We start from the raw sequence: 144,179 nt of genomic DNA, 5'->3' as shown, positions 1-144,179 counted from the left end.
TTGATGACAATATTTGCCCACGAAGGACCACCGTGTCACCTTCCTGTTCAAGTGAGCACAGGTGTCCAAAAATGTATTGTATGCTGCTGCATAAATGATGTAATATGCCAGGGAGATATGTATACTATAGCTAAGAAAGTAATACTAAGTGTATTTTGTGTAGTAAGCTGTTAGTAGCCCATGTGCCTCACCCTAATAATTTGGTCAATTTACCCCTCTTAATTTCGCCTACTGTTCTGACTTGGTGGTGCACATGTAGCCTATAACCTGTTTTAGAGCAATGTAATCATAACATTTTGTAAGAGATTTCATTGTCTGCCCCCTTTATGTATCTACGGTTCTGACTTGGTGTACAGGGAGTACACTGTAAGAACGGCCCATGTTCTGAATTCTGTCGCTGTACATTTCCAAAGTGCTAAACAAATAGTTATATTGACTACGTCCATCCTAGAAATTATGGATGGCCTCTTATCCACTTGTCGTCCCCTTATGCCATAGTTTGTACATCTCAATTGCCATTAGACACCACATTTGTTTAAGCAAGTCAGCCATATCAGCTATGTTTTTGAAAACAGTAGTAAATGTGGCTGAATGAACTGTTTTGCTGCCAGACAAGGCTCCGCTGATAGCCAGGTGTAGAATTGGTAAGATGTTGGGACTGCTGTTGGGACAGCTTTATGTAGGCCCTAACAATTTGTGGACACCGTTTGTCACCGTTATAGTGCAATTCATGTATTGTTTAGTGTTGTGTTGTGTAGTGGCTTTGATGGCATGCATCCCATTATTTTTTTTTGCCTCACCAAAATGTAAATGCAAATCCCTGCATCTTATCTAGGCCCTCTCCCCTTCTATACACCAAGTCACTTGGCTCTGTCATATCCTCACATGGTCTCTCCTATCATTGCTATGCAGATGACACTCAATTAGTTTTCTCCTTCCCGCCTTCTGACACCCAGGTGGTGACATGCATCTCTGCATACCTGGCAGATATCTCGGCTTGGATGTCAGCCCACTACCTCAAGCTCAACCTCGACAAGACAGAGCTGCTTTGTCCCAGGGAAGCCCTGCCCGCTCCAAGACCTCTCCATTACGGTTGACAACTCCAAGGTGTCCCCTCCCAGAGTGCAACATTTTTGGGGGTGTCAACCTGGGCAACACCCTGTCATTCAAACATTAATGTAATATTACATTTAGCAGAAAACGTTATTACGTTAACCGTTCAACATTTTATTACGTTAAGCCGGCATGCTATTACATGTTTTATTTAACCTTTATTTAACTAGGCAAGTCAGTTAAGAACAAATTCTGATTTACAATGACGGCCTACCAAACCCTAACCCGGACGACGCTGGGCCAATTGTGTGCTGCCCTACCGGTTTTATTACATAACAAATCTAAAGGTTAATACAAAGATAAAAGTTATTACAGAAACTGGTGTTATTACATTAAGCGTTGTTACAGGCTCATGTCTGGAGGGGGAAATCATATTTTTGCTGGTGTCAGCATTCTTTTATTTTCATTCATTTTTATACATTTTTGGGGAGTAGAAAAATGACCAGAACAGACTTTATGAGAGTATACAAAATTAGCACATACAAGGTTATGACATTTACATTTTTAGTTAAAGCAGGGTTTTGGTGAACTGTTAGAGTTGACAAACAGTCTAAAGTAATACAGAATTTCCCACCCTGATCTGTTTCACCTGTCTTTGTTATTGTCTCCACCCACCTCCAGGTGTCACCCGTTTTCCCCATTAGTCCCTGAGTATTTATTCCGGTGTTCCTTGTTTGTCTGTTGGCAGTTTGTCTTGTCAAGTCAACCAGTGTGTTTTTCCTTGTGCCTGCTTTTTCTTATCTCTCTTTTGCTAGTCCTCCCGGTTTTGATCCTTTCCTGCCTTGACCTCAAGTCTGCCTGCCACTCTATACCTCCTGGACTGCATCTGGGTCTCGCCCTGTGCCCTTATACAGATATTATTGGTATTTCAGTTGGTTGGGATACATTGACCAAATTATCAGGAAAGCTTTGGATGCATTTCCCTTCAGAATTCACCAGAAACAACCATTCCACACCCATTATTTTTTTTGTATAAAAAAAACTCACAGGGGTATGCCCCTGGACCTCCCTAGGTATTGAACCCCCATTCTGCATTATAAAGTTAACCCCTTGCCTGCGGTTTACACTAGTTACCACAGCCACAAAGTCAACATGGGCTATATCGTAAAAAATCATGAAAACAAAAATGTGGTTTTTGGTCTTGATTTAAGGTTAGGGTTAGGCATTAGGTTAGCAGTGTGGTTAAGGTAAGGGATTATGTTAGGGTTAGGTTTAAATCCGATTTTAAGAAATTGGGGTGTATGACTTTGTGGCTGTGGTAACTAGTGACGACCCTAGGCTACAGTTGATAGGCCACCGATTGTGTCACCTTCCTCTGTTCTTCAATCTTCAGTGATGCGCGTGGAGGAGTCTGTGCGGCTCGCAGTCGCAAACGTGTCTTCGGATAGGTCCAGTCTTCGCTGGTAAACTATGAAATTGATTCAGACTACATTTTGTATGTCGAAGGTCTAACCAAAAACAGTACAGTATGAAGATAGGCTAAAATTGCTTCTCCAATAGATCCCAGATCATACTTGTCGACGACGTCATGGCAACGTTGGTTAGACAGCTCATGTGTAGAATCACGTCATCGGGTCGTCTCGCGCCAAACTGCGCATGTCGTCAAATCAAAGGCACTCCTTTGATATAAAGTTGTTTTTAACGAAAATGAAAACGTGTCAGTTTGTCACTTTCACAAGGTTGACTTAATAGCATGTTCAACTACTTAAGACATTGACTCGAATATAGATTCTGCCTTTAGCTTTCGAGAAAATTAACAACTAATTAATATTTTTTCACTTTTCTCATTGACTTCTCAAACCCCAAACCCCGGCCTGGTCTGTTTCGCAAGCGTTCCCGGAAGTCTCGCGATGTTGCGTCTCTAGGTTTAGAAACGCTGTGGTCTAACCTTCGGTGGTCTCTTTAACTACGACCAGTGAGAACATGGAAGTAGGAGCAGGGTTGCCATGTCGCGGTTATCCCGAAATTGGGCTACTTTGAAAACGATGCCGCGGTTGAAAACATTTGTCGCGGGTTGCTGGTTTTTGGCCTACTTAGCCAACTTATGCTTGATCCGAAAATGTGGTCGTAGGCGCTTATGGATAGTGTGCCGCAATTGCGCTCATTACCATACTCAGCCCAAATTTTGTAAAAGTGTGGAGGGCTCCCTATAGCTCTGCGTTGGCATGATTGGTTGACGGTAGGAGGGGTTCGGGAGGTCCTGTATGAAAACAAAGTGACTTTCTTAATTAACAACTTCCTTCACAATAGCTCTGCACTACTTTTAAGAGCAGGAGGTATGAATGCCCTGACTTCTACAGAGGCCGTATCACCGTAAATGCTGCACGGCCAATGCAGACGGAAGATTGACCATGTAGCGCTTTTAAGTTGCACCGCGGCCACCATGGCATTTCTCTTAAATACATCTAAGTTATTCACTGTGACCTGCTGCTGCTGACCATCAGGCAGTGAGCAGGCTGTTACCGAGGGAGTGGTGGGAAGGGGGAGGGCCGGGAGTTTATGCGTGTGCCTTGAGAGAGACCTGCAGCAGGCTCGGAGACAGAGCAGCCAGCGCACAAGTCGTGACAATTTGTATGTAGGCTATTTAACGTTATATTGTTCATTATGGAGACATATTACCAACCCTTTTTCTTTAAAACATATTAACGTGCTAGAACTGATATAAAGGCGACACAGCACTGGAAAACGACATTCCGCACACTAGAGCGCTTTAAGATACATTCGCTCAGAGGTAGCTTAATAAAGTACACTGCATTCTAATGTCGATTTGCCTCCACAGCATGATGCTGCCACCACCATGCTTCACCGTAGGGATGGTGCCAGGTTTCCTCCAGATGTTACACTTGGCATTCAGGCCAAAGAGTTCAGTCTTGGTTTTATCAGACCAGATAATCTTGTTTCTCATGGTCTGAGTCCTTTAGGTGCTGTCGCGCTTTTTACTGAGGAGTGGCTTCCGTCTGGCCATTCTACCATAAAGGCCTGATTGGTGGAGTGCTGCAGAGATGGTTGTCCTTCTGGAAGTTTCTCCCATCTCCACAGAGGAACTCTGGAGCCCTGTCAGAGTGACCATCGGGCTCTTGGTCACATCCCTGAGCAAGGCCCTTCTCCCCCGATTGCTCAGTTTTGCCAGGTGGCCAGCTCTAGGAAGAGTCTTGGTGGTTCCAACTTTCTTCCATTTAAGTATGATGGAGACCAGTGTGTTCTTGGGGACCTTCAAAGCTGCAGACATTTTTTGGTACCCTTCCCCAGATCTGTGCCTCGACACAATCCTGTCTCGGGGCTCAATTTCTTCGACCTCGTGGCTTGGTTTTTGCTCTGTAACGTAGCAAAATGTGGGGAAGGGGTCTGAATACTTTCCAAATGCACTGTACCACGGCTAAGGGCTGTGTCCTAAGAACAACACTTAGCCATGGTATATTGGCCATATACCACACCTCGTCAGGCCTTGTTGCTTAATCATAGCAGTCAAAACAAGTTAACTCGACATCCATTGACGGAAAATTATCTGGCGAGTTAAGGGCAAATTATATTTTCTCTTGCAACATATTTTTAAGCTCACAATCATTACTATTTTGATGGAAAACAAAATTTTGCTTCTTAGCCTATGTCGTTATAAATTACTTTGATTTCCTTCTTAAAATGCTTGACAACCTTATGGAAAAAGGGTTAATCAAATAAATGTGGCAGCTCCTCTCTTGCTGCGAAAACAAAATGTTGGGCTAGTTTTCAGGCTTCGTGAGCGGGTTTTGATAGATCATTGGGCTAGAAATTTTAACTAGACCTGGCAACCCTAAGTAGGAGGTATCTTTGAAAGTGAACGTAACCTATTACAGTTTCGTCTTTGTCGGACCTAAATCTTTGTACGGTCTTGTCTCTAGTCTAGACAAATATGTAGAATTTGAACTGTGACATTTGAGTTATTATTTTTGTCCCTAGTGTTGTGTATTTTGAATTAATAAATATAATGTTTTAGTCAATTGAATCGGCTTAAGTGAGACAAAAAGTGCATTTAGTAGCAGAGTGGTTTCCAAACAAGCTCACCTGAAACAGAAAACGTCGGTATTTCTTCATGGTAGGAGAGGCCTACTCGCAAGTGGCAACAAGTCTGTCATTTACATGCATTTCATCTATCGTCAATATTTAACCTTCATCCACAAATGTGTGTTTATTTTTTATTACATCCACAGGTGTGTGCTGTCTGGCACTGGTCAAGTAGCCATTGACTTCAGACTTTGAACTGTGACCCTGAACCTGTACCCCTGAGGTTCTCCAGGATGGCAGGGTGAGGGGCTGACACGATGGAACATGATGGAGGGGACACAATATCAGATGTCAGTTTTCCATTTGGAGAGGGGGTGTCTGAATGAGGAAGAAATAGTATCTCTGTGTCTGATGAGGGAGAGGAGGCTTTCTATGTGCCTGAAAGGAGACCCTCCCTGGGCCTGGGCAATGGCCTGAGACCCATGTACAGGGCGCATGTCACGTGTCAACAGTAATGTTTCCTATTTGTCCAAGTCTTGATCCTTTCACTATCCATCCTCAATCATTGATATTTGGTGTGTGTTTAGTAGGCATGATGTGAAAAGGGCTCGATCATTGTCCATGTGATGTTCTATGTACAGAGTCCAGCAGCAAAGAACAGAGTCTTACTCCAGCTGCTACTCTGTGGACAGTGATGACTGTGAGACCAGAACCAGGAAGTAAGAACAGCCCTCCATGTTTGATCAGTCACAGACAGGATGCAAACTATGTTCAAGTCTGTTTTTATGGTATAATTATGTATATGTTTATGTGAGTATTTGTTCCTGGGTTTAGTGGGAATATAATGTGGGTGTTTGTGGATGTATGTCCATTTGTTTACAAAACGGTCATATCTTTGTTTAGGCTCATGCGCCAGTATGTGTAGTAGTTTCATCTCCCACCACCTCTCCAGGTCTCAAAGTTTCCTGCAGTGGAACTTCCTCCAAGACCAGAGCTGATCAAAAACCCAGATGAGAAGAGGCACCCTGCCCTGACTGTAGACTTCACCTTCAAGGTGGGCTGATGTACTGTATGTTCAGCCACAAATGTCAACATGTTCCCAAAGTTGAGAGTTGAGTTGATGAGTTAGAGAATTGCTCTTCTTTTCTCTTCTTTTTATTTAATTCTGTGGTTCCCAGGCCATCAGGAAGACAGTGGAGAAGCTGGGGAAGGATGATCTGAGGAAGTTTAAGATCACGCTGTGGAAGCGTTACCCAGAGTCGCTCAGTGCTCCTCCCCAGGGCATGGACATGGTGACTTGGTGGACAGGTTGCTGGAGTGTTATGACCTAGAGGTGGTCCTGCAGCTCACCAAGGCCCTGTCGAAGGACATGGGCCTCAAGCGCCTGACTGACTTCCTCAGGGACATTTGCAAAAGAAGTATGCACATCTTCTTTATTTCATTTGATGAATGTAATATACACTGAGCAAAAATATCAACGCAACATGTAAAGTGTTGGTGTTATGTTCCATATGCAAAAAAAGCTTCTTTCTCTCAAATATTGTACACAAATTGGTTTACATCCCTGTCAGTGAGCATTTTGCCTTAATCCATCCACCTGACAGGTGTGGCATATCAAGAAGCTGAATGAACAGCATGATCATTACACAGGTGCACTTTGTGCTGTGGACCATAAAAGGTACAACATAATGCCACAGATGTCTCAAGTTGAGGGAGTGGGCAATTAGCACGCTGACTGCAGAAATATCCACCAGAGCTGTTGCCAGATAATTTTAATGTTTATTTATTTACCATAAACCGCCTCCAACGTCATTTTGGAGAATTTGGCTGTAGGTCCAACCGGCCTCACAACCGCAGACACCTTTTATGGCATCCTGTGGGCGAGCAGTTTGTGGATGTCAACATTCTGAACAGAGTGCCCCATGGTGGCGGTGGGGTTGTGGTATGGTCAGGCATAAGCTACGGACAACGAACACAATTACATTTTATCGATGGCAATTTGAATGAGCAGAGATACCGTGATGAGACCCTGAAGCCCATTGATTGTTGTGCCATTCATCCGCCGCCATCACCTCATGTTTGAGCATGATAATGCACGGCCCCATGTCATAAGGATCTGTACACAATTCCTGGAAGCTGAAAATGTCCCATGGAGAAAATGTCCCAGTTCTTTCATGGCCTGCATACTCACCAGACATGTCACCTATTGCGCATGTTTGGGATGCTCTGGATTGACATGTGTTCCAGTTCCCGCTAATATCCAGCAACTTCCCACAGCCATTGAAGAGGAGAGGGACAACATTCCACAGGCCACAATCAACAGCCTGATCAGCTCTATGCAAAGGAGATGTGTCGCGCTGCATAAGGAAAATGGTCACACCAGATACTGACTGGTTTTCTGATCCACGTCTCTACCTTTTTATTTAAGGTAGCTGTGACCAACAGATGCATGCATATCTGTATTTGAAATGGCCATTGAACAGGAGGAAATATACTAGATTGTGCCTTTAATGTCTCCTTTTCCCCTATTTTCTCTGTTCAGATGAGGTGCGTAATCAGCTGAGACGCACTCTGCTGAGGAAGTATAGCAGTATGCATGAGGGTTTGCCCAGCAGGGAGAGCATAAGGCCTTTGACAGTATCTTATATGATCTCTACATAACAGACAAAGGCAACGCTGGGCCTAATATCCAGCACGAGGTCAGAAACATTGAAAAGCTGTCCACCAATCGCAAGGAGAAGCTGATCACCTGCAGGCAAATATTTGACCCCAATATGATCTATGAGAAGCATGTCAGGTCTATAGTCACCAACGGCATCGCCAGGGTGGGGAAGTCTGTGGCTGTGCAGAAGTTCATTATGGACTGGGCTGAGGACCGGAAGCACAAGCGTGTCTACTTCCTGTTCCCACTGCCCTTCAAAGAGCTCAACCTCATGCTGGATCTAAAGTCCTGCCTCCTGGAGATCGTCCACGCCCTCTACCCTGAGACCAAGGTGCTGCCCAACTTCAAGTGCTGCGACGGCAAGGTCATGTTCGTCTGTGACGGGCTGGACGAGTATGCACGTCCCCTGGACTTTCACCTCACTGAGACTTGGTGTGATAGCACCGAGCTGGCCATGATGCATGTGGTGCTGACCAACCTGATCAGGGGCAACCTGCTCCCCTCCTCCCTCTGGGTCATCTCCCGCCCACTCACCTACAGTCGGCTGCCCCTAGAAGCTGTGTACCAGGTGTTGGAAGTGCGCGGCTTCACTGATGAACAGGAGTACTTCAGGAGGAGATTTGAGGACCCGGCGCAGGCCGATAAGGTGATAGCCCACCTGACCTCCTGCAAGACCCTCCACATCATGTGCCATCTGCCCATGTTCTGCTGGGTGGTGCGCGGACTGTTCCAGCGCACGTTCTGGGAGAAGGGGCCGGATGTAGAGCTCCCCAAGGGGCTGACCCTGATGTACATCCACTTGCTCTTGGTGCACCTGCGTGTGCGTGGCGCCAGGGGCTCGGCCTCTCACACCCCAGAAGAGGAGAGGGACTTTCTGATGAAGCTGGGCAAGCTGGCCTTCACAATGCTTGAGAAGAACCAGATGGTCATTGGCAAGGCCACCTGGAAAGACTGTGGGGTGGAGGTCGCTGAGGCTGTCACTAAGAGTGGCCTGTGCAATGAGTTCCTGATCGAGCAGTTTGTCATGTACCAGGAGAAGGTCCAGACCTTCATTCACCCCACCATCCAGGAATACCTGGCTGCCCTCTACATGTTCCTCACCTGGAGGTGCACAGGGAAGAACATCCTGGAGCAGCCGCTGAAAAGCAAGTTCTCACTCATGTTCAAGAACCCCAGTCTGCTGGACATGCACCGCAGCGTCATAGAGAGGAGCCTGCAGAGCCCCGATGGAAACCTGGACGTCTACCTGCGCTTCCTCTTGAGCATGGCCCAGAATGCCAATCAGGAGCAGCTGCAACGCTTCCTACCCAATAAGAGCAAGTGCTCGTCTGTCTCTGAGGAGAGCCTCCATCATCAAGAAGATGATCAAAGAAAACCACCACCCTGAAAGGAACGCCAACCTGCAGTGTTGTCTAAAATTGCTAGGGGTTGGTGCTGAAGCTCCCAGCCACAGCCGCTCTAACTTTGTGAATAACCACTGACTGGTAATACTCTGATGACAGTATTTATAAAGACAAAGAGAGTGTTGTTAGGTTAAGGGAATTGGGGAAGAAACATATGGATACTTCAGGGTTGCTTTGTAACAAAAAAGTACTATCTGTGGATAAGTACAAATCTGTAATGTGAAAAGCAGCCACAAGGTGGCAGTAGCAGTACACTATACTACTAAGAGAGGCAGTGAGGTCACCGGGCTATAGTGAGGGGTTGTCAAAATAAGAGTCAAAGGGATGTGTGAAACCAATTAAGCCATTGAAAATGTATATTTATAGGCCATTACACATGTATTGACTATACACAAAATATAACATTGTCATTATGATGCTTTACATAAATAGTGAGCTAATGTAAACGCACTCTTATCAATGCTTGGTATGTGTTTACAAGGTTTACACAAATGACATGATGCAATCTTATTTGCAATGGCTGCCTACTTCCAGGACATGTATGGTGTTGCTTTGTCATGATAAAACACAACTTAATCAATTTCTAACAGAGATGTGAAAGAATAACGGCAGATTAAGAGAAGTTCCCTTGAACTAAATCATCTTTAACCTAGGTTACAGTTGTGAGAGTCAGTTCATTAAACAAATGTGTATGGTCACAATTTTAATGTATTCTTTTTCATCCATCCTTTCTTAGTCGTCAGTTTCTTTTGAGTCCTCAAGATTATTGCATTAGAATCCATACTTGACTATTGCCACTAGATAGAGCAATAGAAGGGCTTTTTGTCAGTAAGTGTTCATTGTCTTTTTCACTGAACTATGGATGATGCATGAGTGGACTAAGTCCATTCGTCATCTCATTTCTTGCTAGCGTGTTTTTCTTTGGTCCTTTTTCCTATGTCTTTTCTCATTGTTCTCTCCTCGGTTTGGTGTTGGGAGTGGGTGAAGGAGGGGGAAATATAGCCTTGTGATTGGTCATCAGTGTGACAGTCCTTTGGTCAAGCCCAGCCGGGCTGTTTATCACACAGGTAAAGGTGGACCTGAAGTCCTCTGCAGTCACGCTCTTAAACACCAGACTCCTCTGCAACACCCTGCCGTCCTCAGAAACTGATCTGAAACAAACACATTTATAACACTTAGCCAGCACTCCTTCCACATATTATATAGTACAAGAGCTGAACAGAACACTTTGCCTACTCTACGCGTGTAAGAGTCATGGTTTGGCATAGGTTTCAAAGCTTCCAATAATGTCTGCATGTGATGCAAACCCCAGTACTTACTCTTCTGTTTCTGATACTCTGCCATCAGCTACCTCTGGGAATGTGCCGTTGACCAGCCAGTAGACAAGGGCAAAGTCATCAGGAAGGCCTGGGTCTGCCTTACATTCAATAACCAACCGCTTTCCTGTGTATGACAAGCACATCCTGTTTGCCAAAAACTGGTCCTTATCTACACCAGAATATAAATATCAGACCATACACCCAGAACCCAAGTTCTAAATCACGGTGAAGACTAGGGGTTCTGTGATTATAAACACTTCAGAGTATCCATGGCCATGATTAATATTACCATTTTAATAAAAACTGAGATAGCAGAATTCCTTACCTAGAACAGCTACTATTTTGGACCTTATGGGCTGGATAATTCTGGGAGATGGCACCTCTGTGTTATCTAGACAATAACAATTGACATTAGAGACATTTTGAAATGTTGAAAAATCATGTAGGCAGGCAGACCGACACACACCTGTAGAGACCTCTGAGGGCAGGACCCAGAAAAATCCCATGAAAGCTGTAGTGAAGAGAGCACACCCTAAGCCATTGCGTAACAGGCACACAGACACATAGATACATATGAGGCAGAAAGTAATCATATACCCATAGTCAACATACATCAGTGAAGGTGTGTGTGAGAATGTTAGATCGCTTACCTGTGAGAGAAATTGTTAACTTCATACTGGGCTTCTGTCTGACTGCTGTGAGATGGTCAACAAATGCTGGTTCTAACAACACTTCCTCATGTACTTACTATATATACACAATCACTTCCTCTTCAACCACCCACCCTAAATAAACATGCACACTGGCACACAGAGGGAATTCCCTGTGCGCAAGTTATGCTTATTTATGGCAGACTCAATAGGGTGGCTTTTGACACAATCAAGTCATATTTATCATGCGTCCTATATCTACAAAGCATAATATGACGTGTGATTCATTTAACACATGAACATGAATCATTTAACAAATGTGAAATACTGGGGTTGAATACAGATTCATATTTTTTTAACATGCTGTATTTTCTCACAGAACTGACAACACAATATTTCAGTGGGCGACCCCAAATCCTGATCCAGTGGTTTCGGTCTGGTAAATTTCTTTCCCAGAAATAGACATACAGGAAGGTATATACAAAATCCCCCAGGTCATGAGCTATTCTAGTAAATCGGGTCTAAATTAAGTAAATGTCTATACCTGATCTTGACTGTGTCACGTTTATTAACAGAACAAAAACATGACAAGAAAGTAAACACAACCGAAATGATCTAATGTTATTCACCTTCTTGCACACAGTGTCTTTTACAGTATCTGTTCCTGGAGAGCCACCTGGGCTGAATACAGACAGGAGAGGCCATCTGAGGGAGGTGTGAGGAGGGTATATTGGAGAAAGCAGTGCCCTTCTTAAAAATATGACTGTAGTAGGATAGGATACACTGTCGGAGACTAGTGCTCCTGAGGAACCAGAAACTCTCCCCCCAGCAGCCACATTCAACCAGGACCTTCACTAACAAAAGGCGCAGATTTAACACACAAAACGACTGTCACTCTGCAATGGTCCACTCATTCATCTGAGCAGTGTTAACCACTCATTGCCATAGAATCCAACAAATATCAACAAGAAAAGTTAAGACAAATTATTTTGGGAAAAAGCATCTCCATGAAAAAACAGAGAACCATTTTACTAAGCTATGAAATGTACACTGCATTTGTTTTAGTTGTGACTGACTAAACAAAAATGAAACCGACATCTAAACCCAGATTACTTGTAAAATTCAAATAAATCTTAAATACAGATACTATATGCCTATAAATCTATACAAATAGTACAGGTATAGACACAGTTTATAATAGATGTTCGTAGAGTCCATGGTGAGGCCTCCAAGTCTCCCTCAGTCAGACCAGTGCAGTATCTTCCATCTCCATACGGCTTGTGTGTCCCTCTCCTCCACTTTCCCAGATCACTCCAGGCCCAGGATATAGTTGATGCCTTGCACAAGTCCAATGATTACGGGTTGCCAAGCAACAAGGTAGCGGAGCCAGTCCAGGAGTTGTCCATACATGACATGTGGCTTCTCCCAGCTTCATATTATGGATCAAGGAGATATAAACAAGTGACGACCCCACCCCCGAACCCTTACAAACCAATTCACATATCCAGTCTGTGATAACATATTGTGATATCTTTCAGGACCTTACTAGAATCAGGCTTGATAGTGGAGAATGGACAATAACATCTTCCAATAACTATATCCTACACTTTTTAAAACCATAGGAACATCTCTTCACCCTAGGGTGTTGTTTTAATTAAAAGTGTGTGAAATTAAATAGGTATGCTATGGTGTCAAGAAAGGCTTTGGGAGGTGTATTGAGTAGTTTCCCGTGGTAACGCGATGTGTCACCTCTAAAGCAGAAGAGGCGGCAGCTACTAATGTTGACAGTTTCTACAGCCGCTAACAGGAACTAGGTTATAACTCAATGTGTCTCCATGGAAACAAAGCCACCCTTCCCATAATGTCCTGTTCCAGTTTGTGTTTACATTTAAATGTAGGTCAAAGTTCCCATGAACAACATCAGCGTAAACTTCCTGCTTGTAACTTATACTGCAGCATTTATAGGTAACACAACCTATTCCCATCATGGACAAGCAGAGTGAAACTAACGACCTCTGTACTGTGTGACCCTCTGTACTGTGTGACCCCCTGTCGTGCTAACCAACAGAAATAATGAGTCACAATGACTGAGACAAATTGCAACATGAAAGCAAAAGACAGAAACATACACAATACAAAAGAGGAACATATTAGACATCAAACCCTCATGAGAGCAGAAGAGTAAAGGATACGGGTTACTGAACATTCTCTTCAGGTCCACCTTCTCTTTACAGTACGGGCATATCTGCTTCTTTCCCACGATGCACCATCCTCGTATGCAGAACTCATGGAATCTGAGGCAGAGAGAGTTAAGGAGCCAGGTAGAAGGTGGAGGGGTGGTGTTACATGTGTGTGCATTCAACCCTAAAAAAAACATGAGAATAACTGCAAAATATGGCCAAATGTGAAACTTTAGGTAAAATCTGGTCAAATGCTGTAGGCAGAGCTCACTGCTTGTTAAAATACTGGACGTTTTTTTCCTACTTCCCTGTGGCACACTGTAATAACCATATCAGTAAGCTCAGACCAGTAAGCTATTCAAATATGATGTCCTCAATGTGAACATAGAAACCACAAATGCCATAAAACATGTGACAATTCACCTCATGGAAGACTAGTACAGGGAGTCATCACAGGAGACAACATAGGGCACCATTATTATTAGAAACAGGAAGTGAGATGGGTACATGGTACAGTGTTACTGATGTTCCACAGTCAGATCTCATGCGCATGTTTGTTCAGTCAATTTCCCTTTGGCTTTTGTGTTCGTACACCACGTTTTCCATGACAGACTGACAGTTACAGCTTTTATGCAACAGACAAACCAGTTCTACCACAACATCACGCTCCAACATGCATATTTATCTAGAGAATATTTCTTAGATGATAAAGGATACACATGGTTGCAGGATAGTCTGTAAGTGTTCTCGATGATTCCCTCCTCGCTGACGTCGACCAGAATGGGCTGGCCACACACAGCGCAGATACTGTCAGAGAGGTGCTTGGTGGGCATTCCAGACGCACTGTAGTACTAGAGAAGACAGAGACAGACAGAGATACAATGTAATGTTGCTGGACAGATTCACAGCTTTTACAACAAACAATGTTATACAACTAGCAACTTGACAGGCCCTGGATACTTACCCCCACTGTCGATGCCATTACGTCTGCACACATTTCAGCAAAGTCCCTACCCAGGACACCATAGTACAGACCATAGAACAGCAAGGACACACCAAAATCCATTGCGTCCTCTGGCTTTATTCTGAAAATAAACATCAATATCAACATGATTAAAACGTTACAACTTCTCAAAGAAAGCTCCGGCGCCACTTCTATAAATCAAAATGTATTTAAAGGATTCTGAGATAAAATGACTAACTACACCAGGATGATCCTTGTTAACCACTGGTATTGTCCATAAATACACAATTGTTCCAAGAAATAACTAGAACTTACCTAAATATCAAGTTAATGCCAAACAGTGTAAACATGACGACAGAGTAGCCCACTATCCCTGTGGCATAGCTGATCTTGTAGAGGAGGAGGAACCATTTGTAGACCAGCCTGTCCACAAAAACAAATGAACATTCAGACATATTTCAGCTGAGGTGAATGTTTTATTTTATTTATTTATTTATTTTACCAGGTAAGTTGACTGAGAACACGTTCTCATTTACAGCAACGACCTGGGGAATAGTTACAGGGGAGAGGAGGGGGATGAATGAGCCAATTGTAAACTGGGGAATATTAGGTGACCATGATGGTTTGAGGGCCAGATTGGGAATTTAGCCAGGACACCGGGGTTAACACCCCTACTCTTACGATAAGTGCCATGGGATCTTTAATGACCTCAGAGAGTCAGGACACCCGTTTAACGTCCCATCCGAAAGACGGCACCCTACACAGGGCAGTGTCCCCAATCACTGCCCTGGGGCATTGGGATATTATTTTTTATTTTTTTTTATTTTTTTTAGACCAGAGGAAAGAGTGCCTCCTACTGGCCCTCCAACACCACTTCCAGCAGCATCTGGTCTCCCATCCAGGGACTGACCAGGACCAACCCTGCTTAGCTTCAGAAGCAAGCCAGCAGTGGTATGCAGGGTGGTATGCTGCTGGCAACCATATCTCCAATGGTTGCAAGAAGAAACATAGATCCGTTCTTTGACTAAAGTAGCACTTACTGCAAGACAGGTTGGGTTTGAGGCTTTTGACCTCTTACCATGACCATTTCATCATGCATCACCTAGGCATTCTGTATATTATGAGGTATCCAAACCTGCCAACCTTGTCCAACTTTTTAGAGTACTAGACACAATTGGCAAATTGGAGATTCAACTCGCGCGCATAGCCCTCGCCGAATTGGGGTTCTCTTTCCCCCGCACGATTTGTACCAAATCAAGTCTTCCAGGTTGGAATACTTTCTTGACAGCATTCCATTTACACATATGGTAAAAGTCACTAACATGATCTAATCACAAAGGGGCTTTATTCTTGGAGATTACATGTACAGTGTAGAATGGAGATAATATTATTATAATGTTTTTCTTAGCACATGCCCCCAGGTTTAGTCTCTATAGTAGAGGAACGCTTGTCACCTCTCAAACAGGGCCAATCTCTAGGGCCAGCTCAATCACTAGGGCCAGCTCAATCACTAGGGCCAGCTCAATCACTAGGGCCAGCTCAATCACTAGGGCCAGCTCACAAGTATTGGCTTTTTAGACATGGTTCCTAATCAACACTAAAAGCAAAATAATTTGAAAACATAAAAACAAAAACAAACGATTGCATCGACACAGACCGCAAACTGGCTACACAAAGCTTAAGTAGGCTACCTCAAAGAGAATCTGAACCTGTTCACTAGAAGAGTCCGGTGTTTCAGACGAGGTAACGGTGCCTATTGGATTTCTTTGCAGCGCATACATCCTTTCAGATTTTAGAAATTGATAAAATCTCAAATCTAGTGGAAAGGCATTTTAGAAGCGTTTAACACTCATTCACTCTTCATCTTCTAAACTCCAGACTCCATTTAATGTCAAGATGTTTATATTTATTTTGGATTATACTTTTGTAATGCTTTTTGTGACGTGGATCATAATTACAGTTAGTCTATCAGGTTGCGTGATCCTCATAATGTTACGTGGAAAATACAACGAACAGGACGCAGAATTAAATGTATATCTCACTCGCACAAATGCGACCAGTTATTTTTCGTATTTGTATTTAATTTCTTTCACTAGCACATGTGATTAGTGTTTACCTTTCCACAACACACAGAGTCGAACATGGATTTGTCCATGTGTTTACGTACAGTTGACAGTCGGCAAACTCAGCACCACAACAAACAGGAGGGGCAGACACGGGGTAGCTACGTCGAATAATGTATTAATCTCCATATCCGTTGACACAAACTCCGTACATATCTGTGTTAGATTTACTCAGTGGATTCTAAAACGTTTAAAAAAAATAAGGCCCTATTCATTTCTGCATACTTTCAACTCCGATCTCGTACATGAACAGAGAATTGCGTAGTTGGTACGCAAAATGCGTGCATGTTGGCAGGTCATATGGGTGTGTGTAAACACTACCTGGCCTTGTGTATGGGGCCTTACCTAGGCGTAGTGCACTCCAGTGGCTTACGTGTTGCCCGGTAGGTAACGTATGCAGTGACCACAGAGAAGATGAACCACGTGACAAGGAACCTCCACCAGTGAAGCTTGGTGGTGAAGTACAGAGGAACCACCCACATCTGGAACAGAGTCACCAGCTAGAAGAGAACACACATTTTAAAATACAGACGCACACAGACACTCATAGTTCAATTTGAGGCTGAATAACCCCAAGAACCAGACTGAAAACAGTTGAAGAAGCTGGTCTGTGGACGTTTTGTCTGTACAGTACGTGAACTGTGATTTGTATGCTTTGCCTGCAGGTGTGTGCAGGGCATGCTGTGTATTTCCTCTTCTGCACGCAAGTCAGTGTGTGTTTGTGTATCTGAGTGAGCATGACTGTGCAGTGTGTGGGAGAGATTGTCTGTGTGTCTTACATTGTAGGACTTGGGGTGCCTCTGTTTCCATTGCACAAGGACCAGCTGGGCGATGACCAGGGTGACAATGAGGATCAGCACCATCTCAGCGTGCATGGCCTCATGGCCCTTGTGTTTTGCATGCATCCTGGCATGCTCCAACCTATGAAGACACACACACACATATACTACAATCAACCTAGTGCTCAGGCCTGGGTATCCAATATGATCAATCACTAAGTATCTGGATAGATTCTTATAATAGTTACATTCATACTAGTTTCCATTGGTAGAAAACATTGATAAACTAAGGGCTCTACAGTATATCAATAATCAGACTGCATCAAAACAAGATAATGTTGAACCTGACTTAACTTTTGTGACGAACAGTTGAAGTCAGAAGTTTACATACACTTAGGTTGGAGTGATTAAAACATGTTTCTCAACCACTCCACACATTTCTTGTTAAACTATAGTTTTGGAAAATTGGTTAGGACATCTACTTTGTGCATGACAAGTAATTTTTCCAACAATTGTTTACAGACAGATTATTTCACTTATAACTCACTGTATCACAATTCCAGTGGGTCAGAAGTTTACTTACACTAAGTTGACTTTGCCTTCAAACAGGTTGGAAAATTACAGAAAATTGTGTCATGGCTTTAGAAGCTTCTGATAGGCTAATTGACATCATTTGAGTCAATTGGAGGTGTACCTGTGGATGTATTTCAAGGCCTACCTTCAAACTCAGTGCCTTTTTGCTTGACATCATAGGGAAATCAAAAGAAATCAGCCAAGACCTCAGAAAAAGAATTGTAGACCACAAGTCTGGTTCATCCTTGGGAGCAATTTCCAAATGCCTGAAGGTACCACACATTCATCTGTACAAACAATAGTACACAAGTATAAACACCATGGGACCACGCAGCCGTCATACCGCTTAGGAAGGAGACGCATTCTGTCTCCTAGAGATGAACGTACTTTGGTGCGAAATGTGCAAATCAATCCCAGAACAACACAAAAGGACCTTGAGAAGATGCTGGAGGAAACAGGTACAAAAGTATCTATATCCACAGTAAAACGAGTCCTATATCGACATAATCTGAAAGGCCTCTCAGCAAGGAAGAAGTCACTGCTCCAAAACCGCCATAAAAAAGCCAGACTACGGTTTACAACTGCACATGGGGACAAAGATCGTACTTTTTAGAGAAATGTCCTCTGGTCTGATGAAACAAAAATAGAACTGTTTGGCCATAATGACCATTGTTATGTTTGGAGGAAAAAGGGAAGAACACCATCCCAACCACGAAGCACGGGGGTGGCAGAATCATGTTGTGGGGGTGCTTTGCTGCAGGAGGAACTGGTGCACTTCACAAAATAGATGGCATCATGAGGGAGGATAATGATGTGGATATATTGAAGTAACATCTCAAGACATCAGTTAGGAAGTTAAAGCTTGGTCGCAAATGGGTCTTCCAAATAGACAATGACCCCAAGCATACTTCCAAAGTTGTGGCAAAATGGCTTAAGGACAACAAAGTCACGGTATTGGAGTGGCCATCGCAAACCTCTGACCTCATTCCTATAGAAAATGTGTGATGCAGAACTGAAAAAGCGTGTGCAAGAAAGGAGGCCTACAAACCTGACTCAGTTACACCAGCTCTGTCAGGAGGAATGGGCCAAAAATCAACCAACTTATTGTGGGAAGCTTGTTGAAGGCTACCCGAAACATTTGACCCAAGTTAAACAATTTAAAGGCAATGCTACCAAATACTAATTGAGTGTATGCAAACTTCTGACCCACTGGGAATGCGATGAATTAAATAAAAGCTGTAATAAAATCACTCTATTATTCTGACATTTCACATTCTTAAAATTAAGTGGAACACAAGGAATTTTTACTAGGATTAAATGTCAGGAATTGTGAAAAACAGAGTTTAAATGTATTTGGCTAAGGTGTATGTAAACTTCCGACTTCAACTGTAAATCTAATTTGCAGTCAGAATGAATAATTGTTAAGAGACTGACCTCCACTTCTCCTCCGGTGACAGATGGGACAAGTCGACCTAAAGTGAAAACAAACCAAACAGACATTCACAATTATTCCAAATGCTTCTAAATCAATTAGTAAGAAATCTACATATAAATACATTGACATAGAACCTCAATTAAACAGTGACAATATATCTACAAACTACAATTATTGCATCAAAAATGTTCATTTTAAATCAGTATGTATTCTGATCATGTGGGTTGGGAGGATGTTGGTAGTGGACAGACATGTGAATACTAAAAGGGAAGAACCCTGCTGGCCAACAAAGAGAATAGGCACAGTTTCTGTCCATTATAGCTAAATGGTGAGAACACTAGCCTTTGGTCCAAAACAGTTTTTAGAGAGCTCGAGCTACCAGGACAGAGGATAGATTATGCGTCAACTAGATGACCTTTGACTCTGTCTGCCACATCAGCAATTACATGGCGTGACATCTAATGAGTACTAGTTACTGCTACATCATTGATGCTATTGCAATAGGAAACGGGTTGTCAAGCAAAGGCAGCAAATTGGGGGCAGCTAAACCAGAATGATCAATTTTGTTAGCTATCTGTGGCTACTTATATAGCAACCTAGCTAAATAGTTAGCTAACGTTAGCTATCAGCTACCACGTACAAGACAAGGGCGTGATGATGATGGCCCTTGAAGTTGTACGTTTTTGTTTTAGCTGGCTGCACTATAATATACTTGGTTTCCTAATGCACTCAATAGAGAAATGCACTCAATGATATCCTACCTATCTAGCTAAAAGGGAAGAGAACTGGGAAGTTAACTAGCAAAGCTAACATCGTGTGACGTTTACTAGCCGGTGCAAGAGGCAGGTCTTGTCCATATTGGCTGCAACGCAATGTGAGCACCTTACAAGTCACGCTATTCGTTGTTTTCGGATTCTACAACGGTAACACATGTGGTACCCTAACCTGATTTGGTTCATCGTGATGTCCGAGTCCATGATCGTGTTCTACACCATCAACCTCCACCTCAAACACCCCCGCCATCTTCGGGAGTGCTGTCAATTCCGAACGGATGTCATTTCCGGTTTGGAAAACATGAGGGCCAATCAAAACACTGCACGCGAGTTCTTTTCCGTTTGTAAACAGGTTAGACAAAGATTTTTTATAACTAACCCAAGATGAATGAATCATAGTGGGAATAAACGTGAATTGAGATGGGCAGAGCCAAGCACGAACTAGTCAGATCCTATTGGCGTGTTCTAGCATTTGTTTGCCTATTTCCGTTAGGGAACTCTGAGAAGCGCGTGTGTGGAATAACCAGTGGTGTAAAGTACTTAACATCCCTGGTCATCATGCGTTGTTCGTAAATGATCTGCGTGTGACCCTGGCTATCCATACATTTTAAAAACAAGACAGTTGTGCCGTCTGGTTTGCTTAATATAAGGATTTTTAAAAGTATTTGTACTTTTACTTTTGATACTTAAGTATATTTTAGTACCTACATTTACTTTTGATACTTAAGTATATTTAAAACCAAATACTTTTAGACTTTCACTAACGGAGTATTTTAGTGGTTGACTTTTACTTGAGTCATTTTCTATTTAAGTATTTTTACTTTTACTCAAGTATGAGTATTGGGTACTTTTTCCACCACTGGGAATAACTCTATTCACCCTTGCACTCCTTGTAAAAATTGCCATTTTTAGAAACTGTAAAAGTCTACAAAATGCAGTCCATTCTGTTACAGATTCTAGTTTTGGAAACAGAAAACTGCATGGAGATCAAATCTTTCATCGATGAGAAAATGTGCAAAATTTCGGCAAAAATCCATCTCGCTTCATCTTCTTCAACTGCCGGCCACTGGGCTTCAGCTCATCACCATATTACCATATTTGGAAGTGACTGGAAACACCAACCGGATGCTTCACTTGTATACATCTGGTGAAATATCTGTCTCGTTGTTCTTTTATTTATATTTTGGAGAAAACCATACAAGAAGTATACAAACAGACAATGATAACATATGCTAGGGGTTCCAAATACAGATTATACAAAGACCTTAAAAGATACACACATATTGATTGTTTTAACAGCTTTCTTATTAGAAGAATGTAGAATAGTCTTAATGTACTGCTCGAATTCCTCATAGAAAACATGGAAGAGTGTTTTTTTATTAGTTAATTTACATTTATGAATATGACATTTTGCCATTAGCACAAATAGATTTGAGGTAAAATTGTTTTTCTTTATCCTTACTATAGTTAAGGAAACCAATTAGCACATTCTCCCATAAAAACAAAAGTCATTAAGAATATTAACAATGATAAAACTATGAATATCTTTCCATCATTTCTTTACATGTAGACAATGCCAAAATAAATGCAAAACTGTTCTGTCTCATTGTTCTATCTGTGGTATTGCTAGCAATCTGGCTATCCAGAATCACAATAACACGCTGACTTCTGCCCCATGGAAGGGCGCACATCGTTAGCTGACGTTATCACGAAACGATGTGCGCGCTTCCATGGGGCAGAAGTCAGCGTGTTATTGTGATTCTGGATAGCCAGATTGCTAGCAAGAATGACAAGAATGTGCCATGTGGAGAATCGTAAGTGGCTGGTTTAAACTCGTTTCATCATGTTCTAAGTTTGACTGATTTCATGTCAATTGCTAATATGGCTAACTAGCTAGCCAACAACTGTAAGGATGTATTTGAGAGACAAGTACTCATTACCTAAATGTATTTATGTTTTCAATAAACATTGGAGACTAAATATAGCTTACCCACCAGATAATTTACCATCAATGGATGTCGATTTAACTCGTTTGACTGCTGATTAAGCACTAAGACACGAGGGGATATTGTATATGGCCAATATACCACGGCTAACGGCTGTTCTTAAGCATGACGCAAAGCGAAGGCCGTTAGCTGTGGTATATTGGTCAAATATCACAAACCCCCAGGGTGCCTTATTGCTATTATAAACAACGTAAAAACAACATAAAAATATTTTTTTGTCATACCTATGATAAATGGTCTGATATACCACAGCTTTCAGTCAATCAGCATTCAGGGCTTGAACCCGGTTTTTAATTAAGCAATAAGGCACGGGGGTGTGGTATATGGCCAATATACCACGGCTAAGGGCTATTCTTAGGCATGACGCATTGCGGTGGTTCGAGCCCTGAATGCAGATTGGCTGACTGCCGTGGTCTATCAGACCGTATACCCCGGTATGACAAAACATTGTTTTACTGCTCTAATTACATTGGTAACCCGTTTAGAATTTGCCTAGTTAAATAAAGGTTCAATAAAAAATAATAATAATAATAATAGCAGTGGGTTTGTGATATATGGCCAATATACCACAGTTAAGGGCTGGAGAGTTTGAGTCATGAAAGTTGGACAGAGGATCTCAAAATCTCTGAGCAACAAGCACTTGAACAAACTTTTTTTTAAACAATGTTAGGCTATTTTCTGGCAATTGTGCCGTTATTATGTGCCAAATTTTAAGACTACAAACAGTTATCAAATGGCCCATTTCCCGAGGTTGACTTGTCATTTCAATAGGCATAGGCAGGCTACAGACTAAAATCTGGGTTTATGATTGTAATTCAACTTTGCCATGGTTTGCTTAGATAGATGGAGGTAGCTTGTAGCCTCTTATAGGCCTACTGTACATCTTCAGATAGTCTACAGTAGCCTAGGCAAAATGTACGTAAGATGTAAACTGAATGATTTGCTTAGTTCAAATTAACAGACTAATTTATTCAACATGAATAGTTTGGCGATTTCGAGGTAAAAAGTGCTTATGTTTCCCAGTAGCCTGCTGGAATAGGCTACTGAGGATGGGGTCGTAATTTTAATCACTGAATTAAATATTAATATGTATATGTACTGAATATGCTTGTCAACAACAGCCAGTGTTTATTGATTTTTATTTATCTAAAGCCTAATCTGACTGACTGTTACCGTCAATCTAATACGTTCTAACAACTGATCGGCAATTGCAATAGAGCTTTGATAACTTCCAATTGAATTAACTAAACATGGCCATTAACAGCCTGCCTCACTGCCTGATAGTCAACAGCAGCAGGTCACAGTGAAATATAATATTTTTTAAAGAGAAATGCCATGGTGGCCACAGTGCAACTTACTATAGAAGTAGGCCAAAAACCCACAACCCATGACCAATACATTTTCACCCACGACATCAATTTCAAAGTAACCCAATTTTCAGGAAAACCGCAAACATGGCAACCCTGTTTTTGCCCCATAGTTGTACATGCCTCAGTTTTGTTGCTAAACAACCAACCCGAAGACTCTGTGGTATGTATTTGTTTTCAGGTGGAGGGAAAACTGTACAAGTATGAAACTGTTCAGCTAAAGGTGTCTGACATTTTAGATAAACAGACAGCTAATTCATTTGACCTTACTATGGCCCAAGTGAAAATTAAATATTTGGTTTCATTCACTTACATTACATTTTTAGCAGACGCTCTTATCCAGAGCGACTTACATTTTTAACCTTTATTTAACTAGGCAAGTCAGTTAAGAACAAACTCTTATTTTCAATGACGGCCTAGGAACAGTGGGTTAACTGCCTTATTCAGGGGCAGAACGACAGATTTGTACCTTGTCAGCTCGGGGATTTGAACTTGCAACCTTTCGGTTACTAGCCCAACGCTCTAACCACTAGGCTACCCTGCCGCCCCACTTCACAGGTAAATTCTTGAATTTAACTGTCAACTAGCCAGCAGATCCAACCCGCTTGCTTACAGTTGCACTAGGGTCGGACAGGCTTCCTGTTTAGATTAAGACACTGCGGAGCCGGGGGCAAGGTATGGCTCGGAAAACTTACCTCAATCCGGGGATGAGACATGCGTTGTACTCCGAATTGTCCCATTATGCCAACTGTTAGATCGAGAAGATTGAACGACTGGTAGTGCAAATTAACCTGCTCAATCTTCTCTGTCGAGGAAGGGGGCAAAATGGGGGATTATGCCAAAAAAGGAGAAAGTGGGGGACAATAAACAAGAACACACCCCTTCAACTGTAAATAATGCATAACTAAGTAGCCATGTGTTATGTTGCTGTGACACAGCCCTAGGAACTGTAAATTACAATTTACATTTAGATTAAGCTGTAAATTACTAGTTGAGTTTAAATTAAGCTTGAACCCCGCCATGGCTGCTTACAGCTATATTGTTTAAATGGTTTTGTATTATGATGTCCAACAGGTGACTAAATTAGTGACAGTTGCCTTGTGATTGAAAACTGGACACAAATGTAATTAATTAAACACCAATTTATTGAAGTCTGTTTACACAACCCTAGCTTGAACCCCACCATGACTGCTTGCAGCTTTGTGTTTAAAGGTTTTTTTCATTATGTTGTTCAACAGGGGGCCACTGTAAATGAGTGACGGGTTCTTTGTGACCGAAAACTGGCCACAAATGTAATTAATTAAACACCAATTTATTAAAGTATGCAAAGATAAATAATACTGCACATTTTCACATGAGGGGAACATTGAACATCAGGTCACACTAGATGCCATATCTGTACAAAATGTGGAAAACAACACAGTGAAAGAAATGACAGGATAATGTGTGCCCCATTTCTCTCATTTTGTGCACAAATTTGTTTACATTCTTGTTAGTGAGCATTTCTCCTTTGCCAAGATAATCCATCCACCTGACAGGTGTGGCATATCAAGAAGCTGATTAAACATCATGATCATTACACAGGTGCACCTTGTGCTGGAGAAAATAAAACGCCACTCTAAAATGTGCAGTGTTGTCACACGACACAATGTCACAGATGTCTCAAGTTTTGAGGGAGTGTGCAGTTGGCATGCTAACTTCATGAATGTCCACCAGAGCTGTTGCATGATAATTGAATGTGCATTTCTCTACCATAAGCATTTCTCTACCAGAATTTGGCAGTACTTCGAACCGGCCTCACAACCGCAGACCACGTGTATGGCATCCTGTGGGCGAGCGGTTTGCAGATGTCAACATTGTGAACCGAATGCCCAATGGTTGCGGTGGGGTTATGGTATGGGCAGGCATAAGCTACAGACAACGAACACAATTGCATTTTATCAATAGTAATTTGAATGCACAGAGATACAGTGACGAGATCCTGAGGCCCGTTGTCGTGCCATTCATCCACCGCCATCACCTTATGTTTTAGCATGATAATGCGCAGCCCCATGTCGCAAGGATCTGTACACAATTCCTGGAAGCTGAAAATGTCCCAGTTCTGCCATGGCCTGCATACTCACCAGACATGTCACCCATTGAGCATGTTTGGGATGCTCTGGATTGACATATACAACAGCGTGTTCCAGTTCCTGCCAATATCCAGGAACTTCGCACAGCCATTGAAGAGGAGTGGGACAACATTCCACAGGCCACAATCAACAGCCTGATCAACTCTATGCGAAGGAGATGTTGCGCTGCATGAGGCAAATGGTGGTCACACCAGATACTGAATGGTTTTCTGATCCAAGCACCTACTTTCTTTTTTTAAGGTATCTTGTGACCAACAGATGCATATCTGTATTCCCAGTCATGTGAAATCCATATATTAGGGCCTAATGAATTTATTTAAATTGACTGATTTCCTAATATGGACTGCAACTCAGAAAAATCTTAGAAATCGTTGCGTTTATGTTTTCATTCAGTGTAGTTGTTTTCATTAACTTGCCCAGTGATGAAACATTTTTTACATTTAGAATGTTCTCATAGAAGATAGATGTGACAATTGTCTGCTAGAGTACGTTTCCATTTAAGTATCTTGTGTCGATTAAAAACAGATGGACGTAATGACGTTAGTGTCGAATACATATGTAGCGGTTGAAGTGTTTCCATTACCCATTTAGGCAAATTGCGACAGCCTGTGTGCCCTCCCACCTACAGTGCACTTGGAAAGTATTCAGACCCTTAGACTTTTTCCACATTTTGGAACGTTACAGCCTTATTCAAAAAAAATGTACATGTATTTTTTCCCTCAATCTACACACAATACCCCATAATGAGAAAGCAAATACAGTTTTTTAGACATTTTTGCAAATGTATAAAAAATATAAAACTGCAATATCACATTTACATAAGTATGCAGACCCTTTACTCAGTACTTTGTTGAAGCACCTTTGGCAGCGATTACAGTCTCGAGTTTTCTTGGGTATGACGCTACAAGCTTGGCACACCTGTATTTGGGGAGTTTCTCCCATTCTTCTCTGCAGATCCTCTCAAACTCTGTCAGGTTGGATGGGGAGTGTCGCTGCACAGCTATTTCCAGATCTCTCCAGAAAACATATTGCCATGGTGAAACTTGCACTCCTGTAGATCTGAAAAAATTGGATGGTGAAACTTGCCAGCCAACCAGAACAGCAAGGCGAAGCAATTCAGGCATTCTTGAAAGTCAGAACAATCCTTGTCCTGCAAAGAAAAATTATTTTTAAAGTAATTTTTATTTATTTTGCAAGCAGTAGGCATTTAGCGTTGTGAAATATGGTCTCTGATTTTGCACTAGCAGATATATGGAGAGTGCATAATCCACAGCTGAAAGAATATACTTTTTACTCCACTATGCACCAATTATTTTCAAAGATAAATTACATATTACTTTCATCACAGTTAGTGCATTTAATTCAGAAGGTGGAAGTTGTATATGTCTGTCTGATCATCATGCAAATTTATAGAAATTATCAAAATGTATAACTAATGTTCCAAATCATGCCACAAGGTGGAGATTTAATCTCACTCTTTTAAGCCCCTTTTTTTCAATTTTGCCTAAAATGACCCAAATCGAACTGCCTGTAGCTCAGGCCCTGAAGCAAGGATATGCATATTCTTGGTACAATTTGAAAGAAAACAATTTGAAGTTTGTGGAAATGTAGGAAAATATAATACACTAGATCTGGTAAAAGATAATACAAAGAAACATTTATTATTATTATATTTTTTTTTGTACCATCATCTTTAAAATGCAAGAAAGGCCATAATGTATTATTCCAGCCCAGGTGCAATTTTGATTTGGCCACTAGAGGGCAGCAGTGTATGTGCAACGTTTTAGACTGATCCAATGAACCATTGTATTTCTGTTCAAACTGTTTTATCAAGACTGCCCAAATGTGGCTAATTTGTTTATTAATAACTTTTCATGTTCAAAACAGTGCACTCTCCTCAAACAATAGCATGGTATTCTTTCACTGTAATAGCTACTGTAAATTGGACAATGCAGTTAGATTAACAAGAATTTAAGCTTTCTGCCAATATCAGATATGTCTATGTCCTGGGAAATGTTCTTGTTACTTGCAACCTCATGCTAATCGCATTAGCCTACGTTAGCTCAACCTTCTCGCAGGGGACCCACCAATCCTGTTGATTTCTGTAAGCAATTCAGGTCTGATTTACATTCATTTATCCTCCTCAACAGTCTTAACAAAAAAAAATATTACCGAACTGGAGTCCACTTTATCCTTACTAATTTGTCAACAGCATAACAGTTTCTCTGCCGAGAAGGAGACAGAATTATTAGTTATCAGATCAATGTTACATTCCTCTATGAATTTCTAATTCATAGAGTCAGCCAAACTGATTATCTGGACGGTAATAGACCTAGCCTCCTCTTAGCTAGTAAATTACGCAATAATGATAGCCTTGCTGACATTATTTCCATTCAGTCTGATGATGGTGTTCTCTTTTAAGATTCACCATCAATCAATTTACAATTTGAAAAAATTATATGAAAAATAATACAGTTCTGAAGTACAAAATACCTCAGACAGCATTAGACCCTTTTTCAAGGACTTGAATCTACTGCAACTCTCCTCGGATGATGCACCTATAATGCTCAATGAACTGCACAATGCATTAAAAGACATGAACCAAGGTAAATCCACTAGATGGGATGGTATCCCACAGGAATTATATTTAACCTTTGTCGGAACTTTGCCCGATTTTTATTAGAAATGGTACAAACATCTATTAAAATGGGTTTTTTCAATAGATATTAATACTGCAATTATCTCTCTGTTACATAAAAAGGTAAAGACCCAACTCTCTGTTCAAGTCATAGGCCTCTCTCCCTCAGATTCTAATCAAACGTCTTGAAAACATTTTTATCCAAAATAGTTCATCCTGATCAAACAGGTTTTGTCAGACATACTGTAGATTTGCGTCAGACAATCTGAGACATCTCCTACATACATTATATATTCAAAAGTATGTGGACACCCCTTCAAATTAGTGGATTCTGCTAAAACAGCTACACCCGTTGCTGACAGGTGTATAAAATCAAAAACACAACCATGCAAACTCCATAGACAAATATTGGCAGTAGAATGGCCTTAGTGAAGAGCTCAGTGACTTGGCACCGTCATAGGATGCCACCTTTCCATCAAGTCAGTTCATCAAGTTTCTGCCCTGCTAGAGCTGCCCCGGAAAACTGTAAGTGCTGTTATTGTGAAGTGGAAACGTCTAGAGCAACAACGGCTAAGCTGCGAAGTGGTAGGCCACACAAGCTCACAGAACGGGACCGGCGAGTGCTGAAGGGCGTAGCATGTAAAAATCGTCTGTCCTCAGTTGCAACACTCACTACCAAGTTCCAAACTGCCTCTGGAAGCAACGTCAGCACAATAACTGTTTGTCGGGAGCTTCATGAAATTAGTTTCCATGGCCGAGCAGGCACAAGCCTAAGATCACCATGCACAATTCCAAGCGTCGGCTCAAATGGTGTAAAGCTCGCCACCATTGGACTTTGGAGCAGTGGAAACTGGGAACTCTGTCACACCCTGATCTGTTTCACCTGTCCATGTGATTGTCTCCACCCACCTGCAGGTGTCGCCCATCTTCCCCATTATATTTATACCTGTGTTCTCTGTCTGTTGCCAGTTCGTCTCGTTTGTCAAGTCAACCAGCGTTTTTGTTCTCAGCTCCTGCTTTTCCCAGTCTCTTTTTTCTCGCCCTCCTGGTTTTGACCCGTGCCTGTCCTGACTCTGAGCCACCTGCCTAACCACTCTGCCTGCCCCTGACCCTGAGCCTGCCTGCCGACCTGTACCTTTGCCCCACCTCTGGATTGTTGACCTCTGCCTACCCTGAGCCTGCCTGCTGTCCGGTACCGTTGCCCCACCTCTAGTTTACTGACCCCTGCCTGCCTTGACCTGTCTATTCCCTGCCCCTGTTGGAATATTAAAACATTGTTGAGTCGACGTGTCTTCATCTGGTTCTTACCTTGATTCCTGATGAACTCGTCAAGGCCGTCCAACGTCCAGCCTCCTATTTGCCGTATCCCTGGAGCCTTTAGCTCCAAAAATACGTCAATACCAAGATATAGGACAAATAGTAAGGACACGGGCCACCAAATCTCATTATATGCAGATTACAAATTGTTGTACCTTGACAATGTACAACAATCCCTCCCTAATGTGTTAAGTATATTCAGACAATTCAGCAGTATATCAAGTTATAAGATCAACCTCACTAAATAATCTCTGCTCACACTTAACAAAGCAATGTTAAATATCAAAATAAACTCAGCAAAAAAAGAAACGTCCCTTTTTCAGGACCCTGTCTTTCAAAGATAATTCGTAAAAATCCAAATAACTTCACAGATCTTCATTGTAAAAGGTTTAAACACTGTTTCCCATGCTTGTTCAATGAACCATAAACAATTAATGAACATGCACCTGTGGAACGGTCGTTAAGACACTAACAGCTTACAGACGGTAGGCAATTAAGGTAACAGTTAGGACACTAAAGAGGCCTTTCTACTGACTCTGAAAAACACAAAGAAAGATTCCCAGGGTCCCTGCTCATCTGCGTGAACGTGCCTTAGGCATGCTGCAAGGAGGCATGAGGACTGCAGATGTGGCCAGGGCAATAAATTGCAATGTCCGTACTGTGAGATGCTTAAGACAGTGCTACAGGGAGACAGGATGGACAGCTGATCGTCCTCACAGTGGCAGACCACGTGTAACAACACCTGCACAGGATCCGTACATCCGAACATCACACCTGCGGGACAGGTACAGGATGGCAACAACTGCCCAAGTTACACCAGGAACGCACAATCCCTCCATCAGTGCTCAGACTGTCCTCAATAGGCTGAGAGAGGCTGGACTGAGGGTTTGTAGGCCTGTAGTAAGGCAGGTCCTCAACAGACATCACCGGCAACGACGTTGCCTATGGGCACAAACTCACCGTCGCTGGACCAGACAGGACTGGCAAAAAGTGCTCTTCACTGACGAGTCGCGGTTTTGTCTCACCAGAGGTGATGGTCGGATTCGCGTTTATCGTCGAAGAAATGAGCGTTGCACCAAGGCCTATACTCTGGAGCGGGATTGATTTGGAGGTGGAGGGTCCGTCATGGTCTGGGGCGGTGTGTCACAGCATCATCGGACTGAGCTTGTTGTCATTGCAGGCAATCTCAACGGTGTGCGTTACAGGGAAGACATCCTCCTCCCTCATGTGGTACCCTTCCTGCAGGCTCATCCTGACATGACCCTCCGACATGACAATGTCACCAGCCATATTGCTCGTTCTGTGCATGATTTCCTGCAAGACAGGAATCTCAGTGTTCTGCCATGGCCAGCGAAGAACCTGGATCTCAATCCCATTGAGCACGTCTGGGACCTGTTGGATCGGAGGGTGAGGGCTAGGGCCATTCCCCCCAGAAATGTCCGGGAACTTGCAGGTGCCTTGGTGGAAGAGTGGGGCAACATCTCACAGCAAGAACTAGCAAGTCTGGTGCAGTCCATGAGGAGGAGATGCACTGCAGTACTTAATGCAGCTGGTGGCCACACCAGATACCGACTGTTACTTTTGATTTTGACCCCCCCCCCCTTTGTTCAGGGACACATTATTCCATTTCTGTTAGTCACATGTCTGTGGAACTTGTTCAGTTTGTCTCAGTTGTTGAATCTTGTTATGTTCACGCAAATATTTACACATGTTAAGTTTGCTGAAAATAAACGCAGTTGACAGTGAGAGGACGTTTCTTTTTTTGCTGAGTTTAGAACCGAAGATACCAATTATGACCAATTTTAAATACCTGGCCATTGACATTTTTCACTCTCTAAATAAACATTTTCGAAGAACTACAAACAAGTCACAACTGAAATTACAGCAGATCCTGACAGATGGTTTAATCTAACATTTAACTTTTATCAGGTCAAATTTCGATAGTTAAAATGAATGTCTTTCTTTGTTAGCATGTTTCCTTTGCCCACGACATTTTGCCCACGCCATTAGGGTACTGGGAAAAGATTAAAAGTTCAGTCTTTGAATTTTTTTATGGAAAGGGAAACGTCCCAGAATTAAAATGACTACACTCCAGCAACCTAAAGGTTTTGGGGTCTAGGTTTACCTAACTTCAAATCAAATGCTTTGTCTCTAGTGCTCTGCCCACTTAAGAAATGGTTTGATTTAAGGAGTCCCATTGAGTCAACCACTCTCATTCCATCCACTTACTGAGTTTTTAGGTAGCCAAAACAGTGGAGGTTTTGCATCCAATCTATATTAGAAGCCCTCTGTAAACCAATAGGAATAGTTACCGTATGGAATGCAGATTTTAAAGACTACAAACAAAATATAGATTGGAAAAGAGTCTGGAACAATATCCCACAGTCCTCCTGAACTACAAATTAATTCATAGATTTGATTTGACTACGCGGAAACGCTGCCAATTTAAACGTGCTCCTATTCAAAATTGTCTGTTGTATTCTCAAATAAATATTGGAACCTACATGCATGCACATGACTGCCCCAGCATGAAGACCTTTTGGTCACAGGTTGCCAGGTCTGTGTCAAGCATAGTTGGTCCTGCCATTCCCTATCTCCCCAATATATTATTGTTGAACAATGACTCTTCACTGACTCTCACAGTACCTCAGAAACTACTGTGGTTGTCGGGACTGACTGTGGCAAAAAGAATGTTAGTGACCAAATGGAAGCCTCCATGACGTCCTTTCACTAGAGATTTCCATAGCTAGTTTGAACAGCGCCAAGGAAACAAAATTAGATACATTCAATAGATGAGTTAATCAAATAAAATGTTACTTGTCACATGCGAATACAACAGGTGTAGACCTTACCGTGAAATGCTTACTTACAAGCCCTTAAACAACAATGCAGATCAAGAAATACATTTAAGAAAATATTTACTAAATACTTTATTTAATTTTTTACTTTAGTGTAACACAAAATAACAATAATGAGGTGATATACAGGGGTAAGGGTACTGAGTTAATGTGCGTGGGTACAGGTTAGTCCATTTAAAAAAAAAAAAAAACTTTTTTCAGTTTTATTTTTGTTTTACTTATTTAATAGAATTATATTTGTTTTTATATTTCTTAATAATTTTGTCCAATATTTTAATTTCATTTTCTTTATCCCAGCCCCCTCCCCGCAGGAGGCCTTTGGCCTTCCGGTAGGCCGTTATTGTAAATAAGAATTTACTCAAATAAAAGGTTCAATAAATAAATAAAAATAGTAGAGGTAATTTGTACATGTAGGTAGGGGTAAAGTGACTATGCATAGACAACAAACAGCGAGTAGCAGCAGTGTAAAAACAAGGGGGGGTGTCAATGTAAATAGTCCGGGTGGCCATTTGATTAATTGTTCAGCAATCTTATGGTTTGGGGGTAGAAGCTGTTAAGGAGCCTTTTGGACCTGGACTTGGCGCTCCAGTGGACCATCAGTCAATCAATCAAATTTATTTATAAAGCCCTTCTTACATCAGCTGATGTCACAAAGTGCTATACAGAAACCCAGCCTAAAACCCCAAACAGCAGCGAAGCAGGTGTAGAAGCACAGTGGCTAGGAAAAACTCCCTAGAAAAGCCAGAACCTAGGAATAAACTTTGAGAGGAACCAGGCTATGAGCGGTAGCCAATATTCTTCTGGCTGTGCCGGGTAGAGATTATAACAGAACATGGCCAAGATGTTCACATGTTCATAGATGACCAGCAGGGTCAAATAATAATAATCACAGTGGTTGTAGAGGGTGCAACAGGTCAGCACCTCAGGAGTAAATGTCAGTTGGCTTTTCATAGCTGATCATTCAGAGTATCTCTACCGCTCCTGCTGTCTCTAGAGAATTGAAAACAGCAGGTCTGGGACAAGGTAGCACGTCCAGTGAACAGGTCAGCATTCCATAGCCGCAGGTAGAACAGTTGAAACTGGAGCAACAGCACGACCAGGTGGACTGAGGACAGCAAGGAGCCATCAGGCCAGGTAGCCCTGAGGCATGGTCCTAGGGCTCAGGTCCTCCAAGAGAAAGAGAGAGAGAGAATGCGAGAGAAAAAGTGAGAGAGAGCATACTTAAATTCACACAGGGCACCGGATAAGACAGGAGAAATACTCCAGATATAACAGACTGACCCTAGGCCCCCCCGACACAAACAATTGCAGCATAAATACTGGAGGCTGAGACAGTGTCTCTCGACCCCTCCTGTGGCCCCGTCGGACGATACCCCCGGACAGGGCCAAACAGGAAGGATATAACCCAACCCACTTTGCCAATGCACAGCGCCCACACCACTAGAGGGATATCTTCAACCACCAACTTACTATCCTGAGACAAGGCCAAGTATAGCCCACGAAGATCTCCCCCAAGGCACAAACCCAATTGGGGGCGCCAACCCGGACAGGAAAATCACGTCAGTGACTCAACCCACTCATGTGACGCACCCCTCCTAGGGACAGCATGGAAGAGCACCAGTAAGCCAGTGACTCAGCCCCTGTAATAGGGTTTGAGGCAGAGAATCCCAGTGGAGAGAGGGGAACCGGCCAGGCAGAGACAGCAAGAGACAGCAAGACCATGATAGTTTGTTGGTGATGTGGACACAGAGGAATTAAACTCTTGACCCGCTCCACTACAGCCACGTCGATGTGAATGGGGGCGTGTTCGGCCCTCCATTTCCTGTAGTCCACGATCATCTCCTTTGTCTTGCTCACATTGAGGTAGAGGTTGTTGTCCTGGCACCATACTGCTATCGGTATTCAGGTGATCAGGCCTACCACCGTTGTGTCGTCAGCAGACTTAATGATGGTGTTGGAGTCGTGCCTGGCCGTGCAGTCATGAGTGAACAGGGAGTACAGGAGGGGACTGAGCATGCACCCCTGAGGGGCCCCTGTGTTAAGGATCAGCGTGGAGGATTTGTTGTTACCTACCCTTATCACCTGGGGGCGGCCCGTCAGGAAGTCTAGGATCCAGTTGTAGAGGGAGGTGTTCAGTCCCAGGGTCCTTAGCTTATTGATGAGCTTTGAGGGCACTATAGTGTTGAACGCTGAGCTGTAGACAATGAAATGCATTCTCACATAGCTGTTCCTTTTGTCCAGGTGTGAAAGGGCAGTGTGGAATGCAATAGAGATTGCATAGTCTGTGGATCTGTTGGGGTGGTATGAGAATTTGAGTGGGTCTAGGGTTTCTGGGATAATGGTGTTGATGTGAGCCATGACCAGCCTCTCAAAGCACTTCATGGCTACAGGCGTGAGTGCTCCGGGTCGATAGTCATTTAGGCAGGTTTCTTGGTGTTATTGGGCACAGGCACTATGGTGGTCTGTTTAAAACATGTTGGTATTACAGACTCGGACAGGGAGAGGTTGAAAATGTCAGAGAAGACACTTGCTAGTTGGTCAGCGCATCCTCGCAGTACACGTCCTGGTAATCCGTCTGGCCCTGCGGCCTTGTGAATGTTGACCTGTTTGAAGGTCTTACTAACATCGGCTGTGGAGAGCGTGATCACACAGTCTTCCGGAACAGCTGGTGCTCTCATGCATGTTTCAGTGTTATTTGCCTTGAAGCAAGCATAGAAGTTTAGCTCATCTGGTAGGCTCGTATCACTGGGCAGCTCTCGGCTGTGCTTCCCTTTGTAGTCTAATGGTTTGCAAGCCCTGCCACATCCGACGAGTGTCAGAGCCGGTGTAGTACGATTTGATCTTCATCCTGTATTGGCGCTTTGTCTGTTTGATGGTTCGTCGGAGGGCATAGCGGGATTTCTTAAAAGCTTCCGGGTTAGATTCCCGCTCCTTGAAAGCAGCAGCTCTAGCCTTTAGCTCAGTGCAGATGTTGCCTGTAATCCATGGCTTCTGGTTTACGGTATGTACGTACGGTCATTGTGGGGACGACGTCATCGATGCACTTATTGATGAAGCCAATGACTGATGTGGTGTACTCAATGCCATCAGAGGAATCCCAAAACATATTCCAGTCTGCGCTAGCAAAACAGTCCTGTAGCTTAGCATCTGCTTCAACAGACCACTTTTTTATGGATCTAGTCACTGGTGCTTCCTGCTTTAATTTGTGCTTGTAAGCAGGAATCAGGAGGATAGAATTATGGTCAGATTTGCCAAATGGAGGGCAAGGGAGAGCTTTGTATGCGTCTCTGTGTGTGGAGTAAAGGTGGTCCAGGGTTTTTTCCCCCTCTGGTTGCACATTTAACATGCTGATAGAAATTTGGTAAAACTAATTTAAGTTTCCCTGCATTAAAGTCCCCAGCTACTAGGAGCGCCACCTCTGGGTGAACGTTTTCTTGTTTGCTTATGGTGGAATACAGCTCATTCAATGCTGTCTTAGTGCCAGCCTCAGTCTGTGGTGGTATGTAAACAACTATGAAAAATACAGATTTAAACTCTCTAGGTAGATAGAGTATCTCATAATAAGCTGTAGACCACACTACCTCAGGCGAGCAATAGCTCAAGACTTCCTTAGATATTGTGCACCAGCTGTTATTTACTAAAATACATAGTCTGCCGCCCCTTGTCTTACCAGACGCCGCTGTTCTATCCTGTCGGTACAGCGTATAACCAGCCAGCTGTATGTTCATAGTGTCGTCGTTCAGCCACGACTCCATGAAGCATAAAATATTACAGTTTTGAATGTCCCGTTGGTAGTTTAATCTTCCACATAGGTTATCGATTTTATTCTCCAAAGATTGAACGTTTGCTAGCAGAATGGAAGGAAGTGGGGGTTTATTCGATCGCCTACGAATTCTCAGAAGGCAGCCCGCCCTCTGACCCCTTTTTCTCCGCCTCCTCTTCATGCAAATAACGGGGATCTGGGCCTGTCCCCGAGAAAGCAGTATATCATTCGCGTTGGGCTCGTCAGACTCGTAAAAGGAAAAGTCTGTGGTGAGTAGTCTCAGTCCTGATGTCCATGTAACGATGTACGCTGCGAGTCGGGAAGCAAGTTTAGGGAGTGAAAACATTTAATGAATTAATTAAACAAACACGTAACACACGTAATACAGTGACGACTGGGGAAGGAACCAAATGGAGTGACAACTGTAGGACAGGTAATCAAGGAGGTGATGGAGTCCAGGTGAGTGTCATAATGCTCAATTACGCGTGACAATGGTGACAGGTGTGCGCCATGATGAGCAAACTGGTGACCTAGAGACCGGAGAGGGAGCACACGTGACAGTACCCCCTCCCCGACGCAGGACGCCGACCAAAAATGACGATCCCGGGGAACAGGAGCGGACCGGTCGCCTCCGCTGAGGCGCAGAAAGCTGACGAACCGGCTGAGGCGTGAGAGCCTGACGAGCCGGCTGAGACCTCCCCAGTTGCTTCGGTCGAGGCACGGGAATCCGTCGAACCCACCGGCTGAGGCCTCCCAGGTAGCTCTGGCCCAGACATCTGGACCCAATCATCATCATCAATCATGTCAATGCGGAGCTATATGGAGCCTTCTGCACAGCGATGCTGTACGGAGCTTGTTTTGGTCTCTGCATGCCTCCAGAGGCTCCACAATTACTTCACACCCTCCATACGGAGACTCCGACCACATTTTCGGATCAAGCATACACTGGCTTTAAAGGTGCTGCATGGTCAATCCTATGTCTGAAGTGGCCGTACAGCATTTACTGCAGATGCCAGGGCTTTCATACTTCTTGCACTTGGCAGAGCAGGGCAGAGCTGTTGTGAAGGAAGTTGTCAAGAAAGTGAGTTTGTGTTTATACTGGACCTCCCGCCACCACCTAATGTCAACCAATCATGTCAAAGCGGAGCTATAGACCCCTTTCCAGTACACAACACACTGACATCACCCACAGATGTGCACGACTCTTGGCTGCAGTAAGAAAGATATTGCCATCTGTGCCCATTCAACATAGCCTAGATTTACGTTTTTATTACTTCTAAACAAAATAACTTTTTGGTGTTCTCATATGCTTATAATGATGTGTTGATTCTTACTTGAACAGTTGCTAAGATTATATTTGGCTGTGATCTATGCAAAATAACTATTTTGGATGCAGCAGTTGTTAGCTTGAATGCTAACGCTCAGTAATATAGGCTGTAGCAAAAGCTAGCCAAAGAGATATTTTACTGGTTGAACTTGAAGTGTTTAATTAAGTATAATGCAGTTGATTTGTGATGATGACACAAACATTATATTAATCAGGACATTTATACAATCCTTATAATCCAATTATAATCCAAAAGTAATGTGAAATGCACTCATAAGCAACATGTAAATTGAGGCATTTTTGCTGGCATTCTATAAGACCTCCCCATGTTCTGCCAACAACTTGCGTGCATTTCCCTTGTGCATCAATGTTTGCAAACACAGAAAGGGGTCTATATGGAGCCCTGCACATTGTTACAAAATTTGAGAGGCTTATGGCGATTCACACCTTCCGACCACATTTTCGGATCATACATAATTGGGCTTTTACTCACCTGCTTCTCTCTGTCCGCTCTTCATGCGCGTCTATTCCTCCGTCAGTCTTTTTACACTGAACAAAAAGATCAACGCAACATGTGAAGTGTTGGTCCCATGTTTCATGAGCTGAAATAAAACATTGCAGAAAATTTCCAGACGGACAAAAAGCTTATTTCTCTCAAATTTTGTGCACAAATTTGTTTACATCCCTGTTCGTGAGTGTTTCTCCTTTGCCAAGATAATCCATCCACGTGACACGTGTGGCATATCAAGAAGCTGATCATTAAACAGGTGCACAGCATGATCCCTAAACAGGTGCACCTAGTGCTGGGGACTATAAAAGGCCACATTAAAATGTGCAGTTTTGTCACACAACACAATGCCACAGATGTCTCAAGTTTTGGGGGAGGGTGCAATTGGCATGCTGACTGTAGGAATGTCCACCAGAGCTGTTGCCAGAGAATTCAATGTTCATTTCTTTACTATAAGCAGCCTCCAATGCCGTTTTAGAGAATTTGGCAGTATGTCCAACCGGCCTCACAACTGTGTAACCATGCCAGCCCAGGACCTTCACATCCGGTTTCTACACCTGCAGGATTGTCTGAGGTGAGGGTGGGGGGTGCTCAGGAGTATTTATTTCTGTAATAAAGCCCTTTTGTGGGTAAAAACATTCTGATTGGCTGGGCCTGGTTCCCCAGTGGGTAGGCCCGGGCCGGTCCTTGCCCCCCCCCCCCTTCCTCCCTCAAAAAACAAAGTCTGTGGATGTGGAAATTAAGGCCAGTCCGGAACTGCACCAAAAAAATACATTGGCTCGTGCTTACTGGGGTGTAGCCTACCATGTCGGCCCACAATGGATTTGTATGAATGCCCATCCATGTGGTAGGCCCACCGTTTGTAAAACAGGCCATTGCATTGGCTTTATTAGTCCTGATTCCTGTGACTAATCAATTTGGCCATTTAAGCTCTGAATATCAGCTAGTAGCTAACCAACTTTATTAGGAGTTATCGCTCTTTGTACCGGTACCCCTGTATATAGCCTCGCTATTGTTATTTTACTGCTGCTCTTTAATTATTTCTAACTTCAATTTTTTATTTATCTATTTTACTTAACTTATTTTTCTTAACGGCATTGTTGTAAGTAAGCATTTCACTGTAATGTCTACACCGGTTATATTCGGCGCATGTGACAAATACAATTAGATTTGATTTACAATGCTTTTACACAGTATTTTCTTTTTCGCTATGATCAGCTTGTCAAAAATTGACAGATAGACTCAAAACCACTGATTATGACAATGGGAGCAACATGATGGAAAAAGTGTGTTTGATTACATTGTCATACATTTTATCTCCAGCCTGTAGGCTACAGAAAAGGCCACATACTCTTTCTACCATATCTTGCATCTGCTACATTATTTATGTTAGATACATTTTTGACGGAACGTTGGTGGAGTGCTGCAGAGGTGCATCTCTCCAAGAGCACCCTGGAGAGGCGTGGTGGGAATGGACAAGCAAAATATTTAGCTCCCCTGCCTTTGATAAAGTGGGCACTGCTTATCAAAGGGCGGCATCAGTGCTCACCTAAAAAGCCCATAGGACACCGGTTGAGAGAAATTGTCATTGATTTTGATGAATTATGTGAGGTTTTACGTGTTGTTGTTGGAGGTGGTTCTTGGTCAGTTTAGCTCAGAAAATGCTGCCCTCATCAATCTGCCGCCTAAATCCTGCCTAATGAGCGAGCCGGCAGTGGGTGGGCCTATGCACTCCAAGGCCCACCCATGGCTGCACCCCTGCCCAGTCATGTGAAGTCCATAGATTAGGGCCTAATGAATTTATTTAAATTGGCTGATCTCCTTATATGAACTGTAACTCAGAAAAATCTTTGAAATTGTTGCGTTTATGTTTTTGTTCAGTATAAATATAATTTAGCCATGATGGCGAGCGCCGATGCAGACCAAGACCCTGATGAGTCGTTAGATTTGTACATGTGTTACATTGGAGAAACGAGCAAAGCGAGCAATGTTGATACATTGTATAATTTCATCGCCTAGTATAACCAAGAGCACAGACCAGTCTGAGTAGACTTTGCAAGTTCACTGTCAAGCAGCTGAGTGTCAGAGAGGGAAAATGGAGCACCGCTTTGCGACAGGGATGCTTGCAGCTTTACAGCAAAGAACGGCTTTTCTCTAGCCTAAACTATGCTTCAGGCCGTTTTAAACTAATCCTGGGTCGCTAATTATTGATTTGATAACAAACAACGTTGTTTAGTCATGTTACCTAGCTAGCTAACAATTTGGTAACTTGACAGTAGGTTTAGGCAAATTTGATTGGCACAGGAAGAAAGACAAAGCGTCTGCTACTCAAGAGATGTGCTTCAAAGGTAGGATTCATATAGGCCTAATATAAGCATAAACTATATAAAAACTTGATTTATTTATTGCGCTCCTTCAATTCTGATTGGTGCCTAACGGGAGAGGCGTGTGTGTGTGTGTTTATGAAAGTAAGGTAGACAGAGGGAGTGTGTGATGAAGGGAGGAGCGTGAGTGTCTGTGTTAACTGAAGCGTAAAGCTTTCATTCAGTGTTTTCCCTTTACTGACACAATGACATGCAGATCATTATGCTTGTATATTCCTTCCTCCCATTCCTCCAGCCAAATCACAGGTAGGACTTTGCAGAAATGAGCAAATCACCCATTCTATGCAGTATCCTTTTATAAACTGAACAGTGTGAAGTTAAATTCAATGTGTTGTATTGGGTAGAAGTGTACATTTCAGTGACCAGGTTTTTTGAGAACGTTTAGAAAATGCGAACAAGCGGCCGGGGGACGGGGCGAACAGGATGCTAGGCCAATAATTTATTTTTCACTGTGGTATTTGCGATACTACTCGGTATCGTTTGTAAAAATGTTGGTATCATGACAACACTACTGCCCTTTCTGCTCCTTCAGGTTCCCTCTGTCCCACATCCAGATGGAGACCACGTGGACTCCCATGTCATATGGGTGGACTAGGAATGACTGCATTGTATATTTACACGTTTTTGCTTTTATCTAGTGGGCAGTGCTGCAAACGTGGATACGCTATCATTTTAATATACTGTATGTACATTTGTATTTTACTGACTAGTTCTGTAGCTATATACTCGTTGAAAATAATCTCTCTCTGCCTACCTTTATTCCCCACTCTCCTCTGAGTGTTTGGTTCTCTCCTGAGCTCATTGAAGGCTCAGTTTGTTCTTGCTTGCACTGTTTACATATGTCTGCTAATGATTACCTATTACATATTGTATAGTATAAACAACAATAGACTGTGTTCAGTACATTTATTTCGGAAGTAATCAATCATAATCGGAATGATCAATTCATTGTTGATTTATCTTGTCTTGTTGGCTGCTCCTTGTTTTTTTTCACCACTCTGAACTTGTTCCCACAGGGAACATTAATGACTGCTGCTACCTGTTAGTTAACAGCCATCTCACCTGCAGCATTTCCACTGGGGAGCATTGCAGTGTTAATTTTAATAGAGGCTTGGTAAGGAAGGCAAGGGCCACTGCCTGGTTTGGGCCTAGCCAGGCGTGAAACACACTGAAATGGTTGCTTTTTAATTGCTCCTGTCCCAGGGGAGTAGAGATGTGTTATTTGGTTTGTGGGGAGTCATTCTAACCAAGCTCTGTAGTCAGCCGAGAGCACATGACCACAGTGATCCATTTTCTGCACACTGACGGAGCCCAAAACAGCAGTCAGCGGACCCCACTGCCGTTCTCGTCTACCCTTCTCAGCCTCAAGAATAACCAGGGAGCTTGGATTTCCACCGATAATGTGAGGTCATCTTCACACTAGGGACAATTACTCCATTATCTGTCAATTTTACTGAAGAAACATGGAAAACCTCACAGTGAGTGTATTTGAAATAAACTTTTCATAGAAAAGAAAGATGTTAAGCAATTGATTGAAATATGTCTGTATTCTAACATAATAAAAACAATTATGTAATAGAATTTGTTTGTTTATAATACTCTAAACTTCAATTGTAAAGCTCCTTTCTTACATTATTTGCACTTTGCAACCCAAAGTGCTCTACAAACGATTAAAAAGATGTGAATATTTGTTTTATGCAAAGAAAAGAGCATTAGGAATTAATATGACCAGATGTACTAGAATAGAAACCATTATCACTGATGGTCTTGGCGATATCTTTCCATTTTATCTAGGGATGGGCCTCATAATAATATTACATGTTTTCTACTTATGTTCTCGTAGTATATATTCCTGTTAAATGCTCAGATAATAATAATACATTTAATTTGTAAAGTGCTTTTTTCACACCCAAGGCGCTAAATTATTAATTGCATTATAATGCTATTGTCCTACTGTATAATACCTGCTTGGTAATCCCATTTATGAATGTCAATGTTCTTATTTAGACTACCCAGGGCAGACAAATTATTTGTGATTTGTGTCCTATTGTATGATAAACATTTGTATTAATTAAAGCTAGAATCCTTAATTGGAATCAATAACACAGCATTTTCCACGCCCGTTTTGCAAAAAAGTTAAGGGATTTGGATGGAGAAATGTAACCACCCCAAATGTATAGACAGAGCTATGCACGTAAGGACTGACCACCCATGATATCAAATGTATATTTTTTACTATGTTTTGAAGATATACAGTGATTGTTTACATTTACGTTGTTTACAAACATAGGAGTAAAACAAGCTCATATTTAGGGTTCTGATGGGGTACGATAGTTGAACTAAGCTCATGAGGCAGTTATAAGTAATTTTCTTCCAGAATCAATGGGTATATATCATTAATTTATACGTAAAAAAATGGATGTAGCAACTAAGGGTTCTAATTTGGATTAATGTTATTTAGATTTGGAGACATTAAAGCAATAAGCTGTCTCTGTGTCTCCTTGTGGTTTTAGCCGGAGCAATGGCGGGAGATAGTGAACAAGAAGATGCGCTTCCCTTTGGAGCTGATCAGTGCCATCCAGGAGGGGAACATAGTGATGGTGTGTGGCCTGCTGAATACTGGTGACGGTATCATCCGCCAGCTGGATGACTCCGAGGACCGGCTGTGGAGAGAGGCCCTGAACCTGTCCATCCGCCTGGGCAACGAGGACACCATGGACGCCCTCCTCCAGGGCATTAAGTTTGACTTTCGCCAGATCCATGAGGCTCTGCTGGTTGCCGTGGACACCAACCAGCCCCGCGTGGTGAAGAGGCTCCTCGACCGCCTGGACCAGGAGAAGGGCAACAAGATGGATGTGCGATCCTTCTCCCTGGCCATCTTCGACCACTCTATCGACGACTCGCAGTTCGCCCCAGGCGTGACCCCGCTGACCCTGGCCTGTCAGAAGGACCTGTATGAGATTGTCACCATGCTGACCCAGAAGGGCCACATCATCCCACGGCCACACAAGATCTCCTGTGCCTGTCTAGAGTGTAGGAACGGGCGGCAGTATGACCTGCTGAAGTTCTCCCTGTCTCGCATCAACACCTACCGTGGCATTGCCAGCCGGGCCTACCTGTCCATCACCTCAGAGGACGCCATGCTCAGTGCCTTCGGCCTCAGCAGGGAGCTACGCAAACTCTCCAAGAAGGAACCCGAGTTCAAGGTTAGATCCTGTTTGTGCTTATGCCCAGCCCATATAGTCCCTCTGCACAAAGTATGTGGTGTATTACCCTGGAACAAATCTCACGTGGACAGACTACGTAAACATAAATGACGCACAAATGTAGTTCTGGGTTCACTGAGATTACCCTGGAACAGGAATATAACTATTCTGGGAAATACATTTTTTCATTGTGAGTAACTATAACTTGTTACCATACCATTACCATTTTATTCTGTGCTGTAATGTGAAGTGCTATTAGATTGTTTATCTGCGTGATTGTTTGTGTTCTCTCGCTCCCCCAGCCTCAGTACTTGGGTCTGGAGGAGCTGTGCCAGGAGTTTGCGGTGGAGCTGCTGGGGATGTGCCGTAACCAGAGTGAGGTCACCACTATCCTGAACAGCTGTGGAGATGAAAGCCAGGACGCCCTTGACCAGCAGGCCTTCGAGGAGGGCATCCCCAACCTGACCCGCCTGAGGCTTGCAGTCAACTGCAACCAAAAACAGGTAGAGCCACAGTAATATATACGGAGCTAGTAGGCAAGACCATCCCTGGGTATTTTATACTGTACATAGACCTAGATTCTGAGTGATGTTATTTGGGTTGCTGAACATGTTCAGTGAGATGAAAGGTGCATTCCTCTCCATATGTCCTTTTGTGAATTGTGGCCGCTCTCTCTCTTTCTAGTTTGTAGCCCACCCTATCTGCCAGCAGGTGCTGTCCTCTATTTGGTGTGGGAACCTGTCTGGCTGGAGAGGCAGCAAGACGGCCTGGAAGCTGCTGGTGTCTGTGGGGATCTTCTTCACCATGCCCCTCCTCTGCCTCGTCTACTGGATTGCACCCAAGTCCAAGGTCAGATGGCCTCAAGTTCTGTTAAGGTAGTGATGTTGTATGGGCCTTGTGTGACTCTGTGGGTCTGTCTTGGGCCTGCAGATGTATGGGTACATTTTCTCATGTATTTGATTTTGGCTTTGTATGTACTCTACTGTTTCTCTCAGGTGGGAAAGATACTGAAGATTCCGGTGATAAAGTTCCTTCTTCACTCTGCATCCTACATGTGGTTCCTCATCACATTGTTGGGAGAGTCCATCACCATGGAGTTGTACAGAGATCAGTTTGCTTCGCGTCAGCAGAATATTCTGCACAGCTCATTCCACATGGTGTGGGTGGTCGGTGGGTTAGCTATTTCTCCCTTAACACAGACTCTGTTATTACTATGAATATTGAAATAACATAAATACAGTTTTTCCTTTAAGGTCGTATGGTGAAATTGCCAATTGGGCATACAGCAGTTATCAGTCAAGTGACCAGTCCTCCATATTGTACTGTCTATCATCTACAGGGTTCTTCTGGTATGAATGTAAGGAGGTGTGGATTGAAGGTCTGCGGAGCTACTTCCTGGACTGGTGGAACTGCATGGACATGATGGTGCTCAGCATGTACTTGGCCTCCTTCACTCTGCGCGTCCTCATCATGCTCAAAGGTCACTTCCTGTGCCAGGCCCCTGACGGGACTGAGGAGTGTGCCTACTTCACCCAGACTGGTGAGAGAAAGAGGCTTTATTCAACCAGAGACATGGATTTGGGTCATTATCATGGTGTTAGATTTGAAGTTGACGTTTTACCAGGATGGGGGTCCATTCCAAGTAAACAAAGGAATTTCAGTTTACTTCCTGTTCCAGAATTGACTGAATTGAAATGGAATTGACCCCAATCCTGCAATGCATGTTCATGTTTCCTTGGGTAAACTGGCTAATATTGTTTGCCACTGCCCTGTAGTGCGCCAGGACTGGCATCAGGAGGACCCCCAGCTCATAGCTGAGGTACTGTTTGCAGTGACCAGTATGCTGAGCTTCACCCGCTTGGCCTACATCCTGCCTGCACAGGAGTCCCTGGGTACACTACAGATCTCCATAGGGAAGATGATCGATGACATGATGAGGTAGAATGAAATGCTCAGGCTATGCTGTCCACTGAGATGTTGTGCAATATATGCTGTGAGGTGTTTGTGATTGTGCTGCTTTCCTCACAAAATAAACCAATATTGGTTGGTTGGTAGATACGAGTTTCTTTTCTCTCCCTAGGTTCATGTTCATATTGATGATTATTGGAACTGCATTCCTCTGTGGTATCAATAACATCTATGTTCCTTATGTCACCCAACCATATCTTGGAAGGTAAAGAATATTTTAAAGTAAACTATACTTAACTACATAGCTCCATAATTATCTTATTAAATCATTATGACAATCATAAACCTCCCGACCCTAACTCCATTCCTTAGGTTTAACGAGACCTTTCGTTTCCTGTTCTGGACCATGTTTGGGGTGGCCAACCAGGACTATGTGGACATGCCCGAGTTTGTGGTTGCAGAGTTTGTGGGCAGAATCCTTTACGGCATCTTCACCCTGGTGATTGTGATCGTGCTGCTCAACATGCTCATTGCAATGATCACCAACTCCTTCCAGAAGATTGAGGTGAGAAAGATTGCACTCAGGAAACTTGGCTCTCAGTTGGTCCACCTCAAGGGCAGGACAGATGCCTTTGAATGGAAGAAACTGCATTCCACTGTAGCAGATAAAACTGTTTCAAAGCTCAAACTCTTGACCTTTATGATTACTCAGTAAAGTTTAGAAGGGATTCTAGAATGTGTCGACTGCTGCTTTCTGTACCTGTCCTCTCTCAGGATGATGCTGACGTTGAGTGGAAATTTGCCCGATCCAAGCTCTATCTGAGTTACTTCCGAGAAGGTCTCACTATGCCTGTCCCCTTCAACATCATCCCCTCACCTAAGGCCTTTTTCTACCTCATACGGTAGGTCAGGGGTCTCCAACCCAGTTCCTAGAGAGCTACTCTTCTGTAAGTGTTCGCTCCAACCCCAGTTATAACTAACCTGGTTCAGCTTATCAACCAGATAATTATTAGAATCAGGTGTGCTAGATTAGGGTTGGAGTGAAAACTTACAGAACGGTTGCTCTCCAGGAACAGGGTTGGAGAGCCCGACGGTAGGTTATACTGTTATACAGCCAACTTCCTCTACCTACAATAGAACAACCTCTATCTCAAAGGTCAGTTTCGTCTCATATTTCCTGTTTTCATGTTTATCCCAGGGGTATTTTTCGTCAGATCTGCTGCTGTTGTACTTTGAACTCGACACCAGACTATCCCCCCATAACCTCCATGGTAAGAACTCCACCTCAGCTCATTTGACATGGCCTTGACATACAGAATGCAGACCAATGAGAATGTGTCTGTTCCCTTCGTTGTCCAGTCGAACGGGAAGGAGATGGATGGTGGAGGGTCGGGGGAGAACCAGATACCTTATCGCCAGCAGGTGATACGGGCTCTGGTGCAGCGCTACATCGAGTCTGAACGTCGGAAGTTTGAGGAGACCAAGAGAAAAGGTAACACATCATGTTTCCTGACCCAGCCTTAGGGCCTTCAAGTCTTCAGTTAAGACATGTCTATGTGTTAAAGGTCAGTTAAACAGAGAGGAAGTACTGACTTGGCCTCACACACGCATACTCTGTTTAGTACTGTATGTATGTAAATAGCATTGTGGTGCATTCGGTGTCATTGGTTTGGTCTGTTCTTACCTTCTCAGATGTGGGTAATCGGATCACAGAGCTAAACAAGGTGGTGGGCAGGCTGCATGCTGAGATGAAGGCCATCATGCAGGTTCTGGTGGACTCTGGCCAGGCTGCAGGAGACATCCCCAACACTGATGGCTCCTCCATCCTGGGGAAATACATAATGGGAGCCAAGAACAACTTCAGGGGGTTCGACAACAAGCTGGACAACAAACACACACCTCTACGGGTGACTGTGGAGATGGGACAACAGGGAAAAGTGGGGGAAGAGAAGGCTGGAGCAGTGGTGATGCTAGGTGACGAAGGGATGGAGGTGGAACACGACAGAAAGGTGGAGATAGGAAAGGATGGAAGGACAGCAATGGGACTAGACAAAAAAGTGGAGATGGAAAAGGAGGCAAAGGATGGAGGGATGGAGGTCAAACAGGAAGTAAAGGTGGATGTGGGGCTAGATGGAGCAGAGGGGATGAAGCAGGTAGGAGACATGGATGTTGTGAAGATGGAGGAGGGGAGAGCTGATGGAAGGGCGGAGGAGGTAGTGAAGGAGTCAGAGCAGAACATGGAAAATGGAGGAAAGGGAGAGGTAAGAGTGGAAGAAATGGTAAAGGAGACAGAGCACAAGATGGAAAGGAGAGGAGACAGTGACGGGAAGGGGGAGAAGGGGATAAATAAGGCACGCACCAATGAGATGGTGGAGAAAAGGGTGGAGGGAGAGGCCAGTCCGGGTAAGGCAGAAGTAAGGATGGAAGTGAAAGACAAAGGGAAAAAGGTAGATAGCAGTGTGGATAATACAATCAGGGACAAAGGAGTTGTAGGAGGTGACAAAACAGTTAATGAAATGGGAGGATGTGGGAATGAAGGTAAAGTAGACATGGGACTGGAAGATGTGAAAGAGGTAGAGAGGAAGGTCAAAGCGATGGAACTAAAGGAGAAAAGAGTGGTGGGGAAGATCAACGTGGCAGAGAGGTGGGATAAGGGGGAGGGGAGGGCAGTGGAGGAGAATGTGACTGAGAAGAAGGCTGCCAAGGCTGGCATGGTGGTGGTTGAGAATACTGCCAGGGCTGGGGTGAATATCCTGGGGGAGAAGGTTGTTCCTTCCCCGTCCGGCAGCAGCAGCTCACAGGACACTGGCTTCGGCTCACAGGAAGGGGAGGGGTCCATCAATGGAGGACCAATGAGACCCGCATATCTGAGTGCATCATCTCCAGATTAGAGGTGTCAGCCAGTTAGCATTGTTTCAGTCAAATCCATAGTACAGTAATTGGTTGACCACAGGAGATGCTTTACATCAACGCAGCAATATACACTTGCAGTTGGTAGCATAGGAACATTTTGCTGTAAAAGGAGGTACAAACCATTCAAAGGCATGTATAATGAACAAAAATATAAACGCAACATGTAAAGTGTTGAATGTTCATTTCTCTACCATAAGCCGCCTCCAACATCGTTTTATAGAATTTGGCAGTACGTCCAACCAGCCTCACAACCGCAGACCATGTTTAACCACGCCAGCTCAGGACCTCCACATCTGGCTTCTTCACCTGCGGGATCGTCTGAGACCAGCCACCCGGACAGCTGATGAAACTGAGGAGTATTTCTGTCTGTAATAAAGCCCTTTTGAGGGGGAAAACTCAGTCTGATTGGCTGTGCCTGGCTCCCAAGTGGGTAGGCTTATGCCCTTCCAGGCCCACCCATGGCTGCGCCCAGCCCAGTCATGTGAAATCCATAGATTAGGGCCTAATGAATTTATTTCATTTGACTGATTTCCTTATATGAACTCTAACTCAGTAAAATCCTTGAAATAGTTGCATGTTGCGTTTAGATTTTGGTTCAGTATTTATTACAAAAAGCTATCTCACTTTAAATACAACTTTTCAAACCAATATTAAAATACCCAAAATATACATTGTGTCCTTGTGTGTTCATTATATAAAGTAAATTATTTCAGGAAGACTGGCTACAGTGCATTCGGAAAGTATTCAGGCCCCTTGACTTTATCCACATTGTTACGTTATCTACACACAATACACCATAATAGGTTTTTAGACATTTTTGCAAATGTATTAAAAATAAAAAACAGAAACACCTTATTTACATAAGTATTCAGACCCTTTGCTATGAGACTCGAAATTGAGCTCAGGTGCATCCTGTTTCCATTGATCATCCTTGAGATGTTTCTTCAACTTGATTGGAGTCCACCTGTGTTAAATTCAATTGATTGGACATAATTTGGAAAGGCACACATCTGTCTATGTAAGATCCCAGTTGACAGTGCATGTCAGATCAAAAACCAAGCCATGAGGTCGAATGAATTAACCATAGAGCGCCCGAGACAGGATTGGGTCGAGGCACAGATCTGGGGAAGGGGACCAAAAAATGTCTGCAGCATTGAATGTCCCCAAGAACACAATGGCCTCCATCATCCTTTAATGGAATAAGGTTGGTAACACCAACTCTACCTAGAGCAATCGGGGGAGAATGGCCTTGGTCAGGGAGGTGACCAAGAACCCGATGGTCACTCTGACAGAGCTCCTCTGTGGATGGCAGAACCTTCCAGAAAGACAACCATCTCTGCAGCACTTCACCAATCAGGCCTTTATGGTAGAGTGGCCAGACTGCCAACCGTCACGTCTGGAGGAAACCTCGCACCATCCCTACGGTGAAGCATGGTGGTGGCAGCATCATGCTGTGGGGATGTTTTCAGTGGCAGGAAGACTAGTCAGTAAGTTGTATTGTCATTTTTGTTTTGTATTTAAACGCCACATGACACTGCAACACAATTTCCCCATGAGGACAATAAAGTCAGTAAGTAAGTCAGGATTGAGGGAAAGATGAACGGCGCAAAGTACAGAGATCCTTGATGAAAACCTGCTCCAGAGCGCTCAGGACCTCAGACTGGGGCAAAGGTTCACCTTCCAACAGGACGAATGACCTTAAGCACACAGCCAAGACAACACCAGGAGTGGCTTCAGGACAAGTCGCTGAATGTTCTTGAGTGTCCCAGCCAAAGCCCGGACTTGAACCCGATCAAACAACTCTGGAGAGACCTGAAAATAGCTGTGCAGCACTGCTCCCCTAACAATGTGACAGAGCTTGAGAGGATCTGCAGAGAAGAATGGCAGAAACTCCCCAAATACAGGTGTGCCAAGCTTGTAATGTCATATCCAAGAAGACTCAAGGCTGTAATCGCTGCAAAAGGTGCTGAGTAAAGGCTCAGAATACTTATGTAAATGTGATATTTCAGTTAGTTTTTTTAATTTCTAAAAACCAGTTTTTGCTTTGTAAATATGACGTATTGTGTGTAGTTTGAGGGGGAAATGATTTAATCAATTTTAGAATATGGCTGGAACGAAACAAAATGTGGAAAAGGTCAAGGGGTCTGAAAACTTTCCGAATGCACTGTATACAGCTCTGACAGTCTCTTCCCTGTTGGTAAAGATGATTAATCTTTCCTCAGTCCCCCTTGCCCCCTCATCAGGATGTGTTAGTCTGTTTGTATCTTTATGTTGCTATGCGCAGGTCTCAGCTTGCAGAACACCTTCCTCTCCCCAGAGGTTGCCGCAGCAGCTCATTAATTCATCACCTGGAGCATCACATTCCCTCCTGTCCCCAGGCTTCACACAACACCGGAGTTCCTCCACTGTGGAAAAAAACCCACCTTGGCTTTAGCTCCCAGTGGCACAGTAGGCTGATGTAGCATCAGGGACGGGGTGATATCATCCCACTGTTCCCATCTAGGAGCTCTAGCTAAACATCTAGACCCTCCCTAGATTTGATCAGCACTTGCACTACTATGTATCGAATTATTGTAGGCCTTCATATGCGGATGTATACATAATTTCCAACCAATAGGACATCTTACTATACATTTCTAGGAGATGCTGCCATCTGTACATTCTGTTGAGTCTCACTTGTAGAATGTCTCACACAATTCTTGGCTTTTACCTATGGTGCTTTGTTGTCTTAGCCATTATCTACTTAATCCATGTTTATCTTTATTGCTGCATTGGTCTCTAAGGTCCAGTTGTATATTTTTTCTTAATTTAATATTTGTCTAGAAATGGTTTCACTTTTTACTTTTGCTAAGCACTTTAAACTGCATTTAAAAATACATGTGCTTGATAGTTATTTGAATACCTTTGTTAGGGGTTTGTCATAGAAATTAATGCCCAATCCCAAATGGATCCCTAACCACCTGTGAAGATCAGATGATTTGACTAGTGTAAGCAATATAGTAATAGCTCCAACTTGCCCTGATATTCTAGGTGGAGGTTTTGCCATATTTCTGTCATGGGAATTTTAATGTTTGTGCTTTTCTTATCACTAATTTCTGTGTTCTATTTAAGTGCTGTTCTATGAACCAATTTCTGTGTTCATGCAAGTGGTTGACTGAACAAATCCTCTTATCAGTAGCTGCAATTTGGCAGTACGCCCAAACCTTGTTTTGAGAACAAACTCACATGTTATGAAACAGTATTTGTCGGTCGCATGAATGAAACAAAACGGTAATGATGAATTAATTATGCTAAATCATGTGTTAGGTTCTAAATATCAGAGTAAGAACTCTACAGACACTATGAAAGCTTAAACCAAGTTTATTCACCCTAAAGGATCGAACAGCTGAACAGACAAAGACATATCTCCATCAGTGGTAAGATATACCCCAATTTGAGTGGTCTCCTCCTCTTTAAACACTACATCTTTATTACTAGGCAGGAAATTGTTATACAGGCAATAAACTGTTCCTTCTTCCTTAAGGCGACCTTACCTCTACCCCCTTCCTCACTAATCCACGGCTCTCTCCCCTTATCAGTGCTGCCACGTGATCCTTTTCCCTGCACTTAGCACATTCCAAGCTTAATTGCACCCACCATAAACATTCATCCTACAGATAACCATCTGGTGTAAACCCTATGGCACCGCTCATGTATCTAACATAACTAATGATTAATAATATTTAAAGTTCAGAAATCCGATCCCATCACATGCAAATATGACTTGTCCGTTTATAGCCGTATAGAAGACAACTGCTGGGTCTACCCAGGAAGAGCTTCTGACAGACGTGTACTATGGTGCATTGAGTTGGTTGGAACCTCTCCAGCACGCTGACAATTATTCATTTACGATTGACTTTGAGTGTCCCGGTGTAAGAATTTCCCCACTACATTTCTAATGCCAATAAAAATTCTCAGATCTCCACAAGTGCATAAGGGGTCCATTTGGGATTGGACCCAACACTCACCATAACGCTTCTGGATTTAGGATTAGAAAATCCAGAGTGAAAGAAGCCCCATCTTCCTAATGCAATGCCTATCAAGTACAAAATAGTCACCTTGTGCCCATGTACTGGTATTGCTTAACTACTGCAGTGGCGACCCGTCATTCAGGGCAGAGCCCTACCCGTTTAGCTAAAGTAATAAATAATAATTAAAATTCATTTTATTTTCTTGTTACCTGTTTCGCATGTTATTTTGGCATTAATACATGTCACATATCAGTTTGCAAATAAAATAAAAATATTGAGTTAATAAAGCTGCATATAAACATGGTCTCTTTGCTTTCTTGAGTAAGGCAGCTACAAAATGCAGGTGTTTCAGCATACCGTGCTTTCTGTGGTGGTGGGCAGCCAGAGGAAAATACAGAGCGTATGGGTTGGTAATGTTCTCTAGTTGCGCCGTGATTGGCTCAGTGTTCTGTCACTCATGGGGACACTACGTCACTGCAAAATCTACAGGGAGAGCTCGAATATTCAAGCAAGCCCCTTGGGTGCTGCCAGAGTTACATTAGAAGTGCCCATCCAAGATGGCTCAAGGTCATTGGCCACAGATAAAATTACATATCTACAGTAGGTTTGATTGGACTGATCATGTCAACATCATACTTTCAAAATCTTAACTAGCAAGCTAGCAGTCATCTTGAATCAAGTCGACAATCTACTGGCAAATCCTTTTCAATCCTTGTCATATGAAGAGAAATTATAGATAAAACGTATCAGTGCTCATCGGCCATAAACATTAAACAAGTTAGAAATCACAAATTCAACAATGAGTGGTTTGGAAGGAATCATTGGCTAACTGCAAGCATTGCAAAGCAATCACTAACATGCTATTCAGTGGAGTGGATGTGTGGTCCAAGTCTGGGTTTATGGGTCTCTTTTCCAATCTTAATAAGGATAAACATTCAACATTGGCCATGCTGTCATTCCATCATGACTCCTGCCGCTTTCAAAACTGGAAACTCAGAACTGGGAAATCTCTTTCTAGAGCTCAGATCTGAAGACCACTAACGTCATGATTCGACCTTGTTTTATTCCGAGTTCCCAGTTGTTTAGAAAGCACCATAAATCCAGAGAATGCCATACTTATAACAAAGTTTGACACAATTTGCCCACGAAGGACCGCCATGCCACCTTTCTGTTCAAGTGAGCACAGTACAATAAGGTGAGTCCAAAAATGTATTGTATACCGCTGCATAAATGTAATATGTCAGGGAGATAGTATTACTTTCTTAGCTACAGTATGTTGTGTAGTAAGCTGTTAGTAGCCCATGTTTCTCACCCTAATAATTTGGTCTCTTAGCCTACAGTTCAGACTTGGTGGTGCACATGTAGCCTATAGCCTGTTTTAGAGTAATGTAATCAAAGATTGTAAGAGTTTTCATGGTCTACTTAGATGTCCCCTTTATTTATCCTACGGTTCTGACTTGGTGCACAGGGAGAACACTAAGAACGGCCCATGTTTTGAGTTCTGTCGCTGTAAATTTCAAAAAGTGCTGAGCAAATAGATTGACTACGTCCATCCTAGCTTGTTCATTGTCTTAATCGAAATTATGGATAGCCTCTTATCCAATCGTTGTCCCCTTATGCCATTATTTGTACATCTCAATTGTAAGTAGAACCCACATTTGTTTACACAAGTCAGCTATGTTTTTTTTTTTTTTTTTTTTAAAGGCAGTAAATGTGGCTGAATGAACGGCTCCGCTGATAGCTAGGTGTAGCAGTGGTAAGATGTTGGGACTGCTGCGGGGGCAGCTTTATATAGGCCCTAACAGTTTGTGGGCACCGTATGGCACCGTTATAGTCCAATTAAATGTATTGTTATCTAGTTTTTTTTGCCCCTCCAAGATTTACATGCTAAAATGGCCACTGAACTACTGTATACTTTACCATAAGTACCACAGGACATTGCATGAATGTCAAAACTTAATTACAAAGCACCCACCACAGGTAAAATACAAAGAATACACCATTGAGGTTAACTTCTTGAATGAAATTCAAATTATGAAATCCTTAGATTTACATATTAACAATGGAGTTCACACTTAAAAAATGAAACACTGAATTCTATACAAATCAAACAGTGTACCCAAGATAAATAGAAAACTGCCTACAGTTAATAATCTGTGATAAGGCAGACAGAAGCGCACCATGTACAGCACTACTTAGGCTACAGTAGCACGCCCACAAAACAACCATAATAGCCTGATCTATAAACCCCAAGCGTGAGCCTATGATCTGACATCAGGGCAGATAACTATGACATTAACTGGCCTAAAGACAATCAGAGTGGGGTTCAATGATATTGAGGAGTTCAGTGGTCCACCGCAATGGTTAATTAACTAAGAGCGAGGATAGGAGAAGGAGTTAGGGGCCGGTCTAAGAGCCACACATCAGGCAGTCGTCACGGTTCTCCAGGGAACACACCATAGCGGCTCTGTTGATCTCCTTGATCTCCTCCTCGTTCTTAACCGACTGAGACTCTTTCAGCTTCTCCTTGTTCAAGGTGAACTGGATGGGGTTGGCTGCAGGCTTGGTCCTCAGGTAGTACATGCCTGTCTTCAGACCCTGAGAAAAGAGGTTAATGCTTTATCTTGATGAACAGCGGCATTCGGTTTATATTTAGCACTGCTTTGATTCTCCCTAGCCAGCCCACCCGTCTCTTTTGTAAGTGTTATCAATCACTCCAAGTGCCAGCTGTCCAGGGTCCTCGGCGTAGATGTTGGCCTGTCACCCATGACACAGTCTCGACACTTAGTCAGACTGCAACGCCTCGAGCAGCCATTTTAGCCCAATGGTTGAGGATAGCCCTGGGCTGGGACCATGTAGTGTTCTATAGATTTCAATAGTCAAGTAGACTCACCTGCTTCCAGCCGTAGAAGTGCATGCTGGTGAGCTTGCCATAGTTGGGCTCAGCGATGTGGATGTTGAGGGACTGGCTCTGGTCTATGAAGGCACCGCGGTCAGCAGCCATCTTCAGAATAGTCTTCTGGGAGATCTCCCACACAGTCTTATACAGCTCCTTCAGGTCATCTGGGATCTCAGCAATGCCCTAAAGACAAGTAACAAAGGAATTAGAACAATGACTACTGAAAAGGATAACACTTAAAATCTAACAAAAAGTCACACATGACATAACATACAGTCAAATAGGGCATAATTACACTCCAATTGCTCTTCATTGATTAGAGCTGTAATGTGATGGGTCTGGGTTCTCACCTGGATGGATCCGTTCTGACCAATCAGCTGGTTTTTCATCGCCTCGTTCCACAGCCCTCGCTCTGTTAGGTCCTTCAACAGGTGGGGGTTCACAATCTGCAGGTGACACAAAACCAAAACATTAGCGCTCACACACACCCCTCCTATTCAAACCCTTCAAGTGTTTGAGTATGCTGTGTATGTCAGCAGAGGTCTAAGTGTTTGTGGAACCCCCAGAGAGTGATACTGACCTGGAACTCCCCAGAAAGGACTCTGCGGGTGTAGATGTTACTGGTGTAGGGCTCGATGGACTCGTTGTTGCCCAGGATCTGGGCTGTGGAGGCCGTGGGCATAGGGGCCAGCAGCAAACTGTTCCTGACACCATGCCTGGAGAAGGGGGGGGGAGTGAAGTGGTGATGAGACAAAGGCTAGGACATATAAATCCACATGGAGGGCGTGGTTGGTAATGTATGTGTTGAGACTAACTGTAGTTGCATTGGTAAAATGGAGGACAAAGTTGACAACTTACTTGGCAATCTTTTCCTTGAGAAGTTTCCAGTCCCACAGGTCAGTTGGGGTTTTGTCCCACATGTCATACTGAAGGATCTGAGGAAAAACAGTTTAAGCCCAAGACACCAACCAGAAAGGCCTGAAATTAACAAGTTAGCCAAAAACAGAAATCCTACACACAATATCTAACATCCCAGTTAGGTTTTAGCGTGGTGGTACTCACTCCTTTGCTGACGGGGGAGCCTGTGTAGGTTTGGTAGGCACCAAGCTCAGCAGCCAGCTCACAGCTGGACTCCAGGGAAGCGTAGTAGATGGTCTCAAATATCTGAGTGTTGAGCTTCTGGGCCTCAGCACTCTCAAAGGGGAAACGCATCAGAATGAAGGCATCAGCCAGACCCTGGACACCAATACCAATGGGCCTGTGGCGCTTGTTGGAGTTCTCAGCCTGGTTAGAAAGAATAACCGGCATGGGAAATCAGTTACAGGTCAACATGAAGACATAACTTGTAGAATCATCTGTCTTGCTGAACATTATTAGTACCACTACATTTAATTATAGACCTTACCTCGATCACAGGGTAGTAGTTGATCTCGATGATCTTGTTGAGGTTCCTAACAATAACCTTGGTGACATAGGCCAGCTTGTTGAAGTCAAATGTTTTCTCTGGGGTGACGTACATGTTGAGGGCGATTGACGCCAGGTTACACACTGCCACCTGAGATTGAGAAACAGGAGCCAGATAGATTAGCATCACACTTTAAAAACAGCTGTTGTGTGATCAACATTGATTTTCTACAATATACAAATCAAAGGATGTCATTCAAAATGTTTTGGGATTAAGTATGGATATTCTCAGAAAGCCATCAGCCTTGGGTGATAGATAGTAGGGATGGGCATTTTACATTTTTGACTGAGTACTCGCATAATTCTTTTCAGAGTACTAGAGCAAAAACAATTACATAAAATCTACAGTGCATTCGGAAAGTATTCTGACCTTAACATTTTCCACATTTTGTTATGTTATTGCCTTATTCTAAATTGGATTAAATATTTCTCATCAAACTACACACAATAATGTCTCTCCCACCACCACAACACAATGTCTCTCCCACCACCACAACACAATGTCTCTCCCACCACAACAATGACAAAACAAAAACAGGTTTTAGAAATGTTTGCAAAATTACAAAAATATGACATTTGCATAAGTCTTCTTGGGAATGTCGCTACAAGCTTGGCACACCTATATTTGGGGAGTTTCTCCCATTCTTCTCTGCAGATCCTCTCAAGCACTGTTTCAAGAAAAAGCAAGTGCCATTTAAGATTTGATTGAAACCGTAATAGCAACTGATTATATCATGACTGTGGCGGTTACATGCAAAAGCCTATTGTTGTACAAAGGCATAGTCTTGTTCTTTTACCAGACAAGACGCTCTTATTTCACGAGCCCTTAGTCAAGACACCTATTTTATATATATATTTTTAAACATGTAATAAAATAGAACAGAATATTTTTCCAAATGAAAAAGCTGCACTTGCGAAGTGATGCGCATCTCGTGCCTGGAACAGTTAGTCTCAAAGAGTGATAATTTGAAACGGGGTTCAATATGTCTAGTTTTTTGGTTACAAACTAAAAATCGGTCTTCTTTTAGATATACAGATATTCAATTTAGTTTACTCTGCCAGTTCATTTGAATTTTCCAAATAGATTAACAATTCCACTTTGAACACTGCATGGTGATGAATTAAGGCCACATTTGGCAAGTAGGCAAACATGCTGCCCCAACAAAATACACAACACGCACCCTCTATCATATACATACACACATCACCTAGTACCTTTACATGACATTACATTCACTGAAGGATTCCAGCTCTTAAAGGTTTCCATTAGCCGGTAATAGCCAGCTTTTGAGGATAATAATAATTTTAAAAAGCTGATGAATAATATTGGCACCGGCCAATTGTCTAGGAGAAAAAATATATATAAATCGCATTGCGAAAATGCTTTTGAGCCTATTCATTGATGGAAATATATTTTACTGGTTATGAATATTGGTCTATAGGTTAATTTGCAGAAATTTGTGGAATTAAAATTGTCGCACATTCTGTATATTTGTTATGTATTTTATTTATCACACGCATACAGAGCCTTTGAGCGGAAAATCTTTAAGACAGTGCGAGAGCTGGTGCTACAGCATCTCAAACAGCAAATGCATAGGCAACGAAGGCAGGCTTCATCAGACAACTGAACATTTTTACTACATATGAGGCATGTCTTACCTTGCTTCAAAGTAGTGTAGCCAAATTCAGACCATATCCATGGTGGAAATTTGCTAAAATGTATTTCATTGTCCAGTAGCCAAAGGCACAATCCTTGTCATATTAGCAGCCCATGCTAGTTGTTGCATATGAGATCGCCCATTTTTCAAAATTTCTAATGGCTATTTTCATCTTGGTCACATGAAACCACTCGCATGTGTGTACGCTTTTGAAAGGTTTTCCTCTAATTGCATTATGGAACAAACATTCACGCATAGCCTACTGCCTTGTGCGCATTGCTGCACTTAAGTGAATAAATAGTTTATCAACATTAGGCTAAACATTCTGATCGGTTGCATCAGACTCATTGCTTTTTAAAGTTACATTTTGTATGTAGCCTAGGCCTACTGGTTGTATGAATTTGCGATCCATCATACCACAACTGTCCCAGAGTCTGTTTGGAATAGGCTATTTCATTCGACAAGCTGACCAATAGAATAGGTCAACTTTTCAAAACATACGGAGCCACATTTTCCTAACGGAAACACTGGTATGCATACAGGCATGCTTAATGAGTCTGAAAATACGGTCAGTATTTATTAGGGATGCTCGATATATCGTAAGCATATCAGAAGATATTCGCTAAAAATGACATACATACCTATATAACGTAGGTAGATGACGTAATGACGCCACGAAAAATATAGCGCAAATGGGTAGTTGATATTAGAGCTTGACCGAATATGATTTTTCACCACCGAAACCGATTGGAGGACCAAAAAAAGCCGATACCGATTAATCGGACGATTTTTATATATAAGTATATACATAACACACATACACACAGTTGAAGTCGGAAGTTCACATACACATAGGTTGAAGTCATTAAAAAACTCGTTTTTTCAACCACTCCACAAATTTCTTGTTAACAAACTACAGTTTTGGCAAGTCGGTTAGGACATCTACTTTGTGCATGACACAAGTATTTTTGCCAACAATTGTTTACAGACAGATTATTTCACTTATGCACTGTATCACAATTCCAGTGGGTCAGAAGTTTACATACACTAAGTTGACTGTGCCTTTAAACAGCTTGGAAAATTACAGAAAAGGATGTAATGGCTTTAGAAGCTTCTGATAGGCTAATTGACATAATTTGAGTCAATTGGAGGTGTACCTGTGGATGTATTTCAAGGCCTACCTTCATACTCAGTGCCTTTTTGCTTGATATCATGGGAAAATCAAAAGAAATCAGCCAAGACTTCAGAAAAAGAATTGTAGACCACAAGTCTGGTTCATCCTTGGGAGCAATTTCCAAATGCCTGAAGGTACCACGTTCATCTGTACAAACAATAGTAAGCAAGTATAAACACCATGGGACCACGCAGCCGTCACACCGCTTATGAAGGAGACGTGTTCTGTCTCCTAGAGATGAACGTACTTTGGTGCGAAATGTGCAAATCAATCCCAGAACAGCAGCAAAGGACCTTGTGAAGATGCTGGAGAAAACAGGTACAAAAGTATCTATATTCACAGTAAAACAAGTCCTATATCGACATAACCTGAAAGGCCGCTCAGCAAGGAAGAAGCCGCTGCTCCAAAACCGCCATAAAAAAGCCAGACTACGGTTTGCAACTGCACATGGGAACAAAGATCATACTTTTTGGAGAAATGTCCTCTGGTCTGATGAAACAAAAATATAACTGTTTGGCCATAATGGAGAAAAAAGGGGGAGGCTTGCAAGCCGAAGAACACCATCCCAACCGTGAAGCACGGGGGTGGCAGCATCATGTTGTGGGGGTGCATTGCTGCAGGAGGGGCTGGTGCACTTCACAAAATAGATGGCATCATGAGGTAGGAAAATTACGTGGATATACTGAAGCAACATCTCAAGACATCAGTCAGGAAGTTAAAGCTTGGTCGCAAACGGGTCTTCCAAATGGACAATGACCCCAAGCATACTTCCAAAGTTGTGGCAAAATGGCTTAAGGACAACAAAGTCAAGGTATTGGAGTGGACATTACAACGCCCTGACCTTAATCCTATATAGAACATTTGTGGGCAGAACTGAAAAAGTATGTACGAGCAAGGAGGCCTACAAACCTGACCCAGTTACACCAGCTCTGTCAAGAGGAATGGGTCAAGATTCACCCAACTTATTGTGGGAAGCTTGTGGAAGGCTACCCAAAACGTTTGACCAAAGTTAAACAATTTAAAGGCAATGCAACCAAATACTAATTGAGTGTATGTAAACTTCTGACCCACTGGGAATGTGATAAAATAAAAGCTGAAATAAATCACTCTACTATTAATCTGACATTTCACATTCATAAAATAAAGTGGTGATCCTAACTGACCTAAAACAGGACATTTTTACCAGGATTAAATGTCAGGAATTGTGAAAAACTGAGTTTAAATGTATTTGGCTAAGGTGTATATAAACTTCCAACTTCAACTGTGTGTGTGTGTGTGTGTATATATATATGAATATATAAAAAATAATAATAATAATAATAATTTTTAAAAAAGAAGAATTGTCCGATTAATCGGTATCGGCTTTTTTTGGTCCTCTAATAATCGGTACCGCCGTTGATATTATATAATAATGACAACTACAACAATACTGAATGAACACTTATTTTAACTTAATATAATACATAAATAAAATCTATTTAGTCTCAAAAAAATAATGAAACATGCTCAATTTGGTTTAAATAATGCAAAAACAGTATTGGAGAAGAAAGTAAAAGTGCAACATGTGCCATGTAAAAAAGCTAACGTTTAAGTTCCTTGCTCAGAACATATGAAAGCTGGTGGTTCAATATTCCCAGTTAAGAAGTTTTATGTTGTAGTTATTATAGGAATTATGACGTGTCGACTATTTCTCTATACCATTTGTATTTCATATACCTTTGACTATTGGATGTTCTAATAGGCACTTTAGTATTGCCAGCCTAATCTCAGGAGTTGATAGGCTTGAAGTCATAAACAGCGTTGTGCAGCAAGCATTGCTAAGAGCTGCTGGCAAACGCAGTAAAATTTGAATGGATGCTTACGAGCCTGCTGCTGCCTACCACCGCTCAGTCAGACTGCTCTAACAAATCATAGACTTTATTATAATATAAACACAGTCATTAATAATGGTCAAATCCGGAAACTATCATTTTGAAAACAAAACGTATATTCTTTCAGTGAAATACCGAACGGGCGGCAACCCTAAGTCTAAATATTGCCGTTACATTGCACAACCTTCAATGTTGTCATAATTATGTAAAATTCTGCCAAATTAGTTCGCAATGAGCCAGGAGGCCCAAACTGTTGCATATACCCTGACTATGCGTGCAATGAACACAAGAGAAGTGACCATTTCCCTAGTTAATATTGCCTGCTAACATGATTTAAAAAAAACTAAATATGCAGGTTTAAAAATATATACTTCTGTGTATTGATTTTAAGAAAGGCATTGATGTTTATGGTTAGGTACATTCGTGCAACGATTATGCTTTTTTTGCGAATGTGTTTTGTTAAATCATCCCCCGTTTGGCGAAGTAGGCTGTGATTCGATGATAAATTAAACAGGAACCGCATTGATTATATGCAACGCAGGACAAGCTAGTTAACCTAGTAATATCAACCATGTATAGTTAACTAGTGATTGTGAAGATTGATTGTTTTTTTCTAAGATAAGTTTAATGCTAGCTAGCAACTTACCTTGGCTCCTTGCTGCACTCGTAACAGGTGGTCAAGCCTGCCACGCAATTTCCTCGTGGAATGAAATATAATATAATCGGCATCCAAAAATGCAGATGACCGATTATTATGAAAACTTGAAAATCGGCCCTAATTAATCGGCCATGCCGATTAATCGGTCGAACTCTAGTTGATATTGTGCCATTTCGGACACAGCCTCAGTAGTTCCAACCGTTTAGGTAATCCGTTTCCCTCACCTCATCATGGCTGGTGTACTCTACAATCTCAGTACAGAGGTTACTGGACTTGATGGTTCCCAGGTTCTGATGGTTACTTTTCCTGTTGCAGGCGTCCTTGTAGAGCATGTAGGGGGTGCCCGTCTCAGTCTGGGACTCAATGATGGCGTGCCACACCTGCTGGGCCTTTACCACCCGCTTCACACGACCCTCTTGCTCATACCTGGGGTGAGACAGGACCAGTGAGACTGCACACAAAGCTGAGACTGGTATGTAGCTGTGTTATACAGGCTCAGGAGCACCAGTCTTACCTGGTATAGAGATTCTCAAACTCCTCCCCCCAGCACTCATCCAGTCCAGGGCAGTCACTGGGGCACATCAGGGACCAGTCCTGTGGGTACAATACACCATGAGTACTGATATCTTGAAGATACCCATTGAAATAAAACCATTCCATATTCCTTTCTTTATCACTAAATTCCATATCTCGTTTGAACAATTCAGTTTGTACACGGATGTTGCTGCATACCTGGTTGCTCTCCACTCTCTTCATAAAGAGATCAGGGATCCACATGCCGTAGAACAGATCTCTGGCCCTCTGCTCTTCCTTCCCCGTGTTCTTCTTCAGGTCCAAGAAGTCAAACACATCAAAGTGCCACGGCTCCAAGTACATGGCAAACGCACCAGGTCTCTGAGGAGAGGGGAATGAGAGAGGGCGTTAACTGTCTGATGAATGTACAGTAAACACAGGCCACAGAGTCTGAAATGCATGTTCTCAGAGCCATCAGCCTTGGGTGTAGAGGGTGGGTCATCTCTGCGCAGAACACTAATGCACATCTGTGAGGTCATCCTGTAGCCAGAGTCAATAACACAACCTCTAGCTAATCTCATTTCATTCTCACCTTGTTGCCTCCCTGGTCCACATAGCGTGCTGTGTTGTTGTACACTCGGAGCATGGGAACAAGCCCATTGGAATTTCCATTTGTCTGAAAAAAAATAATGTAAAAAGCCTCAGTCAATGAGACTTGCCAAGCGTTACAATGAAAAGGCATCTTTGATTATTTATAAAACGCTTTCCCCCACCATGTCGGAGCAATCAATCGTCCACTGTTCTGGGTCGTTGGAGTAGACATAGCCATCACTCTGCCCCTCATGACACAGGCTCGACACTTACAGTCAGACTGCAACGCCTCAAGGGGCAGTCTTATTTATAAACGCGACCGTGTGATCCTCACCCCAGCGATGTAGCTGCCCGTGGCTCTGATGCAGCTGACTGCCACTCCGATGCCCCCTGCTGATTTTGAGATTAGGGCACACTGCTTCAGGGTGTCGTAGATGCCCTCGATGCTGTCGTCCTTCATGGCCAGCAGGAAACAGCTGAAAATCAACAAGGACAACCCATATAAAACACATCAAGCACTTTTCTGGTTTGCACCTGGAACGGTCAATGTCTATAGTTTCTAAACTTTACTTTCAGCTAACTTAACATGCGTAAATATTTGAATGAACATAAGATTAAACAATTGAGACAAACTGAACAGGTTCCACAGACATTATTCAATTTCTGTTAGTCACATACATGTTTCCCTGAACAAAGGGGGGGGGGGGGGTGTCAAAATCAAACAGTCAGTATCTGGTGTGGCCACCAGCTGCATTAAGCACTGCAGTGCATCTCCTTCTCATGGACGGCACCAGATTTGCCGGTTCTTGCTGTGAGATGTTACCCCACTCTTCCACCAAGGCACCTGCAAGTTCCCGGACATTTCTGGGGGGGGGGGGGGAATGGCCCTAGCCCTCACCCTCTGAGCCAACAGGTCCCAGACGTGCTCAATGGGATTGAGATCCGGGCTCGTCGCTGGCCATGGCAGAACACTGACATTCCGGTCTTGCAGGAAATCATGCACAGAACGAGCAGTACGGCTGGTGGCATTGTCATGCTGGAGGGTCATATCAGAATGAGCCTGCAGGAAGGGTACCACATGAGGGAGGAGGTCTTCTCTGTAACGCACAGCGTTGAGATTGCCTGCAATGACAACAAGCTCAGTCCGATGATTGTGACACACCGCCCCAGACTATGACGGACCCTCCACCTCCAAATCGATCCCGCTCCAGAGTACAGGCCTCTGTAACGCTCATTCCTTCGATGATAAACGCGAATCCGACTATCACCCCTGGTGAGACAAAACCGCAACTCGTCAGTGAAGAGCACTTTTTGCCAGTCCTGTCTGGTCCAGCAACGGTGGGTTTGTGCCCATAGGCAACATTGTTGCCGGTGATGTCTGTTGAGGACCTGCCATACTACAGGCCTACAAGCCCTCAGTCCAGCCTCTCTCAGCCTATTAAAGACAGTCTGAGCACTGATGGAGGGATTGTGAGTTCCTGGTGTAACTTGGGCAGCTGTTGCCATCCTGTACCTGTCCTGCAGGTGTGATGTTCAGATGTACCGATGTTGTTACACGTGGTCTGCCACGGCGAGGACGATCAGCTGTCCGTCCTGTCTCCCTGTAGCGCTGTCTTAGGCGTCTCACAGTACGGACATTGCAATTTATTGCCCTGGCCACATCTGCAGTCCTCATGCCTCCTTGCAGCATGCCTAAGGCATGTTCACGCAGAGGAGCAGGGACCCAGGGCATCTTTATTTTGGTGTTTTCAGAAACAGTAGAAAGGCCTCTTTAGTGTCCTAACTTTTCATAACTGTGACCTTAATTGCCTACCATCTGTAAGCTGTTAGTGTCTTAACAACCGTTCCACTGGTGCATGTTCATTAATTGTTTATGGTTCATTGAACAAGCATGGGAAACAGTGTTTAAACCCTTTACAATGAAGATCTGTGAAGTTATTTAAATTTTTACAAATTATCTTTGAAAGACAGGGTCCTGAAAAAGGGAAGTTTCTTTTTTTTCTGAGTTTATAATTCAGTAATCATAGCCATTACACTGAGGAATGGCTTATAGTAGGATGGCTGTTAGTAAGCGCTTACCTAGACAGCTGTGGGCGGTTGGTGCCAGCGTTGAAGAGTGTGGGGGAAGCGTGGGTGAACCACTTCTCTGACAGCAGGTTGTAAGTCTCGATGGCAGCATCAATGTCAGTCTTATGAATCCCAACTGCCACCCTCATGAGCATGTGCTGTGGTCGCTCAGCAACTACACAGGAACAGGACAGATCAACATGACGGATATAGCTCATCTGAACTACATATTTCCACATAAAAAAGCTGCTCCGATAATGTGTCTGTTTGACCAGGTGCCACTGGTGATGAGCCCTAATCCAATGTAGCATATGTTCATGTCATGAAAAGATGTCATTTCTGACAGGGAGGTAATGTATCCATGAGGCAACTCACCTTTCCCATCAATTTTCAGCAAGTAGGACCGCTCAAGTGTCTATGTAGAAAAATACAAATTTGTTTACTCTCCTACCATTGCAGAATTGACTTAAATTGCTATTGCTCATAAACCATGTACTGTAAAAATGACCTTGAATCCAAAGAAGTTATAGGAGAAGTCCCGGTCAAAGATAATGGCCGAGTTGAGGCGGTCCTTGTTTTCTAGGACAATGTCGAGTGTTTCCTTGGCGACCATGGGAGAGTGCCGTTTGTTTAGCGGGTTGACATAGTTGTATAGATCCTCCACCACATCTGCAACAGCATTGACGAAGAAAATAAGATGGTTAAAAATAGATTTTTCGGATACAAGTAGTTTGCAGTGCTGTAGTACGCAAGCCCAGGACTAACTCGAGATTCGATTTTCATGACTTTTGACTACCATTGGTGAATCGGACTTGCATTTGCACTTGGACTGGATAGGCTACTATGATAAGCAGAATATTAGCAGCACCGGGTACGCAGAGCAGCGAGGGTTGTTCTCTAGCTAGTAATGGGACTGATGCGCCACACCGGCACACGCAGCCCATATCAGAAGGTGAGCTTAGGCGACGCAAACGATGAGTGTGGGCAGACAGGCTCCACTCCGCCACCAATCTTAGGCGAGACATTACGCAAGCAACCCTGTAACCACCAGCCTACTATTTAGCATTGCCTAGTTAATACTATTGTTTTACATTTCATAAAGCAGTTTGTTTCTTTAGTTTAAAAGTCTCTTCCCATAAGTATTGAAAAGTAGGCCGTCTTTGAATGTGTAGTGTCTCTACGCTCGCACTTTCCCATGTCTCCCTTTAGTTCACACTCTGGAATAAACATTAAAAAAAATAGAAATATTTGTGAGTTATCACAAAAAAAAGTAGCCCGTTACAATTATTGCAAATAATAATCTGATCAATCTGACAGGAGAAATAGCCAATTCAGTCTAGAGAACATTTCATCCCGTCAAAACACCTGTACAAATTTGACATAACTATTTAACATTGTATTAAAATGTGTGTGAGAACGTGTATTAGGGACTTTTTTTTCATAGGCTATTGCATATTTCAGGCAATTATGACCATTGTGAAATGCTCACATGAAAAATCATCCCGTCACTAGTTGTTGACAGACAGATTTCTGCCAAATCAATACAGGCGCAAATCTAGCAACAGACGATCATCGAGCCAGCAAACAAGCAAGCAAAAAAATTAAACAGCAGTAGGCCTAACCAAAATACCAAATGTCTAAAGAACATAAAAAGTTGTTAAACCAATATTAATGTGGTATACTTTGTTAAACTCAGACCCAGTGACTCAGACTTGAGCACTAGGCCTGACTTCAGCCATTGGGACTCTTAGGTGCTTCTAGCAACGCGGGTGTATTTACAGTGCATTCGGAAAGTATTCAGACCCCTTAACTTTTTCCAAATGTTGTTACATTACAGCCTTATTCTAAAATGAAATCATTTCCCCCCTTCAATCTACACACAATACCCCACAATGACAAAAAAAATAATCTAAATTATATATTTTTTTATTAAAAACAATATCACATTTACATAAGTATTCAGACTGTTTACTCAGTACATTGTTGAAGCACCTTTTTTAGTGATTACAGCTGAGTATGACGCTACAAGCTTGGCACACCTGTATTTGGGGAGTTTCTCCCATTCTTCTCTGCAGATCCTCTCAAGTAGGTTGGATGGGGAGTGTCGCTGCAGTTATTTTCATATCTCTCCAGAGATGTTCAAACAGGTTCAAGTCCGGGAACTTGCTGGGCCACTCAAGGACATTCAGAGACTTCTCCCGAAGCCACTCCTGCATTGTCTTGGCTATGTGCTTAGGGTGGTTGTCCTATTGGAAGGTGAACCTTTGCCCCAGTCTGAGGTCCTCAGTGCTCTGGAACAGGTTTTCATCAAGGATCTCTTTGTACTTTGCTCCGTTCATCTTTCCCTCTATCCTGACTAGTCTCCCAGTCACTGCCGCTGAAAAACATCCCCACAGCATGATGCTGCCACCACCACACTTCACCGTAGGGATGGTGGCAGGTTTCCTCCAGAGGTGACACTTAGCGTTCATGAAAAAGAGTTTAATCTTGTTTTCTCATGGTCTGAGTCCTTTACATGCGTTTTGGCAAACTCTAAGCGGGCTGTCATGAGCCTTTGACTGAAGAGTTGCTTCAGTCTGGCCACTACCATAAAGGCCTAATAGGTGGAGTGCTACAGAGATGGTTGTCCTTCTGGAAGGTTCTCCCATCTCCACAGAGGAACTCTGGAGCTGTCAGAGTGACCATCGGGTTCTTGGTAACCTCCCTGACCAATGCCCTTCTCCCCCGATTGCTCAGTTTGGACAGGCGGCCAGCTCTAGGAAGAGTCTTGGTGGTTCCAAACTTCTTCCATTTAAGAATGTGGCCAATGTGTTCTTTGGGACCTTCAATTTTGCAGAAATATTTTGGTACCCTTCCTCAGATATGTGCCTCAACACAATCATGTCTTGGAGCTCTACAGACAATTCCTTCGACCTCATGGCTTGGTTTTTGCTCTGACATGCACTGTCAACTGTGGAACCTTATATAGACAAGTGTATGCCTTTCCAAATCATGTCAAATCAATTGAATTTACCACAGGTTGTAGAAACATCAAGGGTGATCAATGGAAACAGGATGCACCTGAGCTCAATTCCGAGTCACATACTGTAGCAAAGTGTCTGAATACTTATTTACATAAGGTATTTCAGTTTATTTATTTAGCAAAAATTTCCAAAAACCTGTTTTCACTTTGTCATTATGGGGTATTGTTTGTAGATCGACAAGGGGAAAAGGGTATTCATTCAAGGCTGTAACATAACAAAATTTGGAAAAAGTCAAGGCGTCTGAATACTTTCCGAATGCACTGTACATACACTAGCATTGGTTTCAATTGTATTGGGTTTCACAAAAACAGTCAGTGGGAAGCCAGAAATGAAATACAATTCAATTTCAATTGCGCCTGTGGGCAGGATTGTTGAGCAATATGGTGCAGGGAATTTGAGTCAATATCTAAATGAGCGTATTATTAAACCGACTTTCCAAGCATGGATCTGTTATATACCATCTTCCCCTCTGCTTACCTCCTGACAAAATAAAAGTCAATTTGTGAACAAAAGATGTGTATCTGGTCAGAGCTTTTTTTCACTCTTCCATGAAATAAGCAGAGATACACCCATGACACACCCATGGCTTAGACATTACTTTTACACACCATGTTTTTTAATAACCAAAGTGAGATTGTCAGCTCACTGGCATGTTGGACATCTGAGCCAGTGAATGTGGTGGCTTAAAATAGGCTACTTTGACCGAGCCTGATAACTGAGCAGTATGCATAACTTTTAGAACAAACGTCAGAAGAATTACAGTTTGAGAGAGAGCAAGTGCGAGAGAGACTTACCGCTGAAAACCTTCTTGGTCTCCTTGTGCAGGTTGGAGACTGCAATGCGGGCAGCCAGGATGGCATAGTCGGGGTGTTTGGTGGTGAGTGTGGCAGCGATCTCTGCAGCCAGCGTGTCCAGCTCCACTGTGGTGACCCCATTGTACAGACCTTGGATGACCTTCATAGTGATCTGGGTCTGAAAGGTGTAACAGGCAGAATACAGGGTTATGGTACACACAGAAAACACTACAATTGACAAACAATAGAAATACGTTGAACATAACATGTCAACTTACTGGATCGACAAAGTCAGAGTTGAGTCCATAGCACAGCTTCTGGATGCGGGAGGTGATCTTGTCAAACATGACACGCTCTTGGCGCCCATCTGAAAATTATGTAAAGACTGAAGTGTTAGTCAGAAATCACTTCAATAACATGAATGTGTGCCATGGGAAAAGAACATTGAAGTAAATGTCAGTCATATTTCCCCAAAGCTTTAAAACTAGTGACTAGTGTCTATGCAGAACAAAAATATAAAAATGCAACAATTTCAAAGATTTTACTGGGATACTGTTCATTAGGAAAATCAGTCAATTGAAATAACTTCATTAGGCCCTAATCTATGGATTTCACATGACTGGGAATACAAATATGCATTCGTAGGTCAAATACCTAAAAAAAAATAAAAGTAGGGGCCTGGATCAGAAAACCAGTCGGTTTCTGGTGTGACCACCATTTGCCTCATGCAGCGCGATATCTCCTGGGGCTGTGGGGCTGGGGCTGTGCATTATCATGCTGAAACATGGTGATGGTGCCGATGAATGGCACGAAAATGGGCCTCAGGATCTCGTCACGGTACCTCTGTGCATTCAAATTGCCATTGATAAAATGCAATTGTGTTTGTTGTCAGTAGCTTATGCCTGCCCATACCATAACCCCACCATGGGGCACCTTGTTCACAACGTTGACACAGGCAAACCGCTCACCCACACGCCATACACATTGTCTGCGGTTGTGAGGCCAGTTGGATGTACTGCCATATCCTTTAAAACGACGTTGAAGGTGGCTTTTGGTAGAGAAGTGAACATTCAATTCTCTGGCAACAACTCTGGTGGACATTCCTGCAGTCAGCATGTCAATTGCACACTTCTGCAAAACTAACAGGGATGGTAACAAATTTGTGCACAAAATTTGAGAGAAATAAAATGTTTGTGCATATGTACATTTTCTGGAACCTTATATTATAACACTTTACATTTTGCGTTTATGTTTGTTCAGCCAGCTAACGTCCTGTTTTGTAAACCAGAAAGCTGTTTGGGGAAAAAGTAACAAAATTTAAATACTTGAAAATGTTAGTTAACTACTGTATATATGACTACTTAATTGATGGGATAATAAATCACTTCCAATCAAATTACCTATGTAGAGGTTAGCTAAACAAAAGTTTAAACAATTAGGCGCCAAGTTTGACAAAGCCTGAAAATTCCTGTCTTGATCTAGTTAACGCGTTCAATCACATTTGGTAACAGTTCAATTTCTGAATTGGTGGGTGAAGTTACCTTAGCAACTAAATTAGTTACGTGGTCTTCAAAAAGTATTTTCAATATAACTGACATGTATTAACTACTGTTAGCTATAATATAACACATGTATAATTGTTGTCTAACTAACCTTAGCTAACTAGGTTAGCATTATAGCTACGCAGAAAGCTAGATTAGCCAACCAGCTGACAGTAGCTAGCAACCTAACTAGGCGAAGTCATTCAACGTGATTAATTTTAAAGTATATACTAACTACAGCAAAATACTCAAGCTTGCTTGTACGAAGAAACATGAGATCAAGACACAGGCAAATGACAAGTACAGTAAAGTTAACTTGCTATCCTTCCTACTATAAAGGACCTACCTCGCTTTATCACATGCATGTTGACAAGGGTTGTTTTCTTTCCAGAGAAAGTGCGAAATATAAGAATAACACTAATACTGTATATAGCTTAGAATGTAGCGGTACAATGACACAGTATTTCACGCTAGCAACCGCCGCTGACTTCAAATGAGGAGGATAAAGCGCGAATAACTTAAACAACCCGCCACAAACTCTTTTGGCACAAAATGTGTAGCCAATCAGAGGAAGAACGAGGCCACAGAACAATGGTTGGTTATAAACATCTTTGGAGGCCCAACTCGGCGGAAAATCTGTCTCCCTCCAGCAAGTGGTATTTTTTTCGTCGACCAAGCAAGGAGCTGTTGTATGGAGGTCAATGAGTGTCGAATTTATTCTACAAAAAAATGAATGGCTTATTTTCTACGTTATGTTTATTTGATCAAAAATAAGTTTCGTAATGCTGATATAAGTAGAACACGTGACATTCTGCAGCATATTCATGGCATGAGGCTAGTAGGATAGGATCTCTCCATGGAATACAGACGGTTTACAATAATGAGATGTATCCACCAATCCAAAGAAATTATAGGCGGGCGCTACCCCACCGTGCCGTTTTGTGGACAACGACTCCCATTCGTATCTTGTCAGTTTATCCATAATCTTTGGTTAAACCAATTACAGCGGCTTGTTCTCCTTAGTTTCCGTGTTCCAGTCAGCTGTCACCATAAACAAAATCTGGCGGGATATTTTGAAACGTAAACTAGGTCATTTGCTTTGTGGGTTGGTTGGCTTTGTTTGGCAAACACTGAATAAGACTACATCATCAACCTACTCTTTACAATACTGACTGATCAAATAAGGATGATGAATGCTCAAGAGACATTTCTTAGAGGACATGTTACAGTAAGAGGACCATAAAACAATTTTAATAAGTTAAATTCTTGAACAATATACAGGTATTCACCTTTGCACAAGACTCCTTTAAAATGTTTCACAGCAAATACATGAATTGTTAGATTATTTGTTATTCTATCTAAAAATGGGTATATTACGATAGACAATGTGGTTATGGTTAATAAAAAAAACTCACAAAGTGACTGCATTGCTCCTCCTTGTTTTGACAAAATGAACAGTTTATTAAAAATGGCAGTCAGTCCATGTGCAAAAGAAAGATAGGCTATAGCACCCTCTGCTGTTTGTTTCAATACCCTGTTTGTATTGAACCCTTTGAAACGAAACATTATATCCACACTATGAATTGGGAACAGTGTAATTTTATGATGAAGGTACAATACAACTTGATAATATAAAGTACTAATATAAATATATTATAACCTTCATAAGCATATCTTCCACAATGGCTCCCCATCTCTTCCTGTCCTGGGCTATTTGGATTAGGTGAGTCTTATCTGGTCATGAGCTCAGGCTCAACAGTTTGCTGCTAGGTCATTCTTGGGCTTTTCATCTTCATCTGCTGGATGTCCCCAAAAGAGGTTACAGACTCGTAAAACAGGGATCATCAACAAGATTCAGCCGCGGGCCAATTTTTTCTTCAGCAGATGGTCGGAGGGCAGAACATAATTACAAATCATATGACCGCAAGACCCCTTGACTTTTTCCACATTTTGTTTCGTAACAGCCTTATTCTAAAATGTATTCGTTTTTTCCCTCAAACTACACACTATACCCCATAATTACAAAGCAAAAACAGTTTTACATAAGTATTAAGTATTTGCATAAGTATCACATTTACATAAGTATTCAGACTCTTTACTCGGTACTTTGTTGATGCATCTTTGGCAGCGATTACAGCCGAGTACGACGCTACAAGCTTGGCACACCTGTATTTGGGGAGTTTCTCCCATTCTTCTCTGCAGATCCTCTCAAGCTTTGTCAGGTTGAATGGGGAGCGTCGCTGCACAGCTATTTTCAGGTCTCTCCAGAGATGTTCGATCGGGTTCAAGTCTGGAATCTGGCTGGGCCACTCAAGGACAATCAGAGACTTGTCCCGAAGTCACAGATATCGGGTGCACCAACGGTAAAGGTGAGTCTGTACAAAGAGGGCGTGTTTATTTATATATATATATATATATATATATATATATTTTTTTTTTAAATGTTCAATGACTGCACCTGCGCTCTAGCTTGGCTGACGTTAGCAAGACTACCTGTGCTCAACTGTAATTTCCCGGTCATTACCAAAAGTGCCCATTTCAATCATCATTGACGAAAATATCCACATAGATTACTATGGAACTTTGCTCTGAGCAATTTATCGACAATCCAAAGATATTTTTATTTCAAAGACATATTTAACGTTTTATGCTCTCGTATGTTAGTTTTGCATAACATATTATAGCCCATTTTATATCAACTACCTGTAGGGTACTCTTTATTCCCCTTGTATGACATACAATATGTCATGATGTTGATAATGAAGGGGGGCAGATGGTAGTGGCCTAGTAGTTTTTTGTATGCTATTTTAATATGAAAATTAACCAATGATATCAGGCCACACCCGGCCATGATTCAAAAGACACACAGGTGTCTGTACACTATATAAATGAGTCATCCTGCAGTGCTTATTATACCCGGATGAAGACAGCTTGTCTGTCACCGTTGGACATAAATATTTTTGCATCTGAGCTCCTAGTGTGCAGCTCTTGTTTTTTAAAACATTTTATATCAACTACCTGTAGGGTACTCTTTATTCACCTTGTATGACTTACAATGTGTCATGATGTTGATGAAGGGCAGCAGATGGTAGTGGCCTAAATCAAATGATTTGCTGTTCCAAAAACTGAACTACCATTTTTAACCAGACCTACTTCCACTTCTTGTCCTTAGTTAATCTCTTTGCTGTCTTTTTACTGGTCCACTGACAACTCACTCACTCACATTTCCTGATGTGTGAACCACACCCATATCTGTTAATCTGGACTACATAGCAATTCCTACCATTGTCACTGACTGTATTAACCCTAAACAATGTGCAGTCCCAGTGTCTCATACAAGTTAAAATGGAGAGGGAGTACTTCACTTGTGACATGGAATTATACTTTTCGAAATCAAGGCATGACACCGTTATAGGATCTGTCTGACAGTTTTAAATGTGTTATATCTGTTCTAGAGTCCAGCACAGCTGAATGGTTTTAATTTAACTCATGATGTCACCAATCCCTCATCCCAGCCACAGTTTGAGTCCCGCCCCCTACACCCGCACCAGACCCAAATATTCTCAGTAGAGAGCAGTGGGGTGGGAAGTATGAGTTTCTGCTCTCCTGTATCGGCTACTGTGTGGGACTGGGGAACGTGTGGAGGTTTCCCTACCTCTGCTACCGCAAACACATCTTAGTCAGTCTACTGTGTCTCCTTCAGCTCTCCATGTGAAGCTAGTACATGCTGATGCTTCAATAGTTGAACAATGAATCCTCTTGTGTTGGCTGGCAGCATTCCAGATGTAGTAAGTGATTATAAAGCCATAGTGCTGTTTGTAGGAACTGTCCTTACATGCCGTGTATACGTGCATCAGCTCAGTGTATAAACAATCAAACGAATGAGGAATGTCTCCGCTTGAATTATCCAGTTTCCCCAGCCTAAAATCCCAAACAGCAAGCAATGCAGATGTAAATGCACGGTTGTTAGGAAAAACTCCCTAGAAAGGCGGAACCTTGGAAGAAACCTAGAGGAACCAGGCTCTGAGGGGTGGCCAGTCCCCTTCTGGCTGTGCCGGGTGAAGATTATAACAGTACATGGCCGTTAAGGCCAGATTGTTCTCCAAGATGTTCAAACGTTCATAGATGACCAACAGGGTCAAATAATAATCACAGTGGTTGTAGAGGGTGCAACAGGTCAGTACATCAGGAGTAAATGTCACTTGGCTTTTCATAGCCGGGCATTCAGAGGTCGAAATAGCAGGTAGGGAGAGTTGAGAGTTGAAAACAGCTATGTACTTAAGAGCTGTTACTCTAACTTTGTAGGTGGTTTACGTGACTGGTTTACGTGACTTAGTGCTGATCGTTTTGATCATCAGAGGTGCTACACCGGAGGGGTCACTTCAGGGTGTTGCCTTCTACCTGACCCCTGACTGGGGTCGGCTGACCAGTGCACAGGTATGTCCCGTAGTGGATACAGGCTGGTATATCTAGATTCAAGTATAGGCTGTGTGCTTGTGTGTGTGTGCCTACCTTTAATGATGTGTGTCAAGGTCCTTGCTGCTGGCCAACAAAGTAAACAGCATGTCTTATCTGTCACCATTACCATGTAGGTGTGGAACGATGCTCCTCCCAAATCTTCTACTCATTGGGGATTGGTGTTGGGGGGGCTGCTCTCCACGGCCTCCTATAATAAGTTTGATAACAATGTCATTAGGTCAGTAGTACTCTTCTATGCACTCAGAGGCTACAGGCATGCTGGGAAATGGAGTCAATTCTAATATTGTTCTGCTTTCAGGGACTGTCTGGTCATCACCATAGGGAACTGCATCACCAGCCTCTTTGTGGGCTTCGCCATATTCTCAATCCTGGGTCACATGGCTTGAAGGAAGGGAGTGCCTGTTAGAGAGGTGGAAGACACTGGTAGCTCACAATGAGCAAATCACTCTTGTTTTAACAATACATTTATTTATGTTTATGACATGGTAATCACAATACATCCAGTTATTATCATGGCAATAAAGTAATTTTATGGCAAATATAAGCTCATTATTGTTCTTCCGCCAGGTCCCGGTTTGGCGTTTGTGGCATACTCAGAACCTCTTACTCAGAACCTCTTGCTTGACTGCCAGGCTCTGTGTTTTGGTCGATCCTCTTCTTTTTCATGCTGGGGGTCGACACTCTGGTAAACCACAGTTTTGTTCTGTATTGAACCACAGTGCTTTAAACTCACCAAACACAGACATCTAACACCCCGCTCCCTGTTTCTCTGGCCCTCATCCCTGTAGTTTGGTGACATGGAGGGTATCACCATGGCCATGCTGGATGAGTTCCCACAGCTCAGAGCTAACATGAAGGAGAAGTCTCTGTTCCTGGGACTTCTGTGTTTCGGCTTCTGTCTAATGGGACTGCTGTTGATCACGTGTGTATTAGTGAGGAAGGGGTGTGTTTGTGTTAGTGCTGGTGTCCGTCTCTCCATGGGGAGGGATTTACTGGTTCACCCTCATCGACTCATTCACCACTAGCTTCGGCCTCATTACCCTCTTCATTGGCATCTCCTTCTTCTATGGTACACAGCAACATGCACCTCTAACTCCATACCCTGCATGCTACATTTCACATACTAACCACTATTCAGACATGCCACACACTTACTGTATGTCATTAGTCTATTCAGATACTTTGACTAATAAGTGTCTGCATTCCTTAATATTCACATGAGTGAACCAGTTTTGCCAGGACATCATTGCAATGATCTGTCTCTGTCCTTCCTGGTGCCGCAAAGTGCTGCTCTACTTCAAAGCATGCTGAGTATTCTGCACCCCATTTCTCCTACTGGCGAGTCAGGCAGATTTATTTGACCCTTGACCTTTACATTATATCTCTGGGAAAGCATCCCTCTTTGTCTTAAATCCACCCTTTGTTGCACCCTCAGTGGTGAATAATTGAAAGAAACCGACATCTATCCCCTTTCACCCCGGCTGTGTTCTCTATGGGCTTCTTTTCAATCACCCCTCAGTATGTCTGATATGTGTATTTTATGAGCAAAGTCTTATTGCTGATGTTTTCATTTCTGTTGCCTTTGTTTCACCCCACCTCTCTGTTTCTGTGTCCCTGTTCATCCTGACCTATATCTTCATTGAGATGTACAACACCCAGCTGCACTATGGTGCCTATGTGTATACCGTTGGGGCAAGGAGCTGGCTGTGTGCATGGGTGCCACCTGTTGTCTGTAGATCCCCATATGGGCCATCGTGGCCATCAGCAAAGAGTCTGGGACACTGAAAGACATCAGTATCATCCGCCCCATTTTCCTCCTGTCTGTCATCACCCAGGCCATGTTACACGGCTATAGTAACTGCCCTAAGCCAGGGGTGGGGAACCTTTTTGCCATCAAGGGCCATTTGAATATTTATAAATTAATTCGGGGGCCATATTATTAACATGAGCTATTTTCTGCTTTATTCATGTTTTAATGTGACTTTAATCACTGACATTGGTTTTATAGTTTAAATATGACTTTTATGATGTGTCCTTGAGTATTTTGAAAAGTGCTAGTCCTATTTAAATAAATATTAGTATTGTAAATAATGTTATGATTACTTGTTCAAACTCACCTCTACTGCGATGGCTGAAACTGCTTATCTTTGACGAGGCGTTTGATGTCAGCTGGCAGTGAAGATGACGCTACTCGCAGCTGGTTTTCCAGGTTTGTGTCAGACAGTTTTGAGTGGAATCGAGTCTTTGCAAGAGTCAGTTTAGGTCGTCCCGAACACAGATGCGAATTTAAGCGCATGTCTCCTCAGAACAGGAAAATGCTCAGCGCTAACGTACATTGAACTCAAGGAGAGGGCGGTTGTTGTACCTGGGTTTGAGCTTGTCATTGCTTTGCAGCTCAATGACTTCGTGTTGTAGGCCATCCGGCACATCTGCTGGTTTGACGTTAAACGGGGTTGCAAATATGTTCAACTCCAGTTTACTTTTCATATCCTTAAACTGCTCACAAAATTCTTTTTGCGAGCTTTCCACACTCACCAGCATATTCTGACGTAATCTCAGGCTCTTGTCCTTGCAGAGTAGAAAAATGTACTGTGTTACCCCTTTCTAGTTGGACTTGCCACGGCTTTAATTTAGCTTCGAACGATTTCATGTTTGACAGCAAATCGCTGAGAAGCTGGTTCGGCCTTTGAAGTTCAAGTCAGACAGATACTTGGTTATGTCCACCATGAAGGCCAAATCACACATCCGCTTGTCATCACTCAGTTCCGCAACAGGTTTCCCCCTTCATGAATTGTTTTACGTCATCCTTCAGTCATAAAACCGCGCAAGCATGTTTCCACGGCTCAACCATCGCACCTCACAGTGGTAAACCAGATCACCATACTCCGATTCAAGATCACTCAGTAGCTCCTTAAACTGGCGGTTCAGCCCATTGCTTTTGATAAAATTGATGGTCGACACTACAGTTGCCATTACATTGTTCCGCTTCAGCGACTGTGCACACAGACTTTCTTGATGTATGATGTAGTTGCATACAATTAAATCACTTGGATCAAGACTGAGACAACTTATTAATTTTTTTCACTAACATGCTGACCAGACCGGACACGTCGCGTGCGCGAGCGTAGCAAAATAAATTTAGAAATCCATGTTATTCATTTATTGCACCCACTGCTCGCGCACGCCAACGAGTGTCTGCGTTGCCAAGGGCTAAAATAGAACTCCTTCCTATTTCTGACGCAGATCGCGCTGAAAGTCCTGCCTCTCCCATCTCCTCATTGGTTTATAGAAGCAGGTACCCACATACCATCTCCTCATTGGTTATACCCACGTGGGTGATTGAAAGACGAACTGTTTTGCCGGTAGTCGTGGTAATACTACGACAGTTTAGATGCCGATCACCATATAAGTTCAACGATAAAAAAGCCTGAAAGGAGGAGAGATGACTAGAAACGATTCGGTTGGCCGTTTTATGTGTGGGTTAATTTGTCGGAGTAGAGGACCTTGTGCAGTTCAGGTAAAATAACAACTCAATGTTTATATCCAAGGACAAATTAGCTAGCAACAGCAAGCTAGCTAGCAACAGCAAGCTAGCTAGCAACAGCAAGCTAGCTAGCAACAGCAAGCTAGCTAGCAACAGCAAGCTAGCTAGCAACAGCAAGCTAGCTAGCAACAGCAAGCTAGCTAGCTAAATAGGACAAATTAGCTAGCTAGTGCAAGCTAACTAGCTAAATTGCCATAGATGTTTAATGCTTTTCGCCCTGTCCCCAAGTTAATGTAATTGGTTCAGAGTTTGTTTTGATATTTTAACCTGCGTGTCGTGATCGCGTTTGGTGTAGGGGGGCAAAATAAATGTATGCACGGTAGCGCACGCGCGCAGCCGGTTTGGGTTCCGTGTTACGGTTCGAGCCAACCATGGCTGTCGCTCCATCTGTATTAAGGCCACTTAATTTTTCAAACTGTAGCTCAAATTTGCTCATAGCCGAGACAAGTCCTCACCTCTGGTGGTGCGATGCATGGCTTCCAAAGACAGCAATTCATCCCTTGTGTCAAACTCCGCTGTAATTCCACGCACAAAAATGGCAAATTGGGCATTATTTGCTACGTCAGTTGTTTCATCACATGCCAAAGAGAAACTCAATTTCTTGCGAAGTCCTCCAATGTTTTGTGCCATGTCAGTTATCCGCTCCGTAACGATTCTTTGAGACAAACTGACACTTTGGAACAATTTAACTTTGTCTGGTGCTAGCAACTCTGCAGTGGCAAGGAGACACTCTTACAAATTCTCCTTCCGAATGAGGCTTCAGTTTCTTTGCGATAAGTTCACTCACCACAACTTGCTTACATTACAAAACCTCATTTGGATGGGGAAAATGTTAAGGCGGCTTGTTGCGCACCCAAACCCAGCTGAAGAGCAATGACTTTATCCACAAAAAGTTGTCCTTCCAACTCATTCAGTTTAGCATGTTTCGAGCTGTAATGACTCTCCAAATTTGCCTTTTTCATTACTGCAAGTGCATCCCCACAAACTAGGCATACAGGTTTGCCTTTCCATATTAATTTGTCTTTGAAAACGTTACACTCTGCATTTACTTTTCTTTACTGTAGCCATTTTTCTGATGTACAGGTGCTCGATGAGCTGTCTGGTAGCGCCAAGGCTTTAGGGGAGGTGGATGGATTTGTAAAAAATAAATTTGTGGAAAAACGATGTCTAGAGCTTTTTTATATATATTTATATAAAAAATGTATTTATGAATTGGCTCGGGGCCTGATCAAACGGTCTTGAAGGCCGTATAAGACCCGGAGGCCGGACGTCCCCCACCCTTGCCCTAAGGGGACAAATAAAGATGTATTGAAATGGCTTGAATACTGGAGCCACACTAAGAACACATGCAACTCTTGATAGTTTAAAGGCTGCCAGTGTGCAAATAATGTAGAACATGAGTCACAAATTACAAATTACATTCAGCCGTGGGCCGATATTTCCTTGAGCGGATGGTCGGAAGGCCAGAACATAGTTAAATAATTTGTACACTGCAAATTGACTGCAGTAATTCCAAACAGATAAAGTATTTGACAAAAACAGATGGTTTGGGATGAGTTGGACCGCAGAGTGAAGGAAAAGCAGCCAACAAGTGCTCAGAACTCCTTCAAGACTGTTAGAAAAGCATTCCAGCTGAACTGTCATCAAACCAAAGGGTGTCTACTTTGAAGAATCTCAAATATAAAATATATTTTGATTTAACACTTTTGTGTGACGTCTGGTGAATGTGCGTCTGCAACCTTTTTCCGCGGTTTCTTTCTGCGGCGAGTCAGTGGACAAGTGAAAATCGGGGGTTATCCATCGTATTTAACAAGATACCGAGTTTCGCAATAAAAAATATTCTGCATCTTCAAAGTCGTAGGCATGTTGTGTAAATCAAATGATACAACCCCCCCAAAAATCTATTTTAATTCCAGGTTGTAAGGCAACAAAATAGGAAAAATGCCAAGGGGGGTGAATACTTTCGCAAGCCACTGTACATATTGATTTGCACTAATTAGAGGTACTCACTCAATCATTGTCAAGACACCACACATGTTCGTTCACTGGTGTACCTATTGGTCATCTACATGTCATAGCAGTCCGGAAATAGGTTAGGTTGGTTAGTATGATGACAGGCAGGCAGCCTTGCTAAAGGTCTGTGGACAAGACAGCTTTCGCTCTCTAAGCTCTTCATGGATATGGAATTTAATCATATTTCCCGATATTAATCTTCTTAGATTTGATTGACTGTTCAAATTTAATAGTGGTTCCTTTTCCCTCACTATATTCCACTGGCAGAATGCATGATAAACTGGTGACTGTTTGAAATCAAACATGCTCCCTATCCTTGCCACTTAACACACTTTAGAATTACATTCACCACAATGTAATTAATGTGCCTGAAAATCATGCCAGTGCACCAGAAAGGATGCAGTGCCACCTAGTGGCCAGAGGGTTTATCACGTTGAGCACTTATTAGTATTATTATGTCTCTGAACATTTTCATGAGAGCCCCAGTGAATGTGTTTGCAGAGCAGAGGTATTGTTTCTGTCGGTGTTTGCCGTGTTGACATTTCATTTGATTTATTGCGTGATTTCAGCTCAAGAGACCTCCCCGACATCCTAGGGAGAGACATTCCATGAGGTAGAATCTGATGACTTCACTCCTCTGTATCAGTGTAATTAAAAATAGTGTACTTAAAAATAAAAAGTATTTGCATGATGAGGAATATGTTCAAAACCTTTACTTCTTTTTAGTTCTTAGCTAGTAGTAACTTCTGTTTGTGTTGTCTCAACAGAATTTCAGCCAGGCATACAGTGCTATGAAAAAGTATTTGCCCCCTTGCTGATTTATTTTTTGCACATTTGTCACACTTAAATGTTTCAAATCATCAAACTAAATTAAATATTACACAAAGATAACAGAAGTAAACACAATGCAGTTTAAGTGATTTTATTTATTAAGGGGAAAAAGCAATCCGAACCTTCAAGGCCCTATGTGAAAAAGTAATTGCCCCCTAAACCTAATAACTGGTTGTGCCACCCTCAGCAGCAACAACTGCAATCAAGCGTTTGCAATAACTGGCAATGAGTCTTTCACATTGCTGTGGAGGAATTTTGGCCCACTCTTCTTTGCAGAATTGTTTTAATTCAGCCACATTGGAGGGTTTTCGAGCATGAACCGCCTTTTTAAGGTCACGCCACAGCATCTCAATCGGATTCAAGTCCGGACTTTGACTAGGCCACTCCAAAACCTTCATTTTGTTTTTTTTTAAGCCATTCAGAGGAGGACTTGCTGGTGTGTTTTGGATCATTGTCCTGCTGCAGAACCCAAGTGCGCTTCAGCTTGAGGTCACGAACTGATGGCTGGACATTCTCCTTCAGGATTTTTTGGTAGAGAGTAGAGTTCATGGTTCCATCAATCACAGCAAGTCATCCAGGTCCTGAAGCAGCAAAGCAGCCCCACACCATCACACTACCACCACCATATGACTGTTGGTATGATGTTCTTTTTCTGAAATGCTGTGTTACTTTTACGCCAGGTGTAACTTGACGCAAACCTTCCAAAAAGTTCACCTTTTGCTTCGTAAGTCCACAGAATATTTTCCCAAAAGTCTTGGGGATCATCAAGATGTTTTTTGCCAAAAGTGAGACGAGCCTTTATGTTATTTTTGGTCAGCAGTGGTTTTCGCCTTGGAACTCTGCCATGGATGCCATTTTTGCCCAGTCTCTTTCTTATGGTTGAGTCATGAACACTGACCTTAACTGAGGCAAGTGAGGCCTGCAGTTCTTTAGATATTGTTGTGGGTTCTTTTGTGTCCTCTTGGATGAGTCGTCACTGCGCTCTTGGGGTAATTTTGGTAGGCCCGCCACTTCTGGGAAGGTTCACCACTCTTCCAAATTTTCTCAATTTGTGGATAATGGCTCTCACCATGGTTCGCTGGAGTCCCAAATCTTTAGAAATGGCTTTGTAACCCTTTCCAGACTGATAGATGTCAATTACTTTGTTTCTCATCTGTTCCTGAATTTCTTTGGATCGCGGTATGATGTCTTGCTTTTTGAGATCTTTTGGCCAACTTCATTTTGTCAGAAAGGTTCTATTTAAGTGATTTCTTGATTCAACAGGTCTGGCAGTAATCAGGCCTCGGTGTGGCTAGTGAAATTGAACTCAACTTTCCAAAAAATGTGATTAACCACAGTAAATTCATGATTTAACAAGGGGGGGGCAATTACTTCATCATATAGGGCCATGAAGGTTCGGATAGCTTTTTCCCCTTAATAAATAAAATTATCACTTAAACTGCATTTTGAGTTTACTTGGGTTATCTTTGTGTAATATTAAAATTTGTTTGATCTGAAACATTTAAGTGTAACAAATGTGCAAAAAAATAAGAAATCAGGAAGGGGGCAAATACTTTTTCACAGCACTGTATATGAAGATCCTCTACAAATGTGATATATTCCATCCTCAAACCTGCTCTGAAAGAAAAGGGGCATGCATTGTCAATACATCCAATAGACTGAAGAATTTTGTCAGAATGTAGTTAATCATTCACTGTTGTATTTCTATGGGTTTTATCTGTGTATTCCTTGTCAAACGGGAAATGTATGTCTGAGCTTCTTTTTCTCGACTTTTCCACTCTGAAATGTCCAAATTGTGCATACCATCAAATTCCACTTTAAATCTGGTCAGCGTTTCTCGAGTGGTTTGTGATACATTAAAACAGTTTGTGGCAATAATAATGACGACAATAGAATACATTGAAAAATATATATTTTAATTATTTGACTTTTTTAGACTTTCTGTTGAGAGAAAACAACCTAGAATGAACTACCATAACTGAATAAATAAAATGGCAGCAGTACATGCAAGCTCGCTAGACTAGTTCCTAAAAGACCTGCATGGAATGTGCTTTTCTTGTTTCCAGGATAATCTTTGCATTGTTTGTGTCAGACTGAGGAGCACAGGTTAAGGCGGCGTACAGAGCAAAGCTGCATTCTTCAGCAGGGTAACAAGTCCTTTTGAAATAAGTGGACAAATTTACATCGGACAGAGAGAGGGACCATTCAATGGTTGGTTCTCATAGTATGGTATCCCAATGAATGGCCCTGGAGGGCTGACTAGTCTGTCCCAAAGTACCTCTGGCCAAAGTGTGTGGGAGCCACAGGGTACACCTCGGTGGTCAGTATGGTGATCTCTGGGAACTCTTGAATGATGGACACAACCATTAGAGTTGAGGGCTCTATTTTAACAAACATAATGCCATGGTAAATCTTAGCGCTGGCGGTAACGTCATAGGTTTGGGAGTGTGTCAGTAATAATTGCTATTTTCACAACCGGAATTAAGGGTGCAGTAGCTAGTGATGGCACGAAAGGGCTGGGTTTTGATAAACAAGTTGTGGGTGTGTCAAGGCTTGTGTCAATGCTTGGCCCCTCACTGGCAAATCAGAACATGCTCAATGGCTAAATACACTACCGGTCAAATGTTTTAGAACACCTACTCATTCAAGGGTTTTTCTTTATTTTGACTATTTTCTACATTGTAGAATAATAGCAAAGACATCAAAACTATGAAATAACATATATGGAATCATGTAGTAACCAAAAAAGTGTTAAACAAATCAAAATCTGTTTTATATTTGAGGTTCTTCAAATAGCCACCCTTTGCCTTGATGACAACTTTGCACACTCTTGGCATTATCTCAACCAGCTTCACCTGGAATGCTTTTCCAACAGTCTTGAATGAGTTCCCACATACGCTGAGCGCTCATCCCAAACCATCTCAATTTGGTTGAGGTCGGGGGATTGTGGAGGCCAGGTCATCTGATGCAGCACTCCATCACTCTCCTTCTTGGTAAAATAGCCCTTACACAGCGGAGGTGTGTTGGGTCATTGTCCTGTTGAAAAACAAATGATAGTCCCACTAAGCCCAAACCAGATGGAATTGCGTATCGCTGCAGAATGCTGTGGTAGCCATGCTGGTTAAGTGTGCCTTGAATTCTAAACAAATCAGTGTCACCAGTAAAGCACCCACACACCAAAACACCACCTCCTCCATGTTTTACGGTGTGAACCACACATGCGGAGATCATCCGTTCACCTACTCTGCGTCTCACAAAGACACGGTGGTTGGAACCAGCAGACCAAAGGACAGATTTCCACCGGTCTAATGTCCATTGCTCGTGTTTCTTGGCCCAAGAAAGTCTCTTCTTATTGGTGTCCTTTAGTAGTGGTTTCTTTGCAGCAATTCGACCATGAAGGCCTGATTCACGAAGTCTCCTCTGAACAGTTGATGGTGAGATGTGTCTGTTACTTGAACTCAGTGAAGCATTTATTTGCAATTTCTGAGGCTGGTAACTCTAATGAACTTATCTTCTGCGGCAGAGATAACTCTGGGTCTTCCTTTCTTGTGGCAGTCCTCATGAGAGCCAGTTTCGTCATAGCGCTCGATGGTTTTTGCGACTGCACTTGAAGAAACTTTCAAAGTTCTTGAAATGTTCCGTATTGACTGACCTTCATGTCTTAAAGTAATGGTGGACTCTTGTTTTCTCTTTGCTTATTTGAGCTGTTCTTGCCATAATATGGACTTGGTCTTTTACCAAATTGGGCACTCTTCTGTATACCACCCCTACTTTGTCACAACATAACTGATTGTCTCAAACACATTAAGAAGGAAAGAAATTCCACAAATTAACTTAACAAGGCACACCTGTTAATTGAAATGCATTCCAGGTGACTACCTCGAAGGTGGTTGAGAGAATGCCAAGAGTGTGCAACGCTGCCATAGAGGCAAAGGGTGGCTACTTTGAAGAATCTCAAATATAAAATACATTTTGATTTGTTTAACACTTTTTGGTTACTACATGATTCCATATGTGTTATTTTATAGTTTTGATGTCTTCACTATTATTCTACAATGTAGAAAATAGTAAAAAATAAAGAAAAACCCTTGAATAAGTAGGTGTCCAAACTTTTGACTGGTACTGTACATTCAAATTAAATCAATATATTTGACTGGTACTGTATGTTTTTGTGCAATATACCAAATGGCTGTATGGCAAGAATCAAGGTTTTGTTGTTTTTACGAGGGTTTGAGTTATAACATTGGCAAATGCGTCATCTTGCTCTGTCAACCCATAGTGAACCGAACCATGCCCCAACGGTGTCACAACACATGCACAAAAGTTGTCCACAAATCACAATCCTGGACAGCCTTTCCCCAAGTTGTAACCATGCCCATGAAGTGTAGCGGCAGGCATTCTACAATGAGGAAGCCAGCTCAGGCTCTCGTGAGAATGAAATCATTCCCAAAAAGGGTAGCAATGTTTGTTCTATTATAAGGAAGTGGTTCAAGTTTGAGAAGTTACATGTTCAGCAAACCAATGTCCTGTGCAAAGTGTGTCGAAAGACAATTGCTACGCAATATGGCAGCACAGCTAACATGCTGACTAAACCGAGCACGCATGCCATCGTGCGCATGTTGATTTTGTCCATCCACATCAGATGTGATCAGGACGCGCAGGTTGAAATATCAAAACGAAGTCTGAACCACCTATATTTATTTTGGAATAGGTCGAAACGCATTAAACATTCATGGCCATTTAGCAAGCTTGCTTTTGCTAGCTAATTTGTCCTGGGATATAAATGTTGGGTTGTTATTTTACCTGAAATGCACAAGGTCCTCTACTCCGACAATTAATCCACAGATACTTAGTTCGTTTTTAGTCATCTCTCCTCCTTCAGTCTCTTTCTTCTTTTTCTGACTTTATATGACAGTTGGCAACCAACTTTAAGGTGCATTACCACCACCAACTGGGCTGGAGTTTGGACCTCAGTTCAGATTTAAAATCACCCTTGTGCGTATATGCTCCTAAAAACTAATGAGGATATGGGAGAGGCGGGACTTGCGGCGCGTCAAGCATAAAAAATAGAACCAAGCTGCATTTTAGTGCCTGGCTACGCAGACGCTCGCAAGCAGTTTGGATGAAATTATTGAATAACATGTACATTTATTTTGTGTCGTTCATAAGAACAGCCTTTAGCCTCGGGCCTTATTGCTTAAATATACCATAGCTGCATAATTTTCAAACATCATCCCATATGACAAGAACAGTTTGAGGTGGAAGGAGATAACAGATGCGGTGACCTATCATATAGCAAAAGATATGGTCCCCATCTATACAGTGGAGAAGCCTGGCTTCAAAAAGCTGCTAAACACAATTGACCCCAAATATCAGCTACCAAGCCGCAAGTATTTTGCAGAAGAAGCATTGCCGCGGTTATACATTGCTACCCGCCAAAGAGTCACTGAGAAGCTGGCTAATGTGTCTTACTTTTCCACCACAACCGATCTATGGTCGAGCAGAATGTCGGAGCCATACCTAAGCTTGACAGTCCACTATATAGATGAAAAATAGACATTGCTTAATGTATGCCTCAAGACGTCATACTTCCCCGATGACCATACCAGTGAAACAATAGCCCAGGGTCTCAAAGACGCACGAAGACAGACAGGTGTGCGTGACAACCGACAGCAACATGATAAAAGCATTGCGCTTGAGCAGGTATGTCCTTAAAAACAAGCGCAAAAGTTACAATTTCAAGCAGCGTAAATGGGAAGTTTTAAAAGCACAGTGCCCATGGAAGGAGACGTGTGCCTTTTGTGCTGGTGAATCTCGTAATTAGAAACATAAAAATACTATTGGTTCCCCCCCCCCATTTCATTTAATTTGATTAAAAGCCAAGCATAGCCTGCCCCCCCCTTAATCAAGGCTGGTTTAGCAGCAACGCATAGGTGTGTCTATAAGTCCTGGCCATTAGCCAAAAGTAGCCTATAAATAAAAGGGGGTTTAAATGGTCTACTGCGAGTGCTTTGAAATATTTTGGAGGGTTTTTGCTCTAATGCTTTTTAATTATTCACAATTCACATGCCTGCATTTGGCTTGTTCAAGTAGGCTATCCATCCCTATTTTCATAGAGTGCCCCTCGCCCGATGGCCATATGAGGTGTCTTTAAAAACAAGCCTCAAATATGGCCACCCCTCCCACCTTAGCGCAAGCAAGCTGATGTTAAACGGGTAAATTGCCGAACCTGGCGTTAAGGCTGGAAAATGCCACTGTGTCAGTTTTGCATGACGAAATTGCAAACTAACACGCGCTTCACACTTGCGCAGTTACAAATAGAGCCCTGAATGAATGGAAAACGGTGTAGTATGAAACCCTAGAATGTTGAACCTTATGGAGTCTACTTCCATATTAAGCTAGGGACTATAGGTGAGGCAGTGTTATATAGGTGAGGCGTACTGTGAGGGGTGGAGAAGTGGCTCAGGAGGATATGTTTGGCCCAGAGACCATGTTCAGTCAGAACTCTCACAGCCTCAATCACTGTGTTACCTGTACCTGAAGGTAGAACATATGTATATTAGATAGCATAAAAACAGGACAGACATCACAGTGACTTGACTGAGGAACAGGCAACATTAATGAAGTCTTGAAGAAAAGTCTGTCCTTAGTACTAGCCTTGAGTGATCATCTATGACTCATCTGCTGATACTTTCTATAAAAGAACATGTCATTTTGATCTGTCTCAAGGCAGGTTTTCATCCTCCCAGGGAGGGATGCTAGATAGAGGACAAAAAGATGACCATTACTTCACTCTCAGTGGCTCCATTTGGCCTATTCATAATTTTCATTGCCGTCCAGTGAGCTCTTTATGGTTTCCCTCAGAAACGTGTAATTATCTGCCTGGGGTAAATGATGCTGAAAAATATGAAGCACGCTACCTACCAAGGTCATTTTCAGAGCCGAATAAAAGACACCTTCCCACAATTATCTTAGCTGGAAGGTGTAATTTAACAGAAATCGTGTTGCAGAGAGCAAATCAAGTGGAAAAGTCTCACTGTCAAGTGTTCTTCATAAAAACAGGGGATGCCCATGACTACTACACTATTGCCTTGCTAACGGGAGCAATTTAGTCCTAATTTCTGGTAATTTCAAAAAGTGACTCCTACAGCACAGTTCCTTGGGCCCAGGGCAGAGCGACACTTCACATGAACTCTTTGTCCTGAGGAGGAGTTAGTACTGTATTGAGTCTGTTGGTGATCCATACTTGACATGATGATACATACTTAGTGAGAATGGGATACATTAGGAGGACTTTCCTCCTGTTGATATCTAGGGGGAACTTGGCGTTGTAAACTTTGGTCTTCTGAGTGTCCTCGTCACTCTGGATGAGGATCTTACCGATACGGATGGACCGGCAGCAGTCTCTGAGTCCCTGCTCCATGGCCTCGCCTACACACACACACAGAAATGGATAGATGTTGAATTCCACGCAGTTCATTCAAATGAAACCTCATAGAAGACGTAGTAATGATGAGCAACTGATAAGTCAAACAGTAATTGGATAATGCTATGTATGTCAGGTGCTTATAGGCAAATCTACCAGTCAGGAGTTCTAGTCAGAGACCAATTCAGATGTATTTTTCCTTTAATCTCCTATATAATCAGTGTCTTACCGCTTCTCATAATGCTGACACCGCAGTTGCCTTTCTCAAACTTCACGCCATCAACAGGAAGAGTTGGGAGAGAGAGAGAGATTAAAATAGTCAGTTCTAGTCTTGGTGAGACATTTTACAGTAATGCATAGTATTTGCCCAATTTCTATAATTTCAAACGAATTTCACTCAATATGTCTAACCTGTGGGAGTGGTCACTGTACACTCGCTGTATGGCAGCTGATTGAGTCCCTCTTCAACCACTACTCTCATCTGTGGAAAAACAGAGTGGGTCAAAACAATACAGTGTGCATTATACAAATGAGTCACTCACAAAATCTCTAGTTTGAAAGCGACTTTTTCTGGAAGCTGTGCTGCACCATTTTCCCCAATGTGGGCCAGCCCCTTATTAATTAGAGTTCTAGCCAATGAGCTTCAGCTTCTCACCATTTTGAGTGACAGCTAGAAAAATACACACAAAGCAGAGCGAGAGAGTGAGCAATGACGTGGTGCACATCACTCTTTATGCGATGCACACGGCAGAGAACACTGGAAGAAGAATTATCACTGAATTATTGTGAAGTTTGTTTGTCAATTAATCACATAAGGGATGGGTTGCCAACTGGCTATTTGACAAAATAAAATGTAATTCATTCATACAGTGCCTTCAGAAAGTATTCACACCCCTTTACTTTTTCCATATTTTGTTGCCATACATCCTGAATTTAAAATTGATTCAATTAATTATCTGTAAGGTCGAGCAGTGAATTTCAAAGACAGAGTCAACCACAAAGACCAGGGAGGTTTTCCAATGCCTCACAAAGAAGGGCACCTATTGGTAAATGGTAAAAAAAATAAAAGCAGACATTGAATATTCCTTTGAGCATGGTGAAGTTCTTAATTACACTTTGGATGGTGCATCAATACACCCAGTCACTACAAAGATACAGGCGTCCTTCCTAACTCAGTTGCCGGAGAGGAAGGAAACCGCTCAGGGATTTCACCATGAGGCCAATGGAGACTTTAAAACAGTTACAGAGTTTAATGGCTGTGATAGGAGAAAACTGAGGATGGACCAACAACATTGTAGTTACTCCACAATATTAACCTAATTGACAGAGTGAAAAGAATGAAATATTCCAAAACTTGCATCCTGTTTGTAACAAGGCACTAAACTAATATTTAAAAAATATAATATACAATTCCCTTTTTGTCCTGAATACTATGTTTTATGTTTGGGGCAAATCCAATACAACACATTACTGAGTACCACTCTCTATATTTTCAAGCATAGTGGTAGCTGCCTAATGTTATGGGTATGCTTCTATTCATTAAGGACTGGGGAGTTTTTCAGGTAATTTTCTTTTACGGAATTGAGCTAAGAATGGGCAAAAATCCTGCTTTCCACCAGACACTGGGAGATAATTTCACCTTTCAGCAGGACAATAACCTAAAACACAAGACCTAATCTACACTGGAGTTGCTTACCAAGAAGACCGTGAATGTGGCTGAGTTACAGGGATGGGCAACATTGATGGGGGGTGGGGGCCACAAAAAAATCTGAACTCATCATGAGGGGCAGCAGTTGCTCCCCTCCTTAGCAATGATCAACAACCAATTTGACGGCGCTTGAAGAACTTTGAAAAGAATAATGTTGCACAATCCAGGTGTGGAAAGCTCGTACATGCTGACCAGACCGCACGCATGTTGATTTTGTCCCCCCACACCAGACACGATCAGGAAACAGGTTGAAATATTAAACCAAACAACTATATTAATTTGGGAACAGGTCAAAAAGCATTAAACATTTATGGCAATTTAGCCAGCTAGCTTGCTGTTGCTAGCTAATTTGTCATGGGATATAAACATTGGGTTGTTATTTTACCTGAAATGCACAAGCTCCTCTACTCCGACAATTAATTCACAGATAAAAGGGTAAAAGTTTGTCATATGGGGGTTGGCAACCAACTTTAAGGTGCATTACCACTACCGACTGGCCTGGAGTGTGGACCTCAGTTCATCTTTCAATCACCCACGTGGGTATATGCTCCTAAAAACCAATGAGGAGATGGGAGAGGCAGGACTTGCATCGCGTTAAGCGTCACAAATAAAACAATGTTCTATTTTAGCGCCTGGCTACACAGACGCTCGCAAGCAGTGTGGGTGCAATGATTAAATAACATGTATGTGTACATTTATTTAGCAATGCTTGCGCACGCGACGTGAGCGGTGTGGTCAGCATGTTAGACTTACCCAGGAAGACTCAGCTGCAATCGCTGTCAAAGGTGCTTCTACAAAGTATTGACATTGGGGTGTGAATACTTATATAAATTAGATATTTCTGTATTTCATTTCTATTAATTGGCAAAAATTCTTTAAATGTTTTGGAGAATCTGGATGCCGATGCCTTCCTGATGTCTCTAAAACGCTTCATTGCACTTCGAGGCAAGCCAATCGAGCTTCTTTCGTACAGTGGTACGAACTTTGTTGGAGGAGACCGAGAACTGTGACAGACCTTCAAAGCGATGGCCCCCCACCTGAAGGACAAAGGATAACATTCCAATTCAACCCACCAAGCGCTCCTCACTTTGGTGGAACGTGGGAGAGGTGAAATCATTGAAGACTGCTCTCAAGGTCATACTCAAGGAACAGATCGTCACTGAAACCGTGCTCTGCACTGTGCTTACAGAAGTAGAGGGAATCTTGAACGCAAAACCCCCCGGGAACATCTCCTCCAATGTCACGGACCCAGATCCCGTCACACTGAGCCTCCTACTCATGGGACGCTATGATGTATCTCTTCCTCAGGTTTTGTATGACTCCAGTAACATCCTAGGGAAACACCGCTGGAGGCATAGCCAAGTCCTTGCCGATCACTTTTGGTCCCAGTTCGTTCGCTATTACTTGCCAAGTCTACAGGAAGGACAAGTGTAGGAAGGATGGAAGGGAACTTACTGTGGATCAAGTGGTTCTCATCGTGGACCCTCAGCTCCCTCAAGCTTTCTGGCCTGTTGGGAAGGCTTCCCCCGGAGCTGATGGACATATTTGGACTGCTTCTATCCAGGTCAAGGGTTGGACTTAGCTATGACCAGTGGCTCGGCTGGTGCAGCTCCCAGCCATCCTTGATGACGATGCAGAAGAACCTGTCACCTAGAACAGACTTTCCATCTGGTTTGAATGTCATAGCAGACATTTGGGGCGGCTGTGTAAAAAAGCCTGTCCCTTTAAGAACTCAGTGATGACGTCACAGATATCACAAGCTGGCAGAGTGTTTAGTTCATTACCAAGTGCAGCTTGCCACCTACAGTGGTTCTTCCTTTAAACGTTGAGTCCTACTGCAGCACAGCTTGCAGGCTGCCGCAGAATTCTATGGCACGTTATTTTAAGTGTCAGCCATTGTTGCCATTAATGCTCTAGTGCTCGTTTGACCACCAGAGGGCATCTTTGAGAAGCATTTGACTGTTTTTAATATTGGCTGTACTAGAGAATTTAAAACCTTTTTTTTGCAAGAACATAGTATATGGGATTGATTTAAAGAAATTTAGCTTAATTAATTTGATTAATATTATGGTGTTTCTATTCCAAGAAAAACAAAAAACGAAACGCTCAGAGTTTCCATTAGGGACCGGTCGGGAGTAGCTACTAAGTGACTGCGAGTGAAGAGCAAAATAATCCTAACATTTCCACATCCTAATTGTAGTCTAACCAATACCCAAACGGAGATGAAAATAAGACCAGTCCCCATGCTTGTCTCAGAGCAGCGCGAAAAGGTGCTTGAGGATTATGGTCACGCACACTTCTATTCGCCTGTGTAGGCTACAACACTGTAAAGTAGGCCGTAAAATGCTAAAAATATTGCTTAAATAAATCAACTACTGGTCTTCACTTTATATATATATATATATATATATATATATATATATATATATATATATATATATATATATATATATATATTAGAATTTCGGCTGTCAGAAGTATTAAAATCAGCCAATGTCAGCCTTTAAATGCTTTATTATCCAAATGTTTAAAGTGCGTGTGGGAAACGGAGAGAATGCATTTGACTGTTTTTAATATTGGCCATCAACCAATAACACAGCATCTACCGGGGAAGAAATATTTAAATTGAATTCAAAGAGTTAAGCAGGGTGATTTTTCCACAAATAGACAGGATCTTAACTTCTCTGTGCACGGATCCCTTTTACGGGATCATTTTCCTAAACCGCTGAATTGCAGGGCGCAAAATGTTGCTAAAAATATTTATAATCATGCAATCACAAGTAAAATATACCAAAACACAGCTTAGCTTGTTGTTAATCCACCTATCGTGTCAGATTTTGAAAATATGCTTTACAGAGAAAGAAATCCAAGCTCTTGTGAGTGTATCAATCAATGCTAGAACAGCTAGCCCCAAATTAGCATGGTCACGAAAGTCAGAAAAGCAATAAAATTAATCGCTTACCTTTGATAATCTTCGGATGTTTGCACTCACGAGACTCCCAGTTACACAACAAATGTTATTTTTGTTCGATAAATATTACTTTTATAAGAAAAAACGCCGTTTGGGTTGCGCGTTATGTTCAGAAAACTACAGCCTCGTTCCGTTCTATGAACAGTCCAAAAAGTATCCGTAATGGTCGTAGAAACATGTCAAATGTTTTTTATAATCAATCCTCAGGTTGTTTTTAACAAACATAATCGATAATATTTCAACCGGACCGTAACCTATTCAATAAGAGAGAAAAAGAAAATGGAGAACTCCCCTCTCGCGCGTAGGAACTATTCAGAGGACACCTGACTACTTTTGAAAAATCTAGCTCATTTTTCAAAATAAAAAAATTCAATAAAAGCCTGAAACTGTCTAAAGCCTGGTCACAGCCTGAGGAAGCCATTGGAAAAGGAATCTGGTTGATACCCCTTTAAATGGAAGAAAGACAGGCCAGGAAACAGATTATTTTACAAAAATATCACTTCCCGGGTTAGATTTTCTCAGGTTTTCGCCTCAGTTTTGGAAACTTTGGAGTGTTTTCTATCCTAATCTGTAAATTATATGCATATTCTACGATCTGGACCTGAGAAATAGTCCGTTTACCTTGGGAACGTTATTTTTTATACTATTTTTGCTAACTGTCTATTAAAATTTATTGGAGTGAGATCATTTCTTTCTTTCGGGATATGTATACCGAGTATGTCCACATCCCCGTCAGTCCATTTTATTGGTTAACTACATGGTAATGTAAAAGTTATATTTTTTTGTGATCCAATATGTAATATATGGTGCAGTTTGAGGCGGAGAGTGATGCGGGCGCTGGAGATAAAATAAAGCTTGCAACACACATCTGATTATTCAAAATGAATAGGATTTATTTTGTTTACATTCTTCATTGTAACCACAATGTCCCAAATAATCGAACACACACAACATTAGCAGATTAACTTGAGCAGTCTAACATGTATTTATTAAAGTCTATCAGACTGAAAACACATTTTCATTAATTACGAACAGATAGTCAATTTGTGCCACAGTTTAGACTACCGATAGCGTTCCAACTCCCCCTTGTGATAGTGTGGTGCAATGACAGAATGCCACCATCTACCACTAACGGTCGCAACATAAGCTTAAAACTTTAAAAGAAGAACCACTGTACTGCTGTGAACACAAATGTCAGTTTTGGACATTATTTCCTTTCTGACCAATTTATTCATCACTGTGCGTGAATACCAAAACTACCACATCTTGCATGGATAAATGGACAGTTAATTGGATAATCACAGCTGAGTGACGTTGCACAGAATTTCAAACATTGTTAATTTCCAATTAATATTAAAGAACCCTAAACTGAGGAATTGTCTCTCTCACCATCTCTCTAAAAGGTGTTCAATCTCAATAACTTTACCTACTCAATCAGTGCATATATTTCAGAGGCATCACCCTCTAATTCAAAAACCAAAATGTAAAACAAAGTTACTTTTGTATATAAGTGGGGTTAGGGTGGTGAGTTTCCCATTAAACTGTAAAGAGATTTGGGTATCTAGAAAGGTGTCATGTAAGCAGCTTTTTCTAATGCTTCGAGCACATCGATGACTAGCAGCCGAAGAGAGCCCCTGAGGACAATGAGGTCTTCGTGGTTACGGTCTCCATGTAGGACATACCTGTTAGCCCTTGCAAGGCCAGACAACATCCCTAGCCGCGCCCTCAGAACATGTTTAACCAGTTGCCTGTTGTGTTTTTGGCAGGTGTTGGAACTGGTTCAGGGAACAGTAAAATAATTTTATCCAAGGAACAGAAACGGAACCGGGAACGAAAATGATCTATACTGTTCTGGAACAGAACCGTTATTTTAAAAGAAAGTAAACCGGTTAATAACATTATTTTACGTTCCAGGCATTTTTTTCTAGTCCCACAAAAAAACACAACAAAGCAACTATGCAAAGCCCTCACTCTGTCATTCGAAAAGGTACTCCAGCATCTGCCTGCAAGCTGAAAATCTTTGCCACTGTGTGTGCGTGTTTAGGCTACCTGCCCCTCCCCCCTCTGAAGCATAGGCTACTTTACTGACGTTAGAAGCATGAGAAAATAGGGCTCGATTTTTTTTCATTAGCTACAGATGAATGGATGAACTTTTTCAATGCTAGTTAAGGATACTATAGGCCTAGTTATCACATTGGTATAATTCTGTGGACCTAATTCAGATAATGCATGTCATAACAAGATGCCTAGTGCTTCAAGCCTGCTCCTCAACCTTCTCTCGCTTTCTCTCCACTCGTAAAATGTTTGTCACATCTTGCACCATAGGCTACCCTTATCTGTCCACCACACATGTAAACAACTAGCTTGCCTGTTCTATCCACACTGACTGGTGAAGTAACTTAATGAGCAAAATCAAAAAAACTGATTTCACAGGTTAAAAAAAGGAACCGAAAGGAACAATATAAACCAGTACTTTTTGGGGTTCGAACCGGTTCTGAACTTTTTTTTGCTGGTGGGAAACAGTGGAACGTAACAAAAAAATGGTGGTTCTGTTCAGAACAAAACTATCGGAAAATTATTTGGTCCCAACCCCTGTTTTTTTACATGTTCAATCTCTCTCTAGCACAGGCTGATATCCCCACCTGTTTCAGGATGTCCATTATCATCCCTGTGCCCAAGAAAGGGAAAGTAACTGAGCTGAATGACTACCGACCCACAGCACTCACTTCCGTAGTCATGAAGTGCTTCGAGAGGCTAGACAAAGACCACATCACCTCCTCCCTCACCGACACACTCGACCCGCTCCAATTGCCTACCACCCTGACAGATCCACGAACGACACAATCGCCATTGCACTGCACACTACCCTCACCCACCTGGACAAAAGGAATGCATATGCGAGGATGCTGTTTATCAACTACAGCTCGGCCTTCAATACCATAGTGCCCTCTAAGCTCACGGCCCTGAACTCCTCCCTATGCAACTGGCCATTAGCTTCTTCCCCCAGACAATCAGGCTGCTGAATAGCCACCACTAGTCAGATACACCCCACCCCCCCTCCGGACTTCCTCCCCTCTTCTGCTCCTCCTATGGACATTCCCATTTATCATCGCTATATATTATTATTTGTATGATCTTTTTATTATTTGTATTGTTTTATTTAACTGTGTACTGCATTGTTGGAGCTCATAAATTTCACTGTGTCCTGTAACTACATATGCAACCCTGTACATGTGACTATTAAACTCTGTTTCTCTAAAACTAGTGACGACCATGATCAACTTTCAAAAAAGAAACCTGTAGGCCTATTCGTGGTATCACCTTACAACAGCTTGTTATTCAAAATGGAAACTCAAATTGTGATTATTGCAATCATTTAATGTTCAGTTATCAGTATAGTGTCGATTGTTCTGTAAGGTCTAACATTATTTGTATTAGAAACCTTGTGCTATATAGTTTTTCTTTATTTGTACTATTTTCTACATTGTAGAATAATAGTGAAGACATCAAAACTATAAATAACACATGGAATCATGTAGTCACCAAAAAAAAGTGTTAAACAAATCAATATATATTTTATATTTGAGATTCTTCAAAGTAGCCACCCTTTGCCTTGATGACAGCTGTGCACACTCTTGGCATTCTCTCAACCAGCTTCATGAGGTAGTCACCTGAAATGCGTTTCAATTAACAGGTGTGCCTTGTTAAGTTAATTTGTGGAATTTCTTTCCTTAATGCATTTGAGCCAATCAGTTGTGTTGTGACAACGTAGGGGTGGTATACAGAAGAGTGCCCAATTTGGTAAAAGACCAAGTCCATATTATGGAAAGAACTGCTCAAATAAGCGAAGAGAAATGACAGTCCATCATTAATTAACGTATCCTCTGCATCAGAGGTAAATGGGTCTTCCTTTCCTGGGGCGGTCCTCATGAGAGCCAGTTTCATCATAGTGCTTGATGGTTTTTACGACTGCACTTGAAGAAACTTTCAAAGTTCTTGAAATGTTCCAGATTGACTGACCTTCATGTCTTAAACTCGAGTTAACTGCACCTCAGATTGCAGCCCAAATAAACGCTTCACAGAGTTCAAGTAACAGACACATCTCAACATCAACTGTTCAGAATAGACTGCGTGAATCTGGCCTTCATGGTCGAATTGCTGCAAAGAAACCACTACTAAAGGACACCAATAAGAAGAAGAGAATTGCTTGTTCCAAGAAACATAAGCAATGAACATTAGATTGGTGGAAATCTGTCCTTTGGTCTGATGAGTCCAAATTTGAGATTTTAAGCTCCAACCGCCGTGTCTTTGTGAGACGCAGAGTAGGTGAACGGATGATCTCCACATGTGGTTCCCACCATGAAGCATGGAGGAGGAGGTGTGATGGTGTGGGGGTGCATTGCTGGTGACACTGTCAGTGATTTATTTAGAATTCAAGGCACACCACTTAACCAGAATGGCTACCACAGCATTCTGCAGCGATACGCCATCCCATCTGGTTTGCACTTTGTGGGACTATCATTTGTTTTTCAACAGGACAATGACCCAAAACACACCTCGAGGCTGTTTAAGGGCTATTTTACCAAGAAGAAGAGTGATGGAATGCTGCATCAGATGACCTGGCCTCCACAATCACCCAACCTCAACCCAAATTAGATGGTTTGGGATCAGTTGGACCGCAGAGTGAAGGAAAAGCAGCCAACAAGTGCTCAGCATATATGGGAACTCCTTCAAGACTGCTGGAAAAGCATTCCTCATGAAGGTGGTTGAGAGAATGCCAAGAGTGTGCAAAGCTATCATTAAGGCAAAGTGTGGCTACTTTGAAGAATCTCAAATCTCAAATATATTTTGATTTGTTTAAAACTTTTTTGGTGACTACATGATTCCATATGGGTTATTTCATAGTTTTGATGTCTTCACTATTATTCTACAATGTAGAAAATAGTAAAAAATAAAGAAAAACCCTTGAATGAGTAGGTGTGTCCAAACTTTTGACTGGTACTATAAGTCCAGTGTAATATGACAGTTATAAATAGTAACATGGTGTCGATTGGCCATTCACTTGGTATACAATGTGTAATTTCCACATTATCAAACAGTCATCGTCTGGTGCATAATAATACAGATCAATACCCAGTGCCAGACACGCACTCTGTGGTATTATTATGTATTGACAAAAGATTACTCACTTGTCTCTAATGATGGTCTGTAATTCTCGTATTTGGTCATTCAAAGGAAGCAGTTTTAATTGCGGTCCAGTCTTCCTCGGTAGTTCATTGTTGAACACATGATCTCAAGTTTCAGAGACCTCTGCATCTCTATGCGATTCTGGCAGGACGCTGTTGCCGCAGCTATTAAACCGAACATGCTTGGTGCTGCTCATTGCCGCGTGCTCATGACTGTCATTGTTGTTCAGCTGCTGATTTTGCAAGGCATTTTGATTTCCGTACCAGTAACGTTACCGTTGTCAAAATACGTTCTCATTGAATAAAGAACACGTTAAATAGTTAAATAAGCAGTTTAAGCGCTATATCCTTTTGCTATTCATATTAATGTCTTTGTAGACATTTTTTGTCATCCCCGTTTCTGGGTGGAGGTATCAAAAAATATCCTTATTAGCATGAAGCTACAGGCACATAAACAGGAAATTAGGTCACACCTCATTCTCACCTCTGAATGGCCAGAATTTCTGTCCGTCTGGACCGCTTGAGAGCGCATTCTGTCAATGAGTGCATGAGACTATTTTTAATGCCTACGATACAATGGGTGAGATGATGATGATGATGACGATGATGATAGTCAAGTGGCCTACATCGATTTGCCAAAGGTCCACAAGCTTCGGTCCAAAATAAGCCCATAGAAACGCATTGGGCTTATTTAGTACAGATTTAGGCTAAAGTGAAACCTCTCGCTTCGCTTCTTCTCCGTCTTAGAGCAACAGCAATCAGCAAACAGTCGGTGGTTGGATTTGAATAACGTTTATTGAAAAACTATGGTTTGAAGCGATCAACCAGTTAGCAAGTCGGACATTTCCGAGTTTCCTAGTTCCGACTAGCCCTTGAACGCGGCATAAATAATGGACAAAAATGTACTCTTGAAAAAATGATCAGTATTTTTTGTAACGTGGTTCCAATAATGAAAATGAAAGATCTTTCAAATTGATCACCTGACAATAGTTCAACAAATATCTACCTTCTTGAGGAAAATAGACTCATCATCACTTAATTTAGTAGTGATGTTTGGCCTTTGGAGGTTTAGTTTAGAAGGTTTCGTTTTCTTTCAGGAGTGCTTTCGTAAATTTGTTTATTTTTAGATTAGATATATTCACACCATGTTACAGTTGTAGGGTGCAATATTGCCTTGATTAGAGGAATTTGCACTTGCATCTGCGACCGCAGTCGTCCCAGTGGCAGCTGCGTTAGACAATAGGCGGCAGAGTAAATAGTCATGTTGGTATCCCTCTGCCTGCTTGCTTGCGTCTCTATTAAGTCTCTATTAACAGACAAGCACCCCCGATCATCTGGAACCTGAGTTGCTGTTCTGTCGTGTAGCACTACTGATTCAACTTTCAGAAAGGACATTAGTACTGGTGATATTCTCACAACTGATGAGTTTTCGGCTGAAGCTCACTAAACACGTTTCCATCCAACCATTTTATCCAGATGAATTATCTGACGCATGAAAAAAGTCATGATGAGGCTGATGGAAACATGAAATTGATTTACAATTTATAAATGCCGATGGATAATTTGATCGTTCGACATGGTAGGATCTTTATGTGTCGGTAAAATTAATTATGCGAGTAATGGCGGTGGAAACGCCTTTATGCGCAAATATTGAAAAACATAATACTCATCATATCGAAGCAAACTTGGAGTCACGCGACGATATGTTGTGTGATCCTACCACTACGACTTGGAAAAACATGCAGTTTATTAGGCTACAGGTGAAATAAATGATGATGAACTTCACAGGGTGGGGAATGTGCAAGGTAACGAGCTTGGAATAGATATCGAGGGTCTTATTCTGGTGACATGATGATCGATGCTTGGCTGCCGTTTGACAAATACAAATAATATCGCTCTTATCCATAATAATCTTTAATAATGTAGGTAGCCTACCCGCACTTTATCTACGAGCTGTTGGCTAGAATGCATGTGCCAAGACCAGAGTGTGAGGACATTTGCAATATAACGCAACAGTTTTTGTGGCAAAACCATCAGGAGAGTTGAAAATGTGATGGAAACCCATTTAATTTCTATTTTTTATTCGATATATGGGAATTTAACTGTCAAAGTTATTTTTATGTGCACCACGTCATCACGCACATGCTTTTAAACGCAATCAGTAATTTCATGTAAACACATCTCTGGTGGGAAAATGCTCATATTGTTTTAGGTAGATGAGAATATTCGCATGAAAATCTGTCGCAATTTAGATGGAAACCTAGCTATAATTTGGATGGAAACCTAGCCATATTTTCACCTGTTGCTAACTGTGTGTGTGTGTTTGGTTTTACTATCCTTGTGGGGACCAGAAGTCCTCACAAGTATAGTAAAACAAACATCATTTCGCTGGTCCCCACAAGTAAAAAGGCTATTTAGGTATAGAGTTACAGTTAGATTTTTAATTTACATGTTTTTATTTAACTAAGCAAGTCAGTTAAAAACAAATTCTTATTTACAATGACGGCACTATGAGACTCCCAATCACGCCCGGATGTGATGCATTGACTTAGACTGCTGCGCCACTTGGGGGTTAGAGGTTATGGAAAATAGGATTTTGAATGGGAATCAATTGTTTGGTCCCCACAAGAATAGTAAATCAAACGTGTGTGTGTTGAAAAATCTGATTTGGAATACTGCCACATGAGAAGAAGAAGGCAGGAACACCCTTGATAAGGATTAGCAAAAAATACTGTATAAAATAAATAATAAAAATACTGAGCTATACTGTATGCTCCAAAAAATTGGGAAATGTTATTATTTTATACTAACACAATTGCACAGAGAAAGAGATTTTGTTTAAAACGTTTTTTTAAATTATTCTAAAAAAGATAGGGGTCAAAATTATTTGCACCCGTTTTCAATATCTTTCAATACACCTCACCTTGCGAGGAAAACGGCACTGAGCCTTTTTCAATATAAATGGAGAACACATTGGGAGGGATCTTAGACCATTCCTCCATTTATGTGCTTATGGACTTCCCTCTTGAATTCAAACCACAGGTCCGGAGACAGATGGCCATTGCAAAATGTAGATTTTGTGGTCAGTTAACAATTTATTTGTGTGCTTGGGGTTATTGTCTTGCTTGAATATCCACTTGCGGCCAAGATTTAGCCTCCCGGTAGAGACAACCAGGTTTTTGGCTAAAATGTCCTGGTACTGGGTAAAGATCATGATGCCGTTAACTTTACCTAGGGCCCCAGGATCCACCACCATATTTTACAGTAAGTATGGAGTTATTTTCTGCCTATCAAATCCATCGTCGCCAAACCCACAACTGGTGTGCTTGGCCAAAGAGCTCCATATTCATGTCATCTGAAAATACCACTGGTTTCAATCCATGTGCCAATGTCGTTTAGCAAACTCCAGGCATTTACATTCGTTGGATGACGTGAAAATAAAACTCTTTAGCCATGTACACCAGTGGTGGGTTGGCCCCCCCCCCCCCCCCCTTGGGTTGTGCCGTGGCGGAGATCTTTATGGGCTATACTCTGCCTTGTCTCAGGATGGTAAGTTGGTGGTTGAAGATATCCCTCTAGTGGTGTGGGGGTTGTGCTTTGGCAAAGTGGGTGGGGTTATGTCCTGCCTGTTTGGCCCTGTCCGGGGGTATCGTCGGACGGGGCCACAGTGTCTCCCGACCCCTCCTGTCTCAGCCTCCAGTATTTATGCTGCAGTAGTTTATGTGTCGGGGGCTAGGGTCAGTTTGTTATATCTGGAGTATTTCTTCTGTCTTATCTGGTGTCCTGTGTGAATTTAAGTATGCTCTCTCTAATTCTTCCTTTATCTCGGAGGACCTGAGCCCTAGGACCATGCCTCAGGACTACCTGGCCTGATGACTCCTTGCTGTCCCCAGTCCACCTGGCCGTGCTGCTGCTCCAGTTTCAACTGTTCTGCCTGCGGCCATGGAACCCTGACCTGTTCACCGGACGTGCTACCTGTCCCAGACCTGCTGTTTTCAACTCTCTAGAGACAGCAGGAGCGGTAGAGATACTCTGAATGATCGGCTATGAAAAGCCATCTGACATTTACTCCTGAGGTGCTGACCTGTTGCACCCTCGATAACCACTGTGATTATTATTATTTGACCCTGCTGGTCGTCTATGAACATTTGAACATCTAGGCCATGTTCTGTTATAATCTCCACCCGGCACAGCCAGAAGAGGACTTGCCACCCCTCATAGCCTGGTTCCTCTCTAGGTTTCTTCCTAGGTTTTGTCCTTTCTAGGGAGTTTTTCCTAGCCACCGTGCTTCTACACCTGCATTGCTTGCTGCTTGGGGTTTTAGGCTGGGTTTCTGTACATAACTTTGAGATATCAGCTGATGTAAGATGGGCTTTATAAATAAATTTGATTTAATTTGGTGGGTTTGGCGTCGAAAGAAGGATGTGAGAAGCAGAAAATAACCCCAAGCCTACTGTAAAATATGGTGGTGGATCTTTTGGACCAGACTGTAGGTTGTGTCCTTCAGAGTTGTAATCAGTGAGGGGAAGGAAGGTTACTGTTGTAGTTTATTTAGTTGGTAAATGCTCATCCCCACCCGGCACAGACAGAAGAGGACCCTCAGAGCCTGGTTCCTCTCTAGGTTTCTTCCTAGGTTCCTGCTTTTCTAGGGAGTTTTTCCTAGCCACTGTGCTTCTACATATGCATTGCTTGCTCTTTGGGGTTTTAGGCTGGGTTTCTGTACAGCTTTATAAATACATTTGATTGATTTGATTGATATAATGTGAGGCCATTGATATTTCTCTTTTTATTTTCATTGTTTTTTCCTGTGAAGCGCATTGCATTGCATTCATGTCTGAAATGTTCTATATAAATCAAGCTTATTTTTGATTTGATACTGATGGAATGCCACGATAGTGCAAACAGTTCCCTTTTACTTATCACAAACTATGCTTATTAGCTATTTAATGTATGATGAACATTCATGTTTTTGATGAATTAACTGTTTTACTGTTTTGAGTAGGATGTCTGCTCACGGTACAGTTGTTTGTATATCCTTTTCAAACCAATATTAAAGCATTAGATGTCATCCCCCTGGGGTTATTAGCCCAGTATGTGACAGCAACATTGGCAGAGTGGGAGTTAGTGCTTTTCAAAGCACTCTGGTGATAAGAAAAACTTATATTCCATTCACCTGTCCTTTACTTTCATGTGGCGTCAACCTTTCTTGTCAAATTGACTGACATGATTGAATTGTATGAATGTTTATTGTATGGAAAAAGGTGGCGACCGAATTTCAAGAATGTGGGAGGTATTGTTCATGGCGTGAGATTATTGTGTGATAAATCCGTAGAGCGCCTTGCCAAAGTAGAGGGCCAAATGAAAATTGACGACAGACCATTAACACCATAGAATGTGCCCAAGGCTCCTATGGCCCCAATCAGGCAGTAGCTCCTAAACGATTAACACCATACTGCATGTGTGTGAAAAGCCTGTGAATAGACCTGTGCTCTGTTTCAATGAACGGTCTTCATTTGGCCTGGCCGATAATCACAAAGACAACATATTCCTAAACCATTTTCTTTCACCATTTCACCGTCCCATTTTAATTTGAATTTAGTTGAACGTATCTTTAAAGATATTAATTAAAGTCTCGATCTATGGTTCATCTTAAGCAGGGTGTATACATGTAATGAGAAAAGGAGCGAATGAGAGAGATAACAAGCATGTTTTTGTGTAAGGGAATGAAAACTATCCCCCTCTGTTTTATTGATTTCTATTCAAGAGGTGATCAGCATGGTGCCTGCCATGTTTTGATCTGCAGGCAGTGAAGGGCCAGTTCCAGATGTCATGTTGAAATACAGTGGATTGGCACCAAGTCACAAAAACCGCATTGCTCATGACAACCTCTCCCCTGGCTGGCTGCATGGCTGGGGAGCCAGCTTAGCTTAGTTGTCCCTTGGCAGGGGCTGGTTCCTGTCAAAAAGGTTCCTGAATGTTACGCAACAGTTGGTTTCTTCCAGAAAAGTAATTTTAATGTTGCTCTTATTTCTGCCCCTTTCCTGTCACTTAATATAGCATGGGTCTGGCTTGCCAATTGTTCACCTACCTGTTAATGTGCTTAATTGTGACTGCAGGGTTGTTTGGTTTCAAAGCCAAATGTACCTGTAGACAAGGGGAAATAAGTGGCTTTGGCTTTTTATATACTATCCAATTCTCTTTTGCTGTTGTTTTGGTTAGAGATGTACAGTGCATTTGGAAAGTATTCAGACACCTTGACTTTTTCCACATTTTGTTACGTTACAGCCTTATTCTAAAATAGATGTAATTTTTTTTGTCCCCCATCAATCTACACACAATACCCCATAATGACAAAGTAAAAACAGGTTTTTAGAAATGTTAGCAAATTTCACATTTACATAAGTATTCCGACCCTTTACTCAGTACTTTGTTGAAGCACCTTAGGCAGCGATTACAGCCTCAAGTCTTATTGCGTTTGACGCTAAAAGCTTGGCACACCTGTATTTGGGGAGTGTCTCCCATTCTTCTCTGTAGATCCTCTCAAGCTCTGTCAGATTGGATGGGGAGAGTCACTGCACAGCTATTTTCAGGTTTCCAGAGATGTTCAAGTTCGGGCTCTGGCTGGGCCACTCAAGGACATTCAGAGACTTTTCCCGAAGCCACTCGTGCATTGTCCTGGATGTTTGCTTAGGGTGGTTGTCCTGTTGGAAGGTGAACCTTTGCCCCAGTCTGAGGTCCTGAGCGCTCTGGAGCAGGTTTTCATCAAGGATCTCTCTGTAATTTGCTCCGTTCATCTTTCCCTCGATCCTGACTAGTCTCCCAGTGCCTGCTGCTGAAAAACATCCCCACAGCATGACGCTGCCACTACCATGCTTCATCGTAGGGATGATTCCAGGTTTCCTCCAGACGTGACTCTTGGCATTCAGGCCAAAGAGTACAATCTTGGTTTCATCAGACCAGATAATCTTGTTTCTCATGGTCTGAGTCTTTTAGGTGCCTTTTGCCAAACTCCAAAGGGCTGTCATGAGCCTTTTACTGAGGAGTATCTTCCGTCTGGGTCACTCTACCATAAATGCCAGATTGGTGGAGTGCTGCAGAGATGGTTGTCCTTCTGGAAGGTTCTCCCATCTCCACAGAGGAACTCCAGAGCTTTGTCAGAGTGACCATCGGGTCTTTGTCACCTCTCTGACCAAGGCCCTTCCCCCCATTGCTCAGTTTTGCCGGGCAGCCAGCTCTAGGAAGAATCTTGGTGGTTCCAAACTTATTCCATTTAAGAATGATGGAGGCCACTGGGTTCTTGGGGACCTTCAATGATGCATACATGTGTTGATACCCTTCCCCATATCTGTACCTTGACACAATCCTGTCTTGGAGCTCTATGGACAATTCCTTCAACCTCATGGCTTGGTTTTTGCTCTGAAATGCACATGTGGGACCTTTATATAGACAGGTGTGTGTGTGCCTTACCAAATCATGTCCAATCAATTGAATTTACCACAGGTGTATTCCAATCAAGTTGTACAAACATCTCAAGGATGATCAATGAAACAGGATGTACCTGAGTTCAATTTCGAGTCTCAAAGCAAAGGGTCTGAATACTTATGTAAATAAGGTATTTCTGTTTTTATTTGTAATACATTTGCAAAAATGTCTGAACCTGTTTTCGCTTTGTCATTATGGGGTATTCTGTCTAGATTGATGAGGAAAAAATGTATGTTATCAATTTTAGAATAAGGCTGTAACGTAACCCAATGTGGAAAAAGTAAAGGGGTCTGAATACTTTCCAAATGCACTGTATATTTGATTTGGATGGCAATATACATGGTCAATAAAGACACCCACTGTAGCATCTGTGCATGCATTCAATAAATTCTGTAACGTTTAAATTAATAGTATTCTGTTAATTTCAAATACCTTAAATTCATTCTAAACAGCATCTATCAACAGCAGCATTTCTTGATGTATAAGTCAGTCTTTTGTAGAATAACATGCAGCACAGCAGCCTCACTTTCAATCTCTGCCTCTGCTGAATATTTTAATGAAACCGTTTTAAGTCTTGTTCATGGAACTCTGTGGAGATTAATTGGTTCTGTGAAAAGGGAGGAATGGCTCTTGCTGGAAACAAAGGCAAAACATTTATTTTTTACATATGACAGAAAGCCTGGCTCCTCAAATAGAATTCATGTAAGCAGCTTATTTGAAATGCTTCCAAATCACCTCAGCATCTGAGTGGAATTGTGCTGCGGACTTTTCTGTTCTTTAATGACAGTTAGCAGGAGAGTTTATTTTGTCAGATTATGTCAGCATGCTGTGTGTTTCATGTCTGAATATGTTACATTTGTGCAATAAAACACTGGGCACAGTGAGCCATACAAAGTATGAAATCTCATCACACACTGGTCCTGTAGAAACTTGTGGGTTTTCAGATTTCCATAAACCATCAACACTGAAAGCAAAAAGAGATGCAAAAATCCTGGCTGGCTTCAATGGGACCAGGTCTGAGTAACCATGTCTGGCAAGGCAGTCCCAAAGTCAGCAGTGAATACACTTACAGTATTCCAACAGCCAATCCCATATCTACATAATAGGACAGCTTCAGTGCCCTTACATCAAGGTTATTATGGTTTTGTGATTTAATATTCGTTTTTTTTTATTAGTTTTGAAATGTATTTGAAATTCAGTTTAGTTTCAATTTGTTTTCAAACTTGATTTACTAGTTTTTCTTAAGTTTCAGTTTGATTTTTAAAAAAGTTTTGTTTTTATATTATTTGTTTTCAGTTTTAGTGTTAGGGACAGAAAATAGCCTATGCGTGGGAGGCTAGGAGCCATTTATGTGTTGTAGGCCTATAGTTTGGGGATGTCACTTCTTGCCACTGGGGGACTGTAATACATAAGGTGATGGGCCAGGACCATAGACTTAGATAGACATAGCATCTCTGTATCTGTGTCATGAGCATGGGTAGTGTTTGGGTAGTGAGAGCATGGGTAGTGTTTGGGTAGTGAGAGCATGGGTAGTGTTTGGGTAGTGAGAGCATGGGTAGTGTTGGGTAGTGTCATGAGCATGGGTAGTGTTTGGGTAGTGAGAGCATGGGTAGTGTTTTTGAGGCCATCTCCATCTTGAATTAGTCAATTTTCTTCAAAAGTAAAATTAATTGGCTAATTCCTCCCGATGACCCGGCTATCACGACTCCAACCGTGTCATGGAATATTCTTTCTACAAACGCATGAGATGCAGGTGCAGAATCCAGATCCAGTGCCACAGGGTACAGCTTTGGATAAATAGCCGTTCTTGCCTGCCAGACCTGGAGAGGTGACTCTGTAAACATGCACCCTTTACCTATTCCAGGTATTTTCGCAGTTCACACTGGGCACGTAATGCACTGTCAGGTTGACCCTCCGGCTGCACAGTGACCTCAAACACAATCTTTGATGCGAGGAAGCTATTTTTATGAAGCACTGTGGTCGAGATGATTGCTGGATTCATTGTGCTGGCATCTTCCTGGGTTCCTACTTCTCCGTGGCTGTACTCTCATATTTGCTAAAGTGCATACTGTTGATAAAACGTTTACTGGAGACAGGAGATCAAGTGGAGACATAGGACGAGGTGGATATTTGTATAATAAGGCCGTTTATTCACATGTAAAAATATCTTAGTAAATCGTGCAGCACGGCCCCTTCTGTCTGATTCGTATGGAATCGTCGGAAAAGAGAGCGCTCTAAACATTTCGTACAGATTATATAGGCAACAAGCAAAGTAGGTTGATCTTGTAGTCTGGCCTTCCGATTGGTCGATCTGGGTCGTGGGTAGTCCTGTCCGGGCCTGATGTCGACGTTCCATTGGCTCTTCACACAGTTCTTTGTCTTAGTCTCATCCAAAAGCATCCATCCATGTGCGTTTGTTTTCACAGGGCCCTATTCATGGGGGAGGGGAGTGTGTGTGTGTGTCTATGGTTATTTATAAGGGTACAAAGTAGTGGGGGTATAGTGGGGATGGGTGCATGTTGTGCCAAGTATAGCTTGTGTTGAGAAGTGGTTAAAACAAGTTACCAGTATCCATTACAATTTCTTACAATACAAAAGACTCTTCTCTCATCAGTGGCTCCAGCTTTGTTGAGTGAAGTGCCAGAGACACACTTGGGTCCGTCAAACAAGCTGCTGCATCGGTTGGCTCGAAATTGGCTGCCAGAGGATTCAGTATGCATGCGAAGCCCTCATGCAGTGACTTCAGTAGGACCTGTGCCAACTGTTTTACAGCAGTAGTTGACTGCAAGTGTGCCTCCAAGGTTGAGAAGGTACGGTACCACATCAGACAGCGACTGGCTGTCAGTTTGAAGTTGGTCGGTGTGGATTGTGAACGGCTACAGCAACTTCACAAGCTGCTCTAGCTTGACCCAGTCACTGGTCAGCAAGTTGGTCGGTGTGGATTGTGAACGGCTCCAGCAACTTCACAAGCTGTTTTAGTTTGGCCCAGTCACCTTATGCTCGCCTTCAGATTTCTTCCCTGTTAGCTAGTTATAGCTAGTGATAGTTTTGCACAAACTAGAGCTATTTGAAACATCAGCATTTACTGGTAGCATTTACCCGCCAGATTCAGAAGCTGGAAAACCCATTCGATTTTTGCCCAAAGTTTAGAAAATAAATCAAATGTATGATGTTTTTATTTATTTTAGTTAGTTTTGCAGCCAAAGATAATAGTTTCAGTACAGTTTTAGTTTTTCAAATGTTTTTTTATTAACTTTTTATTTATTTTAGTTTCAGTTTTTGTTTACTATAGTAACCTTGCCTTACATCCCATGTTAGTTGACTGTGAATTAAGCTTTATAAATGACATGTTGAAAATGGCAAAAGAAATTGAATGATTGTGAAAAAAATCTGCATTAAATTAACCTTTGTAGACAATGATATTGACTACAGGAGCCTTGTCTACAAAAGGTCCCTGCATGGACACTGTGTACAGACAACATCCAGGGTCAGAGGTCACCTGAGTCCCACCTCCTGTAACAGCTCCTGCTGCTCCAGTCATAACGAGCTTTGAGTTCACCAGTGTCACCTGACTGACTGCTGTAGCTCTCACTGTCTGTCTGTTTGAACACTGGGTTTCTAAGAAATCTGATGTGGATGGATTAACCCTCATTATTAAGAAATAACCCCTCGGAATGGGGTATGGAACTCTGCAGCTCCAACCTATTTCTGATTATACTACAAAATAAGTATAATAGACAGAAAAACTCCCTGGCTCATATTTTATACCTGGACTTATTAACTTCCACCCTGAAAAATAAATAAGATACCCGCACACTCTTCTTCTTCTCTGATATAATGATGTTTACACTAATTTAATGTGCATGCCGCCACCAAATGTACAGGTAGTGAACTGGAGAAATCCATTGCGCAAAGGAAAAATAAAACAACATCACACAAAAGACAAAAATAGATTTAAAAAATAAAATAAACATACTAGTCCAATCCAAATCACACCCCTACAGAGGCTCAGGATAATCTTCAGTCAGTATTCCCTGCAATGTTTCAGCTGTTAATTCTTGAATACCCCTAAACCTTGCACCCGCAAATACAATCATGTCCAGCTTCTTGGACTTCTTGCTCATTTGGGCAGTACAATTAATCCCTTGCGCAATAAACACCACAAAATCCACCTTCTTCACTATCAATGTATATGTATCCTTCAACTGATGAAAAACATTCTGAATCTCAACTGGCTGCTGAGCATCCACTGTCATAACTTCCTCAGCTCTACTCACTCCTTCAACAATTTCCCGCATCTCCGTGTAGGAGACCTGCTGTACAACCGGATCCGTGCTACTTCAAACTCCTTCACCCTAGCAGGGCAGTCCGGGAATTCGGCAACGTGATTTCCACCACAATTGCAACACCTTAGATCATCACCTACTTCACCAAGATATTGCTTCCAAAGGCACACACATGAGTCATGACCATACCTTTTGCAATTTTGACACTGTAAAGGTTTATTCACAAATGCTGTCACTGTGTATCTTATGTATCCCAGCTTCATATGAGTAGGCAGATACTCTTCTTCAAACATCAGTAACACCGATTGACTTTCTCTTTCTATTAATCTACTACATGGTTTAGATTATGTTTTCCAATCACTCCTGGAATCTGTTTCGTCCGATAACTAGTCACAATGTCCAAAAAGACTGCAGATATAACACCTTTTATCTGTGATCAAAACTCCTGATAACTTATGGAGACACAATGCCTTCTGCACTTTTGAGACCCAGGAAATCAAACAAAACCACTCCTGGTCGCTCTGACTGACTCTACCTTTCCTAGTGCCTCCTTAACCAAATACATCATTGTTGATGAATCGCACTCCTACAAGAAACTGATGTTCGTTTCTAACTTTTGCTCTTTTTGCTCCATTTTCCATTGCCACTGTCTGCCATTCATTCTCACCGACTTCACTCAACCACACACCATCAACCAGCACTTCCGCTTCCGCCATCTCTCCCATTTCCCTACACGCTGTTGAATGCATTCTTTGTTTTTGTTGTAAAGGGTCATCGTACCCCTACAGGACTCCAGTTGCTTCCAATTACCCTAGACCACGCCCCTTTCCTCCACACCTGTTTTCACTCCCAAATCACCTCTCCTCTGCCCTTTTTACCCCTTTCAGTTCCCTATTTAAGCATCATGCTCCTTCCTATACACTAGAATAGTTTGTTTGGTGATGCCACAGGGTGGCCCTAGACTTCCGCCTTCCATTGTGCATGATATGCTTAAGTAAGTGTCTTATATTGTAGGATTACTTATGTTGTATTCTTTATATCCATGCTATACTAATGCCACTTTTATGTTTAGTTCTGGCATCCTCCTTGGTTTGTAGTAATGCTAAGCCCATTCCCTGTAAGTCACCTGCCACTACCTTGTCATGTCTGCACCTTTATGTTGATGTGTTTCTTTTTTCTATCACCCTTCCAGACCACCACATCCAATCCTATCTCCAAGGCCTTACAAGCCACATCCTAAAGCATATCCTTCCTACCGGCCTTACAAGCCATACCTCTGTTCCAAACCCTCCCCATGTGCCTCTGTTCGTTCCTGTGTAATAAATACCCCTAAACCTGGATTCATGCTCCATCTCCTGATTCGCATTCTGACTGATGCACCATGGTGGCAGAAACAGTCCTGAACCTACCTTACAGTCCGTTCTAGTCCTTTACTTCTGTTTTATTGAGTGCAACGTTTCAACCAGGTCTTTGTTAGGCTTTAGTAACTCTCTTCTACAAAGGACACGGGCATAAACTAACTGCATGTGGTTACTGGTAGTTGAACAGCATAAGTATATGCTATTTAAAATGGCAGTTTAACGAGTAAGTTGCCGTTATACATCTAAGCCTTTGGGGATAACTCTGCATTAATGTCAATGGAAAGTTAAAATCATTAAGAATTAGGAACATGGTAACCAGAGGGTAGCCTGTTGTGAGCCAAGTTATTAGTGAAATCGCTGTGTCGCCTTGAGGGGGAGCTTACATGTATAGTTTAACAAATGTATTTAAAGGTCCAATGCAGCAGTTTTTCTCAATATTAAATCATTTCTGGATAACAATTAAGTACATACTGTGATTGTTTTCAATCAAAACAATCAAAAATAAACAATAGCTGTCACGCCCTGGCCATAGAGAGGCTTTTATTCTCTATTTTGGTTAGGCCAGGGTGTGACTAGGGTGGGCATTCTAGTTTCGTTATTTCTATGTTTTCTGTTTCTATGTTTTGGCCGGGTATGGTTCTCAATCAGGGACAGCTGTCTATCGTTGTCTCTGATTGGGAATCATACTTAGGCAGCCTGTTTTTCCACCTTAGTTGTGGGTAGTTGTCTTCGTTAATGCATGTATAGCCTTACGGAGCTTCACATTCGTTTTTGTTGTTTATTGTTTTGTTGGCGACATTTAAAAATAAAGGAAAATGTACGCTCACCACGCTGCACCTTGGTACGGTCATTTCCACCCTGACGACGATCGTGACAATAGCTTCCTATCGAAGATCAATTTCTAAAGAAATACTTTTGATAGGACTGTCTGGGAGTGGTCTGAGGGGGAAACATAAAACTAGCTGTTATTGGCAAAGAGGTTTGGAACTCGCCTTATTTGTCTAACTAATTTACCAATAAAAATCATGAGCTGGCGCACACCCAGAGAAAATGATTTGGTGTAGAGGTCCTGACTAATGGTGAATAAACTATAAGCTATAAAAACAAAGAGTCGCACACTCTATGTATAAACTCCCAGTAATTTATTGGGGAAACCACCAACATTTCTGCATAACTGTGCCTTCTTCAGGATCTTCAGAGTTTATATATAGAGTTTGTGACTCTCTTGGTTTTTATATCTAACTAATTTACCGGCAGGCCAAAACTCCATCCCACCAAAACAGGCAGAAATTTCAGACGGTCTTTAAAAAAATCTCTTACACTAAAAAGGCATGTTCACAGTTTCACAGTATTGTTCCAACCTCAGTATGGAAATGTGTATAAAACACAGGGAAATCTAGTTTTGACTGCACTGGGCCTTTAACAATATGTACATGTTTTTATGAGTTTACACAAGAAACACTGGACCAGAATTCGGGGGCATTTGTAACTTGATAGATTTTATAAGCCATGTGCTGTTATGATATCTGACATTATTGTTGTCAATCATATGAATCGATAGACAGACAATCAGAAAAATGTAATTACACTGTAGATACAGGGATACATACATTTTTACTTGCTCAATCATTTCTTTCTCCCACTCTGCATCTGTGATCTCAGAAGCAACTGTTCCCTCAGTGAAGGCTTTGTTTTGCCCCCATCCAAGTGCTGAGCAGGTTTAAAGACCCAGTTTAAAGCTGCCACTGTAAAGGGCCAGCCGCCCACTCACAGTCTGTGTAACTCTGTGGGGTAATGAGGAAGGGAGAACCAACACTTAGTTGGGCAGAAAAGTATCGTAACAGTATGAACATTTCTAGTTTGGCAGAGCAGTATAAGAACAACAACAACAGTATGGCAGTATTAAATAAAGTTCCCAAAAGAGACAGGCCACTACTCAGGGCATGGTATGAAGAGAGCACCTGCAGCATCTGTGGTACAGAATATAGCAGATGTTTGAGTGGTGCTTTTCAGTAAATTAAATATGGAGAAGGTTAGGGGGCAGGTTGACTGTAACCCCAAACTCCTAGTCTGCCAGCATGGCTTGCTTCTGTTCCGCAGGACCATCTCTCTCATAAGATATCTCATAAGGATAATCTTACTCAGACAAAATAGACTGATTATGTCTGTGTCTAGGCTATGCAGCATACAACTAAATTGAGTTATGACATTGTTATTAATAACATTTCAGCGATGGATTGATTTCAAACTGAAATTCAGTTGTCTTTCTCAGTCAACAGTCAGAATTTAGCCTTTATTAAGCTCTATTAAGTCCATTTAATTGTTCCCCTTACATATAAAAACACATCAGATAAGTGGAAAATAATGGGGAGAGGGTGGGATTGATGGTTTAGATTGACAGTTTATAACCTGAGCAGCATGGTGAGAGTCACAACTAAAGGGCCTATGAAATCATACCCGGTAAATGGATTTCTGTGAAGTCAGACATAGCATTCCTCTGGCATGTGAGAAAACATATGATCACCTTCACAAAAAAGTAACATAAAAATGTGACCACTTTAGAAAGATATGAAAGTAGTATATTTCAACCATTCTTTCAATAAATCATCAGAATTACTGTTGTTTTCTGATAACAATGCACAGATATTCAGTATGGAACATTTCTATAAGGACTCTAAAGACAAGATTCATTTATTGGCTGTGAGTAGGAGAAGAAACATTCTTGATCAGAATGAGAGATAAATAGATCCAAGGTCACTTATTGAACCTGCAGGCATCTGTCTCCTACTCGCATGATTCCAAAGAGAAGGCTGAGCTATTCTTCCTATAGTTCTGCATATGCTAGGTTCATGGGTTATGCATGCATTGCTCTATAGCAGCTTCATCATAAGCAATAGCCTTGTTCCTTCTGTCAATTTTCTTCAGTTAGAACACCACAAGGCCTGGTGTCAGTCAGGTCGTGTCTACACTTGACACTTACGTGAGTCTTCTGCTATCAGAATACGAAGATCGCATTGAAAAGACGGGTGTGTTCCGATCTGGCTGACCACTTCAGGAGATGGTCAGGGATGCATTGTGTACAGATTTCTCCTCAGTCTGGATGCAATCAGGCTACCAAAAGCTTATACAGTGGCCGATGTCATCAGCACTCCTCCCAGAAGTCTCCAGAAAACCTGTGTTTTGGGCCCTAGAGGCTAGAGTTATGCTAACCCGTTTGCAATCTCTTTAACATTGCTTGCTAGGTTGCTGACTAGCTACTGAGGTTAGCTGGCTAGTAAGCAACAGTAGTTAGCAACTGCCATCAGTTGTTTTTGTGTTATTATCATATTTTGTAGAATGCATACTGGCATTTGAATATAGCGCGGGAAAAGGTCATCCGGACACACTGTGGACACGGTAGACACATTTAAATGTAGGTGTAGATGCCCGTTCGGAATTCCACGATCATATAGTTCTGAATACTAAAGCTGCATGAACCATCAAGTCTAGACACGGCCTCAGTGAACATGATATTGAGTGGACAGACAGCATGTTTGCCAATGAGGACAGGGCAATAATTTCCCTCTCCAGCCTCTCCACAGGGAGGTGAGAACTGAGCAGCCAGCTTTGTTTACTGAGCTTGGAGACTTGCCCAGCCAGCTTGGCAAATGTATACCATGGTATTGAAACTAATGGAGGTCACATGATGGCTCCCCGCTGTGTCCAGCATGGATTCCTGAATGACAGCTTCCTACTTTGAACCCAAATGGGAGTGCGCTGCTAGCAACAGGAGTGTTAATATATAGAAAGTACATGGAGACATAGTGTGGTGAAGCTGTGGGACAGCTTGTAAGGGAGGTCGCCACTAAATCATGAACTAATTGCTCGCACCTGTGCCTGCTTGTAAGACTGCATTGGACTCTGGGAAACTGATATAAGGCAGAGGTTTAGGTAGGTCTTGGCGGGGGAGCTGTGCTTTGATGAATGTTGAGCTTGTGGCCTTTGCAAGTATCCACATTGCACTCACCTTAACGGGGAGGTTGTCATTCACTGCTGGGTAGGGTGGCCGGTGATGAAGACAGGTAGTGAGGGGGAATTTTGGAAACCAGATAAGCTAGTGGGGTTGCTAAGAGTGTGAGCCATCACCCCGGGTTTTGGGAAGAGACTGTGCTGCGCATTGTAGCGTGTTCTTGGACATTCAAATTAATTAGCTAGGCTTTATCAGTGTTTGTAAACAGAGCGTGCTGCGAATGTAGTGCGCTCCTCTATTATACATATGTAATCAGGCTACAACCTATGGTGATAATAGCCTAGTTGTTGTTCCTGTCCAGTTTGTAGCCTATTCAGTACACCATATTCACTGTCAGTCTGCCACTAGCCAAGCTGACCAACCCAAAGGTGGTGCACACACCCAGACCCCATGGGTGGGGGGGAGGGGGGGGGCTGAATTGTGATTAGGAATTTATGCACCTGTGTGCAATGAATTTGCATGTGTGTACAATTGCGTTTCATTGGGCTAGGCTCAGTTTGGAGTGAAGTGGTAGTAGAACCATGGATGTTCAGTTCTATTTAACCGAATACCTCACTAGTGTGTGTAGTGTCATGTTTAAGTCTGTTATCGCACTTAATAGCATGAGTGCTTTACACCTTCTTCAGATTGGGTTACAGAGACTGCAGGTATTTAGTAGGTCGCATAGCATTTCAGGCATGCTGTCTTATGAAATTGTGTAGTTAATAAAGATCATTGTTTGCTATATCTGTGTTGAGTTTTAGTGTCCTATCCTTTGTCACCGGACCACATGGTCAAACAAAGAGGGTGGCAGCATCAAGCTGGTGGTCTAGCGAGCGTTATCACAATAACAACAGTTTAGAGATATTATGCAACGCTGAATCATCGATTTCATGGTGATTCCTATTTATGAAAAGATTTCTGGCAAGTCGATGTGTTGGAGTATACACAAAGCTGATGTATTAACCAAAATGAGGAGGATTGCAATGCAACTGAATCAGTTGGTGATTGATAATGAAATCCGAAGCTTTTGAGTACCAATATCATCAACCAGTTGCTTTTCTTTGCTCCGCTCATTGATCCTTGACCCTTTCATTTCTTTCAAATGTAATTTGAATGAATCATTAAAAAAAATATTTGCCTTGAATGTGCTATAGAAATAGGGGGACCCCTAAGATGATCATTCAGTAGGACTAATATATTGATGTATTGTCATCATAAAATTGGATACAACGGATCTGCACAATCTCCTCAAACTGTCACTGCAGGTTATCAGAACTGCCAGTTCAGTTCTCTTGGTGTTATTTCTATAAAATATGTATCATGTGGTTATAGTGAGTGAGGCATCATTGATGAGGAGAGCTCAGTTGCCTTGTACATTCATGTGATCTCTCAAGGATACCTGGAAAAAATGCTGCTCAAAGGAAAATAATGTTGTTAGCTAGAGGAAAGGTTAGTATAGATTAGTATGGAGTGCTATTACGTGACATATTAAGTACATTTATTGTTCACTTAATTCAAGCGGATCCTGCAGCCTCTCCTAACATAATCCTAATTGCAGGTCTAGTTGTTTGTCAATTATCATCGTCTGAGTTGAGGGTGCCAAGTCCAGGGGTCTATTTTCTCTTCTTTCCAGAAGAGGAAGAACTTATCCCAGCCATAAAAGCTTGCAGAGCATGTGGGGACATTGCTTGCATCCGCTATGACAGGCTCATTGTCCACCCTCCCTCCCAAAAGCCTGGAAGGGATGAGAGAGCCAAGCTTGTGGGTTCATAATGTCAACATCACAACACACAAACACTTACACACACCAACTGGTTGATGGACTGCTGAATTTTTTTTGGTTGCTTTGTTTCTTCTTCTCCATATGTCTATCTCTGATAAGCTACCCAGGAAAGGGCTAAAAATAACATATATTAACATATGTCACATTAGAAACAGTGGCGGTCGGTGACGTTTAAGATGAGGGAGGACAATATATTATTTTTTACAAGCATGGCCTTATTTCTATTACACCATATTGGATGACTGTCATTCATATTCCATTCCCCAACTCAATGTAACATCGATAGGTTTAGGCTACTACATGATACTCACATTTTCCCTATACCCATCATGAAGTTGCTACAACCTAGCCTATGAATTAAAGTTTACAACAGGCTGAACACTGTATGCTGGAAAAACACTCGGTTTGTTAGTTTTGATTCAAACGAAACCGCTATTAATGAAAAACAAATACCAAACGTGATTTGTGTGGATTCCGCGAGTGCTAGCTGGCTGTACTACAGACACCTGTCGTCGTCGTGAGAAAGACTCATTGTTATCTTTTCTAAAACAACTGGTTGCAGTAAAGAGCCAACCTGGATACTAAGGAGATCCTGAGGGAAATCGACGAGTACCAACAGCTTTTCGCTATGGAGGAACAACATATTCCATCATGGAAAGATCCGACTACCTCACAAAATAACTTTAACCCGACAAAAAAAATTAAAACAGATTCATCTACAGACACAGATGATTTACTTACCGTTGAAGTAGAGGCTAGTGCTCTGGCTGGAATCTATGCAACACTGGAAAAGTTGTGTGAGGAGGTAGCAAGGCTGAGGGGGAGTTTGGAGTTTAGCCAGAGTGAAATTCTCACGCTCCAAGGAGAGAACAAGGCACACACAGCCAAGGTTAAAATCCACGATTCCAACATGGATTGTCTACTCAGGGAAAACAGGGTGATGAAGGAGACGCTACTAGACATATAAAGTCGTAGCATGCGTGAAAATCCTTTTTTTTCTGGGATTCCTGAGGACGCATCCAATAATTCAGAGGGTGCGATCAGAGAATTCATGCAATCCGTCTTGAAACTTACTATTGAGACTGTAAACAAGGTGGCTTTCCACCGAGTACACAGACTTGGAGTGACAAGACCAAGGGTCCCCGACCGATCATCGCAAAATTTGAACACTACCAACAAAAGGAGCTGATCAAAACAGGGGAAGGGAGCTTAAAGGGACCAAATTCAGTCTAAAAATATATATATATATATATATCTGAACACTATGAAGTGGATATGAACACACACGTACTCAATTACATGCTCGCTTATACATACGGACTTATACATACACACACACACCTAATCTCTCACTCTCTCTTTCTCTCTTTTCTGTTCTCTCCCTCTCCCTCTCTCACCTCTCTATTGTCGAGAACTGGTTTATAATTTAATATGTTTCTTGTTTGTCAATCTTTTTTATATATTTGTCTACAAGTGTATATATGTTTACAACAAGCAAGGGGAAGATATCAGAATAGGGGCATTGGGGAATAATAACATATTGTACGGAATACATTTGTACTGTAGTGAAGCCGTCTCTATAGTAATGCAAGGTTTCTTTCATGATCATGTGAAACGTCAATTGCTATGGAAATGCTGGGATGTGTTTTTCAATGATGTTAAAGGTAATTATGATGCAACTATGACGGTGATACAATATGGATTACAATTATCCTCATGAATGTTAAGGTTATACGCACTACATGTTACACACATAGACACTCAACCATGCAAATTGGCAGAGTTATTATTTATTTGGACAGCAAACATTATAGTCTTACTCTTATACAGACATCGTACATACTTTCACTAAATCACATCCAATGTCTTACACATCAACCTACTCAGATTTACGACACACATAATATCTTGTCTCGATTTTCTAACATCTGTGGCATTGGCTCACAGGCAAACAGGCAAGGGAATAAAACAAATATTGCTAGAACCTATTTCTTGAATTCTAAATATCAGACATTTGAAAGCTCTAGTTTTGACCGTCATAATACCTCTGATGGCAGTAACTTTACAAGCACTAATTATGGTCAGTTTAGACTGAGAATAGTATCTAGTTATGGTAAGGGTGAAATAAGTATAGCCATTTATAATTGTAATGGTTTAGCAGATTATAAAAAAGAAGATCAGTCTTTACATGGCTAAAAGAAAAGGAATATAACATATACTGTTTACAGGAAACTCACTCTACATCCTTAGGTGAAGTTGTGTGGAAAAAGGAATGGGGTGGTGAAATAATTTTCTGTCATGGACAAAGGAACTCAAAAGGTGTGATGATATTAATTAACAATAATGTTGATCTGAATGTGCAAACAATCAGGAATGATTCACAAGGAAGGTGGATCTTTTTGAATATGAAAGTGGACGAAAAAGAGATTTGGCTCATTAATCTAAATGGTCCAAATCAGGATGATCCATACTTATGGTAGGAGACTATAACACAGTGTTAAGTACCTCAATAGACTGTAAAGGTAATCACACTACAAACTATCATCACCGTGCCCTTAAGGAAATCACAAATATTATGGACACATTAGAAATAGTGGATATTTGAAGACAAAAAAACCCCGACCTAGTGAGATATACATGGAGGAGACTTAATCAAGCTAGTCGTCTTGACTACTTTCTTGTCTCTTTCTCTCTTGCATCAAATGTTTTATTTTATTTTATAGGAGACATAATGCGATCGGATCATCATCTAATTGGGCTTCACATGACTGTTATAGAATTTCCACGTGGATGGGGATATTGGAAATTTTATCAAAGTTTATTGGAGGACAACTTATTTTTTAACTAAAACAAAATAATTTATAACTGAATTTTCCCAGTATAATATAGGTTCAGCAAATCCCCTTATTGTTTGAGATACGTTTAAATGTACCTTCAGAGGTCATTCAATTCAATATTCATCAATAATGAAAAAGCAGTTTCTGGCTAAAGAGACAAGATGTCACGCCCTGGCCACAGAGAGGCTTTTATTCTCTATTTTGGTTAGGCCAGGGTGTGACTAGGGTGGGCATTCTAGTTTCATTATTTCTATGTTTTCTGTTTCTATGTTTTGGCCGGGTATGGTTCTCAATCAGGGACAGCTGTCTATCGTTGTCTCTGATTGGGAATCATACTTAGGCAGCCTGTTTTGCCACCTTAGTTGTGGGTAGTTGTCTGTGTTAGTGGCCTCTATAGCCCTAGTCAGCTTCACGTTCGTTTTTTGTTGTTTCTTGTTTTTATTGGCGACATTCATAATAAAAAGAAATGTACGCTTACCACGCTGCACCTTGGTCCGGTCATTTCCACCATTACGAAGAGAGCCGTGACAGAACTACCCACCACAAACGGACCAAGCAGCGTGGTAAGGAGGACTGGACATGAGAGGACATCCTGAATGGGAAAGGATCCTGGACGTGGGAGGAGATCCTGGCGGGAAAGGATCGCCTGCCGTGGGAGCAGGTGGAAGCAGCGAAGAAGGCGGAGGCAGCGAGTAAAAGGGCCCAGGATTACACAGGGTCGCAGCTGGCACGAATGACCGGGAGGCCACTCCCCCCCCCAAAATTTTGGGGGCACACGAGGAGATTGGCTGAGTCAGGTTGGAGACCTGAGCCAACTCCTCGTGATTACCGTAGGGAGCGTCGTACTGGTCAGGCACCGTGTTATGCGGTGGAGCACACGGTGTCTCCAGTGCGCGTTCACAGCCCGGTGCGCTACATTCCAGCTCCCCGTATCGGCCGGGCTAGAGTGGGCATCCAGCCAGGACGGATGGTGCCGGCTCAGCGCATCTGGCCGCCAGTGCGTCTCTACGGCCCAGGATATCCTGCGCCGGCTCTGCGCACTGTGTCTCCGGTGCGTCTGCACAGCCCAGTGTGTCCTGTGCCAGCGCCCCGCCTTTGCCGGGTGAAGGTAACCATCCAGCCAGGACGGGTTGTGCAGACTCTACGCTCGAGACCTCCAGTGCGCCTCCACGGCCCAGTGTATCCGGGGCCTACTCCAAGAACCAAGCCTCCAGTATGTCTCGCCAGCCTGGTGAGTCCTGTGCCTGCTCCCAGAACCAGGCCTCCTGTATGTCTCCCCAGCCTGGTAAGCCCTGTGGCAACTCCACGCACCAGGCTGCCTATACATCTCCTCCCTCCTATACATCTCCTCCCACCAGTGATGATCCATGGCACGAAGCCTCCAGTGATGATCCATGGCACGAAGCTTCCAGTGATGATCCATGGCACGAAGCCTCCAGTGATGATCCATGGCACGAAGCCTCCAGTGATGATCCATGGCCCGGAGCCTCCAGTGATGATCCATGGCCCGGAGCCTGCAGTGAGGATCCGCGGCACGAAGCCTCCAGCATCGATCCGTGGTCCGGAGCCTCCAGCGACGGTCTCCAGTCCGGAGCCCCCAGCGACGGTCCCCAGTCCGGAGCCTCCAGCGACGGTCTCCAGTCCGGAGCCTGCAACGAGGGTCCCCAGTCCGGGGCCTGCAGCGAGGGTCCCCAGTCCGGGGCCTGCAACGAGGGTCCCCAGTCCGCGGCCTGCAGCGAGGGTCCCCAGTCCGGGGCCTGCAGCGAGGGTCCCCAGTCCGGGGCCTGCAGCGAGTGTCCCCAGTCCGGGGCCTGCAGCGAGGGTTCCCACCAAAGTGGGGGGAGCCAGAGCTGGAGCGGGGTCTGCGTCCCGCACCGGAGCCGCCACCGAAGTAGATGCCCACCCGGACCCTCCCCTATAGAGTCAGGTTTTGGGGCCGGAGTCAGCACTTTTGGGGGGGGGGGGGGGGGGGGGGGGGTACTGTCACGCCCTGGCCATAGAGAGGCTTTTATTCTCTATTTTGGTTAGGCCAGGGTATGACTAGGGTGGGCATTCTAGTTTCGTTATTTCTATGTTTTCAGTTTCTATGTTTTGGCCGGGTATGTTTCTCAATCAGGGACAGCTGTCTATCGTTGTCTCTGATTGGGAATCATACTTAGGCAGCCTGTTTTGCCACCTTAGTTGTGGGTAGTTGTCTTTGTTAGTGGCCTGTATAGCCCTAGTCAGCTTCACGTTCGTTTTTTGTTGTTTCTTGTTTTTGTTGGCGACATTCATAATAAAAAGAAATGTACGCTCACCACGCTGCACCTTGGTCCGGTCATTTCCACCCTGATGATGATCGTGACACAAGACTAACAAGGGAAATACATGAACTAATAGTACAGGTAGATAGCAATAAAAACGATACAAAATAAGTTAGAAGAAAAACAAAAAGAACTTGAGGAACTTATTCAAGAACAATCTAATGTAATCTATTACAAAAATAAAGCAAACTGGATGGAATATGGAGTAAAATGCACAAAATTCTTCCTGAATCGCCTATACAGGAACGTTAACAAAAAGAATTTGCAGAAACTTGTTAATGAAGACGGAGTCATCTATGATTCTCCAAATTATATTTTAAAAGAGGAAGCTAAATATTGTAGGCAGATGTTCTCTTTTCTGTCTCATCCTCTCCCACTGAATGAAGATTACGGTAAGGAATTCTTTCCAAATAATATAAAAAATTGAAAATTAACAAATGTACAGAAAAATCAGTGAGAAGGTCAAATTACAGAGGAATACTTTTTAGGCTATTAAATCCTTTCAGTCTGGAAAAACCCCAGGGCTTGATGGCATACCGGTAGAGGTATATCAAGCCTTTTTTGATATACTAAAAGATCCATTGTTAGATTGTTTGATCTACTCCTATAGAAATTGTAGTCTGTCAGGTACTCAGCAGGAGGTCTGATTTCTCTATTATTTTAAACAAGACCCAGATGCCAAATATAAAGATCAAGTCTATCTAAAAAACGGGCGCCCCTTACACTTCAATGTTATGATGCCAAAATACTAGCGAAATGCATAGCACTCAGAATGAAAAGGCTTTTACCAGGTATTGTTCATCCTGATCAGACAGGTTTTTTTACATGGACGATACCTTGGAGATAATATACGACAACTACTAGACATAATAGAACATCATGAAACATCTAAGAAGCCAGGCCTGGTATTTATAGCAGATTTTGAAAAGGCATTTGATAAAGTAAGACTGGATTTTATTTATAAATGCCTGGATTTTTTCAATTTCTGTGATTCTCTTATAAAATGGTTAAAAATAATGTATAGGTGTAAAATAGTAAATAGCGGCTACTTCTCAGAGAGTTTTGAATTGTCAAGAGGAGTTAAACAAGGATGTCCGCTGTCACCATTTCTATTCGTTATGGCCATCGAAATGCTAGCTATTAAAATCAGATCCAATAACAACATTAGAGGATTAGAAATCCAAGGCTTAAAAACAAAGGTGTCCATGTATGCCAATGACTCAAGTTTTATATTAACCCCGCAAGCTAGATCCCTGCAATGTCTTATTGAAGATCTAGATAACTTTTCTGTATTCTCTAGACAAGAACCTAATTATGATAAGTGTACAATATTACATATTGGATCATTAAAAAATACAACTTTTACATTACCCTGCAGTTTACCTATAAAATGGGCTGATGGTGAAGTAGACATACTTGGTATTCATATCACAAAATATATAAATAAGCTCTCCACAGTGAATTTCAATAGAAAACGTAAAAATAGACAAGATCCTGCAACCTTGGAGAGGTAAATACCTGTAGTCATATCTCAGTTTACTCACTTACTTATGGCGCTGCCTACTCCTGATGATTCGTTTTTCAAATCATATGAGCAAAAAATATTTCGCTTTATCTGGGACGCTAAACCAGACAAAATAAAGTGTGCCTATCTATATAATGAATATGAATTGGGTGGGTTGAGATGATTAAATATAAAAGCACTAAACCTCTCTTTAAAAGCTTCACCTATTCAAAAGTTTTACTATAACCCTAAATGGTTCTCAAGTAGACCACTAAGAAAAGCTCATCCTGTAACATTCGTCCTGGAAAGAAGGGGACCAAAACGCAGCGTGGTAAGTGTTCATTGTAATTTAGTAAATAAACTGAACACTGAAACAACAAAAAACAACAAAGAGAGTGAATGAAACGAAACAGTCCTGTCTGGTGCAGACACAAAGCAGAAAACAACTACCCATAACACACAGGTGGAAAAAGGTTACCTAAGTATGGTTCTCAATCAGAGACAACGATAGACAGCTGCCTCTGATTGAGAACCACACCCTGCCAAACACACAGAAATTAAAACATAGAACACCAGACATAGAATGCCCACCCCAACTCACGCCCTGACCAAACCAAAATAGAGACATAAAAAGGATCTCTAAGGTCAGGGCGTGACACATCCATTGTTTAAAAATTGCCTTTTTGCCTTTGTGCAGATTGCCATGTCTCATTTTCGATTAATTGAAAATGATACTTTTTTCAAAGCATCTCTCTTTTCTAACAAGCATTGCAGAGCTGGCTACAATTAAAATTTCATCCCTCTGAAAAGATAGAACAAATATTACAACAAATATTATGGCTGAACTCAAATGTGCTGGTTGATAAAATACCTGTATTTATGGGAAAGATGTTGTTGCTAGGGTATTTTGTTCGTAAATTATATTGTAAATTGGAATCGTTGAGTTATGTCCTTCATGGAGTTATCAGAATTGTACGGGAAAGTCTGCTCAATCCAAGAGTACCACCAATTGATTACAGCATTACCCCAAAAATGGAGGAGGCAGGTGGCAGCGGGAGGAGGTAGGGAACTGGTCTGTCTGCCCAATATAAAGGATCAAAACTGGTGGAGGAATAAAAATAGCATAAATAGGAAAGTATTCCAGTTTCATTTGAGTACCAGGATGTTGACAACTGTGCCATACAGATTGAAAAATAGTTGGGAAGAGATTTTTGATGTACTGATTCGATGGTACAGATTAGATGGTACAGAGTATGAGTTGATATATAAAACAATGCAAGATTCAAGACTGTGCTTTTCAGCTAAAATTATTATATCGAATTCTTGCCACTAACAAAATTTTGAATATTTGGGGCATAAAATCATCAAAGCTCTGCAGATTTTGTTATGAGGACACAGAATTAATAGACCATTTATTTTGATATTGCCCTCAGGTAGCCTGTTTCTGGTCTCAGGTTCAGGAATGGCTGAAAATGCATAGTATTGATCTAAAATTGACCCTAGAAATAGTACTGTTAGAAGATCTGGAGAGACCAGAAGAGAGACTACTAATCTACTAATATTCTTATTAAAATGATTTATCTTCAACTCGCAATCTGTGGATTATATTCGATTAGATAGATTGAAATTGTTCGTGAAACATCACAGCAGAGTTGAATGATATATGTTGCTTAGAAATCCGAAGAGGTTGGCCAGCAGAGATAGGTGGGATGGGCTGAGGGAAGGTGAGGGTTGGGATGGGGAATTGGAGACAAGTGGGAGTGGAGACGCTGTGCGGGAGATAGAATGACTGTCAAAGATAAAAGTAAAAAATAAAACATAATAAAAAGTATGTTTGAATGACACTGAGGGTCAGTGTTTTTACAGCTAATGCCGGTTTTCCCTGAGGCTGATGCCGTGCAGGTGTTTGTACACATGCGTATACACACACTCATTCAAATAAATGCATACAAGAACACACACATACATTTAATAGTGCCAGACATGCACACAAACATATACAGTTGGCATTGGTGTTACATGTACGATTTTAGTTGTCCTTGATGTCCTATGTTTTTTCGTTTTCTGTTGTTGTTCTTTCTGCATTGTTGTTTGCTGTTTTCTTCTGTCTTTTTCATTTTCTCTCTTTAGTTCATTTTCTTGGTTGTTGGTGCATCGGGGGGTTCTTGGGGGTGGGGAATGGTATTAATTATATACTGTATATATATTTATATTTTTTTCTTCTTCTTGGGGGGGACTGTGGGAAGGGTCTCGAATGGTTGAGGGACAGCTATTGGGGAACTGTGGGGGGGATCTTGGAGGGTTCAGGTTCATGTCGTTTGGCCTGGTGGGACATCTGTCAACGTGCCCTTGAGCAGGATATTGACCCTGGATGCTTCTGTGTGTCGCTCTGAATGGGAGTCTGTTGGATGACTGGTGTGGTGTAGTTTTTGAGCGGCTTCACTGCAAGTATAATGTATGTTTCGGATATTCAATAAAACATAAAAAATATGTATATACATTTTTTTTTAATTAAATAAAAAAAATCTTTACAATGCAGGTACACAGGTCAAGAGAAAAATGTGAGAAATCGAGGTGACAGACAGTAACACATTCAATACCTCCTTGCACACTCTTGCCTGCATCTACAGTCGGATGTTTACATACACCTCAGCCAATACATTTAAACTCCGTTTTTCACAATTCCTGACATTTAATCCAAGTAAAAATTCCTTGTCTTGGTGTCACGTTCCTGACCTGTTTTCCCTTGTTTTTGTATTTGTTTAGTATGGTCAGGGCGTGAGTTGGGGTGGGCATTCTATGTTGTGTGTCTAGTTTGTCTCTTTCTGTGTTCAGCCTAATATGGTTCTCAATCAGAGGCAGCTGTCAATCGTTGTCCCTGATTGAGAATCATATATAGGTGGCTTGTTTTGTGTTGGGGATTGTGGGTGGTTGTTTCCTGTCTCTGTGTTTGTGTTCTGCACCAGATAGGACTGTCTCGGTTTTCACGTTTTTTGTATTGTTGTAAGTGTTCACAGTTCGTTATATTAAACATGTTGAACACTAACTGCGCTGCATTTTGGTCCACTCCTTCATCCCAGGAAGAAAGCCGTTACACTTGGGTCAGTTAGGATCACCACTTCATTTTAAGAATGTGAAATGTCAGATTGATAGTAGAGAGAATGATTTATTTCAGCTTTTATTTCTTTCATCACATTCCCAGTGGATCAGAAGTTTACATTCACTCCATTAGTATCTGGTAGCTTTGCCTTAAAATTGTTTAACTTGGGTCAAATGTTTCGGGTAGCCTTCCACAAGCTTCCCACAATAAATTGGGTGAATTTTGGCCCATTCCTCCTGACAGAGCTGGTGTAACTGAGTCAGGTTTGTAGGCCTCCTTGCTTGCACATGCTTTTTCAGTTCAGCCAAATACATTTTCTATGGGATTGAGGTCAGGGATTTTAGATGGCCACTCCAAGACCTTGACTTTGTTGTCCTTAAGCCATTTTTCCACAACTTTGGAAGAACCATTTGCGACCAAGCTTTAACTTCCTGACTGATGTCTTGAGATGTTGCTTCAATATATCCACATCATTTTCCTCACTCATGATGCCATCTATTTTGTAAAGTGCACCAGTCCCTCCTGCAGCAAAGCACCCCCACAACATGATGCTGCCACCCCCGTGCTTCACGGTTGGGATGGTGTTCTTCGGCTTGCAAGGCTCCCCTTTTTCCTCCAAACATAACGATGGTCATTATGGCCAAACAGTTCTATTTTTGTTTCATCAGACCAGAGGACATTTCTCCCAAAAATATGATCTTTGTCCCCATGTGCAGTTGCAAACCGTAGTCTGGCTTTTTTATGGCAGTTTTGGAGCAGTGGTTTCTTCCTTGCAGAGCGACCTTTCAGGTTATGACGATATAGGACTCGTTTTACTGTGGATATAGATACTTTTGTACCTGTTTCCTCCAGCATCTTCACAAGGTCCTTTGCTGTCGTTCTGGGATTGATTTGCACTTTTCATACCAAAGTACGTTCATGTCTAGGAGACAGAACGCGTCTCCTTCCTGAGCGGTATGACGGCTGCGTGGTCCCATGGTGTTTATACTTGCGTACTATTGTTTGTACAGATGAACGTGGTACCTTTAGGCGTTTGAAAATTGCTCCCAAGGATGAATCAGACTTGTGGAGGTATACAATTTTTTTCTGAGGTCTTGGCTGATTTAGTTTGATTTTCTGATCATGTCAAGCAAAGAGGCACTGAGTTTGAAGGTAGGCCTTGAAATACATCCACAGGTACACCTCCAATTGACTCAAATGATGTCAATTAGCCTATCAGAAGCTTCTGAAGCCATGACATAATTTTCTGTAATTTTCCAAGCTGTTTAAAGACACAGTCAACTTAGTGTATGTAAACTTCTGACCCACTGGAATTGTCATACAGTGAATTATAAGTGAAATAATCTGTCTGTGAACAATTTTTGGGAAAATGTTTTGTGTCATGCACAAAGTAGATGTCCTAACCGACTTGCCAAAACTATAGTTTGTTAACAAGAAATTTGTGGAGTGGTTGAAAAACTAGATTTAATGACTCCAACCTAAGTGTATGTAAACTTCCGACTTCAACTGTAGCTGATCAGGGGTGTAATCATTACAGTTACAAATTAAAGTTTCTATTGGACAAATTCAGATATGTTTATTCCTGTTTCTTTCCGTTTGCTTCCGTTTAAGAAATGTTTTTCAACAGAATACTGATCACATGTAAACACAGTTCACTTTCATAGCAGCCATTTACAAACAGTATGAACGTTTTTCTTGTTGTATAATTCCTTCTCGCATCTACGTGCTCTCTTCCCACCTTTTCCTTAGCTTGTGGAATTCAGTGCACAACACATCAGCGGTCAGTGACCAGGCGAAAAAACATTTCCAAGCCAAACCTTCATATCATAACCGCTAACCGCTAAACACAGCCTACATCGTTGTCACCATATTAGCTAACATTAGTAACGTCATAGTCGACATAGCTACTAGAACTAACGCCTTAGTAAACCCGCTACAATCATGCAGTACAGTGTACAGTCAGCAAGCCGTTTAGCAGTTACACAGGCGGGCCCCAGTGGCAATAAATAAAACCAAACGCTAACCTTGACTTGGAAGAGTTCCAGTGTTGGATAGCCATAGCCAGCTAGCAACATAGCATTCCTCTCTGAGACAGATGTTTGAGTAGGCTAAAGTAGCTAGGTGCATTTGCTAGCTAAGTCAAAGTGAAAATAAGAAAATACAACTAAATCTCAGAGAGTTTTGAATTGTCAAGAGGAGTTAAACAAGGATGTCCGCTGTCACCATTTCTATTCGTTATGGCCATCGAAATGCTAGCTATTAAAATCAGATCCAATAACAACATTAGAGGATTAGAAATCCAAGGCTTAAAAACAAAGGTGTCCATGTATGCCAATGACTCAAGTTTTATATTAACCCCGCAAGCTAGATCCCTGCAATGTCTTATTGAAGATCTAGATAACTTTTCTGTATTCTCTAGACAAGAACCTAATTATGATAAGTGTACAATATTACATATTGGATCATTAAAAAATACAACTTTTACATTACCCTGCAGTTTACCTATAAAATGGGCTGATGGTGAAGTAGACATACTTGGTATTCATATCACAAAATATATAAATAAGCTCTCCACAGTGAATTTCAATAGAAAACGTAAAAATAGACAAGATCCTGCAACCTTGGAGAGGTAAATACCTGTAGTCATATCTCAGTTTACTCACTTACTTATGGCGCTGCCTACTCCTGATGATTCGTTTTTCAAATCATATGAGCAAAAAATATTTCGCTTTATCTGGGACGCTAAACCAGACAAAATAAAGTGTGCCTATCTATATAATGAATATGAATTGGGTGGGTTGAGATGATTAAATATAAAAGCACTAAACCTCTCTTTAAAAGCTTCACCTATTCAAAAGTTTTACTATAACCCTAAATGGTTCTCAAGTAGACCACTAAGAAAAGCTCATCCTGTAACATTCGTCCTGGAAAGAAGGGGACCAAAACGCAGCGTGGTAAGTGTTCATTGTAATTTAGTAAATAAACTGAACACTGAAACAACAAAAAACAACAAAGAGAGTGAATGAAACGAAACAGTCCTGTCTGGTGCAGACACAAAGCAGAAAACAACTACCCATAACACACAGGTGGAAAAAGGTTACCCAAGTATGGTTCTCAATCAGAGACAACGATAGACAGCTGCCTCTGATTGAGAACCACACCCTGCCAAACACACAGAAATTAAAACATAGAACACCAGACATAGAATGCCCACCCCAACTCACGCCCTGACCAAACCAAAATAGAGACATAAAAAGGATCTCTAAGGTCAGGGCGTGACACATCCATTGTTTAAAAATTGCCTTTTTGCCTTTGTGCAGATTGCCATGTCTCATTTTCGATTAATTGAAAATGATACTTTTTTCAAAGCATCTCTCTTTTCTAACAAGCATTGCAGAGCTGGCTACAATTAAAATTTCATCCCTCTGAAAAGATAGAACAAATATTACAACAAATATTATGGCTGAACTCAAATGTGCTGGTTGATAAAATACCTGTATTTATGGGAAAGATGTTGTTGCTAGGGTATTTTGTTCGTAAATTATATTGTAAATTGGAATCGTTGAGTTATGTCCTTCATGGAGTTATCAGAATTGTACGGGAAAGTCTGCTCAATCCAAGAGTACCACCAATTGATTACAGCATTACCCCAAAAATGGAGGAGGCAGGTGGCAGCGGGAGGAGGTAGGGAACTGGTCTGTCTGCCCAATATAAAGGATCAAAACTGGTGGAGGAATAAAAATAGCATAAATAGGAAAGTATTCCAGTTTCATTTGAGTACCAGGATGTTGACAACTGTGCCATACAGATTGAAAAATAGTTGGGAAGAGATTTTTGATGTACTGATTCGATGGTACAGATTAGATGGTACAGAGTATGAGTTGATATATAAAACAATGCAAGATTCAAGACTGTGCTTTTCAGCTAAAATTATTATATCGAATTCTTGCCACTAACAAAATTTTGAATATTTGGGGCATAAAATCATCAAAGCTCTGCAGATTTTGTTATGAGGACACAGAATTAATAGACCATTTATTTTGATATTGCCCTCAGGTAGCCTGTTTCTGGTCTCAGGTTCAGGAATGGCTGAAAATGCATAGTATTGATCTAAAATTGACCCTAGAAATAGTACTGTTAGAAGATCTGGAGAGACCAGAAGAGAGACTACTAATCTACTAATATTCTTATTAAAATGATTTATCTTCAACTCGCAATCTGTGGATTATATTCGATTAGATAGATTGAAATTGTTCGTGAAACATCACAGCAGAGTTGAATGATATATGTTGCTTAGAAATCCGAAGAGGTTGGCCAGCAGAGATAGGTGGGATGGGCTGAGGGAAGGTGAGGGTTGGGATGGGGAATTGGAGACAAGTGGGAGTGGAGACGCTGTGCGGGAGATAGAATGACTGTCAAAGATAAAAGTAAAAAATAAAACATAATAAAAAGTATGTTTGAATGACACTGAGGGTCAGTGTTTTTACAGCTAATGCCGGTTTTCCCTGAGGCTGATGCCGTGCAGGTGTTTGTACACATGCGTATACACACACTCATTCAAATAAATGCATACAAGAACACACACATACATTTAATAGTGCCAGACATGCACACAAACATATACAGTTGGCATTGGTGTTACATGTACGATTTTAGTTGTCCTTGATGTCCTATGTTTTTTCGTTTTCTGTTGTTGTTCTTTCTGCATTGTTGTTTGCTGTTTTCTTCTGTCTTTTTCATTTTCTCTCTTTAGTTCATTTTCTTGGTTGTTGGTGCATCGGGGGGTTCTTGGGGGTGGGGAATGGTATTAATTATATACTGTATATATATTTATATTTTTTTCTTCTTCTTGGGGGGGACTGTGGGAAGGGTCTCGAATGGTTGAGGGACAGCTATTGGGGAACTGTGGGGGGGATCTTGGAGGGTTCAGGTTCATGTCGTTTGGCCTGGTGGGACATCTGTCAACGTGCCCTTGAGCAGGATATTGACCCTGGATGCTTCTGTGTGTCGCTCTGAATGGGAGTCTGTTGGATGACTGGTGTGGTGTAGTTTTTGAGCGGCTTCACTGCAAGTATAATGTATGTTTCGGATATTCAATAAAACATAAAAAATATGTATATACATTTTTTTTAAATTAAATTAAAAAAATCTTTACAATGCAGGTACACAGGTCAAGAGAAAAATGTGAGAAATCGAGGTGACAGACAGTAACACATTCAATACCTCCTTGCACACTCTTGCCTGCATCTACAGTCGGATGTTTACATACACCTCAGCCAATACATTTAAACTCCGTTTTTCACAATTCCTGACATTTAATCCAAGTAAAAATTCCTTGTCTTGGTGTCACGTTCCTGACCTGTTTTCCCTTGTTTTTGTATTTGTTTAGTATGGTCAGGGCGTGAGTTGGGGTGGGCATTCTATGTTGTGTGTCTAGTTTGTCTCTTTCTGTGTTCAGCCTAATATGGTTCTCAATCAGAGGCAGCTGTCAATCGTTGTCCCTGATTGAGAATCATATATAGGTGGCTTGTTTTGTGTTGGGGATTGTGGGTGGTTGTTTCCTGTCTCTGTGTTTGTGTTCTGCACCAGATAGGACTGTCTCGGTTTTCACGTTTTTTGTATTGTTGTAAGTGTTCACAGTTCGTTATATTAAACATGTTGAACACTAACTGCGCTGCATTTTGGTCCACTCCTTCATCCCAGGAAGAAAGCCGTTACACTTGGGTCAGTTAGGATCACCACTTCATTTTAAGAATGTGAAATGTCAGATTGATAGTAGAGAGAATGATTTATTTCAGCTTTTATTTCTTTCATCACATTCCCAGTGGATCAGAAGTTTACATTCACTCCATTAGTATCTGGTAGCTTTGCCTTAAAATTGTTTAACTTGGGTCAAATGTTTCGGGTAGCCTTCCACAAGCTTCCCACAATAAATTGGGTGAATTTTGGCCCATTCCTCCTGACAGAGCTGGTGTAACTGAGTCAGGTTTGTAGGCCTCCTTGCTTGCACATGCTTTTTCAGTTCAGCCAAATACATTTTCTATGGGATTGAGGTCAGGGATTTTAGATGGCCACTCCAAGACCTTGACTTTGTTGTCCTTAAGCCATTTTTCCACAACTTTGGAAGAACCATTTGCGACCAAGCTTTAACTTCCTGACTGATGTCTTGAGATGTTGCTTCAATATATCCACATCATTTTCCTCCCTCATGATGCCATCTATTTTGTAAAGTGCACCAGTCCCTCCTGCAGCAAAGCACCCCCACAACATGATGCTGCCACCCCCGTGCTTCACGGTTGGGATGGTGTTCTTCGGCTTGCAAGGCTCCCCTTTTTCCTCCAAACATAACGATGGTCATTATGGCCAAACAGTTCTATTTTTGTTTCATCAGACCAGAGGACATTTCTCCCAAAAATATGATCTTTGTCCCCATGTGCAGTTGCAAACCGTAGTCTGGCTTTTTTATGGCAGTTTTGGAGCAGTGGTTTCTTCCTTGCAGAGCGACCTTTCAGGTTATGACGATATAGGACTCGTTTTACTGTGGATATAGATACTTTTGTACCTGTTTCCTCCAGCATCTTCACAAGGTCCTTTGCTGTCGTTCTGGGATTGATTTGCACTTTTCATACCAAAGTACGTTCATGTCTAGGAGACAGAACGCGTCTCCTTCCTGAGCGGTATGACGGCTGCGTGGTCCCATGGTGTTTATACTTGCGTACTATTGTTTGTACAGATGAACGTGGTACCTTTAGGCGTTTGAAAATTGCTCCCAAGGATGAATCAGACTTGTGGAGGTATACAATTTTTTTCTGAGGTCTTGGCTGATTTAGTTTGATTTTCTGATCATGTCAAGCAAAGAGGCACTGAGTTTGAAGGTAGGCCTTGAAATACATCCACAGGTACACCTCCAATTGACTCAAATGATGTCAATTAGCCTATCAGAAGCTTCTGAAGCCATGACATAATTTTCTGTAATTTTCCAAGCTGTTTAAAGACACAGTCAACTTAGTGTATGTAAACTTCTGACCCACTGGAATTGTCATACAGTGAATTATAAGTGAAATAATCTGTCTGTGAACAATTTTTGGGAAAATGTTTTGTGTCATGCACAAAGTAGATGTCCTAACCGACTTGCCAAAACTATAGTTTGTTAACAAGAAATTTGTGGAGTGGTTGAAAAACTAGATTTAATGACTCCAACCTAAGTGTATGTAAACTTCCGACTTCAACTGTAGCTGATCAGGGGTGTAATCATTACAGTTACAAATTAAAGTTTCTATTGGACAAATTCAGATATGTTTATTCCTGTTTCTTTCCGTTTGCTTCCGTTTAAGAAATGTTTTTCAACAGAATACTGATCACATGTAAACACAGTTCACTTTCATAGCAGCCATTTACAAACAGCATGAACGTTTTTCTTGTTGTATAATTCCTTCTCGCATCTACGTGCTCTCTTCCCACCTTTTCCTTAGCTTGTGGAATTCAGTGCACAACACATCAGCGGTCAGTGACCAGGCGAAAAAACATTTCCAAGCCAAACCTTCATATCATAACCGCTAACCGCTAAACACAGCCTACATCGTTGTCACCATATTAGCTAACATTAGTAACGTCATAGTCGACATAGCTACTAGAACTAACGCCTTAGTAAACCCGCTACAATCATGCAGTACAGTGTACAGTCAGCAAGCCGTTTAGCAGTTACACAGGCGGGCCCCAGTGGCAATAAATAAAACCAAACGCTAACCTTGACTTGGAAGAGTTCCAGTGTTGGATAGCCATAGCCAGCTAGCAACATAGCATTCCTCTCTGAGACAGATGTTTGAGTAGGCTAAAGTAGCTAGGTGCATTTGCTAGCTAAGTCAAAGTGAAAATAAGAAAATACAACTAAATATAGCTATCTCTCTCTCTCTTGCTTATCCTTCATTTTTAAAGAAGTTATTTTGTTTTAAAGCTGTTCTTCAACTATTGTATTTCTTTCTTTGCTAGCTAGCTGTAGCTTATGCTTTCAGTACTAAATACATTTTCTTTGATTGGGTGAACAACATGTCATTTCATGCTGCAAGAGCCCTGATAGGTTGGAGGACGTCATCCGGAAGTTGTCATAATTACTGTGTAAGTCTATGGAAGGGGGTGAGAACCATGAGCCTCCTAGGTTTTGTATTGAAGTCAATGTACCCAGAGGAGGATGGAAACTAGCTGTCCTCCGGCTACACCCTGGTGCTACCCTACAGTGCTGTTGAGGCTACTGTAGACCTTCATTGCAAAACAGTGTGTTTTAATCAATTATTTGGTGACGTGAATATATTTAGTATAGTTTTATTTAAAATTCACTGAAGAGCATGGTCCTCCCCTTCCTCCTCTCAGGAGCCTCCACTGCTTAGAAATAAGGTTAATTAAATCAATAACTTGCTAACGTCAGATAACCTTCATATACAGTGCCTTCAGAAAGTATTCACAACCCTTGACTTTTTCCAATTTTTTTTTGTTACAGCATGAATTTAAAATGGATTAAATTTAGATTTTGTCACTGGCCTACACACAATACCCCATAATGTCAAAGTGGAATTATGTTTTTAGAAATGTTTTCTAATTCATTAAAAATGAAAAGCTGAAATGTCTTGAGTCAATAAGTATTCAACACCTTTCTTATGGAAAGCCTAAATGCACTGTACACAAATATAAACGCAACATGCAACAATTTCTAAGATTTTAATGACTTACAGTTCATATACACTACCGGTGAAAAGTTTTAGAACACCTACTCATTCAAGGGTTTTTCTTTATTTTTACTATTTTACTATTTTTACTAATAATAGTGAAGACATCAAAACTACGAAATAACACATATGGAATCATGTTGTAACCAAAAAAGTGTTAAACAAATCAAAATATATTTTATATTTGAGATTCTTCAAATAGCCACCCTTTGCCTTGATGACAGCTTTGCGCACTTTAGGCAGTTCAAACCGGGATTCATCCATGAAGAGCACATTTCTCCAGCGTGCCAGTGGCCATCAAGGTGAGCATTTGCCCACTGAAGTCGGTTACACCTCCGAACTGCAGTCAGGTCAAGACCCTGGTGAGGACGACGAGCACGCAGATGAGCACGCAGATGAGCTTCCCTGAGACTGTTTCTGACAGTTTGTGCAGAAATTCTTCGATGGCTGGTCTCAGACAATCCCGCAGGTGAAGAAGCGGGATATGGAGGTCCTGGGCTGGCGTGGTTACACGTGGTCTGTGGTTGTGAGGCCGTTTGGATGTACTACCATATTCTTTAAAACGACATTGAGGCAGCTTATGGTTGAGAAATGAACATTCAGATATCTGGCAACAGCTCTGGTGAACATTCCTGCAATCAGCATGCCAATTGCACGCTCCCTCAAAACTTGAGACATCTGTGGCATTGTGTTGTGTGACAAAACTGCACATTTTAGACTAGCCTTTTATTGTCCCCAGCACAAGGCGCACTTGTGTAATGATCATGCATATCAAGAAGCTGATTAAACAGCCACACCTGTCAGGTGGATGGATTATCTTTGCAAATGAGAAATGCTCACTAACGGATGTAAACAAATTTGTTTACAACATTTTAGAGAAATAAGCGTTTTGTGCGTATGGAAAATTACAGGTATCTTTTATTTCAGCTAATAACACATGGGACCAACACTTTGCATGTTGCATTTATATTTATGTTCAGTATAAGTTCAGGAGTAAAAATGTGCTTAAAAAGTCACATAATAAGTTGCAAGTTACCTCATCTCTGGACCCCACACATACAATTATCTGTTAGGTATCTCAGTCGAGCAGTAAATTTCAAAAACAAATTCAACCACAAATACCAGGGAGGTTTTCTAATGACTCGCAAAGAAGGGCACCTATTTATAGATGGGTAAATATTAAAAAAGCAGACATTGAATATCCTTTTGAGCATGATGTTATTAGTTACACTTTGGATGGTGTATCAATACACCCAGTGACTACAAAGATACAGGTGTCCTTCCTTACTCAGTTGCCGGAGAGAAAGGAAACCGTTCAGGGATTTCACAATGAGGCCAATGGTGACTTTAAAACAGTTACAGAGTTTAATGACCGTGATAGGAGAAAACTGAGGATGGATCAACAACATTGTAGTTACTCTACTATACTAACGTAAATGACAGATTGAAAAGAAGGAAGCCTGTACAGAATGAAAATATTTCAAAACTGTCACGACTTCTACCGAAGATGGCTCCTCTCCCTGTTCGGGCGGCGCTCGGTGGTCGTCGTCGCCGGTCTACTAGCTGCCACCGATCCTTTTTCCTTTTCTTTTGGTTATGTCTGTTTTGTGTTTCACCTGGTTTCATTTTGGTTAATTAGGGGGGGTTTTATCTCGACATTTCCTTTGGGTTTTTGTGAGGGATTGTTTTCGTTTGACTGTCAGTTAGTTTGGGTTGCATTTTTTCTAGTTCATTTTTAACAGGTGGTTTTTCCCTGGACTGTGTCTGAGTGGGGTTTTTGGTTACTGCTGTAGTCCGGTGTCCTGTTATTTTGAGCTTGTTGAATAAAACGCCCTTTTCCTTCGGAACTTGTTTCTCCTGCGCCTGACTCCACACCCACATCTCCTTGGGGAGATCTGACAAAAACATGCATCCTGTTTGCAATAAGTCACTAAAGTAAAACTGCAAAAAATGTAGCAAAGAAATTAACTTTATGTCCTGAATACAAACGTTATGTTTGGGGTAAATCCAACACAACACATCACTGTTGCGGTATATGTTCAGAGCCATATCCCTATAATACTTAGAGATTATCTCATGTCAAGTGTTGAAGTGTTGTAGTTGCAAGTTTACCTGCCTCATCTAAAGCCTATGATTTTAGGGTGTTTTATATAGGCCATCAAGTGCTAACAGTCAGTATCTAGATAATGTGTGTAAAATGCTTGATTGTGTGTGTGATGTTAAGAGGTCTATTTTTTGGGTGACCTGAACATTGACTGGTTAGCAACTAACTGTCCTAACTGTCCTCTCATGTCGCAAGGATCTGTACACAATTCCTGGAAGCTGAGAATGGCATAGTTCTTTCATGGCCTGCATACTCACCAGACATGTCACCCATTGAGCATTTTGGGATGCTCTGGATCAACATGTACGACAGCGTGTTCCAGTTCCCATCAATATCCAGCAACTTTGCAAAGTCTTTGAAGAGGAGTGGGACAACATTCCACAGGCCACAATCAACAGCCTGATCAACTCTATGCGAAGGACATGTCACGTTGCATGAGGTAAGTGATGGTCACACCAGATACTGACTGGTTTACTGATCCGTGCCCCTACCTTTTTTTAACGTATCTGTGACCAACAAATATCTGTATTCCCAGTCATGTGAAATACATAGACTAGGGCCTAATGAATGTATTTAAATTGACTGATTTCCTTATATGAACTGTAACTCAGTCAAATATTTGAAATTGTTGCATGTTGCGTTTATATTTTTGTTCAGTATATAATCCATCCAATTTATAAAGCCCCAAAACTAGGCTCCGGGTTTAGCTAAATATAAATTGTAAGAGCAGAGAGCTCTGCTTGTCAATTAAAGTGTCAACTCGAGTGATGATATTGTAATAGTTAATTTCCTTGAGAACCAAACTGCACCTGTTATACTGGGCATGGAGAAGCGCGGTCCCGAGTGAAATTTGTGGGCGCGCTCTTTATGGCACGTCGCAAAAGAGGGGGAGCAAACTGGCACGAGCCTACCGTCGTTGTCAGGGACGGGGTGCATCTGTGGAAAAAAAGATAGGACATAACAATAGCATCATCCAGTTTCGGTGTACATTGATCCAGGGTGCGTCATAGAAAACGAACACGAACATGGCGCTCCTTTATATAACATAATGTACACGACACATGGAATGGCCAATATATTTTTTTGTTTGCTGGACTACGAAGAAGAGTGTACAATAAAATGGAGTGGTAGGGGGGTAAAGGCGCGCTGTCTCCATCATAGGGAGGCGCGTCCACCTGCTGATACAGGGAGTCCGGGCTTGGGAAAAATATGGTGAGGTCGCACTCGCTGCATTGAGGAGAAGATACAGTTTCCATCTGTCAAATAAATAACTGTAAATGGAATGATGGCGACGGGAAAAGCGCAGCCCGTGTGAAAAGAGAGGTAAGTTAAATGTTGTACAATGACGAATATGGTTCTCAGTTCATGGCAACACACTTGCATAAAGAATATGCAACGTCAAATAGCCTACAATTTCTTCGGCTGCATTCGAGAGAAAAGGGGGGAGGGTATTTCATGTATCACGTTAAATCAACATTAATCTGTTGTGTTTGTATCTTTAAGAATGTATTTAATTGAATACAGTTACTTCACTTTTAAACTGTGCAGAAAAGCAATTGTCATAAAATGCATTGAAAGACAACATTCCTTATTAAGAAAAAAGTGATACCCTACATTGGAGCATTAGAGGTACCAGCAAACTGCACCCCATATCCCATCCCCCAAAACACACAGACACACAACACACAGGCAATATGAGAATTGTCAGTCCAGATCCTGGACAACCTTTGCAGTATTTGGCAGTGCTTAGTTCAATAAACAAGATGCTTAAACTTGAACATTTCACTGAATAATGTGCTCCCCTTGGCATGAAATTGACCATTGCTCTGTGCTCCCAGATTCATTTATTTTCAGCATGGAGTTCCCAGCTTTTCTTCTTTCCCTGTGGTTAGATGCTGTGTTCAATTTCCGTTCATATTTGTATGTGACATAAGGTCAGACCTGTCGAACTCGCATAAATACACTCTTAGGGTTTACAAAAAGGACAAGCAAATAAAAATGGTCTCAACATTATTGTTATTACAGTATTATTATCATTGTAAGATTTAATCTCTATCCTACTTCTCACATGGATGGCAATAACATATATGGAGCTCTCTGCCAAATTGCAGGGATAGCTCAACTAAATGATTCACCCTCTTTCCAGAATAATGCCTGGATAAAGCTATCTTTCACAGGTGGTTGTCCCTAAGAGGCAGAGTTTAACTCAACAACATTCCTTTGTGAAAGGGCTGGGGAATTGTTTATCAGGCTTAATTATGCACAAGTGTTAATTTGAAATTGAAGGTCATTTTTTTGGTTTCATGTTTTTGAAAATACAGTAGATAAGAGGACGAAATACACCCTCTTAATTTAGCCCAGAGTGTCCCCAACAATCGGCACTGAAAATCCTTTCATTTGATCAGGTCTGTATATCAACTCAAGCAGGGTTCCTGCTAAGAGCTACCCATCCCAGTGCCAGACCTAGTACGTTTCCTTTACTGTCCCAAGGTGTTGTTTGGTTGCCCAGCCCCAGGTCACTCCATTGATGTTATAAGGTACTAAAATAGTTTTGAAGAAATATATTGTTTTCCCCATCCCATTTTGCCTATTATGTTTGAAAGTGAATAGGATTAGGCATGTTCAGGGTGAGACAACAACAATCCACTTAATGTAGTCCTCTGTGCCTCCGTTCTATGGGTTTTGTCTTCCTTACTTCAGCAGCCCAAGGTTCTCAGAGAGAACTAGAGAGAGAGCAGGTCCTTGAAGGCTGGGCTGCACACAGCACTGCATTGTGTTTATCTGAAAGTAGTGCCAGAGGGGGAGGAGCGAGGCTGCCTGGGAGGTTGGGTGAAAGGTTGTACCAATACCTGGGCAGACGTCACACTGATTAACACATTTCAGTCTTCTATATAGGAGCCGGTATGTATGGTATCAACCGGTATTTCCCACCAGTTAAAATGACCATACAGAACATGAACAGACATGTTTTCATACGATTTAACCTGTTGAATAGTGGGCAAATGTTTTTGTGCCTGGTTATCAGTCATTCATTCATTCATTCATTCACTCAGAGATAACCCCCTCCCTCCCTCAGTACTGCATTGTTGCGGTGACTGGCGCTGCTCGGCATCGGAGGGAGTTGAGGTAGCATGCTGTAATTAACAGAAAGGTAACGACCCCGTGAGATGGGTGGCTCAGCCCTTTTTGATTACTTTCATGACACCAGGGAAAGAGTCTGAACTGAGCTTCCTCTCTAGTGGGACAGACAGACAGACAGACAGACAGACAGACAGACAGACAGACAGACAGACAGACAGACAGACAGACAGACAGACAGACAGACAGACAGACAGACAGACAGACAGACAGACAGACAGACAGACAGACAGACAGACAGACAGACAGACAGACAGACATTAGAGCAGAGCAGAGTGCTGAGATCTTTAGCTGCCCATGCTGGGCCTGTAACATTCACAATGCTTCTAACCTCTATCCTCCTCACTGGCAGGCAGATACAAACACCAACCCCACTGCTGTGGTCCTGGATGACTCTTGTCTGTCTCTCTATGTCAAATTATGAAGGAATCACTAGCTGTATTTCTTTATTGAAAAATATCCTCTGTGAGACTTTTGCATATGGTATTATACACTGAGTATACAAAACATTAAGAGCACCTGCTCTTTCCATGACATAGATTGACCAGGTGAATCCAGGTAAAAGCTATGAGCCCTTATTTATGTCACTTGTTAAATCCACTTCAGTTAGTGTAGATGAAGGGGAGGAGACAGGTTAAATAATGATTTTTAAGCCTTGAGACATGTATTGTGTATGTGTGCCATTCAGAGGGTGAATGGGAAAGACACAAGATTTAAGTGCCTTTGAACAATGTATGCTAGTAGGTGCCAGGCGCAGCAGTTTGTGTCAAGAACTGCAACAGGTTTTTGTCACAGTTTCCTGTGTGTATCAAGAATGGTCCACCACCCAAAGAACATCCAGCCAACTTGACACAACTGTGGGAAGCATTGGAGTTAACCAATGGCGATTTTAGCACATCAATCTTGGTGGGGCAAACAAATTATAATGTGGGATGCATGCCAGCAAAGCCACTACACAACACAACACTAAACAATACATTAATTGCACTATAACGGTGACAAACGGTGCCCACAAACTGTTAGGGCCTACCTAAAGCTGTCCCAACAGCAGAGTCCCAACAGCAGTCCCAACACCTTATTACTGTTACACCTGGCTATCAGCAGAGCCTTGTCTGGCAGCGAAACAGTTAATTCAGCCTCATTTACTGCCTTTCAGCCTCATCTACTGCCTTGTTTAAACAAATGTGGTTTCTACTGACAATTGAGATGTACAAAATATGGAATAAGGGCGGATAAGATGCAATCCGTAATTTCGATTAAGACATTAATGAGAAAGCTTGGACGTACGTAGTCAGTATAACTATTTGTTCAGCACTTTTGAAATGTACAGCGACAGAATTCAGAACATGGGCCGTTCCTACAGTGTTCTCCCTGTACACCAAGTCAGAACCGTAGGATAAATAAAGGGGGCATATAAGCAGACAATGAAAGCTCTTACAGTATTTGATGATTACATTTCTCAAAAACAGGTTATAGGCTACATGTGCACCACCAAGTCAGAACAGTAGGCGAAATTAAGAAGTGAAAGACCAAATTATTAGGGTGAGGCACATGGGCTACTAACAGCTTACTACACAACATACACTTAGTATTACTTTCTTAGCTACAGTATACATATCTCCCTGGCATATTACATAATTTATGCAGCAGCATACAAAACATTTTTGGACTCACTTTTTTGTGCTGTGCTCACTTGAACAGGAAGGTGGCGCAGCGGTCCTTCGTGGGCAAATTTTGTCATCAAAGTCTGGCATTCTCTGGATTTATGGTGCTTTCAAGACAACTGGGAACTCAAAAAAAAGTTGAATCATGATGACATCATTGATCTTCTGGTCGTAGCTCTAGAAAGAGGCCTGAGATCCCGATTTACAATTCGGAGTTGGATGAAAGTTCAAAATGTATTTTTCCAGTTGTAGCTCGTTTTTCCCGAGTTCCCAGTTGTCTTGAACTCACGAAAGTCAGATTTTGTAGTTCTGAGTTAACAGTTGTTTTGAGCGAGGCACAAATCATGCTTCATTGACAGCATGGCCAATGATGAATGTATATCATTTTAAACTAGGAAAAGAGACCATTAAACTTAGACTTGGGACCACACAGCCACTCCACTGAATAGCAGGCTAATGATTGCTTTGCAATGCTTGCAGTTATCCACTGATTCCTTCCAAACCACTCATTGTTGAATTTGCGATTTCCAACTTGTTGTGTAATGTTTATGTCCATTGGCCGATGAGCACCGATATGTTTTATCTATAATTATTTATCTTCATATGACAAGGATTTAAAAGGATTTGCCAGTAGATTGTTGAATTGATTCATGATGATGACTGCTAGCTAAGATTTTGAAAGTATGATGTTGATAGTCCAATCAAAGCTACTGTAGATATAACGTGATTTGACTTAATTTTATCTGTGGCCAATGACCTTGAGCCTTCTTGGATGAGCACTTCTAATGTAACTCTATGGCAGCACCCAAGGGGCTTGAATTTTCGATCTCTACCGTTAGACTTGGTGGTGACGTAGTGTTCCCACGAGTGACAGAACACTGAGCCAATCACGGGGCAACGCTCCGTATCTTCTGCTGGCTTGCCCCACCACCACAGAAATCACTGAGCTAGGCTGAAACACCTGCATTATGGAGCTGCCTTATTAGGGTTGCACACTTTGGGGAATATTCAGAGGTGGAAACCTTCTGTGAGAATTAACAGGAATATATGGGAATTAACGGGTATATATGTGAATTAATGGAAATATATGCAAAGTAATATTAATACCATTTAAATGTAGATGTTTGCATAGCATATATTTACCATATCATATGGAGACAGGAACATAAACCTTTTACATTATCATAAGTAGATATAACTGCA

The 144,179-nt window shown here is 42.0% G+C and overlaps 4 protein-coding genes, 1 long non-coding RNA gene and 2 pseudogenes across 6 annotated transcripts; 3 read left to right on the top strand and 4 right to left on the bottom strand.

Moving 5' to 3' along the window:
* The first annotated feature begins 4,482 nt into the window (after nucleotides 1-4,482).
* Nucleotides 4,483-10,321, top strand: LOC120045138 (NLR family CARD domain-containing protein 3-like). 2 transcript variants are annotated; one of them, XM_038990049.1, is made up of 4 exons: nucleotides 4,483-5,813; nucleotides 6,047-6,148; nucleotides 6,273-6,512; nucleotides 7,759-10,321. In XM_038990049.1, the coding sequence occupies exons 3-4, from the start codon at nucleotides 6,464-6,466 to the stop codon at nucleotides 9,141-9,143; spliced, it is 1,434 nt and encodes a 477-aa protein (XP_038845977.1). In that variant the 5' UTR covers nucleotides 4,483-5,813; nucleotides 6,047-6,148; nucleotides 6,273-6,463; the 3' UTR covers nucleotides 9,144-10,321. The 2 variants fall into 2 exon arrangements, with proteins under 2 accessions (XP_038845977.1, XP_038845978.1); XM_038990050.1 differs by lacking the exons at nucleotides 4,483-5,813; nucleotides 6,047-6,148; nucleotides 6,273-6,512 and adding an exon at nucleotides 7,418-7,522 and having other exon boundaries at nucleotides 7,637-10,321.
* Nucleotides 10,322-11,673: 1,352 nt separating this feature from the next.
* LOC120045139 (RING finger protein 121-like) lies at nucleotides 11,674-20,244 on the bottom strand. The gene is made up of 9 exons (XM_038990051.1): nucleotides 20,128-20,244; nucleotides 19,182-19,219; nucleotides 17,175-17,316; nucleotides 16,741-16,895; nucleotides 14,588-14,695; nucleotides 14,273-14,393; nucleotides 14,026-14,159; nucleotides 13,321-13,422; nucleotides 11,674-12,557 (listed from the first exon to the last, which is right to left on the bottom strand). Exons 1-9 carry the CDS (start codon nucleotides 20,203-20,205, stop codon nucleotides 12,437-12,439), a joined length of 999 nt encoding a protein of 332 aa, XP_038845979.1. The 5' UTR covers nucleotides 20,206-20,244; the 3' UTR covers nucleotides 11,674-12,436.
* A 21,474-nt stretch (nucleotides 20,245-41,718) lies between these two features.
* On the top strand, nucleotides 41,719-48,481 carry LOC120044296 (short transient receptor potential channel 2-like). The gene is made up of 13 exons (XM_038988907.1): nucleotides 41,719-41,733; nucleotides 42,769-43,461; nucleotides 43,764-43,964; nucleotides 44,146-44,310; nucleotides 44,457-44,631; nucleotides 44,801-45,001; nucleotides 45,237-45,399; nucleotides 45,542-45,634; nucleotides 45,742-45,934; nucleotides 46,144-46,271; nucleotides 46,568-46,640; nucleotides 46,744-46,861; nucleotides 47,062-48,481. The coding sequence occupies exons 1-13, from the start codon at nucleotides 41,719-41,721 to the stop codon at nucleotides 48,258-48,260; spliced, it is 3,417 nt and encodes a 1,138-aa protein (XP_038844835.1). The 3' UTR covers nucleotides 48,261-48,481.
* Nucleotides 48,482-53,967: 5,486 nt separating this feature from the next.
* On the bottom strand, nucleotides 53,968-71,307 carry LOC120045137 (ribonucleoside-diphosphate reductase large subunit). The gene is made up of 18 exons (XM_038990048.1): nucleotides 70,892-71,307; nucleotides 69,283-69,371; nucleotides 69,005-69,182; nucleotides 65,696-65,856; nucleotides 65,563-65,602; nucleotides 65,200-65,362; nucleotides 63,455-63,596; nucleotides 63,122-63,205; nucleotides 62,749-62,910; nucleotides 62,531-62,610; nucleotides 62,241-62,442; nucleotides 56,597-56,746; nucleotides 56,254-56,475; nucleotides 56,050-56,126; nucleotides 55,772-55,907; nucleotides 55,542-55,637; nucleotides 55,186-55,374; nucleotides 53,968-54,890 (listed from the first exon to the last, which is right to left on the bottom strand). The coding sequence occupies exons 1-18, from the start codon at nucleotides 70,908-70,910 to the stop codon at nucleotides 54,702-54,704; spliced, it is 2,379 nt and encodes a 792-aa protein (XP_038845976.1). The 5' UTR covers nucleotides 70,911-71,307; the 3' UTR covers nucleotides 53,968-54,701.
* Nucleotides 63,303-63,422, bottom strand: LOC120045248 (annotated as a pseudogene).
* A 2,987-nt stretch (nucleotides 71,308-74,294) lies between the features above and the next one.
* LOC120043774 lies at nucleotides 74,295-77,931 on the top strand (annotated as a pseudogene).
* Nucleotides 77,932-88,674: 10,743 nt separating this feature from the next.
* LOC120044295 lies at nucleotides 88,675-99,084 on the bottom strand. The gene is made up of 4 exons (XR_005476541.1): nucleotides 98,707-99,084; nucleotides 89,250-89,319; nucleotides 89,068-89,107; nucleotides 88,675-88,843 (listed from the first exon to the last, which is right to left on the bottom strand). It is a non-coding gene; the product is annotated as an uncharacterized LOC120044295 (long non-coding RNA).
* Nucleotides 99,085-144,179: the final 45,095 nt, after the last annotated feature.

The sequence above is a fragment of the Salvelinus namaycush genome, chromosome 3, assembly GCF_016432855.1.
Source record: "Salvelinus namaycush isolate Seneca chromosome 3, SaNama_1.0, whole genome shotgun sequence".
Taxonomy (NCBI): Eukaryota; Metazoa; Chordata; class Actinopteri; order Salmoniformes; family Salmonidae; genus Salvelinus; species Salvelinus namaycush.
The sequence above is the reverse complement of the archived record's forward strand: the minus strand, read 5'-3'. Positions and strand labels throughout refer to the sequence as shown.

Coding starts and splice junctions, on each gene's coding strand:
- LOC120044296 (XM_038988907.1), top strand. Junction 43,965..44,145: donor TCAACTGCAACCAAAAACAG/GTAGAGCCACAG, acceptor CTCTCTTTCTAG/TTTGTAGCCCACCCTATCTG. Junction 44,632..44,800: donor CCACATGGTGTGGGTGGTCG/GTGGGTTAGCTA, acceptor TATCATCTACAG/GGTTCTTCTGGTATGAATGT.
- LOC120045137 (XM_038990048.1), bottom strand. Junction 56,747..62,240: donor AGTACACCAGCCATGATGAG/GTGAGGGAAACG, acceptor TCTCAATCTCAG/GTGGCAGTGTGTAACCTGGC. Junction 56,127..56,253: donor GCTCCCCCGTCAGCAAAGGA/GTGAGTACCACC, acceptor GTTTTTCCTCAG/ATCCTTCAGTATGACATGTG.
- LOC120045139 (XM_038990051.1), bottom strand. CDS start 20,205: ATGGCGGGGGTGTTTGAGGTGGAGGTTGATGGTGTAGAACACGATCAT. Junction 17,317..19,181: donor TCACCGGAGGAGAAGTGGAG/GTCAGTCTCTTA, acceptor GTGTCTTCATAG/GTTGGAGCATGCCAGGATGC. Junction 12,558..13,320: donor AAGAGAATGTTCAGTAACCC/GTATCCTTTACT, acceptor CATAATATGAAG/CTGGGAGAAGCCACATGTCA.
- LOC120045138 (XM_038990049.1), top strand. CDS start 6,464: ATGGGCCTCAAGCGCCTGACTGACTTCCTCAGGGACATTTGCAAAAGA. Junction 6,513..7,758: donor CAGGGACATTTGCAAAAGAA/GTATGCACATCT, acceptor TCTACATAACAG/ACAAAGGCAACGCTGGGCCT.